Below are 114,853 nucleotides of genomic sequence, written 5' to 3'. Positions count from 1 at the left end.
TTTTATTATTGTTTTTTCATTCTCTACAAAAAACTCACCCATTGAGGCCTACACCCAGGGAAGACCAGCTCCACTGCTCCCCACCCCCAAGTCCGAGCCCTACATCACTGAATGGCTCAAAAACAGTAAAAGTTTATTCCTTGCTCACTTAACAATATTGAGAAAGTTAACTGGCCAGTGAGGCAACTTCCTCAACGAAATCACTCAGTAACCCAGGCTCTGACAAATGTTGCAAGTCTCCGCCTTACTTTGCATAGATAGAGAGAGGCTTTGGGCTGTTGTGGTGGCAACATCAAGTCGATCCTGTGCCATCCTCACAACTGTTGCTATGTTTGAGCTCATTGTTGCAGCCACTGGGTAAATCCATCTCATTGAAGGTCTTCCTCTTTTTCAAAGACCCTCTACTTTACCCAGTATGATGTCCTTCTCCGGGGATTGGTCCCTCCTGATAACATGTCCAAAATATGTGAGATGAAGTCTCACCATCCTCACTTCTAAGGAAGATCCTGGCTGTACTTCTTCCAAGATAGATCTGTTGGTTCTTCTGACAGTCCATAGTATATCCAGTATTCTTTGCCAACACCATAATTCAAATGCATCAATTCTTCTTTGGTCTTCCTTAATCATTATCCAGCTTTTGCATGCATATGAGGCCACTGAAAACACTATGGCTTGGGTCAGGCACACGTTAGTCCTCAAAGTGACATCTTTGCTTTTTAACACTTTAAAGAGGTCTTTTACAGCAGATTTGCCCAATGTAATACATTATTTGATTTCTTGACTGCTGCTTCCATGGGTGTTGGTTGTGGATCAAAGTAAAATAAAATCCTTGACAACTTCAATATTTTCTCCCTTTATCATGTTGCTTATTGGTATAGTTATGAGGATTTTTGTTTTATGTTTACACTGAAGGCTGCAGTCTTTGATCTTCATCAGTAAGTGCTTCGAGTCATCTTAGCCTTCAGCAACCAAGTTGTGTCATCTGCATATCACAGGTTGTTAATGAGTCTTCCTCCAATCCTGATGCTGCATTCTTCTTCATACAGTCCGGCTTCTCCGATTATTTGCTCTCTATATAGACGGAATAAGTATGGTGAACGGGTACAACCCGGACACACACTTTTCCTGGTTTTAAACCACTCAGTATCCACTTGTTTTGTTCAAACGACTGCCTCTTGGTCTATGTACAGGTTCTGCATGAGCACAATTAAGTGTTCTAAAATTCCCGTTCTTTAAAATGTTATCCATAATTTGTTATGATCCACATAGTCGCATGCTTTTGCATAGTCCATAAAACACAGGTAAACACCTTTCTGATATTCTCTGCTTTCAGCCAAGATCCATCTGACATCAGCAATGATATCCTTCATTCCACTTCATTCCTCTTCTGAATCTGGCTTGAATTTCTAGCAGTTCCCTGTCAAAATACTACTGCAATCATTTTTGAATGATCTTCAGCAAAATTTTACTTGCCTGTAATATTAATGATATTGTTCAATAATTTCCACATTCTGTTGGATCCCTTTTCTTTGGAATGGGCACAAATACGCATCTCCTCCAGTTGGTTGGTCAGTTAGCTGTCTTCCAAATTTCTTGGCATAAACAAGTGAGTGCTTCCAGCATTGCACCCATTTGTTGAAACATCTCAATTGGTATTCTAGCAATTCCTGGAGCCTTGTTTTTTGCCAATGACTTCAGTGTAGCTTGGGCTGTAGGATGTTGGATTAATCCCCAAAAGAAAGCCTGGAATCTTCTATTGAGAGACTTGGAGAGTGAGTCAGTAGATAGGAGAATGCGATATATGACATCTCTGCTTTGCCTCTGGCTTAAGGACAGCTGGATTTCTCATTGACTTAGCAACAGTACGAGGGCATCCAGGGAGAAAAAAATCCAGAAGGGAAGATCTCAGCTTGACTCTTCTGACGCTCAGCTTTAGAAGGAAGGTCAGCAATTCCTGGCCAGATTCTTCAGGAAACCACCAGGGCTGGAATATGGATGGTCCCTGTCAACAGACAGCCCAGCTGTGGAGTGAGACCTGTTCACAGCCCAGACAGGCTGCCTACCTGGCATTCATCTTTGGCAGGAGGCCCTCACCTGCCACTTCAGTGTGTCTGGCAAGGGTATGATGGCCACACAAACTGATGCTCTGTGATGTAGGGGTGGCATAGGGGCCACTGAATGCCCATCTTCCCCCGTCATGCATGAGTCTTTAGCTTGACCTCACCCAGTCATCTATTCCTTCAACAATTACTCATCAAGTGCCTGCATGTCAGGCACTAACTAGACATTGGTGATACAAAGATGGGCAAGAGCCAGTCCCTGCCCTCAAGTGGCTCACAGTCTAGCAGGCAAGATGGAAAATCAAACATCTACAGAACAGTGTGGTAGAAATATGCGAAGATACCTGGCTGTGTTGAGAGGCAATGGTCCCTTTCTCAAACTCAGGAAACAGTGTGCACAAAGGTATGGAGGCATGAGAGAGAATGGCACACTCAGGGAAGTACAGCTGGGGAGCATGACTGGGGCACAGAGTGCTCCCTAAGGAGTGGCGAGCAGTGAGGTTGGAAACATAGGCAGGGCCAGGACATAAAGACCCAGTGCCACATCTAGGCATTCTGACTTTCTCTTGTCAGTAGTCAAGAATTTTCATCCAATAGTGATATACTGGGGGGAATGGATTGGGGTGGATGGTGATGGATGAATTGACAGATAGGTGGGGGAAGCGGCTGAATGTATGATCATAACAACTAAGTACTGGGGTGGAGAACAGACTGTGGGAACATAATAAAAGGTAAAAAAAAAAAAAAAAAATCCAGTTAGGAAGCTATCACAGGGAATGAAATGGGAAATAACATACATCCGAGCTAAGACCTGATGCAAACAGTTTGCACTTGGCTACTAATAGGAAGGTTGGCAGTTCGAGGTCATTCAGCAGTGCTGCAGAAGAAAGTCCTCGTGATCTGCTTCCGAAAAGATTTAAAAAGCCAAAAAAAACCAAACCCATTGCCATCAAGTCACAGCCAAGAGAATTCTACGGAGTTGTTCCCAGAGTGAGATGCATGTCATGTGGGTGAGAGGCAACGTGGTGGTCTCCTGGAAGGGGGTGCCCAAACCCATTGTGGCTGAGTCCAACTCACTGCCACCCTGTAGGACAGAGGAGAACCATAGGGTTTCCAAGACTGTAAATCTTTAAGGAAGCAGAACACTGGTGGGTTTGAACTGCTCACCTTTCAATTGGCAGCTGAGCACTTTAACCACTGCATCACCAAGGCTCCTTGGAAGAAGATAAGAAAGAGGCAATTATAAGAGTTTCAGGGCCAAGTGTTTATTCCTGTTTGTCTCCTGTGTTCTGTGACTCAGATAATCCCTGTGGGCTGGGTGAGTCACTGCTGTGCTGCAGAGGTGCCTTAGAAAAGGTGCTCCTGGGCCAGTCAACTGCAGTGCTCTTTCCACTAGAGGGCACCTGAGCCTGGCATCACAAGGCACCCACTGCCACTATCTGGGAAAGCCCATTGCCTACAAGAAGCCTTCCTAGGCTGATCAACATGGTGTGTGGCTTCCCTAGCTCTGCCCTGCCTGATTTTTTCACTCCTCAATGGTCTCCCCCTCCAAGTGCTCAGAACCCTGTGTTGTACCTCTCCTTGAGCAGCCCGCAGCAGCCACCCCATTTGCTAACATCTTAACAGATGTATTGCACCACCTTCCCTCCTCCCATCCATTCATTATGCCCCTGACAGCTTTATCTCCCTAAAAGTCTGATGCCAAGACACATCTATTCAGGCACCAAAGGCTCAGCCAAGGACATCGGAAGGCTCCTGAGCCCAATCCTCAAATTGGTCCCAATGAAGTTCTCTAACTCATCTTCTAGGTTCTTCCCACCTTCTTTATTTTATTTTCAGTTTTTCCTGTGGACCTCAGAGACAGAGAATTGAGTCCATGATACTCTCCAGTTCTTTGCACAGTGTCGTCATCAGTCCACAGAAGACCCTTCCTGTGTTATTTTCCCTTCATTCCTTATTCCTACTGACACCCTCCTCATCTCAGATGTACCCACCATAATGCATATGATCATTGTTGTTGTCAGTTGCTGTCAAGCCAATCCTGACTCATGGTGACACCATGTGTGTAGAGTAGAACTGCTCCACAGGATTTTCAAGGCTGTGAACTTTTGGAAGCAGATCACTAGGGCTGTCTTTCAAGGCACCTCTGGGTGGGTTTGAACCACCAATCTTTCATCTAGTAGTCAAGCACTTAACTGTTTGGTTCACCCAGGGACTCCCTAATGCATATGATATAAGCTCTCAAATAAGGATTCATCCCAAGTAAGTAGCAATGCTTTTGCAGTGTGTATGGTGGACTAGGAAGAAAGGCCTGGCAATCTACTTCTGAAAATCAGCCAATGAAACAGATCATGGGTATGGCACAGGACCAAGCAGCATTTCATCCCTTTTTGCACAGGGTCGCTGTGAGTGGGGGCCTGACTCAATGGCAGCTAACACCACCAACCAACATTCTGTCACAATGGTCCATTTACCTGATCCTGCACGACTACAGTATTTTTTTTTATTATATAGCTTTCTAGGCCTTGGTTACCCACTTTGCTTTCTTTTTTCAAAACTGACTATACTGTAAATGAACTTGAGTCTCTCCTATAAATTTTAGATTGATTTTATCAAGTTCCTCAAAATAAATCCAGCTGGAATTTTTATTGGGTTTGCACTGAACTTGTAAATTTAGAGGGAATTTACATCTTTAGACTCCAGGTGAAATTATTCCTGGATGTGGTGTAATTCCATTTAATCAGATTTTCTTGTGTATTCTTAAATAGGACTTTACATTTTTCTCCATAAAAATTTTGTGAATACTTTGCTAAATTGTATCCCAATACTTCATCACTTTTACTACAATTAGAAATAAACCAAAAAAAAAAGAGAAAAAACCCAAACCTGTTGCCGTCGAGTCAATTCCGACTCATAGTGACCCTATAGGACAGAGTAGAACTGCTGTGTATGGTTTCCATGGAGTGTCTGGTGAATTCGAACTGCCAGCCTTTTGGTTAGCAACCAAACGCATAACCACTGCGCTACCAGGTTCCCAACTAGGAACGGTATCTTATTTTCTTTTTTTTTTCTAGTTGGTTATCACTGATGGAGAAAAATGCTTTTGATTTTTGCAGGTTGACCTAGTAGCCAGCAGCACTGCTTGACTCTTCCTGCTATTTCTCATAGTTTTTTATTTTGCTGGGTTTTCTATGTAGCTGATCCCCTGAGCTGAAGGCAATGTCAGTTCTATCTCTTCTCTTCCAGTCCTTAAAACCAGTTGCCTTTGAGTCGATTCTGACTCACAGCAACCCCATGTGTGCAGAGTAGGACTGCTCCATAGGGTTTTCAAAGCTGTTACATTTAGAAGCAGATCACCAGACCTGTCTTCCAAGGTGCCTCTGGGTGGGTTTGAACCACCAACCTTTCAGCTAGTGGTCAAGCACTCAACCCTTTGTGCCACCCCGGCACTCCTCTGCAGTACACAGTACTTGTCTAATAAACGACCACTCAGCATGTGACTACAGGATCATCTGCTGCCTGGTTCCACATTCCATTAGGTCTAGTCCGTAGGCCTCAGTACATTGTGAGTTAAAGACAAAACTGTCGGCATCAAGGTTGGGAGAACAAAGGTGAGGGAAGGCGCAGGAATCCCACCACTCCCCGCCCCAGGTAAGAAGGTGGATGTACAATCAGCCCTTTGATTGACACGTCTACGTGTTTTCACATCTGCCTGCTCACGCCAACTTCATGGAGACCCCAGGGGCAACTATTATAATCCTCATTCTATACATGAGAAAGCAAAGCTCACCGAGATAAACTAACTTGTCACATAACTAGTGTCAGAAACAGAATTTGCATCTACATCTCCTGACTCCCCGTTCTGTGTTTATCCCACTAGTTGGCTGCAGCAGCCTCTCCATAGAAACATCACTTCCACAGCCAGGGGGACAACAGACAGGCCTCCATGGGAACAGGACAGTCTCTTTTGAGCAAGCATTTCCACCTCTAGGGATTTATTTCAGGGAAATGAGTGGAGATGGGCACAAAGATATATCTACAAATGTTCATCACAGAATAGGAATAGCCAGACACACCAGCAGGCAGCTGCCAGAAAAACACACAGCAAGGAAGGAATAAGGCCAGGTGGTGGTTGCAACACCAGGGGGTAGGCAGGAGTCAGAGGAACAGACGCTAGGCAAGAAGTCACTCCAGGCATCAGGGATTCAGGCATCAGGGACCAGGCAACAGCACCCTCAGGCAGCCCAGACCCAGGGCACAGGCCTTGGGAACTAAAGCAACCTGGGCCTCAGCCAAAGCCTTTATAGTCCCTGGTTAGGGCAGGAACCAATCACAGCCTGGAGCACTGGTGGGGCTGCTGCTATCCTTTGTCAGCTTCCTGTCTGTGTCACAGGTGTCTGCTTTCACAGGCTCATCCAGGTCTTCAATTCTCTTTGTTCTGGGCCATTTACAAATAGGTGCTTTAATTAAGGCTTTGTGGAGCAGCGATGAAGGCGTTGTAAAGCTGTTGGGGCTATTTGCTGCTCACCCAGGATGGCACTCCATATCTCCCTGCCGGCCCCATGCACACTATCCTTTTGCAAGGCCCTGCCAGCTGCATGTAACCCAGACCCAGTCAACTTGTTAGTGCAGGGTGGGGGTAGCTAAGAAAAGTAGGCACTTCTGCTACCAGGAACTCTGTATTCACTTAACCCTCCTAACAACCCAGTAAGACCTGGATTGTCATTTAAACTTTACAAATACAGAAATTGAGGAAATAATTTGTCCAGGCCACCAAGCTAGTAAGTGGCAGAGCTGCACCTCAAACCACATCTTTTCATCTTTAGAGCCCACGTTACCACCACCTCCAATCAGGACAGGGATCTGAGCACAGTCATGGTTCCCCCAACCCAAAGAGGTGGGTGTGCCTACCAGAGACTCCCAGTGAAAGAATCCAACTCCATACTGAGCCTGCTGGTTTGAGACAGACAAGCAGGGTCAGAGGATGGAGGAGCAGTTAGCAGAATGGACAGAGAGAAATGCTTCATGGAGGATTCACTGCCTTGCACCCCTCAGCATCTGACCAAGAAATAAATCTCACATAATCATTGGACGTGTATGGAAGGAAGAACTTCCAGGTCCTAGCCAGTTCTGGTGTGGGTGAAGAAGAGAGGAAAGATCTGACTCTTCCTTGGATGTCTGGCTGATGTTTGACCCAGCAGAGGCTCAGCCAAGCCTCTCACAGAAGTGCTTCAAAAATCTTACCAGCCATTCAGCTGGGATCAACTACCCCCAATTCCTTGGTGTGTCCCTCGCCCTAGAAGTCCCTATCCCACAGCCCACCCCCTCAGAGTTCCCAGAGGGCCTGAGAAGAGGGGTTCGAGGAGTTCTTTCCTTTTAGGGTCCATAGTTGATGTCTCTAGCTCCCTGAAAGATGTCCACAGCAGCATCAGCTACCTCCCTTTAGGCCTCACCAAAAACGGGCCCCTTCTTTGTCATTCCCAAACCCCACTGTAATTGGCTCACTCACCCAGAGAAGAAATGGGGAGGGCAAAAGGTGATGGCCCCAATAGGATGAGTGCAGGGCTATTTTTAGCCCAGGTGAGTCAGCATTGGTTGTGGTTGGGTCAGAAGGCAGGTGCAGCAGAAGAGTCATCCTCAATACAGGGGTCATCATAGAAACGTGCGCTTGGAGAGGTTTACGTGGAAGGGTTTATGAGCTCAGATCCTTGGGTCAGGGGAAACTTCCTGGCTCAGTGCCTCCATCCATCCATCAAGGTCATCATCTGTCCTAGTCCAAAGGGATGAGAGGACAAATTAAGAGATCTTGGCTTTAGAAACAGCCCTGTGAGTTCCCACCCCCTTCCCTTACTCTATGTGTCCTCTGAGGGGAGGAAGTGATGGCATTTCAGGACCCTGGGTCACCTTGCCCTCAATCTACAACATCTTTCATCCTTCCTGGTAGGTGTATACACACTGAGAACCAACTCTCAGCAAGAGACTCCATTGCTAAGCTTCCTTGCAGAAGCCAAAGGATTCCCACACCCCCATGTCAGACACTAACTCCTCAGCCTGGGCATCATGGGGTTGTTTCCCTTCCCACTGGCCTGATGTTGGCATCACATCTGCATGTCCTCTTCCCTATATCCAAACACCCCAGTTCTCTGCTGGATCCCCAGAACCACAGTGTCTTGTATATAGGTGGCATCGGTAAGTATTTATAGAACGAATGAATGACTGATAACATATAGTCTAGTCTCCAAATCAGAGATGAACTCTGTTCTCCTCTCTTCCCAACCAAGTCCCCGCCCACCCTAGTCCTTCTCAAACCCAGAAGCCTTCTGTGAAGCTCCTACAGGAGCTCTGGGGGTGTGCCGTGCTTCTGTCCCTGCTCCCTATCCCACCAGCAACAACACCCAGAGCTCTGAAGAACTGCCTTGGCTTTGTCCTGAACTCTCTGACTCAGTTTCTCCCACACCCTAGCTGGTCCCATGGCTTCTGTCATCCTAGGAACATCCAAAGTGCAGGGACCATGCCTTCCCCCCTAAACCTCTGCCCCCACTCCCATCCCCAACTGAGCAGGAACAAGATGGGAGAGGCTAACCTTGACAATAAAGGAAAGAACATGCTTTAGCAACAGAGGGGAGGACAAGAAGGCCTAGAACAAGAGGTCTTAGGGGCACAGCTCCTTCCATGGGGCAGGCCAGGTCTCAGGGCCTGTAGCCCAGCTATGCCCCTCCCGAAGAGGGTCCAGAGAGAGGCTCCACCCCAGGTAGTTGCATCCATGCCCTACGCTCAGAGCGTGGAATCCAACTGATGTTTCAGGACCCCTCTCCCTTCTCCACTTTCAGCAGCAATGGGAGAGGGAGAGGCCATAAGGAAGCTTGTAAAGACCTTTGAAGATGAAACAGGGTCTGTGGCCAGATATTGTTGACACAGCCACACTGAACAGGCAAGCTACGTTGGCTCTTAAGAGACGAAGGTGATGCCAAGCCAATAAAATGCAGCTATTGCCTCTTTGCTGCTCCTTTTAATGCCAGCTGCCCCTGGTGCATAAAAGCGCCTGCCGCAGCCCAGGGAGCGCAGGTCTTTGGCTCTGTCTCTTGTCAGCTTTCCTCCACTGCTCAGAAACCTCCCAGCCTCCGTCATGACCTGTGGATTCAGCGGCCGCGCCTTCAGCTGCGCCTCTGCCTGCGCGCCCGGGGCCGGCCGCTGCTGCATCACCGCCGCCCCCTACCGCGGCGTCTCCTGCTACCGCGGCCTCACTGGGGGCTTCGGCAGCCGCAGCGTCAGCGGGGGCTTCCGCGCCGGCTCCTACGGCCGCAGCTTCGGCTACCGCTCTGGCGGCGTGGCCGGGCTCAGTGCCCCCTGCATCACTACCGTGTCCGTCAATGAGAGCCTGCTCACGCCCCTCAACCTGGAGATCGACCCCAACGCCCAGTGCGTGAAGCAGGAGGAGAAGGAGCAGATCAAGAACCTCAACAGCAGGTTTGCTGCCTTCATCGACAAGGTGGGTGCCTTTGATCACACTCTTCCTGAACCCTCACCCATGTGCAGGGCTCAAACTGTGCGTTGAGGGGGAAGACAGAGGCAGGCACTTGTCTATCAAAGCTCCCAAAGGGGGGCAGTCATAGACACAGACAGACATTAAGACAAGAATGGTATCAGAAGCTCCTAGCCTGATGGTGGAGACAAACTGGAAAAATATATATATATGTATATATTTTTATATTTATATATGAAAACCCTGGTGGCATAGCGCTTAAGAGCTACTGCTGTTAACCAAAAGGTTGGCAGTTCAAATCCACCAGGTGCTTCTTGGAAACTCCATGGGGCAGTTCTACTCTGTCCTATAGGGTCTAAAAGGTCGCTGTGAGTTGGAATTGACTCCATAGCAACTGGAAGATATATATATATATATATATATATAATTAGGAGCAAACTGTAGCCTTTAGTCCTGGAAGGTAACATCCTTGACTTGAATAAGGTAAGAGAAGCGTCTTGAGCAGTGGGCCAACATTTAGGTGTTAAACGCATTTGGAGCTAACTAACTGCTCACATGGCAAGAAAGTACTCCCTATGTCAAGGTCAGGGCTAGTGAATGTGATCCTGGAAGACTATGGAATCTCATGGATCTGGATAGCAAGAGCTGTTTCTAACCACGTGGTTACTTGGCTGCTGACTGTGGAGCAGGGGCCAGCGTGATTGGTCCAAGCCACTGTACTGGGGGCTCAGGGTCCAGAAGTGAGCAAGAGACAGAATCTCCATTCTCGTGGACCTTATAGGGGGGCTGGCAGTACATGGGCTGGGTGCAGTTGAAACCACCCATAGATGTTCGTATTCAGAGGAAGTTTGCAGTTGCCTTCTCCACCAAATCCAGACAACCCCATGTGGCAGTGGGTTGAGGGGCTAGGAGAAAAGGCTCAGACTCAGAAGAAGTTCTGAGCTGGGGGAGATCTTTCAGAGCCAAACTTGGGAAAAGTCATGCTAGAGAGATGCTCACCAGGAAGGACAAAAAATAAAAACAAAAAAATAGCCGGGAACTCTGAACAGCATGAGAGACCAAGGCTAGTACAAGAAAAGACTTACCAGGCATATGACAAAGCATCTGAACGGAGGCAGTGAGCCAACCTCGAGGCAGGGTAATGGATATGAAACTTTCCTTGTGGCCCAGTAGTTTAAGATTATTAGTCATAGTGAGAGAAGAACCCCCTGTGGGGCAGACAATCAGAGTTCAAGTTCTTTGTGAGGTTGGGGCAGTCAGGTAACCTCCCCGGGCCTCCATTTCCTCATCTTTAGAAGGCTGGAGCACAGGGCATTCCTGCATTAGCATCCCAGGTGACTATTATTCTAATTGCATTGTTGTTGTAGGAGTTAAATACTTGATGCATACTTCACTTTTCAATTTTTACACTCTGCCTTTCTCAAAAGGTCAGCCTGTTCATTCTCCTGCTCTGAATAGCACCTGACTTCAGGCAGTAGCTGTTCACCATGCTGGTGCTTTCCCATACAGGTGCTTTCCCATACAAGCACTCAAGTGATCCTCATAGTAACCCTGTGAGGTGAGCATTATTCTCCCCACTTTGCAGAGGGGCAAAGTGATTTGCCCAAGGGCACATTATTAACAAGCAGCAGCTGAGTCAGGACTCAAAGGTGATTTCATGTGCTTTCCATGACACAATGTAAGTTGCTTTCTAAGAGGTTGAAGTCAGCCAATTAAGACCCAGTGTGCTTTTTTAGAGAGATGGCATAACCACTTCCAAAGAAGATTCTGGGTAGCGAGTTGGGGGCACAAGTGCTGGTGCTGGGGCCCCCTTTGCCTCTGATCCTAAAAGAAGAGATTCTCAGACTCTGCCCCTGGACGCAGGTGCGCTTCCTGGAGCAGCAGAACAAGCTGCTGGAGACCAAGTGGCAGTTCTACCAGAACCAGCGCTGTTGCCAGAGCAACCTGGAGCCACTGTTCAATGGGTACATCGAGACGCTGAGGCGGGAGGCCGAGTGTGTGGAGGCCGACAGTGGAAGACTGGCCTCTGAGCTCAACCATGTGCAGGAAGTGCTGGAGGGCTACAAGAAGAGGTGAGCGCAGGCAGGGTGGGCTCAGGAACGGGCTCAGAGTGCTCAGGTTCCCAAGCACAGGGGGGTGTAGGGTCTGTAGCTGAGGTCTCTGCCTGAGGATAGGAAGAGCCTGCATGCACTCTTTGCTGTTCCTCAAGGCACAAGGGTCGTTTGGGTGGGTGCCAGCCTTCTGGGGGGCAGGAGTTCATCTCCTTTCCCTATCAACATGTCAGGGAAATGACACTCTCTTTCCTTCTCCATCCACCAGACCCTTTTCTTTAGACCTCAAAAGAATTATTATTCCTTGGTCCCTTTGAAAGGACCCCTGGTGGCACAGTAGTTAAGCACTCGACTGCTAACTGAAAGGTTGGCAGTTGGAACCCATCAGCCCCTCCATGGGAGAAAGATGTGGCAGTCAGCTCCCGTAAAAATTATAGCCTTGAACCCTGTGGGGCAGTACTACCCTGTCCTGTAGGGTCAACACGAGTCAGGATCGACTCTCCAGAAACCGATTTGGTTTTATCTGTTTGTCTGCTTGGTCCCTTCGAGGTCAGCTCAGAGTCCTGGTCATTCTTCAGTTTACTCCTTCCCTTAGCCAACATTTGCTAAGCACCTGCCACGTGCCGCTCAGACACTGAGCTGGGCGCTGGGGATTCAGCCATCAGCATAATTCCTGTCCTTGTGAAATTTACAGTCTGCCGGAGAGGCAGACAGGCCATAGGCACAGAGAGCTTTAATTACAAAGTGTGACATAAGGTATGCAGGATGCACACTGGGTGCTCGAAAGGAATCTGGTTTCTAGTGGGTGCCAGCTTCCTTCAGCAATGCTCTCAGTCACAGACTCCCAGGCCCTCCGTGACCTTCCCCCTTTCTCTGAGCTGGCCTCCCCACAGGGCAGGAGGAAGTGGCAGGGATGATTTCTCTTGGCTGAGCCTAGAAGGGGCATGACAGAGAGGGGATTCCACTACCTACTACAAAGTGGGGATAAGAGGACGGTCAGAAGGAAGAAACATGGAAACATGGGTGAGAAAAACAGCCATCTCCTGCTCCCTAACCACACACACATACAACTTCCAGACACTGACCCTACCCTACTCCCACCCCCTACTGAAAACCTCAGAGGTGCTGAAGGGGATGGGTACTTGCAGCCTGATTTCTCCTTGATCCCGCCCCATATCTTTTGGAGGCAGGCAGATAGAGCAAGGGTAGGTCTAGGAATTGGACTTTTTTGCATGACTGTTTCATGGCCAAGGTGGAGAGCTGCTCGGACAAGGTCCTTTTCTCCCCCACCCACCTCAGGTATGAAGAAGAAGTTGTGCTTCGGGCCACTGCTGAGAATGAGTTTGTGGCTCTAAAGAAGGTGAGTGCTTAGAAGTCCAGCCCCCACCCTGGGTCCCTGAGCACCCCATCCTCTCTGCCCTGCACACTGCAGCCACATCCTCAGAGCACGATGAGGAGACCCATCTTCATGGCCCCTTGCTCACCCATACAGGAGGTGGACTGTGCCTACCTCCGCAAGTCGGACCTAGAAGCCAACGTCGAGGCCCTGACCCAGGAGATCTACTTCCTGCGGCAACTGTATGAGGAGGTGAGGGGGCCCTCAACCTCAGCGAGCACAAAGATGGCTCTAATGGGATCCTGACCCCTGCCTAGACCCCCACAGACATGAAGGAAGCCTGCTGACATGTGAACCCAGGCTCAAGGCTGGAGGGTTAGAGAGGGTAAGGAGAGGGAAGGATAAGGGAGACAGAAGGATGACTAAAAAGGTCAAAATTAGTCAGAGGCAAGAGTGTGAGCTCTCCAGGATGGCTGTGTTGTGAAACCTGCCCAACCAAGTCTTTTCCCTGAGCCAATGAGGCCAGAGAAGCGTAGGTCATCCCTAGCATCAGACAAACCTCAAATTCGCTTGTTCTGGCCCAGGATCTTCTCTGGCAGCCAACTGCCTTCCTTTATGCATAGCTCTCAAGAGTGTAGGTCCTTCAAGAGTATCCTGCAGCATGCTGGCTAGAGGGTAGCAGCCTGAATAATCCCAGAAGCAAGAATTTGGGAAGTGGTTATGTTTTCCTCTAAGAGGGATTTCTCATTTGTGCATAAAGTTACGCGATTTCATCAGGGGATTTTCTGTTCCAACCATTAGAAGTTGGCTCCAGATAAGTAAAAAGCGTTATAGCCATAGGCCAAGAGAGGCTGTGAATTAGGAAAAGTCCAGAAAAAGTTGTTGTCCTTCCTCATCCCCTACCTCCACCCCCACAGGAACTTCGCATCTTCTACTCCCAAATCTCGGACATCTCAGTTGTGGTGAAGATAGACAACAGCCGGGACCTGGACATGGGCTGCATCATTGCTGAGATCAAGGCTCAGTACGATGACATCGCCAGCCGCAGCCGGGCTGAGGCTGAGTCCTGGTACCGCAGCAAAGTGAGTGACACAGGACACCAGCCTCCTAGGCATAGCAGTGGGAGGGTACACAGTATATATCACAAAATGCTTCTTTTGACTGGGGATTCTGATACCTGAGGCAAAATTGAGGAGATCCTTCCCTAGGGCAATCACTCATCTGTCAGTTTGTCATACTGTGGTGGCATGTGTGTTGCAATGATGCAGGAGGCTATGCCGCTGGTATTTCAAATACCAGCAGAGTCACTCATGGGGGAAAAGTTTCAGTGGTGCTTCCAAAATAAGACACATTAGGAGAAAAGATCTGGCTGTCTACTTCTAAAAAAAACGGCCAGTGAAAACCTTATGAATAACAGTAGCACATTGTCTGATATAGTGCCAGAAGATGAGCCCCCCAGGTTGGAAGGCACTCAAAAAATGACTCCGGAAGAGCTGCCTCCTCAAAGTAAAGTCAGCCTTAATGACATGGACAGAGTAAAGCTTCCAGGACCTATACTTGCTGATGTGGCACAACTCACAAGGAGAAGAAACAGCTGAAAACATCCATTAATATCAGAATGTGGAATGTACGAAGTATAAATCTAGGAAAATTGGAAGTTGACAAAAATGAAATGGAATGCTCAAAGATTGATATCCTAGACATCAATAAGCTGCTATTGGTCATTTTAAATCAGATGAACATTTTGCTGGGAATGGCAAATTAAAGGGGAACAGCATCACATGCATCGTCAAAAAGAACATTTCAAGATCGATCCTGAAGTACAACGTTGTCAGTGATAGGATAATATTCATACGCCTACAAGTAAGACCAGTTAATGTGACTATTATTCAAATTTACACACCAACTACTAATGCCAAAGATGAAGAAATTGAAGATTTTCATTTCTGCAGTCTGAAATGGATCAAACATAGAGTCAAGATGCATTGATAATTACTGGTGATTAGAATGGGGAAGTTGGAAACAAAGAAGGATCAGTAGTTGGAAAATATGGCCTCTGTGACAGAAACGACATCAGAGATCACATGATAGAATTTTGCAAGACCAATGACCTTTTCTTTGGAAATACCTTTTTCAACAACATAAACAGTGACTATACACATGGAACTCACCAGATGGAATACACAGGAATCAAATCAACTACATCTGTGGAAAGAGAAGATGGAGAAACTCAGTCAGAACAAGGCCAGGGGCCAACTGTAAAACAGACCATCAATTGCTCATCTGCACGTTCAAGTTGAAGCTGAAGAAAATTAAAACAAATCCACAAGAGCCAAAGTACAACTTTGAGCGTATCCCACCTGAATTTAGAAACCATCTCAAGAATAGATTTGATGCATTGAGCATTAATGACCAAAGATCAGACTTGTTGTGGGATGACATCAAAAACATCATAGATGAAGAAAGCAAAAGGTCATTAAAAAGACAGGAAAGAAACAAAAGACCAAAATGGATGTCAGAAAAGACTCTGAAGCTTGCCATTGAACACAGAGTAGATAAAGCAAGTAGAAAAAATGATGAAGTAAAAGCTAAATCGAAGATTCCAAAGGGTTGCTTGAGAAGACAAAGTAAAGTATTATAATTAAATGTGCAAAGACCTGGAGTTAGAAAACCAGAAGGAAAGAACACTGTCAGCATTTCTCAAGCTAAAAGAACTAAAGAAAAAAAGCCAATCCTCAGGTTGCAATGCTGAAGCATTATATGGACAAAATATTGAACAACGCAGGAAGCATAAAAAAAAAAAAATGAAAGAAATACACAGAGTCACTGTACCAAAAAGAATTGGTCAATGTTCAACCATTTCAGGAGGTAGTATATGATCAAGAATGAACGGTATTGAAGGAAGAAGTCCAAGCTGTACTAACGGCATTGACAAAAAAACAAGGCTCCAGGAATTGACGGTATATCAATTGAGGTGTTTCGACAAACAGATGCAATGCTGAAAGTGCTCACTTGTCTGTGCGAAGAAATTTAGAAGACAGCTACCTGGCCAACTAACTGGAAGGGAATCATATTTGTGCCCAAAGGTGATCCAACAGAATTGGAAATTGTCAAACAATATCATTAATAATACACGCAAGTACAATTTTGCTGAAGATAATTCAAAAACAGTTACAGCAATACATTGACAGTGAACTGCCAGAAATTCAAGCCGGATTGAGAAAAGGACATGAAACTAGGAATATCATTCCTGAGGTCAGGTGGATCTTGGCTGAAAGCAGAGAACGTCAGAAAGATGTTTATCCGTGTTTTACTGACTATGCAAAAGCATTCAACTGTGCATGGACCATAACAAATTATGGGTAACATTTCAAAGAATGGAAATTCCAGAACACTTAATCGTGCTCATGAGGATCCTGTACAAAGACCAAAGAGGCAGTCGTTTGAGCAGAACAACGGGATACTGAGTGGTTTAAAATCAAAAAAGATGTGTGTCAGGGTTGTATACTTTCGCCATACTTATTCAATCTGTATGCTGAGAAAATAATCCTAGAAGACAGACTATATGAAGAAGAACGGGGCATCAGGATTGACGGAAGACTCATTAACAGCCTTCAATATGCAGATGACACAACCTTGCTTGCTGAAAGCAAAGAGGACTTGAAACACTTACTGATGAAGATCAAAGACTGCATAGCCTTCATAACGAAAACAAAAATCCTCACAACTGGACCAATAAGCAATATCATGATAAACCGGGAAAAGACTGAAGTTGTCAAGGATTTCATTTTACTTGGATCCATAATCAACACCCATGGAAACAGCAGTCAAGAGATCAAAAGACGCATTGCATTGGGCAAATCTGCTGCAAAAGACCTCTTTAAAGTGTTAAAAGACAAAGACGTCACTTGGAGAACCAAGGTGTCCCTCACCCAAGCCATGGTATTTTCAATCGCCTCATATGCCTGCAAAAGCTGAACAAGGAAGAAGGAAGGAGAATTGATGCCTTTGAATTATGGTGTTTGTGAAGAATATTGAATACTCCGTGGACTGCCAGAAGAAAGAACAAACTGTCTTGGAAGAAGTACAAACAGAATGCTTATTAGAAGTGAGGATGTTGAGAATTCATCTCACATGCTTTGGACATGTTATCAGAATGGATCAGTCCTTGGAGAAGGACATCATGCTTGGTAAAGTAGAGGGTTAGCAAAAAAGAGAAAGACTCTCAAGGAGATGGATTGACACGGTGGCTGCAACATGGGCTCAAACACAGCAGTGATTGTAGGGATGGCACAGGACTGGGCAGTGTTTCATTCTGTCATACATAGGGTGGATTTGAGTCAGAACTGACTCAATGGCACCTAACAAAACTTCCCTAGGAATGTATAAGAGTAGGGCAAGTAGCTCTTATTGGGGTGGCACAGGCAGGACTGCGGTGTGTGGTTAAGCAGACTGAGCACTGTACAACCTGCACAATCATTCCTGGTATCCTGATGAGCATCCCTGCTTTCCCACAGTGCGAGGAGATAAAGGCCACAGTGACCAGGCACGGGGAGAGCCTGCGCCGCACCAGGGAGGAGATCAATGAGCTGAACCGTGTGATCCAGAGGCTGACGGCCGAGATTGAGAATGCCAAGTGTCAGGTACGGGTCAGCCCATGCCCAAGACCAGAGAGGCTGGGGCCTCCCCACAGTCACACAGCCAGTGCGTGCACAATCCGCATCTCCCCATTCATTCTCCAGCCCATTTACATGAATAGAGTCCCTGGTTGTGGTCACTCAGGGAGACCCAAGGGATGAAGGAGAGAAGGCCCTGTTCCTGGGTTGTTTGTTCCTGGCTGGGTGGGGAAAACTGAGCAAATCCAGGAAATGGCCAGAGAGACCCAGGGACCATAACCCATCTTGTTCTCTTCTGGGCCCCCAGAATTCCAAGCTGGAGGCTGCAGTGACTCAGGCTGAGCAGCAGGGTGAGGCAGCCCTCAACGATGCCCGCTGCAAGCTGGCTGGACTGGAGGAGGCCCTGCAGAAGGCCAAGCAGGACATGGCCTGCCTGCTGAAGGAGTACCAGGAGGTGATGAACTCCAAGCTGGGCCTGGACATTGAGATCGCCACCTACAGGCGCCTGCTGGAGGGCGAGGAGCAGAGGTGGGGCCCAACCCAACTGCCCTAAGAACTCTGCTTGCATAGATCTGCCCACCTTTGATTCTTCCACATCCCAGAGAACTAGTCCCAAACTAGGCTGTTAGCCTTGTGGATCTAGGTCTCAGAAGACTGGATCTTGAGCATATTCCCCTCGTCACACAGAGGAAAAAAACAAAGTCAGCGTCACTGTGATGTCCAGAGTCCCAGAGAACCCAGGGCCCCACCGGCATTAGAACTTAGGCACCTTACCTCTCAGTTCAGAACATCCTTACTCTTCCAAGCCCTGCTTACACAAAGGCATAAATATACTCCAGAAATAACCCTGAGATGATCCTTTTCAGCACCTAGAGGAAATCTGAGGATCTCATTCTGACCTGTTTTCTCTTCCCCTTCCTCCCGTTTTCCCTACTCAGGCTGTGTGAAGGCGTTGGAGCTGTGAATGTCTGTAAGTACCTTGAGCCCTGAAAAGGAAAATTTTAGGGCGTGCGACAACAAAGATTTCCTGGTTATGAGTGTATAGAAACACTGGGAGGAGTGTTTCCAATAATCCCCCCAGTTAGGTTGGTCAGCAGCAGGAGAGACTGAGTTTAGCTTGCAGGAAGAATGGGTTGAGGGGGGAGAGGAAAGAATAACAAAATGTCACTGCAGGAAGGAACCTCAGATGTCACTCAGTACAACTCCCACCTCACACAGTTGAGGAAACCGAGGCCCAGAGAGAAGTGACTTGCACAATGTTACAAAGCAGAACCAGGTCTCCTGACTCCCAGGAGAGGGTTCCCTCTGTGCCTTCAGAACTAGACCTGAAAGTCCCTGAGTCCTTCCCTTGGGGACTAAAGGAAGGTGGATGAATGAGGTCACCAGCCAAGTCTCCTGACTCTGCTCTTATCCCTGCAGGTGTCAGCAGCTCCCGGGGCGGAGTTGTCTGCGGGGACCTCTGTGTGTCCGGCTCCCGGCCTGTGACAGGCAGTGTCTGCAGCGCCCCCTGCAGCGGGAACCTGGTAGTGAGCACTGGAATGTGCGCCCCCTGCGGCCCACTCAACACCACATGTGGAGTGGGCCCCTGCAGCCCAGGGAGGTGTTAGGTGCCCCAAGAGAGAGCCAGAGAAGCCCTTTCTGTCTGCCAGACGTGCCACTACCCCATCCCAACTGAGAACAGTGGTGCATCAGTAGCTGTTCCCCTTGTGTTCCGAGAATACACCACCCTGCTCACTCCCATCAGCCATTCCTGTCATCTTGTCCTACTAGAAAGGGGCCAGCTGCCTGGGAATGGACCCATCCCTTTCCTCATCTTGGCCTCTAGACTGTCCAGGGAGAAGGGCTTTTCTTCCATGGAAAGACCACTGCCTGACTTCTCCTGTGCCTCTCTGGCCTCTTGTCCCCTGTTTTTTCCAATAAACTGGGGAACCTGCTTTCTGTGCTGCAATGTCTTACTTTCCTGGAGTGTGTCATGTCCACCAACTGATGAACACCCCAGCCCAGTGAGATGGCCTGAAGACTAGGGTCATTCTGGCCTGTCCTTAACCTGGATACCTACAAGGCCTGTCCCCAAATAGTGCCATCCTCCCCTGGCCAGGCAATGCTAGCTGTGCTCACAGCGCTTTCCACCTGAGTAACATATGTCAGTTTGAGGTAGGTTGGGACATTTGTCTTCCAGCTGGTTCTGAAAGGAACTAGAAGGAGGCCATAGAATCTACTGGAAGGCAGTGTGTTTATCTGGTTGTCACCCCTCCCACACACATACCATTATCTTTCCTTGGCACACCTTCACTCTGCCCCTACCATCCCTACCACCACCATACATATGCACCACAGCAGCAACCACTCTCAAGGCCAACAGCCACCCTGGGATGTCAATCTGGACCCCACGCCACCCCATTCCCTCTGTTCTCCCCATGCTGCCTATCAACAAGAAGTGATGAGACCCTTGAGGCCCATGCTGGCACCCATTCTTCTCCCTTTCCCCATACACACACAGTTCTTCAGTACCTGCGACTGCCCTTCCCTGCAGCTGGGAAGAAGATCCAATCTACCCTCTTCTTGACTTCCCCACTCACTCTCCTCAGCCCCAGATAATCCAGAGCTTCAATCTCAACACAAGATGGCTCCTATGCCCCTTTCCTTGGCTCAACCACTCCTGTCATCTGCTCAGGAAGAGTCTGGAGAATCCTTGGGAGGAAGACTTTGTGAAACCCCTAACCATATTCTTGAAGAACAAGGCTTGAAACAGTCCTCCTGAGGTTTCAGTCCACTCCTCATACAGTCCATTTCCTTCTTTCTGGCCCTCTTCATGCCTTGTCTTTGCCCTGCCCCAGCCCCATTGCTGACCTCTCTTCCTCCAGGCCCTGGCCTTTCCCATCCATCTCATCAAGCTCTCCTTGGAGAACGCCACCTCCTTCACTCCCTCCCATAATCTCTAGGCCCCCTAGAGCCCTCTAGACTCCACATCCAAGTTCCTTCTGCTCCTCTTCAACTGAACTCCCTCCCACTTCCCAGCCCCTGAGTCTGGGGCCTCTTACCTCCCTGTCTCCCTAGTCAGGCTCTCAGCTCCTCACAGGCAGCCCTGCTCCCTGGCTCACGCCCTTCTGACATACACCCTGCCCTCAAACATTAAAGTATCTCAGAGCCCATTTCTCATATTTCTGCACATTCTCCTTGGGCAACCACATCACTCTCTTGAACGTCACTCACCTCTCTGGATAATATCCTCCCTGGATAATGTTCTTGCACTGTGCTTCAGAGTCCTGATGACTCTCCTCTAGCCCTAATCACACTCCTCAGCTTCAGAGCCACATGCCCCAGTTCCTACAAAGCATCTCCCCATGGGAGCACTAGAGACTCTTCAAACTCAACAGACCTCCAAGCTTAACTCATTGTTTCCCAACCTCTCAACCCAATTCTCCACTCGTCTCTCCTATCAAGATCATCAACACAATTGCCCTAACCAGCATTATAGCAACACACAACAGTGTGAAATATCACAGTTAGACTGAGAATTCCAGAGACAAGAAGAACTTTTGAATTCCAGTCTCCAAATCTACAGATGGAGCCCTGGTGGCACAGTGGTTAAGTGTCCCACTGTTAACCAAAAGGTTTACAGCTCAAATCCACCAGCTGCTCCTTGGAAGCTCTGTGGGACAGTTCTACTCTGTCCTATAGGGTCACTGTGAGTTGGAATCGACCTGACGGCAATGGCTTAGGTGAGTTTAATCTACAGGTAAGGAGCCCCAGTGGTGCAACAGTTAAGTGCCCAGCTGCTAACCAAAGGTCAGCTGTTTGAACCCACCTGTGGCTCCACAGAAGAAAAGACCTGGAGATCAGGTCCTGTAAAGATTACAGCCTAGGAAATCCTATGCGGCAGTTCTACTATGTCCTATAGGGCCACTATGAGTCGGAATCGACTCGACGGCACACGACGAAGAGAAGTATCTCTCTAAGCCATCTCCTATCTCTCTCCCCACTGCTTCCACCCATGGCCCAACCACCACCATCTTGACTGGAGTCCTGCTCCTCTCTCCCTGCAATTGTCTTTCCTTAGAGCAGCCTAAGAGACCTTTATAAAACACAGACCTGACCTTTCAGTGGTTCTTAACTGCTCTCTGAGTAAAGTCCAGACTTTTAAACATAACTTCCTGATCCTACATATCTATGCCTTCTCTCACCACTCTCTGTTCCCCACAGTCCCCACCGTCCAAGATGTGATGAACACCTGTCCAATGAGGGGTTAGACCAGAGGCTCTCAAAGGGCCTTTTCAGTTCTGACCCTCTCAGGAAGTGACTCTGGGCTCTGCTTGGGGGTTTTAACACTCCTTTCTCAGGGACTTAAGTGTACTGTAAAAAGACTGCCATCCTTGGGAGGTCATTGAGTTGCCACCTGGGAGAGGCCAGGGGGGATCCATGCCTCTGGAGGAGACTTAATTTCCACCTACCAGCTCAAGGGTCCAGGCAAGACCGAAGGTGAACACTGCCCATCTGTTGGAGCTTCTGATTCTAAGTCCCTGAGCCCCACCTCCTCCATCACCATTGCCACCTCTCCATCAAGGAGAAGTGTGGCCTCAAAAAATTTTGGCCCCTGGTGCACTATCAGAGGAGTGTTAACCTGAAAACTAATATTAAAACTAGACCTAAAGGAAGAGTAGGAGTTCATTTATCCAATCAACAAATAATTATTGAGCACCTACTATGTACCAGGTACTTTTATAGGAGCTTGAGTTCTTTTTTTTTTTTTAGTTCATAAAAGTGAAGAAAATAGTCAAAGATGACTGTTGCCCATGAAGCTTATATTTTACAGCAAAAACTGAACCTAAATAAGGAGTTAACTGGAAGGGAGAGATGTGTTCCAGACAAAGAGAATAGCGTATGAAGCGGTAGAGTTTGAACCCAAACCATTCCACAAGAAAACTAATAGAACTAATAGAACAATTCAGCAGAGTAGCAGGATACCAGATCAACGTACAAAAATCAGTTGGACCCCTATATACCAAGAAAGAGAACTTCAAAAAGGAAATCAGGAAAACAAAATGTTTATAATAGCACCTAAAAAGATAAAATACTCTAGACATAAAAGACCTATACAAGGAAAACTACAAAACACTATTGCAAGAAACCAAAAGAGACTTACAGAAATGGAAAAACATACCATGTTCATGGACAGGAAGACTCAACACTGTGAAAATGCTCTACTCAAAGCAATCTAGAGGTATAATGCAATCCTGATCCAAATATCAACAGCATTCTTTAAAGAGATGGAAAAATTAATCACCAACTTTATATGGAAAGGAAAGAGGCCCCAGATGAGCAAAGCATTATTGAAGAAAAAGAACAAAATAGGAAACCTCACACTAACTCATCTCAGAGCCTACTATACATTATGGTAGTCAAAACAGCCTGGTACTAGTACAACAACAGACACATAGACCAATGGAACAGAATCAAGAACCCAGACATAAATTCATCCGCCTATGGCCAACTGATCTTTGACAAAGGACCAAAGTCCATTAAAAAAGAAAAAGACAGTCTCTTTAACAAATGATGCTGGCAAAACCAGATGTCCATCTTAAGAAAAAAATGAAACAGGACCCGCACCTCACACTATACACAAAAACTAGTTCAAAATGGATCAAAGACCTAAATATAAAACCTAAAACAATGAAGATTATGGGAGAAAAAATAAGGACAACACTAGGGACCCTAATACGTGGCATAAATAGAATAAAAACGGTAACTAACAATACACAAACACCAGAAGATAAACTAGATAACTGGGAGTTCCTAAAAATTAAACATTTATGATCATCAAAAGACTTCACCAAAAGAGTAAAAAGAGAACCTAAAACTGGGGAAAATTTTTTGGCTACTACATATCTGACAAGGATCTAATCTCTAAAATCTATAGAATGCTTCAAAACCTCCACAACAAAAAGACAAGTAAATGAAAAAAAGGGCAAAGGAAATGAACAGACACTTCACCAAAGAGGACATTCAGGACATTCAGGCAGCTAAGAGACACATGAGGAAATGCTCTCGATCATTAGCCATTAGAGAAATACAAATCAAAATTACAATGAGATACCATCTCACGCCGAGATTACTGACAGGAATCGAAAAAACAGAAAATAGCAAATGTTGGAGAGGTTACGTGGGGATTGGAACTCTCATGTACTGCTAGTGGGAGAGTAAAATGGTACAACCACTATGGAAAATGATACAGCACCTCCTTAAAAAGCTAGAAATACCATATGATCCAGCAATTCCACTAGGGATCTATCATAGAGAAATAAGAGCCATCACACAAATAGGCATATGCACACCCATGTTTACTGCAGCATTATTAACAATAGCAAAAAGATAAAAACAAACTAAGTGCCTGTCAACAGACAAATGGATAAACAAATTATGGTACTTATACACAACGGAATACTCATAGCAACCCTATAGGACACAGTAGAACTGCCTCATAGGGTTGCCAAGGAGCACCTGGTGGATTCAAACTGCCAACCTTTTGTTTAGCAGCTATAGCTCTCAACCACTAGGCCACCAGGGTTTCTAATGAAATACTATATAATGATAAAGAACAACGATAAACCTGAGAAACATCTCTCAACATGGATAAATCTGGAGGGCATTATGCTGAGTGAAATAAGTCAACCACAAAAGGACAAATACTGTATGAGGCCACTATTATAAAAACCTAGGAAAAGGTTTAAACACAGGAAAAAAAAAAAACTCTTTGATGGCTACAAGAGAGTGGAGATGAGAAGTCACTAACTAGATAGTAGACAAGGGATAACTTTGGTGAAGGGAATGACAACACACAATGTAGGGAAAATCTGCACAACTTGACCAAGGCAAAGTCATAGAAGCTTCCTAAGCACATCCAAACATCTTGAGGGACCACATTACAGGGACTGAGGACTCGGGACCATTGTCTCAGAGAACAACTAGGTCAATTGGCATAGCATAGTTCATAAAGAAAATTTTCTGCATCCTACTTTGGTGAGTATCATCTGGGATCCTAAAAGCTTGCGAGCAGCCATCTAAGATACACGTATTGGTCCCATCCAGTCCAGAGAATGAAGAAAACCAAAGACACAAGGAAAATATTAATGCAAAAGACTAATGGACCACATGAACCACAACTTCCATCAGCCTGAGTCCAGAAGAACTAGATAGGGCCTGGCTACCACCACTAACAGCTCTGACAGGGATCACAGTAGAGGGTCCTGAACAAAGAGAAAAATGTAGAACAAAATTCAAATTCACAAAAAATAGACCAGACTTACTGGTCTGACAGAGACTAGAGGAACCCTCAAGACTATGACCCCCGGACATCCTGGTAACTCAGAACTAAAGCCACTCCTGAAGTCCACCTTTCAGCCAAAGATTAGACAGACCTATATAAAACAAACGATAACACACATGAGGAATGTGCTTCTTAGTTCAGACAAGTATACAACACCAAATGGGCAATACCTGCTCAAAAGCAAAGACTAAAAGGTAGGAAGGGACAAGAAAACTGGATGAATGGACACAGGGAACCCAGGGCGGAAAGAGAAAGGGGGACAGTGCTGACACAATGTGGGGATTGCAGCCAATGTCACAAAACAATTTGTGTATAAATTTTTAAATGAGAAATTAATTTGCACTATAAACTTTCACTTAAAGCACAATAAAATTGAGAAAAAAAGAATTAACAGCAATAGCAACAACACAAAAAAGAGGTAGGGTTTGAGAAGGATCATGGAAACATCCAGGAGCTCTAAGGAGTTCAGTAAGGCTGAGGGGAGACTGAGGGCCTGCTCTTCAGAGCCTTCTAAAAGCTTGAAATGAACTCTTTTCTATACTCTCCTCTATTGTCCCTTCCTACCCTAACCCCAACTCCACCTCATAAAACTTTCTTCATCCAAGGCCATTCTCATTCACATTCCCTTCAAGGAGGTTTTCCCATCATCTTACAGAGGTAGATGGTATGGGCCAATTAACGAGGCCTTCCACCCTTCACAGATACCCAACTGCCTCCTCCCTCGAAGACCATTCCCAAAGGTGGCCCTGTCCCTGGGAGTTTCCTACCGGCTTTTGACAAATATGAGCTATCTGGACATCAGGTCCCTTTGGGCTGGCAAGCCAGAGATAAAGCCAGGTGTGGTAGTGGCAATACTCAGATAATGGTCCCTCAGTATCTGCCTTGCTCTTCACACTGGCCAAAGTCCTTGCTCATTCAGTGACCTGGTGGTATCAGCCCAATACATGGGTAAACTAACTGAGGTTCAGAAAGGTGAAGTGGCTTGACCACACACTCTTCGTAACAAAGCCAGGATAAGAACCTAAGACTCCAGACTTCCAGACCCTAGTCTTCCATCCAACACTGCCTCCTGCTATGCAGAGACTGGGAATACTGTGCTGTTATGGTGTGGTTATTATAAGAATAGATACCAATTTTTGGTATCTACTGTGTGCCATACTATAAACATTTATTCATGTTGTCTCATTTAACCCTTCTGTAGTAGTCCAGAGGATGGCCTCCAACAATTTCTCCACTCTCTTTGTATGTCACTCCTTACATCAATAGGTAGAATCTATCTTCCCACCCTTTGAATCTGGTCTGGCCTTGTGACTGCTTTGACCAATAGAGGTAGAAGTGACCTTCTGGGGCTGCTGCACCCAGGCCTCAAGAGGATTGACAGCATATGGAGAAGAACAGAGGCCCCAGGCCATCAGCCCCCGCTGAGCCCCCAACAGGTAGCCAATACCAAATACTAATACGAATAAAGTCATTTTGGACCTTCCAGTTATCCCAGAGCCCTAGACAATAATATGAAGCAAAAGAATCTCTCAGTCAATCCACCCAGTCATGAAAAGTAATATTGTTGTTTCAAACCACTAAGTTTTGGGATACACTTTATGTAGCAATAGATCATTGGAAGAGAAATTGGTACCTAGAAGTGAGATGCTGCTGTAACAAAACCTAAACCAAAACATTGGCTTTGGGACCAGGCATCAAGCACAGGTCTGAATGTCCTCAGAGAATCAATTAGTGAAAACGGGACAACAAGGACATCATATTAGATGCTGGAGAAAAGACAACCCACATTACGTCATGGTGGAAAGTTTGGCAATACTGTTGTCTCTAGCAACATCAAAAATCGAAAGGGCATCTAATGAACATGTGTATCTGGCTAAGGAGATTTCCAGGCAGAATACTGCATATGCCAACTGGTTTTTTCTAGCCACCTGTGATAAAATACAAGAGAGAAATGGACTACAATTTAGAGGAACTATAGAGGCCCAAGGTCTCCAGACAATGCCAACAGTTTATGTTCAACTACTAAACCAAAGGCTGGTGCTTCAAACCCACCCAGTGGTACCACGAAAGAAAGACCTGGCTATGTGCTGTTGTTACGTCACAGCCAAGCAAACACTGTGGAACAGTTCTACTCTGTAACACATGGGGTCTCCGTGAGTCGAAATCAACACAATGGCAATGGGTTTGGTTTTGATTACAGAGGGCCAAAGACCGAGCTTTTCAGTCAACGAAATCAAAGTGAGAAATGGCTTCAGGGCAAAGGTTAAATTCAGAATGCTGCTGCTAAGTCATGCCAGATCAAGAGTGTATATAAGACCCTTTGTTAAGATCTTAGAAAGATTTAATTTAGAGTCTCATAGACTCACTCAGCTGACAAAGAGTCTTCTAGGGAAAAGACAGGCTTCTTAGACCCTGTCAGCCAAACTATAGGGTCTCTAAGAATATTAAGGATGTTATCCCACAGCATCATAACTCTAAGCCCAAGATTGAGAGAGGCCTGTCTCAATGAGATTTGTGGGTAGGACTTCTGACTAATAAAGTCTACTATAATTTGATGTCAGAAACTCACAGAAATTTTGAAGGAATTATAGCAGCTCTAACTAAAAGGGACAGAGATAGTTCAAACAGAAAACAGACTTCTGAGCCTCAACCTCCTACAGACAGAAAGCGTGCTAAGAAAGCTACTCCACTCAGCTGCAAGCATGGGCCATTCCTCATGAAAGAAGAAGGATGACCCAGAAGGTAGAGCCAAGATTTCAAAAGGTGGAGCCACAGGCCAAGGAGAACTACTTCCAGAAAATGAAATTGTTCCCTAATCAAATGTAATCCCTGCCCGTAGAACAGGAGGAGTTGGCAATGTATGTCTGGCTTTATTTAGAATAGTTATAAATCAGCGATTGCTAAGTGTCTTCAATTTTCCCTCCTTCTAAATAGAACTGCCTATTGTAGTTATTCTATCCCTTCCTCACCATTGCATGATCGGTGCTGGGGGGACAGAAAATTGGCTTTCTAATTCAAAGGTTTTCATATTGAGATAAATCATAATGGAGGAGTTGCACCAAAAAAGCTTCACCTGCACCTGGATCTGATCTAAATGGCAAGATCCCGAACTTCAAGCTGACACCACCACAATAGGATAAAACTTTGGGAGATCTTGGGAGGGGGTAGGCACATGTGGGAGGGATATGAATTATTGTTGTCTGAGAGAGAACAATGGAAGCTAGTCTCCGAAAGTGGCCGCCAGCAGTTCCTTCCCTTTCTGTACATGTAAGCCACTCCTCCCATCAAGGGGTGGAGCCTATTTCCCCTACCCTTGAATCTGCGCTAGCCTTGTGCCTGCTTAAAAAAAATGCTTAGACCAACAGAATTCAGTGGAAGTGACCTTCTGGGACTTATGAGATCAGACCTAAAAAAGTACTGGCAGCTTCTGCTTCTTTTTTCCTTCCTCTTGGACCCCAGTCACCAGGCTGTGAGAAAACTCAAGTAGCCACATGATAAAGGCCTGTATGGAAAAAAACCAAGGTCTCTGTATACCAGTTATCAAAGTATTGCTTCTCAGCTCCAAAATTATCCTTCATTGCCTGCTCAGTGAAAGTGGAGGTGGGCCCATTAAATATTTTTCATTTGTCTACTGGCACGATGTTAAGCCTTGTCAGTAGAGAGCACTGTTTCTTCCTGGTTACAGTGTGCTCCTCTTGGCAGGCTGCTACAGCACCAACAGATTCTCCAGCACTCAGCTCCTGCAAGGCAGACAGCTCCTACAATGCCCAGCTCCTACAGATCAAGCAGAGCCCAGTGGTCAGCACCATTCTGTGGCCAGCCACCTAACCCAGTACTTTTCTCAGGTGGCTTTGGGATGGAGGCATCTCTCCTTGAACAGCTTTCCCTATCAGCCTAGAAAGTAGATTCCTGATAAGTTCTAGAGGATGAGTTTCTAGTAAGTTCTGCCAGTACAGCACCATAGTGACTTGTCTACCATGAGCCATGAGTTTTCTGGATCTCAGCCAAAGGGGGGGTCCTCTTCCTTGGGTCGTCTATCTCAGGGCTAGGGGTAGGAGCTGCTCCTTATAGCTGCAGCACCTATATTATTCAGAGCTTATGTTTTTTATCAACCAATTCCTCATTACTCCAATTCCCTGTCACAGTTAATAATTCTTTATATTAAACTTCTGCTCAAATTGCTGTCATCTGATTGGACCCTGACTGATACACCCTGGCCAACCATCCCAGCTGAGTCCCAAATCCAGTACTATATCCAGCCATGTGAGTAAAGCCATTTCCGAACTTCCAGCCATCCTAGCACCTAAACAACATCATTTAAAGAAGAACTTCCCTGTCAACTGACAAAATCATGAGAAAAAATAACTTATTGGTTTAAGCTTCTACCTTTCAAAATGGTTTGTTATGCAACAATGCATATCTGAATACCTCCCTACCATCCAGCAGTGTAGCACTCTTCCATTTTACAAATGAGGAAGCCAAAGTTCAGCAAGAATTAGTAACTTGCCCACAATTACAGAACTAGGAAATGGCTAAACCAGCATTCATCCATGGGGCTGCATTAACAAAACCCTTTCAAACACATTGTCTCACTTAGAGATCTGGGAGGGACCTTACGAATACTGTCCAACTTCCCTCATTCTACAGCCAAGGACACTGAAGCTCAGAGGGTGGAAGTTACTTGCCCATGGTCACACATTTGTTAAATGGCAGATACAAGACAGGACTCTGAACTAGAAACCCAATCCTCCTGACACTCATCCCAATGCTCTTCCTCTCCCCACTCTGCCTTTCTCACATGCCTGTCTTTCATTCTTACCTCCACACCTTTCCTCATGCAGTTTCCCCCTCCGGGAATGCCTATCAGAGGCAAAATCGCCCCGCTGAGAACCCCTAGAAGACATTTGGCAACATCTAAAGACGTCCTTGGTTGTCACAACTGGGGGGTGGTGCTACTGGTATCTAGTGGGTAGAGGCCAAGAATGTCTCTAAACATCCTGCAAGGCACAGGACAGTCCTGCAACAAACAAACTATTCTTCCCAAAATGTCAATAGTGCTGAAGTTAGGAAACCTTGGTCTAGGTTAGTCCTTGACCCCCACAAGATTCCCTGCCTCCGGGAGCCTTCCGTTGTTTACGCCAAGGCTTGTGTTGCTCAAGGCCACATGGGCAGCATCTACTGCAGTCATTTTCACCTACTGAAAAATAACTAGGGAGATGGAGAGGTCCTGAGGAAATCGCTGGCAGGGACTACCTATCACAGGGAAGCACTGGCATTTCCAAGACTCTGAGGCACCAGGTTTGATTAGCTACAATTAGTTTATTGGAAACACAGAGTGAAACAAAGGCAAACATGCAGTTGAGTCATTGGCTTTCTAGAAGCTTCTGCAGACAGCCCTGGAAGGGTGGGGGCACTCTCCTTTCTCACAGATCATGTCCCCCACAGAGTTACAGAAAAACCACCATCGATGTTCCCCATCTCCATTCCACAGGCAGAAGCATGCTGGCAGATTTCAGGAGGAGCAGACAGGGAGATTTGGGGGGGGGCCCGCCCTCTTCCCCCAAGCTTGAGCGAAGGTATCAGGCAGGAGCAAATAACAGAAGATGGAAGAAAAACAGAGTCATCAACACAACAAATTGACTACTGGGAAAGGCTACAGAAAGAGGCCCAGCCTCCCCAGGACAGAGGGGAGCAGATAGACAGGGTATGAGAAAGTACACATCTGGCGACTGGTTCTTGGGAGGCTGGCAGGGCTTGTGGCAGCGGGAGGTGCATTCCAGTTGCATGAGGTCCTGGCTGGGTGGAGGGTGACAGTGACGCCCGCTCGCTGAGGCTGCAGCCTCCTAGCATCTCTTACAGCTAACACGGCAGGCACTGGCCCCAGAGGAGGGGGCACAGGCATTGGTGGTGCTCACCACCACGTTGCTGTTGCTGGGGGCACTGGAGACGCCTTGGATGACAACAGGGGCAGTACTGGAGGTGTAGAGATCGCCACAGACGATGCCACCACCGCGGGAACTGCTGACGCCTGAATGGGGGAGAACAGGCAGCGGCATGCATCAGGCACATCCCAGCCAGGCGGCACTGCGACAAGTGAAAATGCCCTCCCAGACCACCCCCACTGGAGATGGGGGAGGGCTCGGACTACTTACAGACATTCACAGCGCCAACACCCTCACACAGCCTGTTGGGAAAAGAAAAAGGAGGGGTCAGTACTGGGGAAAAGTCCCTGGACCACGAGGTTGAGGTGGAAGGTGAGAACCAAAGCTGTCCTTCCCGGCACTAGCTGAGGGGAAGGGGCAATCACCTGACTAATTCAGAAGCCAAGGTAGCTCCTGGTCACCACGTGGGTTCTGTGCACTCCAACCCCTTATTAGCTATGCTATCTCCAGCCAGGATGTTAACCTGTCCCAGCTTAGGTTTCCTCATCATGCAATTCTACTTAGGAGAATTAAATCAAAGAATGCATGTAAAGTGCTTAGTGCCTGGCACACAGAGAGCACTTGGGAAATGTGAGCTGCTACTGCTTCTATATTGGTGCTCACTGAACTGTACATGCATATGAGGGGCACCAGGCTGAACTCCCCAAATCTGGTCTGATTGGTATCAGTAGAACGTAGGCTTCAGAGGGCCAGAGGTTTGGTCTGTTCTTTGCCACACTGCAGAACCAGCGGTGCCTAAAACAGTGCGGGCTCAGTAAATGACTGATGCGTGATGAATGGGATTTCAAAACTGAAACAGGCTCAAAGGCTGTCTACACCAATTCCTCCATTTGACAGATGGGGAAACGGAGTCCCACAAAGAGGAGAAAACCAATGAGAGAGGCAGGGCTATAACAAAGTTCACTTAACTCCAGCCCAGCCCACGTGTCCTTCCCACACAACACTGTCTCCCTAAGGGAAACGATCTTGGGTCCCCCTGAGATCACAGTGCAAAGGGATATCAGCAGCAGATAAGAGAAAAATCCGGAGCCCACCATCTAACCACCCCATGCCCAGGTTTCCTGCTGGCTTCACTCCAAGGACTCTGTGTGATGGAGAGCTGAGCCCATCAGCTTCCAGTGTTACCTCCAAGTGTTTCTCCAACTTTCAAATTCAGCTTGAAAGACTCCTCCCAGAATTCTTTGCTAATAATACCCAGTGTCTCTGAGTTCTCTGATGCATTTACTTGAGTGTGTTGGGTGTCCCCATCTCTCCAGCACACAGGATGCCCCCTGGATACTCCCATATATACCCATGTCAAGGGACAAGATCCCTGCTGTTTAATCTCAGTCCCACTTGCTGCAGTAGGAGACCACTTAAGGGGAATCATTAGAATAGATAAGGGTGAGCTGATGAAATCCCCTAACTGAAGCCATCATTATGGGATAAATCTGAACTCCTAGAGGGCTGAGGCCTAGAAGAGTTGTGAGAGGAGAACTGAGGAAGCCAGAGGTAAGGAAGTTCTGCCCAGAGAAGGTGGCTCCAAGCCTAGAGTGGAGCTTCTCAGGGACAGGGATGACTTCAGCCTGACTCCTGACTCCAAGAGATAGATTTGTGGTTTGCAAAAGACTCCAAGCCAAAATCCAGTCTGTGAGACTCAGATGGGAATAGAAACAGTACTCAAAGACTTACTGAAATTATCTGTCCAGTTGCAGGAGAGGGAGGATTGGAAACAAAAGTTGAGTGGTGCCAGAATGTGAGGGCCAGGGCACACTGAGAACCCAGGCAAGGTTGGGAAAGAAAACTGGCTAGGTACCCACCTCTGCTCCTCGCCCTCCAGCAGGCGCCTGTAGGTGGCGATCTCAATGTCCAGGCCCAGCTTGGAGTTCATCACCTCCTGGTACTCCTTCAGCAGGCAGGCCATGTCCTGCTTGGCCTTCTGCAGGGCCTCCTCCAGCCCAACCAGCTTACAGCGGGCATCGTTGAGGGCCGCCTCGCCCTGCTGCTCAGCTTGGGTCACTGCAGCCTCCAGCTTGGAATTCTGGGGGCCCAGAAGAGAACAAGATGGGTTATGGTCCCTGGGTCTTTGGCCATTTCCTGGATTTGTCGGTTTTTCCCACGCAGCCAGGGACAAACAACCCAGGAACAGGGCCTTCTCTCCTTTATCCCTTGGGTCTCCCTGAGTGACCACTACTAGGGACTCTAGTCATGTAAACAGCATGGAGAATGAATGGGGAGATGCAGATTGTGCACACACTGGCGGGGTGACCGTGGGGAGGCCCCAGCCTCTCTGGTCTTGGGCATGGGCTGACCCATACCTGGGACTTGGCATTCTCAATCTCAGCCGTCAGTCTCTGGATCACACGGTTCAGCTCATTGATCTCCTCCCTGGTGCGGCGCAGGCTCTCCCCGTGCCTGGCCACCGTGGCCTTTATCTCCTCACACTGTGGGAAAGCAGGGATGCTCATCAGGATACCAGGAATGATTGCGCGGGTTATACAGTGCTCAGTCTGCTTAACCACACACCGCAGTCCTGCCTGTGCCACCCCAATGAAGGCTGTCTGCCCCACCCTTACACATCTCTGGAGAGGGACCCTCTACAAGTGTCTCAGGCTTCAGGATCCCCAAACTAAAGAAGACTTTTCCAGCACATACTTGGATCTCTCCCACTGCCATGTGAGGAGGCAGGTGTCCCTGTGTCACTCACCTTGCTGCGGTACCAGGACTCAGCCTCAGCCCGGCTGCGGCTGGCAATGTCATCGTACTGAGCCTTGATCTCGGCGATGATGCTGTTCAAGTTCAGATCCCTGCTGTTGTCCATCTTGACAATGACTGAAGTATCAGAGATTTGGGCAGAGAGGACCTGGAATTCCTATGAGAGGTAGAGGATGGTAGAAGCTTGTTTAAACCACAGCCGTATCCACTACGGCCTGTACCTAATCTTTGCAGCCCCTCCTGGTCCCCAGGCCATGCCCCTTCAGACAGCACCCCCCTGCCCAAATCCCTGTCGTCCCCATCAAGCCCTGTCTTCTAAGGCCTCCTGCTGGGTTTCTGTCTGGGCCACATTCCCTCACCTCCTCATACAGTCGCCGCTGGAAGTCAATCTCCTGGGTCAAAGACTCTGCATTGGCTTCCAGGTCTGACTTGCGAATGTAGGCACTGTCCACGTCCTGAAAGAGTGAGGAGTGTTTGAGTTCAAAGGACCCCTGGTGATCATGCCCCCAAACTCCTTTCTCCTCTAACCCACTATATGGAGGCCAGGGGAAAAGAATTCCCTGATTCCTGTTTCCATCCCACCTCTTTACCTTCTGATCAACTTCTTCCCCTTCCCAGAACAAACCTCTTTTGCCTTAAAGATGGCTCATAAGCCTTTCATCCCTCCTACCTGAGACATCTTGACCTCCCATCACTCCTTTTCACCCTTTCCTGTTCCAAGAAGGAGGAGCCTTGTGGTGCAGTGGTTAAAGCACTCCACTACTAACCAAAAATTTGGCAGTTCAAGCCCACCAACCACTCCTCGGGAGAAAGATGTGGCAGTCTGCTTCCGTAAAGATTTACAGCCTTGGGAACCCTACCGGGGCAGTTCTACTCTATCCTATAGGGTCACTAGGGGTCAGAATCAACTTGACGGCAGTGGGTTTTGTTTTGTTTGGGTTCCAGGAAGCCTGACCAAAGTAAATACCCCAGATCTGCCACTTTGACCCCTTCCCTCTCCCCCCAGCAGTCCTCCAAGACTCCACTTGGCCACTCCTGGTTCTGCTCCATTCTCCCTCATGCCCTGGGACTGTGCCCCTTCCTCTTGGTCAGACTTCCCAGAACACTAGACAGGATATTGTTCCTCAACAGAGATACGGGACCAGCCATACTTCCATGGGACTCCAGCCAGAGATCACAACCTCTGAAGCAGAGCAGGGCATTGGAGGTCAACCCGGCCACCCCCTGTGCCCCAGGATAGGGTGCTAGGGTATATTTCAAGGATATTGCCCTTTGTCGAAGCCCTGGATGCACCATTCAATGAGCCGACTCTCTGAGAATTTCCCATCCTAATTTACAAATGTCATTGTACCCCATTTTGAGGTCTCCCCCAAAATAGGTTGTCATTATGAGATCCCTCGTGTCTGTGCTTCCCACTCCCATGTTACTCACCTGCTTCAGAGCCACAAACTCATTCTCAGCTGTAGCTCTCAGGGAAACTTCCTCCTCATACCTGCGACAGATAAGAAAGCAGAGAGGCGAGGTCATGGAGGGCAGGTCTCCACGGAATCCCCTGTACTTCGTACCAGTGATGGAGGCAACACTAGGATCCACCCAATGCAGCTGGGCCCCTGGCGGCCCTGGTAAGTCCTTTCTGGTTGGATTTGATATGTTCTGTGATTTTCTCTCCAGTTTGAATGAGGGAATGCAGGTAGCTAATCTTTTGAGAACTCCATCCTATTCCCAAGGCTGCCCGAGTCCCCTCAGGAGGCACATAAAGACTCAGCTCCCAGCCGCATGTCTCTCAGACAGTGCAGCCCAGCCTTCCCTGACCAGGGTGTCAGTCCTAGCTCAGGCACAGGGGCCTCTAGGGCAAAGGGACCCTCAAAACTCAGCACCCAAGGTGGTGGGGCACACAAAGTTCTGGCACCTGTCATTCTCGAGTGACCCTGGGGCTCATAGCTGATCCAGGTGCTACAGGTGTAGAGAGCCTGAAGAGGCAGGACAAGAAGGCCCCTGAGGCTATGGAAGCCTCCTCCCCCAAGTTTCAGAGGGGAAAGCTGCTGAAGTGTTTTAGCTTATAGAAGAGAAGGCTGAAGTAATACAGAGAAATCTCTAGGGCAATCACAGCCCTACTGTTAGGCAGGCATCTGGGCAAGAATTCCACAAAAGAAAAGGCCCTGTACCACAGTCAACCTGGCTGGTGTGACAACTCACCCCCCTTGGAAATTCTTATTATTGTTTAATCCAAATATGTCCTGCTTTAACCTCAGCTCATTTCCTATGCCCAAGCCCTACTCCCTGCTGCACTCACCTCTTCTTGTAGCCCTCCAGCACCTCCTGCACGTGGTTGAGCTCAGAGGCCAGTCTCCCACTGTCGGCCTCCACGCACTCGGCCTCCCGCCTCAGTGTCTCGATGTAGCCATTGAACAGAGGCTCCAGGTTGCTCTCACAGCATCTGCGGTTCTGGTAGAGCTGCCACTTGGTCTCCAGCAGCTTGTTCTGCTGCTCCAGGAAGCGCACCTGCCATGGGTTGGAAGGAGGAGTCAGATGACTTCTGGTGCCCTAAAGCCAACTTTGGGATTGGTCGTGCTAAGGTAAATTCTTCCCAAACCTGGAGCTCAGAAGTGATTAGGCAGAGATAGACAGTGGGAGAAAAGGCAGCTTCTGGATTTCCTGATCATGATCTATGTCTGGATTTTCCAACTTAGCAAAGGGCTGGGGAACATCAGTTCCTGTTCTCAGGTGAGCTAAACTATCCCCGCCTGATGAGTCCAAGTGACAGGAAGCAGGCCAGGAACCAGAAGAAGAGCTCTGCTCCTTCACCCTGCAACAAGGCACTCTCACAGACAAAGCACCCAGGCTCAGATCACAGAATGGGTTTCTAGGGGGTGAGTACCAGGGAGAAGATGTTACAGGCCATCTAGAGGAGAGCTAAGCTACCCTGGCCTCTCCCCGTTCCATCTGACAGCCAGTCCACCCCACCCCCCAGAGAGAGCACAGTACTCAGCCTCGGGCTGCTGAAACTTCTCTGGTTTCCAAAGCAGTAGTCTCATTCCTCCTCCAACTGAACTCTGGCTTGTGCCCCAGAGCACCCTGGTCACGCTTTTACTACACAAGCTCTGCATATCTGAGCTCTCAGCTGTGTCTTTCTGGGTCTTGTGGAAGTGCCCTTTGGGGACTGTCTGACTGTCTATCTTTCCCATCAGAGTGGGAGTGCCCACAATCAGAGATCTTTCTGACTCTGTCTCACCCATCAGTGCACAGCTTGAGCCCTGCACATGGGTGAGGGTTCAGGAAGAGTGTGAGCAAGGGCACCCACCTTGTCAATGAAGGCAGCAAACCTGCTGTTGAGGTTCTTGATCTGCTCCTTCTCCTCCTGCTTCACGGACTGGGCGTTGGGGTCGATCTCCAGGTTGAGGGGCGTGAGCAGGCTCTCATTGACGGACACGGTAGTGATGCAGGGGGCACTGAGCCCGGCCACACCGCCAGAGCGGTAGCCGAAGCTGCGGCCGTAGGAGCCGGCGCGGAAGCCCCCGCTGACGCTGCGGCTGCCGAAGCCCCCAGTGAGGCCGCGGTAGCAGGAGACGCCGCGGTAGGGGGCGGCGGTGATGCAGCAGCGGCCGGCCCGGGGCGCGCAGGCAGAGGCGCAGCTGAAGGCGCGGCCACAATAAGATCCACAAGTCATGGTTCTTCTTTCGGGGACGGGAGGCTCTGAGGAGGGAGAAGTGCTAATGGAGGGTGCAGTGGAGGCGTCAGGTGTTTCCTCCTTGGACCTCTGTGGGCCTTTTATATATGTGGGGAGCCGGACTGCGCAGCGACCACGGGGTCAGGAGCAATTAGTCGTCTTTATGGGCTTGGGTTGCTTAACTGCTGTCGCTCATCCCTTAATGTACTTAATTGAGGCCAGATGTAGCCAGGTGTTTATGGCCCTTCTCCCTAAACTGCACAATTTTCTTCTTCAAAGGACCACCTCATCACCCTCCTCCCCCACCTCAATCTCCCCAGTAATGATGGAGAAACTGAGGGCTTGGGGACTGAATGGGGAGTGACTCAGGTTGGACCGGGGGTAGGAGAAGGCGCGGGGCCCCTGTTCCTCCAGCTGCGCCCAGTTTGATGAGATCACCGCCGCTGTCCATGGTGCTGATTGGACTGGGCCAGGAACGCTGGCGAGCGTAGAGATCTACAGAAGACGATGCCAAACTTGGGGTGTGCTTGGTGGTTTCCCTGACCCTAAGGTACTCTTTATGCACCCAAAATCGCCACACTTACGCTACCTCTAACTTAATCATTCATACACAGACCCAACACACCCACTCCGGCTCCCAAATCACTTACACTCAGTCTATTCCCTCTCTCTCTCTCTCCCTCTCTCTCTCTTTCTCTCTGTCCCTCCTCTCTCCCTCTTTCTTTCTCCCCCCTCCCCTTCTCTTCCCCTTTCTCGCTCCCCTCCTTTCTCCCCTCTCTCCCCCACTTCCCCTCTCTCTCCGCCTCTCTCTCACCATGCTTTTACATGCAGGTCTTCCTACACACAATTTCTCAAAACTCTCACACATGTACACACTCATCCACCTCATTTGCGCACACACCAGTCCATAGGCCAGTTCGTTAGGACCAATGTGGTCAGCTTGTGCTAACAGGAGGCATTTCCTCCTTCAGAGTGTCCATGAGGCCTAGGAGGGCATATTCTGGCTCTCTGGCCACAAGAAAGCTAAACCATGCCCAACAAGGCCCCAAACAAGGATTTCATGTCTGGATTTCACCTCAGTACACTGTCTCCTCTAGGGTCCATAAGGCCCAGGGTGGGCACCACTATTATGGGACTGTACAGCATTGCGCTCAGAATATGAAAGCCAGATAGAGCAGTATTAGGAGAGCGTCCAGTCCCTTGCAATCACCTCCTGAGTCCCTGCTGCTTTCCATGCTATGCACACCTTGCAACTCTGCTCCCTGCACAACAGTTTGTTAGTGACCTTGAAACATGACAGAACAGATCAGTATTGGTGTAAGTCATCCATCCGGTGGGTGTAGTGTGGGCATTGAACTCAAAAGCCCTGGATAGGAACCAAGACTGTTCCCCTGACAAGCTCTACATGACTGGGGCAAGGCACCTCACTTCTGGGTTAAGACTTTCCCTCCAAATGCTACTGTGGGAATTTACAGAGATGTGCTGATGCTCAGTAAACTCCTAAATATATTGCACATGTGCCTTAGTATTGCCATTGAAAGGCAGTAGGCTGTGGGGCAGCATTTTTCAGACTTCAGGTTGTGACCCACTAACGGAATCAAGCATATAACAAAATCAAATAAAGTAGAACAGAATAGAAAATATCAGGGTGAATGATATTTAGCAAGAATAACTATCGTTTCATGACATTTTTTGCTCTAATTGTATGTGGTGCATATTTATGTGTGTACTCAGTCCTTCGTAAAATTACTTCTTATTAGGGTCGCTATGAATCAGAATCGACTCAATGGCAGTGGGTTTGGTTTGGTGGGTTTAATGGCTGTAACTAAAAAGAGTTTAAATATATGAAATAGTGGTTAAGAGCACAGGCCCAGATTCCAAAATGCCTGATTTTGAATTCCAGTTCTACCACTTTCTAGCTGTGTAGCCTCAGGCAAGTTACTTAACCTCTCTGTGCCTCATTTTATGAATTGTAAAATGGGGATAATAATGGCACTCACCTCATAAAGTTGTTGTAAGGATTAAAAGAATTAAACCACGTAAAGCACTTAAAACAGAGCCTGACACATTGTAAATATGTGATAATATTAGTAGGTATTGTTGATGAGGAGGTAGAGCTATGCCTACCCACATTCCTAAACTATCTGTGTTCAGTTTTCACTAATGGCGCCTGTCTTAAAGGACTAGTAGAAAATTTAAATGTAATAATCCATAGACAATGTTTAACACAGCACCTGGCACACAGCAATGCTCAATAAATGTTATCTACTGTTATTCCACTATGGGGCCAGCCCAAGAGCTGTAGTTATTCCCTCTTATCCTGAAAAAGGGCCCAAAACAAATGTCCCTCCCTGACTCACCACTCCAGCCTAATTGTCGCCAGGGAAAACCCAACCTGAATCTCTCCTTTTAGAAAAACGGAAAATGTCATGAATTCTTGGACAGCCACTCTACAGGTGAGAAGAGAGGCTTGGATAATCAAAAAGGTCTGGAAACTGAATAATTCACAATTTTGTAATTCTTACTTGGTCTTATCAGAAATCCTCAATCATAAATCAAACAATGACATGCCTACTCATCCTGCTTTTTGACTGATTATGAAACTTTCTGACTGGCCAATAGCCAGGGTTGAAGGTGGAGACATGTCCTCAATAATCCATCCATGCGTAATGAAGCTCCAAAGGGAGCAAGAGAAGGCAATATTTCACTGCGGCTGGACAGATGGAAGTTGGAACATGTGTAATCATGGTTTCCTAAAGGAACTTGTGGCATCTCTCCTGCTTAGGGAAGCTTCATATAAAAGAGAAATAAGAGATTGGAGATCAGATTCTCTTCTTTGGGCCCAAGCGGATCTCCCTTCAAGGGGTGATTGGAAAGAAAAGGAAAAACATGTGGTTTAACATTAGGAAGTTCTTGTTCAAGGCTCACTTCATCCTGCTGCTATGTAGAATGTTCTAAGGCAGATTCCCCAAGCTGGGTGATCAGTTAGACTAGATAACATCTTCCAGTTGTGGGATTCAGAGATTCAGTGAATGATATGCTGAGCCCTGTCTTAATTTTGGAGGGAGGAGGGCCGTAATGACATATGGGTTCTGGAGCTTCTAGTCTGGCAAGGAAGACAGACCCGCATTCCTGAGAAAGGCCAGAAGTCTAAAGAAGGCTGCCTTGAGAATGTATCATCAGATGCCCAGGGATGCAAAGTCTGCTGAAAGTGTCCATTCTCGGGCAATGTGAAAAACAGCCAGCCTGATGGGAAAGGTAAGGAAGGCTTCCTGGAAAGGATGAGACAGTCTTTAGTAAGGAGGCAGTGTTGGTGAAAAGATGTACGTGGAGGTATTTCAGGCAGAGGGAAAGTGTGAGACAGAGCCAGGGGTGGATAGCAGGGGCCTCTGAGGGACTTGCAGGAGTGGAAGGATCATGAGACGCTGTGAAGGTGGAGAGGAGAGGGAAAGCCAGCCAGGATGGAGGCCTTGGAAGCAGGGCCAGTGTCCTCCCTGGGACTCTGCTCTGTGCAGCTGGCTGGGAGACAGCTTGTGAGCTCTACATCTGGAGAACACCAACACATCTCCATGCTGGGCTTGCAGGTATCCAAGGAGCCGTGCCATTTATAACATCGCAGTGCATGCTTCCTGTTTACAGAAATCAGGTGCAGGCCAGGTTCCAGTGGAGGAAATTGATGGAGTGGGAGGGTGGCTGTCTACACAGCACTCACATTGCTGATGCGGGAGCTGACCTCAGGTCCAGCCCCCCAGGACATTTGGGTTGGTGAGTTGAAAGACATTAGTCAGAGCTCTGCCTCCTCAGAAACCACCAGAAGGAAGTCCCATTGGACAAAAGGACCAAAGCCTCTTGTGGGGAGCCTGGGAGGGGCTGGGGCCTGACTCAAGAACCCGGCCCCTGGTGAGGCCCATCCCACTAACCCAGCTGACCTGCTGATTAACAGCTTGGGGCCCTGCCTGTCCACCCACGTTCCTGTCTTGGGAAGGCTAATTTCCATAAAGCTGGAGCTAAGGCTGCCCTCCTCTTTGAGCAGGTCTATGACTGGCCTTCAGTGTTGCGTCCCTCCCCCCATCAACCTCCTCCGCCTTTGCTCTTCTACCCAGAGGGCCCCCTCACCATGTTCCCCTGGGTCTTCTCCCCACTTTTCCCCCAGTCTTCCGCTTCCCTCCTCTTCACTGTCTTCCCAATCTCCTCTCCCTCCCTTTCTCCTTGCCTCCCAGCCAAGTCTCCTTTCCTTTTTTTTCTAAGTTGCTCTGAAAGTAATAGAATCTGAGACCACAGCATCTCCCCTAGCTCCCTTCTCCCTATAAATCTTCCTCCCCATCCTCTTTTCTCTTTCCTTCCCCAACCCTACCCCCGGTCTCCACTCTGCCCAAGGCTTTCAGGGTTCTTCCCCAAATTGTCTGGCTTTCCCCACAATCCCATCACAGCTCAGGTCAAGGACTTCTCTTCAGTCAAGGACACATCTCCTTCCCTCCTTCAGGCCTCAGCCAAGAATGCCTCCCCATCCCATCCCCAGGAATGGCCACCCTCTGGCATGCTTCATCTGGTCTTCACCCCCTTCCCACCCCACCCTACCAGAAAGCTTTGCACAATTAACCACCAAGCTTTGATGGCTCCATTACTCAGCACTTAATATGCAACTGGTACTCATTTCATTCATTCAACAAATGTTTATTAAGCATCTACTATGTGCCAAGCCCTTCGTATATATTCATGAACAAAGCATTTGTACTCATTGGTATGTTGCCGGGGTTGCATTTTTGTTCATGATCTTGGTACACGTCCAGCTTTTCTCTTAAAAATAGGAGCTTCCCAAAAAGGACAAGGGTGAATTCTCCATCCTCTGCCCTTAAACCCTGAGAGCACCTTGAAGTACCCCAAAGAGGGATCTAGAGGGAGGGGATGAACAAGCGAGTGTTTTTATGTTATATATAAATACCACCTACTGTGATTCCTTTACTGATGGCCAACAGTGGATAGGTGGGAGTGCAATGAGACAAACTCATCCTTTTTACTGGGAACATACACACCCAGTTATGAGTGCCAAACTGCACAACATAAGCAAATTTCTTATCCTCCCTAAGCTTCAGTTTCCTCATCCGTAAAACTGGAATAATAAAACCAACCTCAGAGGGTAGTTGTGAAAATTAAATGAGTTAACTAAATTAAAAATTAAATGAGTTAATGAAGTGCTCAAGAAGTGTCATTATCTTTTAAGCTTAGAAGAATAATCATAAAATACTTTTCTATGCTAAACATGTACTACTTGCATAATTTAAAAAAAAAATCATATACCCTAGAAAAACTCTTGCACAAATGCACCAGGAGGCATGGAAAAGAATGTTCATGGCACTTTTGGTCATAGTACAGAATTCTGGAAACAACCATGAAGCCATCAGGGTAGAAAGTTGAATAAACTGTAGTATGTTCGTACAATTAGTCCACAGAGCAAATGAATACAATAAAGCTACGGAAAACAATGATAAACAAAAGAAACCAGACACAAAAGAATACATACAACATGATTCCATTTATATGAAGTTCAAAAACTGGAAAACTAAACAATGTATCATTTAGAGATGCATACATAGATTAGAAGGAACCTTCATGGCACAGTGGTTAAAGCGATCAACTGCTAACCAAATGGTCGGTGGTTCAAAACCACCAGCGGCTCCACAGGAGAAAGACGTGGCAGTCTGCTTCCTTAGAGATTTACCAGTGTTGGAAACCCTATGGGGTCGTTATGAGTCAGAGTCAACTTGATGGCAGTCGGTTTGGTTTTTTGGTTTACATAGGCTATAAAATTGTAAAGAAAAGCAAGGGAATTACTAACACAAATCCAGAAAGGGGTCACTCATGGGCCAGGAAGGAATGGGGTACAATCGGAAGGAGGCACATAGGAATCCCCTAAACTACACATATGTTATTTCTCTCTAAATGTGGTAGGTATACTACCTATACATTCTTTTATGTGTATGACATATTTCACAATAAAAACAATCTTAGCTACCAGAAAGTACACATTGGCAGAGCCAAAGCCATATAGTGGCAATGCTGCCAAGTCTTCCCTTTTCATCTTCCCTCCATCCCTCCCCCCAAGCTTTTTTACTCTAAGGAAACTTACAGGTTGGATTTCCTTTTAAACCTTCAAAAATTAGCAATTAATAAGGGGACTTCTAAGTCAATTGGCAAAATAATTCTATTATGAAAACATTCTGCATCCTACTTTGAAATGTGGCGTCTGGGGTCTTAAATGTTAACAAGTGGCCATCTAAGATGCATCAGTTGGTCTCAACCCACCTGGATCAAAAGAGAATGAAGAACACCAAGGTCACACGACAACTAAGAGCCCAAGCGACAGAAAGAGCCACATGAACCAGAGACCTACATCATCCTGAGACCAGAAGAACTAGTTGGTGCCCGGCCACAACCGATGACTGCCCTGACAGGGAGCACAACAGAGAACCCCTGAGGGAGCAGGAGATCAGTAGGATGCAGACCCCAAATTCTCATAAAAATAACATACTTAATGGTCTGACTGAGACTAGAGGAATCCCGGCGGTCATGGTCCCCAAACCTTCTGTTGGCCCAGGACAGGAACCATTCCCGAAGGCTACTCATCAGACATGGAAGGGACTGGACAATGGGTAGGAGTGAGATGCTGACGAAGAGTGAGCTACTGGTATCAGGTGGACACTGGAGACTGTGTTGGCATCTCCTGTCTGAGGGGAGATGGGAGGGGAGAGAGGGTTAGAAACTGGCAAAATCGTCATGAAAGGAGAGACTGGAAGGAGGGAGCGGGCTGACTCATTAGGGGGAGAGTAAGTGGGAGTATGTAGTAAGGTGTATATAAGCTTATATGTGACAGACTGACTTGATTTGTAAACTTTCACTTAAAGCACAATAAAAATTATTTTAAAAAATTAGCAATTAATAATGCTTGAATTTTAGTGCAAATGGTATCACATTTGAATTTCTTTATATCTTCCCTTAAGTTGCTTCTTGTTTCTTTAAAATTGCTTAGCAAGGGCCAGCCATTAGTAATTTGCTCATGTTTACACATATCGTTCTTATAAGGAGTTACACTGGTAGACAAGCTAAAGTGTGTGTGAGAGGAACCTTGACTCAGCACTGTTCCCCAGACACCCAACCAGATGGCTTGCTGGGGGCACCCCTGCTCAATTGTGGGCAGTGCCCAGAACTGAGGATGAGGGTACAAAGAGCCTCAGGAGTGCTGGTCTGGCTACCTCAAACATGTAAAGTGACAGTCCATGCCATACCCTTTTCTGGATGACCAGATGGCTGACACAGTCCTTGACCCCAACATTTGTCTTGTCACAGGGTGCCACTTCTGAATGTTTTGCACAAACACACAGAGTCCTGCCTCCTGACCCGACTCTCTTTTGCTGTTTTCTCTTTTCCCATCAACCCCACTCTTTTTCTCTTCCCCAAGACTGCTTCACCTGCCTTTGCCCCTAAGGCGCAACCACTACAGGGTCATTTCACTTCTCTATTCTTCTCTTCAAGGAGGCCCTGGGTGGCACAAACAGTTAAGCACTCAACTACTAGCCAAAACATTGGTGATGTGAACCCACTCAGAGGCCTACCAATCTGCTTCTGAAGGGTCGCAGCCTTGAAAACCCTGTGGAGCAGGTCTACTCTGCATACATGGGGTCCCCATGAGTCAGAATTAACTCGACAGCAACTAACAACAATAACATTCTTCTCTTCAATTTAATTCAAACCTCTGTACTTTATGAGATAATTTTTCTAGAACCTGCTCTGTAGAAGTGGAGATAAGAAGAAGATAAAACAATCTATCGCGGTAATTACAATACACCAAACAGATATCAAATGCTGAAAACTTCCTCCAATTCTCAGCCACAAGGCCATGCAGATCAAGCCTACATCCCTCTCCAGCCCCAGACGGGCTCCTATTACCCTTGTGCCACACACACCCCTGACTGGCCCCTCCTGGTTCTCACCATCCAGCCCTCTCTGACTGTGCTCACCTTCCTCAGGCTGACTCTCCCCAACCCTAAATTCACAGATACTCCCTCCTAAACAATCTTCTCTACCTTCTTGAACTTTCCCAGGGATTAGGAAATCCACAGGTTGTCACAGCTTGTAAGTAGGAAGGCATGGCACCAGCTGGGGGACTTGGAGCAAGTCATTTAACCTCTCTGAGCCTCAGTTTTCTCATCTGTAAAATGAGGATAATGGTACATAACTCATATGGTTGATGTGGAAATTAGAGATAGTTTGTGTCATATACTGATGAACATATAGTCGGTGTCCAATAAAAAGGAAATGCCCTCTTATCAAAAAAAAGGACCTATGTTTCCCTAGAGATTCTTTCTAATTGCAAAGGGGAAAATGTATTCAAGTGATCAAATTTAACATCACCAGGAGTAGGACAACTTGACATTTTGTGCTTCCTAATGTGATACACAGAAACCCTGGTGGCATAGTGGTTAAGAGCTACAGCTGCTAACCAAAAGGTCGGCTGTTCAAATTCACCAGGTGCTCCTTGGAAACTGTATAGGGCAGTTCTACTCTGTCCTGTAGGGTCACTATGAGTCGGAATCGACTCGACAGCAGTGGGTTTGGGTTTTTTTGTTTGGTTTGGTTTGGTTTAACTCTAAGAATTACTCGGCATCCCTTATGAAGTATTCTGCCCAAAAATGTTTAACCTAAACCCAATTAACCCTTTAGAACAGCACTGTCCCATAGAAGTTTCTGTGACAGTGGAAACGTTCAATATCTGCTCAGTCCGATAAGGCAGCCACTGGTCAGGTGTAGCTATTAAAGACTTGAAATGTGGCTAGTGGCACCTGAGGAACTATATCGTTAATTTGTTTAGCTTTAAAATTTAAGTTTAAATATCCACATGTGTCTACAGCCCAGCTCTAGACTTAAAGTCCAAACCCAAAACCAAACTCAGTGCCATTGAGTCAGTTCTGACTCATAGCGACCCTATAGGACAGAGTAGAACTGCCCCCATAGAGTTTCCAAGGAGTGCCTGGCGATTCGGACTGCCGACCCTTTGGTTTGCAGCCGTAGCACTTCACCTCTACGCCACCAGCGTTTCCGACTTAATGTCCAGTTTATAGAAAATATATGGAATAGACAACAAGTTAAATCACATAAAGCCTACAAAAATTCTTGGGATGATTGAGAACACTGAATTTGGAATGGCTAGTAAATGATTCTTCAGAATTGTTCATTTTCTTGTAAGTGAAAAATGGTTCTTATTCTTAAGAAACGGTCCTTGTTCTTAAATACATGCTGAAGTATGTAAGAGGGACCTGCTATGCTTTCTGCAGCTTACCTGTCAAATAGTGGGGCAGATGGGAAAGTAAATATACCGTAATGTTCAAAATTGTTGAATCTTAGTGAAGGATCTGTGGGTGTTTGTTGTACTACTCTTTCAAGTTTTCTCTATGTTCGAAAACTCAAAACTTGAAACAGACATAAAAGACAAATGTTTAATCCCTACTGACTGCTGCTATGGTAGGAAAAATCAGATGTTTCTTGGCAGCCCACTGGACCATATGGGGGTGGGGAAATCCAGATTTGTGTCTTTGTAGCACCTTGGCTACTAATGGAATAGAAACATCTGGAAGTTATTTTTTAATACCTCAGACTTCCCTGGGTCCCCCCGCAGGTGCGCGCGCGCGCGCACACACACGCACACAGCCCACAGGTCCTCTCTCTTCCTTTTCCCAGCACCTAGCCTCCCTTCCCCTCCCCTTCTCCTGGTCCCATTCCTCCCTCCCTCCCCCTTCTCTCTCCTCCCCAGTGCCTAAGGCACTTTGAAGATGACTGTGCTGAGTGCTTCTACAGCCCAGGGGCTGGCTCCCTTTACACAGAGGAGGGTGCGGGCCAATCCACCATGAAAGCACGTTCTGGAGAGGCGTTGGACCCGACTGACTGCCCCAAGCCCATAAAGCGGCAAATTGCCCAAACGCATCAGTACAGCCAAGCCCCTTCAGAGTCTGAGCATAAATAGGGCTGGGGCGCCCAGAGGAGCACATTGGAGTTTTCACCCGAGCTCCAGATCTTCACCCTGTCCCCTGCAACCCAGCCCTCCAGAAGCACCATGACCTGCGGATCAGGATTCGCCGGCCGCACCTTCAGCTGCGTCTCGGCCTGCGCGCCCCGGGCCGGCCGCTGCTGCATCACCGCCGCCCCCTACCGCGGCGTCTCCTGCTACCGCGGCCTCACTGGGGGCTTCGGCAGCCGCAGCGTCAGCGGGGGCTTCCGCGCCGGCTCCTACGGCCGCAGCTTGGGCTACCGCTCTGGCGGCGTGACCGGGCTCAGTGCCCCCTGCATCACTACCGTGTCCGTCAATGAGAGCCTGCTCACGCCCCTCAACCTGGAGATCGACCCCAACGCCCAGTCCGTGAAGCAGGAGGAGAAGGAGCAGATCAAGAACCTCAACAGCAGGTTTGCTGCCTTCATTGACAAGGTGGGTGCCCTTGCTCACACTCTTCCTGAGCCCCCACACTTGCGCAAGGCTCAGGCTGCGATCTGAGGGGGAAGACAAAGGCAGGAAACAGCCCATAGAGTTCTCAGTCTGATGGAGGGGACAACAGAGCCAGATACTCCAATTCTGATGATGAAGTTACTATACACACCTGTAGAAATAAACTAACAAACACAGAGAGAATATAACGGAATCACAACACACCTCTCCCACACCCAGCCCCATTCAGATGAATGAGACAGACACAGAGCTGCGACAAGGCAAAAGGTGCCAGTCTAATGAGACGGTCACTTTGTTCACTCAGGACCACTCAGGCCTGGACAGTTCCAGAAGCTCCCAGCCCTGATTTCACCCTAAGTTGTTTGTTTTTTGTTTTTTTTTTTTATGTGATGTGGCCTGAGCTCTTGGTTCTGAGGGGATGTCACATGACAGGATCACCTGAACCCCAAAGGAACAATAGAAGCACCAGTACATTGATTTCTGCCTCTGAAATCCCCAAGGTAGAAGGTAAAGAGAATGGGGTACTGACTTCGCTCTGCACAGTCCCCAGAGGCATCTCCTGGTCTGAGGGAGAGGGTCAACCTTGAACTGAACTCCTGACTCCTCTCGGCCTCAAGGATCTGTAATGGTCTTGATCCAGTATTGTCAGAGCCCTGAGAACCTCAATACCTGGATAAATCAGCTCAAAAGAGCAGAAGCAGAGGTTTCCGCTTCCTTCCTTTAAAAAGAGTACTCTCAAGGTGCTTGGCTCTGTAATTTGGAGCTCACATCTATATGATCCCACATCATCCATCCTGGAGAAATCCAGCTGTTGTTCAACAGCCTATTGGAGACTTCCTCGATCCCAAACCATATGTTGCTCAGGAACTTGTTGAATTCTTTTTGAATGAGAAAACAAAGATTATGTTCAGCCTCCAACTGGCTGCCTTCTACCCACTCTCAGTCTCTACCACTGAGCCCCTAGGCTGTGAGTTGCCAGCACTTCCTCCTCCAGCAACCCCATCTCTAAAAAATCCACCTGACCCCTCCTTCCACCCCATGGCAGGTGCGCTTCCTGGAGCAGCAGAACAAGCTGCTGGAGACCAAGTGGCAGTTCTACCAGAACCGCAGGTGCTGCGAGAGCAACTTGGAGCCTCTGTTCAACGGCTACATCGAGACGCTGAGGCGGGAGGCCGAGTGCGTGGAGGCCGACAGTGGGAGACTGGCCTCTGAGCTCAACCACGTGCAGGAGGTGCTGGAGGGCTACAAGAAGAGGTGAGTGCAGGCAGACAGTGGTTCTGCTTTCGAATCTGTCCTCAGGGCCAGCTTAACCAGCCTTGCAAATATCTCTTGCCCATTTGCTGAAGGCCAGTAGCTATTTAGAGCTGGAGATTTGAAACCTCATAGCTTTATTAATTTCCCTGAGCAACTCCTCATAGACTAGAAATTTGGAGAATTTTGGTTTGAACAGGTAGCTCTCCTGGAGCTAAAGTCCATCATTTGGATTATCCAGACTTCCTCAAAACTCCTCGATTCTTTGGCCTCTCCAGGTGCATGGGTTTCTACTATTTGAAAAATTCAAGGTTTCTGAAACTTAAACCAAAATTATGGTAACTGGATTGGTAAATATGAGTAAGTTTTCAGAATTCTTGCAAGCATACCTTAGAGAGATTTGGCAAAGTCCACACAATTGCACAAATATTTATGGAGCAGGTAATCTGTATGAGGCCTTCAGGAAGCAAAGAATTTAATAGGATGCTGATATCCAGCATGAACTTCAAACTACAGGGCTGTGGAGGATTTCTCTGTGTCTGGGAAGCATGCCCTTGGGCCTCCTTCCAAGAAGAAGGAACATGGGGAGGGCCCCTCCTAGAGCAGGACCCAACGTGCTCAGGAGGCGGAATCTCACTCAGACCCCACCCCTGCCTCCGGAGAGGGCCTTCTCTAGGGACATGAGGGAAACCTAATGCCATCTTCTCCCCTTGCCCCATGTCAGGTACGAGGAGGAGGTAGCCCTGAGGGCTTCAGCCGAGAATGAATTTGTGGCTCTAAAGAAGGTGGGTGTCCATCTGTTGATTCTGTGTACAGAGGCCAAGCTGGGCACTATGGGTATGGAAAGTCCCCAGTGAGACTCTGCCCTCAAAGGCACCCAGGCTGATGGGGACAGTGGCACAGGGACCCAGGACACAGACCTATAGAGGGTGGGGGAAAGAGTCAGAGAGTAGAGCTGAGCACAGTCTGGGCAGGCTTCCTAAGGTGTGAGGAGAAAGCCAGGCAAGAGTGAGGAATCAGTGCAGAGGGAAGAGAGGTGAGGCTATCTCAAGAGGCGATGTCCAATGTGAGGCTTGCATTGGAGTGGGAAAGGATTGACTTGGGCCTTTGAACAAAAAATAAGGGTTAGAGAGCCCCAGAGACCCTGGAAGACAAAGGATAAGCAACTGCAGAAAAACAGGAAGGCTGTTTCATGGCATGTGACTCCTGCGTAGTCAATCAACTTTAATACAAGTGGACTCCTGGTGGCCTTGAAGAAGACAGAAAAACCTTGGAGACAGAGAAGACTTAGGGAGGATTAATTTATTCCTTTTCAGACTCCCAAACCTCAACGAAGGGGGTTTGATCATGCCAAAATGGAGGACTCATTTATCAGGAGGTGCTATCTTGAAAGTTAAGATGAAATGGATGGGTGCATGGGGCTAGGATTGGTCAGAACAGGGGGACTCATGGTTGTCTGGGCTAGTCAGGGCAGGTCCTGCCCAGAGACAGGGGGATGGGCAAAACGACCTTCTGAAGTTGCTGTGGACCCACAAAGGATCTCATGTCTTGTTCTTTCACAGGAAGTGGACTGTGCCTACCTCCGAAAGTCGGACCTGGAGGCCAACGTAGAGGCTCTGACCCAGGAGATTGACTTCCTGCAGCGACTGTATGAGGAGGTGAGGGGGCATGACCGAGAGAGAAACCCTGGAAGCCAGTCTAGAAGAGAGGGACTCAAGCCTAGAGCTGAGGTGTTGGACAGGGGTTTGGACAGGGAGTGGCAGTCCATGAGTCTGTCTGACAGGGTAGGGGCTGGAGATCAGCAATGGCTGTGAAGATTGGGTTCAGGCTGTGGTGTATGGGGCTGTAGTCTAAAGTTCCTGCCATCTCTCACCTTCTGCCTTAATCCCTGAAGGAGCTCCGGGTCCTCTACTCCAACATCTCAGACACCTCGGTCGTGGTGAAGATGGACAACAGCCGGGACCTGAACTTGAACAGCATCATTGCCGAGATCAAGGCTCACTACGATGACATTGCCAGCCGCAGCCGGGCTGAGGCTGAGTCCTGGTACCGCAGCAAGGTGAGTGACACAGGACAGTTGCCTCCTAGATATGGCAGTGGGAGGGTAGAAGATATACATTAGAAAAGGCTTCTTTTGGCTAAGGATTCTGATGCCTAAGACAATTGTAGAGAGTCCCTCTCCAGAGATGTGTAAGGGTAGGGCAGACAGCCCTCACTGGGGTGGCACAGGCAGGACTGCGGTGTGTGGTTAAGCAGACTGAGCACTGTGCAACCCGCGCAATCATTCCTGGTATCCTGATGAGCATCCCTGCTTTCCCACAGTGCGAGGAGATAAAGGCCACGGTGGCCAGGCACGGGGAGAGCCTGCGCCGCACCAGGGAGGAGATCAATGAGCTGAACCGTGTGATCCAGAGACTGACGGCTGAGATTGAGAATGCCAAGTCCCAGGTATGGGTCAGCCCATGCCCAAGACCAGAGAGGCTGGGGCCTCCCCACGGTCACACAGCTAGTGTGTGCACAATCTGCATCTCCCCATTCCTTCCCCAGCCCATTTACATGACTAGAGTCCCTGGCAGTGGTCACTCAGGGAGACCCAAGGGATAAAGGAGAGAAGGCCCTGTTCCTGGGTTGTTTGTTCCTGGCTGGGTGGGGAAAACTGAGCAAATCCAGGAAATGGCCAGAGAGACCCAGGGACCATAACCCATCTTGTTCTCTTCTGGGCCCCCAGAATTCCAAGCTGGAGGCTGCAGTGACTCAGGCTGAGCAGCAGGGTGAGGCAGCCCTCAACGATGCCCGCTGTAAGCTGGCTGGGCCGGAGGAGGCCCTGCAGAAGGCCAAGCAGGACATGGCCTGCCTGCTGAAGGAGTACCAGGAGGTGATGAACTCCAAGCTGGGCCTGGACATTGAGATCGCCACCTACAGGCGCCTGCTGGAGGGCGAGGAGCAGAGGTGGGGCCCATCCCTGTCTGTCCCAGAGTTTCCCATCCCCATCCTTTGCACAAAGGAGCCCTGGTGGTACAATGGTTAAGCTCTCAGCTGCTAATTGAAAGGTCAGCCATTCAAACTCACCAGCAGCTCTGCCAGAGAAAAGACCTGGTGATCCAGCCCTACAGAGACTAAACTACAGCCTAGAAAACCCTATTGGGTGGGTCTACTATGTCCTATAAGGTTTTTTTTTTTTTTTTTTTTTTTTTACTATGTCCTATAAGGTCGCATAGAGTCAGAATAGACTGGACGGCACACAACAACATCCCCTTGAGCAAGCCCTACCCTTGCCCTTGGCTGAGCAATCCTGGGGAAAACCCAATTATTTATTCCTTTGGGGAGGGGACAGCTGGAGAGGGAGTGTTCCCTCAGACCCTCTGCTCCTACCTCCTCCACCACTTGTGCACCCACCTTCCGCCAAGACTTCCAGGCACTCCATCAGGAATACTGGCCAAGTCACTAATGTCACCTTTTTCTTCTTCCCCCTCCAGACTATGTGAAGGCGTTGGGGCCGTGAATGTCTGTGAGTAGTTTAGGCCCTGTGTGGAAAGGTTTGCTGTGAGGGAGGGAGGGGAGAACCTGGAAGGAGGGCTTTCACTGAGACCTAAATATGAAAGTGGGCTGGCATTAAGGCCAGAGGTATTTGGGGTCAGACACCAGGAAACGCTTGGCAACTTTGAGACTAGATGGACCGGGAGTTGTCAACTAAAGGAGCTCCTGACTTTAAATCCAGAGCTCAGGGCTTGTGGAGAGGTAGTTGTCTAGGAGGTGGGATGACTTGCTCCCCAGAATTTTGACTCAGGCTTTGGGGTTCGCAGGTGTCAGCAGATCCCAGGGCGGAGTTGTCTGTGGGGACCTCTGCGTGTCTGGCTCCCGGCCTGTGACAGGAAGCACCTGCAGCGCCCCCTGCAGCGGGAACCTGGTAGTGAGCACCGGAACGTGCGCCCCCTGTGCGCCCTGTGGCCCCTGCAATTCCATCACTTCCTGTAGCCTGGGCACTGGCGGTGTGGGCTCATGCGGCGTCAGCTCCTACGGCGTGGGCTCCTTCAGCGGCAGCTGCCGGAAGTGCTAGGCACCCCAACCCAAGCCCTCGGCCGAAGCATCTCTCCCATCCAGCCTCCCTCTGGCGCACTCGGCTCAGCCCACCCAGCCCCGCCCTGCCGAGGGGACCGGAGCAAGCACTCAGCTGCTTACGTCGCACTGTTGCACTTTAAAGCGTTCATTCCACTCCCTGCTTCTCATTCCTCTGCGTGATGCCCTCCTCCTCTGCTCTGCAGCCCTGTGTAGAGAAAGGCTACCCCAAAGAAAAGCCTCAGGGGCAGGCAGGACGAAGCCCAGGACTCAATCCTGAGCCCATGGCCAGAGCCCCCAGTCCCTTCCGCTCTCCTCTGCCCTGTTCATCTCTGCCTTGATCTGTGTTTCCAATAAATCAATATAGTCAACCCTGGGCTTTGTTGCTGTCTCTGTTAACCTCTTCCGGAGTCAGGGTTTGGGAGGGCCCCCAAAGTCCCATGGAGCAGAGAAAGGCCTAGGCCTGGGTACAGTCTTCTATCCCTGGGCTCACAGCAGTCTCAGATTTAGCAAGGGCCCCAACATGATGCAATTTTATCCCCACACCCTTAATGATTTTATCCATGCCATTTTCAGGCATCTTGCAGATTAAGAAACTGAAGCTCAGAGATGCTCAGTAACTTGGGCAGAGTCCCACACTTGGTGGTACAGTGGGGCTTCAGCCCTTTGGGTAGCTCTAGTTCTCGTTTCCCTAAACCACAGCTGCCTCCCAGAAATCATCCCTATGCACATCTGCAAACTGATGGATAATGAAGATTAGATTCACCCATCACTCAAGACTTAGGGAAACACCACTCATTTCATTTTTAGTGGGGAAGACTCATGCCTGAGCGGTTTATTGGAATTCTTTAAGGGTAAATACAGAAACATGATTTAAACTTTCAAAGACCTTTGACATGGCTGTTTTTTTAAAGGAGTCCCTTCCAAGCTTGGAGACCTGTCATAGCAGATAAATTGCCTCAAAGACAGAAAGCAGCACGCACCAAGATGATGATGTGGCATAAAGATGAGGGCAGACTCTGGGGCCAGGCTGCCTGGGTGCAAAACCAGGCCCTGTTCCTCCCTACCATATTACCTTGGGCAATTTACTTACCCTCTCTGTGCCTCAGTTTCCACATCTCTAAAGTGAGGATAATAAAAAGAGAACCTCGTAAGTTTGTTAGGAGAACTGAATAATTTAATAGACGCAAAATGTTTAGACACAACTCTGTTTGCTGAAAGCGAAGAGGGCTTGAAGCACTTGATGAAGATCAAAGACCACAGCCTTCAGTAAGGATTACACCTCAACACCAAGAAAACACAAATCCACACACCTGGACCAATAAGTAGTGTCATGATAAACAGTGAAAATATTGAAGTTTCAAGAATTTCATTTTACTCGGATCCACAATCAATGCCGATGGAAGCAGCAGTCAAAAAATCAAAAGATGCCTTGCATTGGGCAAATACGCTGCAAAATAACTCTTTAAAGTGTTAAAAAGCAAAGATGTTACTTTGAGGACTAAGGTGTGCCTGACCCAAGCCATGGAATTTTCAATTGCCTCATACGCAAGGGAAAGGTGAACAATGAATAAGGAAGACGGCAGAAGAATTGATGCTTTCAAATTATGGTGTTGACGAAGAATACTGAATATACCATGGACTGCCAAAAGAACAAACAAATCTGTCTTGGAAGAAATACAGCCAGGATACTCCTTAGAACCAAGGATAGTGAGACTTTGTCTCTTACTTTGGACATGTTATCAGAGAGATCGTCCCTGGAGAAGGACATCATGCTTGGTAAAGTAGAGGGTCAGCAAAAAAGAGGAAGACCCTCAACGAGATGGATTGACCCAGTGGCTGCAAGAATGGGCTCAGGGTGGCGCAGGACCAGGCAATGTTTCGTTCAGTTGTTCATGGAGTCGCTCTGAGTCAGAACCGGCTCGATGGCACCTAACAACAAAAAAAATGCTTAGACAATGCCCGCCATAAAATAAACACTATAGGCATTTATCACTAGTATTATTCTTTTATAGAATAAAGAGTAGAAGTCCCTGCAGGATCAGGGCCAGGGCTGGCCTCTTATAAAACTTATGTCTGTTATCGGACATTGCAAATAAGAGAGAGAAGTAGCCATATCTACAAGGGCCACTGAGCTCCTTCCTGCAGGAAAGTGTCCCCGACACTTAGGAAGATCTTACAAGGGGCTGTGGGAGTAGAAATGTGGCAGCTCAGCTTCACTACGGACCAAGGTGAGTCCCCAGCATGCAACTTTACAGCAGCGTGAATCTCTAAACATCTAGTCCCAGGCCCAGAAAACTGGCAGAAATGGAAGTTCCCTACCCTCACCCCACACCTCATGGCAATAGAAATAATTGAGAAAATTCAGGCGGGTACAGGGAGGTGTTCTAAGTCTGAAAAGACAAAGGAATAAGATCAAGCCAAGGTCTCCCAACCACTAAGGTAGCCCCGCCACCTCCCTGATGGAATTCTGAGCAGGACAGAACCCTTGGAAGAGTTCCAGAGTGCATGATTGTTGTAACCAGCGCCTACGCTGTGACACCACACAGCTCAGAAGCAGTCCCTGTTGGGAATCTAGAGCTGAAGAAAGAGCACCGTCTCCATCTTTCCATCCCTCCTCTTCCTGAAACCAACCGCAACTCTAGTCCAGATGGACTTATCTCTGGCAACTGGCCTCTCACTGGTCTCATCAACCCAGCTGGGCTTTGATGACCTGCCATACTTGACTCTCTCACCCTCCCTCCACCTCTGCCACTCTCCTACTTCCCATAGGTTCCCCCTGGACAGGATCAGGCAGAGGCACAAGGATGAATGAATCAAACACATGTTGAGTAAGGCCCGCAATGTAGAACAGTGAAGAAAACAGTACAACTCCCTGTTGTACTGTTGAATGAACCACCTCCCTTCTTTGGGCCTCTGTATGTTCATTTGTGCTAAGATCCATTACTAATCTGAAGCTCTATTAATATTACTATTATTACTAGGAGAGGTGGGACAGGACTAGGTGAGGTGTCTCTGAAGAAAGGGGAGCCTGTGAGATACAAAGGCCCAGAGGTGACTGGAGAGAGACATCAGATGCTGGGGAAAATGACAGGTCTGAGCGGCTAGAGGAAGCGGAGAGCCCAGGCTCCATGCAGCTGTGCTCTGTGTGTGCATGCTGCCAGTATATTTATTCTGCAGGACTTGGTGTCTGTATGGAGCTGTCTGTGAGTGTAACTGTGTGATTGCAGACAGGTACAGGCACATCTCCAGGCAGCTGTGTGGAAACATGTATATGTATTTGTGGGTGGGTCTGTGAGGCTTTATGTATGCGAGTGTGATTATATGGTGAATGTCTGCCTATGTATGAAGAGGGGGATTGTGTGGGTATGTGTGGATGTCAGTGCAGTGGGGATGCACCAGTGGACTCATGTGTGCAGGTGAAGTGGGGTCACAGATGGAGAACTGAGATAAGGTGGGAATGGTGATGGGCAGGTGCTGCTGGGTATCCTACCAAGGGTGCCCTCTGGCCAGGGAACCCTTGCTCTAGCCCTCAAGCTTGCCTCCCTCTCCTTCCTGCTCCAGCTGGGGCAGAAGGAGATCAGCTGGCCTTAGCCTTTGGGATACCGTACCTGTTGCCATCAAGTCGATTCCAACTCATTGCAACCCTATGAGACAGAGTAAAACTGCCCCATAGGGTTTCCAAGGAGTGGCTGGTGGATTCAAACTGCCAGCCTTTTGGTTAGCAGCAGAGTTTTAACCACTGAGCCACCAGGACCTTTCTTTAGCTACAGATGTTCAAAACCCTTCCCAAGAACCCCAATAAGTAAAATATTAATTACGCTTACATAACTCTTACTATGTTCTAAACACTTTACATACAGCGATTTATTTGATTCTCAAACAACCCTATGATAGGCGTGTGTTGTTGTTTTGTGCCATTGAGCCAATTCCGACTCATAGCGACCCTATAGAACAGAGTAGAACTGCCCCATAGGGTTTCCTAGGCTTAAGTTTTTATCGGAGCAGATTGCCAGGTCTTTTCTTCTGCGGGGTGGCTGGTGGGTTCAAACTTCTAATTTTTCAGTTAGCATCAGAGCATTGTACCCATTATGGCACCAGTATGATAGGTACTATTCTTATTTTACAGATAAACTGTAGCACAGAAGATTGAGGAGGAAAAATAAAAGGGACAAATGAATCTTCACCACTTAGATGTTCACCATTTAGGAGTAGGAGGGATGAAGCCTGGAAACAGGTGAAGAGTTTGACCGAGGTTAACGGCAAGATTGGGAATAGAACCCAGACCCTTCCTTCCTTACACCAGGCTGGTCTGGTTGGTATATTGCAGCTGGAATCACAGCAGAAAGAATTGTATTTAGACTCAACGAGAGATTTCCAAGGGGCTATGTAGGGTGAGATATGTTAATGGTAGAAGAACAGAGACCAGTACATACAAAAGCAAATCAACCAGGACTCCAGAGCTTCAACCCATGCACGCCTACTGCGTGGCAGGCCCTGGAGATAGATGACTGAGACAGTCACTGCCCTCTAGGGGCTCACACAGAGACACAAACACAGCTAAATTAGCATCAGACATGTTTAGGTGCTATTAAGCATGAGGCAGGCGTAGGAAGCCAACAGCAGGCTGACTTCTTGTGGTCCCCTTGCACTGAGAAGCGATGACTGAACTAGTGGCAATCCTTCTCCCTTCAGAAGTCACACCGACTCACAAAGCTTGTAAACAGGCTATGAATGACTCTCCATAAACGCCGTGACCCATGGCCAGGGGAGCCTGGCGGAGAATTGTCCCCAAACCACAAATATTCCTGGTGGTCCATATGGCCCTGGCCCAAGGAGAGACTCAAGCCTGACCCCAAAGCACTTGAAATCTCCTGGCCTGACATCAAAGTCAGGCTTCGGATTTAGAAAGGGGAAATGGGGGACAGTCAGTCTCCCCTGACATAAGTTGCAGAATGTACATCATAAATCCTGCTCAAACTCCTGGGTGATATTTGTCTGCACTTCCCACATAGATCCCTCCTGACATGATTCACACCACGGGAACTGGAAAAATCCGACCTTGAAAATCATAGTTTCATTACCGCCTAGCAAAATGCCAGGAATATGGGGCCCAACTAAATAATCTTAGAGAGGGGCAGCTCTACTTCGAGGCAGCTGTTTTGCATTGGGGGTATTGGTAAGAATTTTATACCATTGATGTAGTTCAGTATTGATCAAATGGAGCTAATGTGGGAACCCAGTGGGCCATGTATGTCTCCTACCCCTCAGGTGAGTGGCAGCCTGCCAGCCAAGTTTCAATTCCATTCCTTCAGCATGAGACTGTTCTGTTTATCCAGGAAGGGGGCCTTTGGATGTCTGTTCTCTGGGCAGGGAGCCAGGGACCCAGGAGAGCACAGCAGACACACTGGCACTAGAGCACCTTAAAAGGTAAAGCCAGGGCCTCTGGCCAATGACACACCTTAGCCCCACCCAGGGACCTAGAAAGCAGGGATCATTGTTCCCAAGATGCATGGATGATGTAATCCTCGGTGTAATAGAAAAGAATGTGAGCTCACTGAACGTAAGGCTGCTTTTGGGCCTGTGTGACAAGGAAAGAGGCAAGAAACCCAGCCCCTCTCTGGCCACTCCACCCCCAAACTGCTCTATCTTCTGTCCCCCAAAGCCTGGTTGCCTTGTGAAAACATAGACCAAACCACACCATAGATCTGGAAGTAAAGGCAGAGCTGGAGCCTCGGCCTGTGATTCCCATGCTTCCCTCCCCCGTAGTAGGTTGTGCCCCAGCCCACCATCAGATCTCCTGTTAAACTACAACCCAGGCTGGGTCACCCAGTTGTGTTCATATCCTCCAACCCCAATCTGCAAGGGTCATCATCCCCGGAGCCACATCTCCTCTAGTGCCCCTGCCAGGATAGTAGAAGACAGCTCGCCTCTCATCCCCACCCTATTCCCTTTCTAGTCAGTTTCCTTGTTTGTGGTTTGCCTCCCCACCTAAAACATCATCTCCAGAGATCCAAGACTTGAGAGTCTTGCTCACTACTGTGTCCAAGCACTATGCCTGACCCTCAGAGGCCATTCAATAAGTATTTGTGGAGTGAGTGAATGGATGAACATAGTTCTCAGGCTCCTCAGCCAAGAAGAACTATTGTGAGACCCCAGCCTAGGCCACAATCAGACCCTCCTACATAAATTAACCCCTTCGCTAACTTTCCCCAGTGACCCTCTGACCCCACCCCCACCCCAATCCTAAAGATTTGGTTCAATCACTATTAACTTAAGTCACATGGACCCACACACCCAGAGGGGAGGCTTGTTTCCTGGCAGGGCTTCAAATCGGTTTGTTCCAGCTCAAACCCCTGCTGAGAATTTGCATTTCCACCCCAGATATACTGAATCAGAATCTATATTTTAACTAGATCCCTTGCAGATTCTTATGTATAATAAATTTTGAGAAACAGTACTAGTGGTTCTCAGGATTGGTCCCTAACCAGCAGTATTAGCATCACCTGGGAACCCTGGTGGGGTAGCAGTTAAGTGCTACAGCTGTTAACCAAAAGGTCAGCAGTTCAAATCCACCAGATGCTCCTTGGAAACTCTATGGGGCAGTTGTTCTCTGCCCTATAGGGTCACTATGAGTTGGAATCTGCTCCACAGCAAAGGGTTTGGTTTGGTTTGGGGCAGGGGAGCTTGTTAGAAATGCAAATTCTCAGCAGGGGTTCGACCCAGAACAAACCAGTCCAAAGCCCTGCTTCCTGGTACAGTTTTCTCTCAGCCCCTCCCCCAAATCCAGCCAGCTTTGTATTCCGGGAGTTCCCTGGGTGGCTCATATGGTTTGAGCTTGGCTACTAACCAAGACTGGCAGTGTGAAGCCACTCAGCAGCGCCACGGAAGGAAGGCCTAGCAATCTACTTATGTAAGATTAAAAAAAATTGCCATTGAGTCCATTCCAACTCACAGAGACCCTAGGAGGTACAGAGTAGAACTACTCCATGTGGGTTTTCTTGGCTGAAATCTCAACAGAAGCGGATCACCAGGCCTTTCTTCCGAAGTACTGCTGGGTGGATTCAAACTACCAACCATTGAAAATCCTTTGGAAGGCACTTCTACTCTGACACACATGGGGTCGCCATGAGTTGGAGTTGACTCAATAGCAAAGAGTTGGGTTTTGGTTTTGGTTTTCTGGGAATGGCCTGCGGACTCCAGGCACAAAGAGCATGGCAGTTCAGTCACCTGCACAACTTTTTATTGAAAAGGAGGAGTCCCAGGAAAAGAGGGGGAGAAGTTCAGAAGGACAGGGTGTTGGGTCCAGATAAACTACAAGCCATGTCCCCCTAGGGGCACCAGCGTCCAGGCTAACTCGGCACTGGGGGCAGCTCTGTCACAACTCGGTAAACTGCCCTCCAAGACCTTATGCTCTGGGGTGGGGGACAAGAGGGAGAGGAGAGGTGAGTTCCATGGAAGGGAGGTCTGAGACAGAGGGGTAAGTCTCTGGGGCAGAAGCTGGGGTTCCTTGACTACTCTGGAGCGGGGCGGGAATGGTTCAGCATCCGCGGGGACCACTGCCGCTGAAGTCCCCAACACAGCCGGAGGATTCGCAGAGCGCGCAGCCGCCGCCAGGGGCGCTCGTCTCCAGGGCGTCGGAGCCGGCTCCAGGTGGGAGCAGGCGAGAGGGGCCTGAGGCTGAGCCCGGCCTGCCAGCGGGAGCGCTGCTTGGAGCTGATCGGAGATCGCTGTTGGAGGAAGGAAAGCACACGCCCCCCACCCCAGCCCCCAAGACAAACATACAAACCCCTCCTCCCGGAGACAGACACACAGACCCTGCCCTCCAACAGGAGACAAAGTGCTAACTCTCCCAAAGAAATAGATACACAGACTCCTTCTCCCAAGAAACAGACCCAAGAATCTTCCCTGGACACAGACACACAAATTCCCTCCACTCCAGAAAAAAAGTATCTTCCCTAGGGGAAAAAAAAAACCACCGTTGCCATGGAGTCATTCCGACTTATGGTGACCTCATGTGTTACAGAATAAACTGTTCCAGAGACCCACAAAAGGCCCTCCCCAGGACAAACCCACAGAACATACCCCCAAAGAATAGACGACAGGGCCCCCCTTTTCCCCAACACACACAGACACAAAGAATCACCCCCAAGAGAAGAAACAACCCCCACAAAGGGGAGACAGGGAGGCAGCACTCACAGACACCCCTCACTCACAAGGACAAAAACAGACCCTGGCCCCCAGCCCAAGAGGAGTAAGATATGACCCCTATAACCCACCTTATGCCTCTGGTTTACTTACTGACACTACCTTCCCCAAATACCAGACCAAGCCTGCAGAGGAGGAAAGGAAGCAGGTAAGTGAATCTACTTACTAGGTTTAGTAGTTTCCGTTCTTCACGATGAAACTCTCCTGAGCCTCCCCAGACTGGCAGAAATCTTGCTATTCTTCAAGTTCCTTGATTCTCTTGAACCCACCCAGCCTTTGAGTCAAAAACTCCTTCCAGACCTTTAAACTCCATCCCCCCGACTTAAATTCAAATATTTATTTGGTTTGTTCCAAATTGTTGATGACTTCTTGGAGGAAGGAGAAAGCAAAAGATCTACACTTTCCTTGGCCTAGTCTTAGCTTGAAAGGAGGGTCCTGATAGAGCATTTTAAACTTTTAAAGGAGACTACTGAGGACATGGTCCAATTATTGAAAGAATATTGTTCAAGTCTCACCCCATCACTTTCTACCTGTGTGCCCTTGATGTTCTCATTTACCCTCTCTGAGACTCAGTTTCCTCAGCTGCAAAGTGGGGGTTTGTGAGGTTTAAAGGAGTCCCTGCGTGTTGCAAACAGCAACGTGCTCAGCTGCTAACCAAAAGGTTGAGGGCTCAGATTCACCTAGAAGCACCTCGGGAGAAAAAAAAAAAAAGGCCTGGCAATCTACTTCCAAAAAATCAGCCACTGAAAACACAGTTCTACTCTGACACACACGAGGTCTCCACGAGCCGGAATCAACAGCAACTGGTTAACTGGTTTTGGTAATAAATGTAGCCTATCTGTCACATCCCCCACGTGTCTGTCAGTTTGTCGTACTGTGGAGGCTTGTGTGTTGCTGTGATACTGGAAGCTATGTAACCAGTATTCAATACCAGTAGGGTCACCCATGGAGGACAGGTTTCAGCTGAGCTTCCAGACTAAGACAGACTAGGAAGAAGGACCCGGCAGTCTACTTCTGAAAAGCATTAGCCAGCGAAAACCTTATGAATAGCAGCGGAACATTGTCTGATATAGTGCTGGAAGATGAGCCCCCCAGGTTGGAAGGCACTCAAAACATGACTGGGGAAGAGCTGCCTCCTCAAGGTAGAGTCAACCTTAATGATGTGGATGGAGTAAAGCTTTCGGGACCTTCATTTGCTGATGTGGCACAACTCAAAATGAGAAGAAACAGCTGCAAACATCCATTAATAATCGGAACCTGGAATGTATGAAGTATGAATCTAGGAAAATTGGAAATGGTTAAAAATGAAATGGAACACATAAACATCGATATCCTAGGCATTAGTGAGCTGAAATGGACTGGTATTGGCCATTTTGAATCAGACAATCATATAGTCTACTATGCTGGGAATGACAGCTTGAAGAGGAACAGTGTTGCATTCATCGTCAAAAAGAACATTTCATGATCTATCCTGAAGTACAACGCTGTCAGTGATAGGATAATATCCAGACGCCTACAAGGAAGAACAGTTAATACGACTATTATTCAAATTTACACACCAACCACTATGGCCAAAGATGAAGAAATAGAAGATTTTTATCAGCTGTTGCAGTCTGAAATTGATCGAACATGCAATCAAGATGCATTGATAATTACTGGTGATTGGAATGCGAAAGTTGGAAACAAAGAAGAAGGATCAGTAGTTGGAAAATATGGCCTTGGTGATAGAAACAATGTCAGATCGGATGATAGAATTTTGCAAGACCAACGACTTCTCCATTGCAAATACCAACATAAACAGCGACTATACACATGGACCTCGCCAGATGGAACACACAGAAATCAAATTGACTACATCTGTGGAAAGAGACGATGGAAAAGCTCAATATCATCAGTCAGAAGAACTCCAGGGGCTGACTGTGGAACAGACCATCAATTGCTCATATGCAAGTTCAAGCTGAAACTGAAGAAAATCAGAGCAAGCCCACAAGAGCCAAAATATGACCTTGAGTATATCCCACCTGAATTTAGAGACCATCTCAAGAATAGATTTGACATATTGAACACTAGTGACCAAAGACCAGATGAGTTGTGGAATGACATCAAGGACATCATCCATGAAGAAAGTAAGAGGTCATTGAAAAGACAGGAAAGAAAGAAAAGACCAAGATGTATGTCAGAGGAGACCCTGAAACTTGCTCTTGAGCGTCGAGCAGCTAAAGCTAAAGCAAAAGGAAGAACTGATGAAGTAAAAGAACTGAACAGAAGATTTCAAAGGGCCCCTCGAAACGACAAAGTATTATAATGACATGTGCAAAGAGCTGGAGATGGAAAACCAAAAGGGAAGAACACGCTCGGCGTTTCTCAAGCTGAAAGAACTGAAGAAAAAATTCAAGTCTCGAGCTGCAATAGTGAAGGATTCTATGGGAAAAATATTAAACGACGCAGGAAGCATCAAAAGAAGATGGAAGGAATACACAGAGTCATTATACCAAGAAGAATTAGTCGATATTCAACCATTTCAAGAGGTGGCATATGATCAGGAGCCGATGGTACTGAAGGAAGAAGTCCAAGCTGCTCTGACGGCATTGGCGAAAAACAAGGCTCCAGGAATTGATGGAATATCAATTGAGATGTTTCAACAAACAGATGCAGTGCTGGAGATGCTCACTCGTCTGTGCCAAGAAATATGGAAGACGGCTTCCTGGCCAACTGACTGGAAGAGATCCATATTATGCCTATTCCAAGAAAGGTGATCCAAATGAATGTGGAAAATATAGAACAATATCATTAATATCACACACAAGCAAAATTTTGCTGAAGATCATTCAAAAACGGCTGCAACAGTATATCGACAGGAATCTGCCAGAAATTCAGGCCAGTTTCAGAAGAGGACGTGGAACCAGGGATATCATTGCTGATATCAGATGGATCCTAGCTGAAAGCAGAGAATACCAGAAGGATGTTTACCTGTGTTTTATTGACTATGCAAAGGCATTCGACTGTGTGGATCATAACAAACTATGGATAACACTGCGAAGAATGGGAATTCCAGAACACTTAATTGTGCTCATGAGGAACCTTTACATAGATCAAGAGGCAGTTGTTCGGACAGAACAGGGGATACTGATTGGTTTAAAGTCAGGAAAGGTGTGCGTCAGGTGTATTCTTTCACCATACCTATTAAATCTGTATGCTGAACAAATAATATAAGAAGCTGGACTATATGAAGAACAGGGCATCAGGATTGGAGGAAGACTCATTAACAACCTGCGTTATGCAGATGACACAACCTTGCTTGCTGAAAGTGAAGAGGACTTGAAGCACTTACTAAAGAAGATCAAAGACCACAGCCTTCAGTATGGATTACACCTCAACATAAAGAAAATGAAAATCCTCACAACTGGACCAATGAGCAACATCATGATAAACGGAGAAAAGATTGAAGTTGTCAAGGATTTCATTTTACTTGGATCCACAATCAACAGCCATGGAACCAGCAGTCAAGAAATCAAAAGACGCGTTGCATTGGGCAAATCTGCTGCAAAGGACCTCTTCAAAGCGTTGAAGAGCACAGATGTCACCCTGAAGACTAAGGTGCGCCTGACCCAAGCCATGGTATTTTCAATCGCATCATATGCATGTGAAAGCTGGACAATGAATAAGGAAGACCGAAGAAGAGTTGATGCCTTTGAATTGTGGTGTTGGCGAAGATTATTGAATATACCATGGACTGCCAAAAGAATGAACAGATCTGTCTTGGAAGAAGTGCAGCCAGAATGCTCCTTAGAGGCAAGGGTGGCGAGACTGCGTCTTACATACTTTGGACATGTTGTCAGGAGGGATCAGTCCCTGGAGAAGGACATCATGCTTGGCAGAGTACAGGGTCAGCGGAAAAGAGGAAGACCCTCAACAAGGTGGATTGACACAGTGGCTGCAACAACGAGCTCAAGCATAACAACGAATGTAAGGATGGCGCAGGACTGGGCAGTGTTTTGTTCTGTTGTCCATAGGGTCGCTATGAGTCAGAACAGACTCGATGGCACCTAACAACAACAACATCTGGCACATGCTGGGTGCTCAGCTCCCTCTCCTCCTTCTCAGGCTGGTGCACCCTACTCATGCTGGCAGCCCTTGGTTCTCTACTGCTAAGTAAGGGTTAGAAGCCACACCCTCCATGTTCCTGTAACCCTGCCATTCCCAGGCCTGGGGGAAAGGGACAGAGTTGAGAAGAAGGCACTCCACACAGTGTACCTTGTTCCTACTGACTGGGCCTTGGTCCCTGCAGCTGTCTTGATGGACAAACTGCCCTGTTCCTTGATACTGGGGGCAAATGACTTCATGAATCTCCCCATCCTAGGTGCCAAAGGTGGTCATTAGCTAGGACATTTTGGACATTTAGGAAAACTGACTCAGGAGAACAAGTTCCTGAATACCCAGGTCATCTCTCCCCACCCTTCCCTGGCTGATGGTGATCTAGGGGGTGACCTCCATGTGCCCCTGCACTCCTCACCCCGTGATCACACATGAAGCATTGCCTAGCCCTCACCTGCTTTCCTCGCCCTCCAGCAACTTGCGGTAGGTGGCGATCTCAAAGTCCAGGCCCAGCTTGACAATCATCAGCTCCTGGTACTCGCGCAGCTGCTGCACCATGTCCTGCTTGGCCTGATGCAGGGCAGCCTCCAACCAGGCCAGCTTGCCCTTGGCACCTTCACCCTGCAGAGCTGGTGGATCCTTGGCTCGCTCTGGTTTGCAGGACTGGGGTAAAAGGAATACCAAGGACCTTCTCGGCCCCTACCCCTCCACCCTCAAGGTCCCAAATCTTCCTCAGAGGCTGAAGGGCTCCAGAGGCTGGAGATTGTCCATGGTTGTGAGAAGTGAGCATGCCTGCTCAGGAACATGTGTTTGTGTGTCTACACCGCAGGATGAACTACAACTCTCCACCCTTCTGCTATCAGGGTGGAAATTTGGGGCCAGCCATCTGGGAAGACTGAGAGAGAACCTTTATGTCTAGTATGGTGACACTTCTAATATGAGCCAGAATCCAGGAAGCATCAAATACCCTTAGCACATAATGCTGGGTTATTGTTTCACAGGGCACAGGGTCAAGGTCATGCTAACAGGAAGAATATCCTTTCCTCATAGGAGACTAGAGTTTGTAGTGTCTGGAAACAAATATTTGGCTGGCAAGGAATGCTTTGCTGCTTAGGAACTCTGGGGAAATTGGAGCAGCTGTGGCTGGTGGGAGACTAAGCCACCACCCCGGGAACCTTATCAGCTGGTCTCTTCTGAGAGTCGTCCATTCCTGGGCAAGGGATAGCCCCGTGAATGCCCCTCAGAGCCTGAGACACTTGCATCTGCAGAAAGCAAGAAAAGACAAGGAGCAGAACCCCTGCCTCCTGTGGGGTAGGGTGTGAGCCAGGGGGTTTGGAAGACAGGGCTTCTGGGAAAAAAGAGGAAGTTGAGGGGGGATAGATTGGGACACAGATAGCATCCACTTTGGAATGTCTCCTTTCCAAGGCCTCAAGCCTGAGAGTCGCAAACCCAAATGCCTACAGAGCCCTGGCGAGAAGCATAGACAGGTGAGGGCCAAATGGTGATCATATATCAATAGTGTTCAGTTCCACAGAGAAATATGCTCTCTTCCATTTTCCTGAAATCGTAACGACCTCTTTCATTTTTCAGTCTTTCACTTTTCTACTTTAGGTAGAGACATAAAGCTCAGAGCCTCGTCTCTTCTACAAGAAGAGTGACAGTGCTAACCAGGGCGATGATAAATGGCAAGGGACCCAGACTGAAGGATGGAATTGGGAGTGATGGGGACTGTGGCACACAAGGGGGCATACACCCAGTGAAGACAGAGGCCTCTCTTCTCTAGCCAAGTGTTACCATGTGGGAATCACGGCATATAGCCAGATCTTCAGTGTTTTTTTGTTTTTTTTTTAAAGAAAACTGAATTTGTAGGTAAAATCTTGCCATTTCTGAAGATGGACTCAAATTTAATGCTATGTAAGGCAAATGAAACACACATTCATAAAAATGTGCATACCCACATAAAAAGAAAGCAATATACAAGCATACATACCCATATACATCTTTACCTGCATGTTGATTTCTTATACATATGATATACAGAGTTCTAGGCAAATACCTCAACATAAAAACCCGAAACCAAACCCATTGCCTTCGAGTCAATTCTGACTCATAGCAACTCTATAGGACAGACTACAACTGCCCCATAAGGTTTCCAGGGAGCACCTGGTGGATTCAAACTGCCAACCTTTTAGTTAGCAGCTGAACTCTTAACCACCACACCACCAGGGTTTCAAATCCTTACGACTGGATCAATAAACAACATCACAATAAATGGAGAAAAGATTGAAGTTGTCAAGGATTTTGTTTTACTTCGATCCACGATCAACACCCCTGGAAGGAGCAGTCAAGAAATCAAACTCCGCATTGCATTGAGCAAATCTGCTGTAAAAGACCTCTCTAAAGTATTAAAAAGCAAAGATGTCACCTTGAAGACTAAGGGGCGCCTGACCCAAGCCATGGTGTTTTCAATTGCCTCATACGATTGTGAAAGCTGGACAATGAATAAAGAAGACCAAAGAAGAATTGACGCCTTTGAGTTACAGTGTTGGCGAAGAATATTGAATGTACCGTGGACTGCCAGAAGACCAAACAAATCTGTCTTGGAAGAAATATAGCCAGAATGCTCCTTAGAAGCAAGAGTGGTGAGACTACATCTCACATACTCTGGACATGTCAGGAGCGACCAGTCCCTGGAGAAGGACATCATGCTTGGTAAAGTAGAGGGTCAGTGAAAAAGAGGAAGACTCTCAATGAGATGGATTGACACAGTGGCTGCAACAATGGGCTCATCATAACAATGAATTGTGAGGATGGCACAGGACTGGGCAGTGTTTCATTCTGTTGTACATAGGGTAGCTATGAGTCGGAACTGACTCGACGGCACCTAACCACAACAGGCAAATACAAGCATGATGTACACATACAACCGTACTCCTGTATGCTCAAACACTCAAAACAGGACACTCTACTCAAATATGCCAAAGGATTGGGGGGGTGGTTGTTTAGTGGTCATAAATAACGGACACCTCCCCCAGCATCACTCTGCCACATGCCTCCCCCCCTACCACCTGACTCTCAGTGCTGTCCACCTCCACAGTCAACCTCTGGATGGCCTGGTTAAGCCTGTTCAGCTCCTCCTTGCTGTGCCTCAGGTTCTGCCTGTGTTTCTGCACGTTGGCCTTTATCTCTTCACACTGCGGGGTGGAGACAGCAGAGTAAAAAATAAATAGCAGCAGAGTAGAGTCGGGGAATTAGGGAGGTGAGGAGAGCAGACACGGGCATCTAATTGAAGCTAGCAAAACAGTTCCAACATCCACCCTTCTACTTGCTATCATGGGCAAGTCATTTAACTTCTCTAGCATCAGTTTCTCCATCTGTAAAACAGGGGTGATAATCTTTCCTGTTTCCAAGGGTTGCTTGGCTGGCACAGTGGTGGGTAATCCACTAGGCCTGGAGATGGTAAAATTAGCATGAACTCCGGCACAAAGGGCGAAAACGTAGGGCAACAGCCTGTTGAGCTGAACTTTTGGACTGAAACCACGTAGGGTTTATTACAGGAATAATCATTGCCATTGACTCGATTCTGACTCATGGCAACCCCTTGTGTTACAGAATAGAACCGAGCTCCATGGGGTTTTCTTGGCTGTAATCTTTATGGAAGCAGATCGCCAGGCCTTACTTCCGTGGTGCCTCTGAGTGAATTCAAACCACCAACCTTTCAGTTAGTAGTTGAATTCCAGGAATAGATGTAGTTAAACTCTAGGAAATGAATTACTGTAATATACCACATGTGATCATCTAAATAAATGTAAAATACATTTAATAAAATTCGACAATAATTCCTAATTTTAAAAATAATTTTTTAAATATAGGAATATGAAAGAACTTCCTTAACTTGATAAATACTGTTAATCAGAAACTAGTTGCAAGGATCTAGATTCCAGGTCCCCAATTCCCAAGCCCAAGGCCACAATGGGAAGAGGTACCTACAAAGGACAAATTCAGGAGACTTGCCTCCAAATGCCTATACACAAATAGCATTACACTTGAACAGTGCCTTACACTTTGCAAAGTCTTTTACCTCCACCATCTTACTAGGGGCCCATGACCACATGAAGGAGACCAGGCAGACGTTGTTATTGCTGTGAGTCGATTTGGACTCGTGGCAACCCCATGAGTGCAAAGGAGAACTACTTCATAGAGTTTTCAAGGCTGTGTCCTTTTGGGAGCAGATCACTAGGACTCACTTCCAAGGTGCCTCTGGGTGGGTTCGAACCACCAGCCTTTCGGTTAGTAGTCCAACGCTTAGCCACTGGTGCCACCCAGGGACATCTACCTGGGTGTCTACCCAGGTAGACGTTACTGTCTCCGTTATCATTCCTTGGGCTAGTGTCCATCACCATTAAGAGATAGACCTGGCCACCAGTAGATTCATCACATAACAGGGGCCTTAATAATGTGAGTTATCCTGTCAGTCAACCACTGAGCCAGATAGCATCTCAAGCCCATTCTCTTTGCTCTGCACCCTAAGGGCCAGATAGAGCCAGAGAACAGGAATTGTTCACACCAGCCCAATGCAAACTTCTTTCCATGGCAGATGGAATATGGAGGAACAGGAATGAGCAGACTGCAAAGCATCCTCTTCCACAAATCCCCACCCTATTTGCACTGCCCTATCCTTTCCTGATCCCATTCCCAAAAGATAGTGACATAGCAGACAGGCTTGTGCCCGGCTAGGTCCAATGGAGCTAGGTAGAGTCCAAGGCCCCTCAATCCATATAATCTAATGAGCCTTGTAGACCAGTCTTACCATGATGAAGGGAGCTGCAGTCTCCCCCAAGTATCACTTGAGCACCAAGCCCAGCTCCTGCCCAAGAAGCTTCCAGAATCCTTGCCTCTGAGGACTAGGCCCTCTCTTTCCTGGGGGCTTTGTGACCTCACCTTGTGACAATCACAGAGTTCTGACCAGGAGGCTACAGAAGCAGGGGATGGGAGGGGGTCGCATTTGACCCCAGATGGGTAAATGAAAGTCCCTGGGCAGGAGTGGGCCTTGAAGGAAAGTGGAGAAGAAGGAAGGATATTACAGGTCTAGGGGAAATGTGAGGCACTGAGGAGATATGGCTTATGGAGTAGGTAGTGGGAAGCCACAAAAGGTACTTGAGCAGGCTAGTGGCCTGATGTGAGGTGTGCTTTAGGAAAACCTGTCAGATAGCTGTACAAGGTAGGCAGGAGGGTAAAACGCTGGGGCTGGGGATGCCAGTTCCAAGACTTTGCAAAAAATCTGGGGCAAGCTGCTAGATGTCTCTAAACCAGAGGAGTGACCGCAGAACAAGCTGCTATTGGCATTTTCTGTTTTATGAATTTTTTATACTTGCTAAAAAAGTATACATAAACGTATATTAAATAACAATAATAAAGCAACCCCCTGTGTACCCACCCATGTCTTAGAAGGCCCCCGTTGGGACCTGTCTTAATTTCCTAGTGCCGCTGTAACAGAAACACCACACGTGGGGGCTTTAAAGAATGGAATTTATTTTCTCAACACTCAGGAGGCTAGAAGTCAGGATTCAGGGCACCAGCTCTTGGAGAAGGCTCTCTCTGTCCACTCTGGGGGAAGATCCTTGTCTCTTTCAGCAGCTGTTCCTTGATTCCTTAGCAATTTTCATGTGGCATCTGTCTTCCTCCATTTGTGTTTGCTTGTCTGTCTGTGCCGCACCTTATAACTCAGAAGTGATTAGATTTAGGAAGCACCCTACACTGATATGACTTTATTAACACAACAAAGAAAACTGCGTCCAAATAGGATTACGTCCACAGGAATAGAGGTAAGGATTCCAACACATGTTTCGGAGGGACAGAATTCAATCCATAACAGGACCATTCCTCATCACAGCACTCTCCATCCCTGACCCATCCAGTCCCCGAATCACTATCCTGAGTTTCTGTGTGAATCATCCCCTTGCTTTTCCTTATAATTTTAACATGGATGTATGTAGCCCCAAACAGTTGTTTTGTTTTGCCTGCCTTTAAGCTTTATGTAAATAGAATAGCATCATTCGTATGCTTCTATGACTTGCTTTTTCCTCTTCAACATTCTATTTGTGAGATTCATCCATCCATTTTGATGCATTTTTTAACTCTGTATAGTCTTCCAATATGTGATTATCCATTCCCCTGTGAGTAAAGCATATCTGTATTTTGGGGTTTTTTATAATAAATAACACTGCTGCAAACTTTTTTGTGCACTTCTGCTGGTATACTTTGGCAACCAACACCCATGGAAGCAGCAGGCAAGAAATCAAATGATGCATTGCATTGGGCAAATCTGCTGCAAAAGACCTCTTTAAAGTGTGAGAAAGCAAAGATGTCCTCCTTTCCCTACTGATCTACCATACCACTGATGTTGTATGTCAAAATTTTATATATGTGTGTGTGTGTGCACGTGCACACACAACACACTTGGCATTTCTCAAGCTGAAAAAACCAGAAAAAAAAAATGCAAGCCTCAAGTTGCAATAGTGAAGGATTCTACAGGGAAAATACTAAACAACACAGGAAGCATCAAAAAAAGATGGAAGGAATACACAGAATCACTGTACCAAAAAGAACTGGTCGATGTTCAGTCATTTCAGGAGGTAGCATATGATCAAGAACTGATGGTACTGAAGGAAGAGATCCAAGCTGTGCTGAAGGAATTGGAGAAAAACGAGGCCCTAGGAAATGACAGAATACCAATTGAGATATTTCAACAAATGGATGCAGCACTGGAAGCACTCAGTCATCTATGCAAAAAAAAATTTGGAAGACAGCTACCTGGACAACTGACGGGAAGAGATCCATATTTATGCCTATTCTAAAGAAAGGAGATCTAACTGGATGTGGAAATTATCGAACAATATCATTAATATCACACACAAGTAAAATTTTACTGAAGATCATTCAAAAGAGGTTGCAGCTCTTCATCAACAGGGAACTGCCAGAAATTCAAGCTGAACTCAGAAAAGAACATGGAACCAGGGATATCATTGCTGATGTCAAAAATGGATCATGGCTGAAAGCAGATGTCTCAATCATCTAGTGCTGCTATAGGAGAAATACCACAAGTGGATGGCTTTATCAAAGAGAAATCCATTCTACCACAGTTTAGTAGGCAAGAAGTCAAAATTCAGGGCATCGGCTCCAGGGGAAGGCTTTCTCTCTGTGTCGGCTCTGGAGGAAGGGCTGTGTCATCAATCTTCCCCTGGACTAGGAGCTTCTTAGTGCAGGAATTCTGGGCCCAAAGGACACGCTGTGCTCCTGGTGCTGCTTTCTTGGTGTTATGAGGTTCCTATGTCTCTCTTTCATATCTCGAAAGAGCTCGGCTTAAAACACAACCTAATCTTGTAGATTAAGTCCTAGCTCATTAACATAACTGTCAATAATCCCACCTCATTAACATCATAGAGGTAGGATTACAACACATACGAAAATCACATCACATGACAATGGTGAACAATCACACAATACTGGGAATCATGGCCTAGCCAAGTTGAAACACATTTTGGGGGGACACGATTCAATCCATAACAGCAGAGAATACCAGAAAGGTGTTTACCTGTGTTCTGTTGACTATGCAAAGGCATTTGACTGTGCGGATCGTAACAAATTATGGATAACATTGCAAAGAATGGGAATTCAGAACGCTTAATTGTGCTCATGAGGAACCTATACTTAGACCAAGAGGCAGTCGTTCAAAGAGAACAAGGGAATACTGCGTGGTTTAAAGTCAAGAAGGTGTGTGTCAGGGTTATATTCAATCTGTATGCTGAGCAAATAATCCAAGAAGCTGGACTATATGAAAAAGAGCTAGGCATCAGGATTGGAGGAAGACTCATTAACAACCGGCATTGTGCAGATAATACAACCTTGCTTGCAGAAAAAAGAGGACTTGAAGCACTTACTGGTGAAGATCAAAGACTTCAGTCTTCAGGATTGATTACACCTCAACGTAAAACGAAACTCACAGCTGGACCAACAAGCAGCATCACGATTAACGGAGAAACGTTTGAAGTTGTCAAGGATTTCATTTTACTTGGATCCACAATCAATGTCCATGAAAACAGCCGTCAAGAAATCAAACAATGCATTGCATTGGGTAAATCTGCTGCAAAAGATATCTTTAAAGTGTTAAAAAGCACTGAGCTAAGAGCTGTGGGGACCATGGTCCTGGGGAACATCTAGCTCAATTGGAATGACAGTTTATAAAGAAAATGTTCCTACATTCTACTTTGGTGAGTAGTGTCTGGGATCTTAAAAGCATGTGAGTGGCCATCTGGGTTACTCTACTGATCTCACCCTGTCTGGAGCAAGGGAGAATGAGGAAAACCAAAAACACAAGGGAAAGATTAGTCCAAAGGGCTAATGGACCACAACTACCACACCCTCCACCAGACTGAGTCCGGCACAACTAGATGGTGCCCAGCTACCACTACTGCCTGCTCTGACTGGGATCACAATAGAGGATCCCCAACAGAGCTGGAGAAAAATGTAGAACAAAATTCTAACTCACAAAAAAAGACCAGACTTACTGGCCTGACAGAGACTGGAGAAACCCCAAGAGTATGGCCCCTGGACACACTTTTATCTCAGTAATGAAGTCACTCCCGAAGTTCACCTTCAGCCAAAGATTTGACAGGCCCATAAAACAAAACAAGACTAAAGGGGCACACCAGCCCAGGGGCAAGGACTAGGAGGCAGGAGAGGACAGGAAAGTTGGTAATAGGGAACCCTAGGTCAAGAAGGGAAGAGTGTTGACATGTCGTGTGGCTGGTAATCAATGTCACAAAACAATATGTGTACAAATTGTTTAATGAGAAGCTAGTTTGTTCTGTAAACGTTCTTCTAAAGTACAATAAAAAAAAGAAAAGAAAATTCCCTCCTGGCCTTTTGCAGTCAGTCTCCCCACCCTACTCTAGGCAACCACTGACCTGTTATCTATCTCTGTAGATTAGTATTGCCAATTCTAGAATTTCATATAAAAGAAGAATGCAGAATATATTGTTTTGTTTGACTTTTGTTCACTTACCAAAACCAAAAACCAAACCCAGTGCCGTCGAGTCGATTCCGACTCATAGCGACCCTATAGTAGAGAGCAGAACTGCCCCACAGAATTTCCAAGGAGCATCTGGCGGATGCGAACTGACGACCCTTTGGTTAGCAGCCGTAGCGCTTAACCACTACGCCACCAGGGTTTCTTTTGTTCACTTAGCATAATGTTTTTCAATTCATCCATGTTGTTTCATAAATCAGAATTCATTCTTTTTTATTGTTGAGTAGTATTCCATTGTATAGACCTGTCTTCATATTTCTTAAGGAGTGAAATTTCTGTCTCATATGTTAAGTATATGTTTAGCTTTATAAGAAATTGTCAGACTGTTTCCTTAAGTGGTTATACACTCCAAGAAAGTTCCAACTGCTCCACACTTGGTATTGTCTTTTAAATTTTCGAGTGGATGTTAGGAGCCCTGGTGGTGCAGTGGTTAAGAGCTACTGTTTGCTAACCAAAAAGTTGCCAGTTCAAATCCACCAGCTGCCCCTTGGGAGCCCTATGGGGCAGTCCTACTCTGTCCTATAGGGTTGCTATGAGTCGGGATCAACTTGACAGCAACAGGTTTGGTTTTTGGTTTAGTGGGTGTTAAGAGTTTTCTCATGGTGGTTTTAATTTGGATCTCCCTGATGACTGCTAACAATGAGCAACTTTTCACATGCTTATTGGAATATCATATATCCTCTTTTGTAAAGTGCCTGTTGTCTTATTATTGAAGGGTAAGCATTCTTTACATTTACATTTAAAGTAATTATTGATATACTTGGGTTTAAGCCAACAGTATTGCTCTTTGTTTCCCATTTGTCCCTTCTATTTTTGTTGTTATTGCTCTCTATCGTTCTTTTCCTGATTTCTTTAGAGTTAATCAAATAATTATTTAATTTTTCATTTTATTTATTCTATTGGCTTCCTGGTAATACTTTTTTTTTTTGTTATATTTGTAGTGGTTACTCTAGATCTAACAATATGCATCTTTTATTTAACAAGGTCTATTTTATTTAGAGTTAACATTGTACCACCTCCCATTTCTCAACTGATGTTTCACACTTGAAGTTGACAACAGTATAATTCACTTACCCATCTCTCCATCATTTCTGTAATTGTTGCCCTATCTTCTACTTTTGCATACATTATTAACAATGTTATTATTTTGTTTTAAACAATCTTATAAATTATGAAAAAATTATCTTTTATATGTGTCCACTTATTTACAATTTCCAGTACTCTTCTTCCGTTTATGTAGATTTGAGATTCCATCTTGTATCATTTCCCTTCAGCCTGAGGAATTTCCATTGTCATTTCTTTGTAGTGCAAGTCCTGTGCACTGGCTTCTTTCAAGGTTTTTTTTTTTTTTTATCTTCTCTTTTCAGGATTTTCACTATAATATACCTAGGTGTGGTGTTCTTTTTATTTATTGTGTGTGGGGCTGTCTGAGATCTTGAATCTGTAAGTAGATGTTTTTCACCAAATATATGAAGTTATTTCTTTAATATTTTTCTGCCCTACTCTCCTTCTCTTCTCTCTCTAGGACACCTATTAAGAGTATGTGAGATTATCCGATATTGTCCCATAGGCCCATAAGGCATTGTTCATTTTTCTTAATGTATTTTCTCTCTTTTTTTTTTTTTTTTTTTGGATTGGAAATTTTCTATTCATCTGTCTTCAAGATCACTGACCTGTTATCTGACAGCTTCCATCTGTTGTTAAGCTCATCCATTGACTTTTTCATTTCAGCTATTGTGCTTTCCAATTACAAAATTACCATTTTGTTATTTTTATTTATAGTTTCCATTCCTCCATCTGTTTACTCGTTAAGCTTATGTATTCCTTTAGTTCTTTGAACATGTTTATAATAGCTGCTTTATAGTCTTCGTCTGTTAAACTCAACATCTGGGCCACCTTTGGGTCACTTTTTATTGTCTTCTCTTTCATATTTTCCATTTATTTGTTGTGTTCTGCATAATTTCTTTAGACTTATTTGTCAAATTACTGTCTTTTTAATTGGGTGTAATCTGTTGTTTAACCATCCATTTGGGTTTCTAATTTAATTGTTATAGTTTACATTTCTAGAAATTCTATTTGACTCTTTTGCAAATCAGCCTGCTAATTTTTAAAATTGGGTATCCTCTTATTTCATTAAACATATGAAACACATTTACTTTATTTTCTGACTCCAATTATTTTCTGACATACCAAAAGTCTTTCTTGGTATGATTCTGGTGTGGGATGGTTCTGCTGACTTCTGGTTACAATGGCATTTTGCTCATCTTTCATTATGTTTGTTTTCTCGTGAGCCCAGGTTTGTTGGAACTTTCTTCCTTAGAATTCCTTGAGGCCTGGGTTTAAGTGTCCTTCCTCTAGAAAGGATTTACATTTGCTTTTTCCAGACTTTGGGGAAGAATCACCAACCTGGGATCATTTTAAAATATATTCTAAGCTTGGATATTTTGAATTTTTAATACCAAAAAAAAAAAAAGTGAACTGTAGCCCAAACCTATATGAGGGCAAACTGTGGTTTAGAATTATCAGGGAAACTTTTCTCCCCTTTACCCAAAGCCAAAGTCAAGACATACAAGTTTCCTTCCTCTCTCTCTGCAGGCTCTTGTCCTGCTTCACCTTTCCCCGGGTGTCATGTTTGGGGGTCTCGGGCAGAGTGGCAAGTCTCCAGAGGCAACTCAGTCCCCAGAATTTGAGATCACCAGAGATGAGTCTGGAGTTGCAGTAGTTGATGCTGCAGCAGTTAATCAAACAGTGCACTTGCAAGGTCACAAGCTGGTGACCAGGCACTCTCCAGTCAGAGGGTCTTGCAACCAACTGACTGGGAAGCTGTCTGTCCAAGGATGGGTCTCAACTGGGTGGGTGGTCTCTGGAATTGAGTTTTGTACCTCAGTAGAGTCCAGGTGCTAAATTCGTATCTGTGTGTTCTAAGCTATTTTTGTAAGGGTAAGCATTATTCTCAGCTAAACCTGAAAAGTTACATCTGTGCTGAAATGTTCCTACCCTTGAGTTGTCAGGGAAATGGCCACTGGGGTCAAATTTCTCCTCCAAGGACACATACTGAAAAGGCTTGCAAGACACTTATGACCTGTTGGCTGCTTACCGCCACAGCCATTTTATATGTCCTAAGGCGAGACCCTATTCCCCGTGTCCAGGTGGTACTAGTAAGGGACATACAGCAAAAAGGGCCTCACAAGATGCTTGTCTGTCCACTAGCCATCTATCATCTGATGGTCATAATTAAAAGCCCCCTAGCAGACACTACACTGAGGATGGTTCCAGTTTTCTGTTAGAGACATTGATTCAATTCTTCCTTGCAAGAAACAGAAGTTGCTGGTGGCAATTTTCAAAGAAATATTTGACTAAGTTTGGTGACTCTTTGGGTGGGAAAAATAGATATGAAAGAGTTTTAAGCTTGAAATATTAGGAAGAACTGATGTTGTTGTTGCTGCTGTTGTTAGGTGCCGTCAAGTTGGTTCTGACTCATAGCGACCCTATGCACCACGGAATGAAACACTGCCAGGTCCTGCACCATGCTCACAATCGCTGTTATGCTTGTTGCATTGTTGCAGCATTGTTGCCAAGAGCAACAGGAGAATGGTTCCTGCTTATCTCCATCTCCGGGGATGACAACAACATAAGTTTTCCTGTGGTCTGTCCTAGAGACTCTCACCCATGCATGGTCCTAGCAGCCCCAGCCACATTGAATGCCTTTCTGGAGATCCCACCCACTCCTCCAGGCCTGAAGTGATAGGCAGAAAGACTGACAACCAGGACAGGTACTACGTGACTTTATTTTAAACGTAGATAGCAAGGAGGAAATGAAGATTTGTAAAAGAAGAGCAAGACTATGAGGGAAGAGGAAGGTTGAGAGTTGGGGACTGGGGAACTGTCCTCTTCCTGGGTTCAGACAGCCCAGAATCCTCAGATGGAACATATCCATGGGGTCCTTCACACCTCTCAATAGTCTTTCTCAGCCTAGGGGAGGCAAGAGAGGGGAACTCACACAGCGAGAGAATGGGAGAACAGGGAAGATGTGTCAGGGTGAGATCAAGCAGTTACACCCTGCCACCAGGCTACACATGGCACGGTAGGGCAGAAGGGTCAGCTGGGATCCATGGGGAGGATGAGAGGGCTGAAGTCTTCAGTGTAACCTCAAGTCCTGCCAGCTTAACACTTCATGCAGCTATTGCCACAGGCTCCACCCTACAGGAGCTTATCCCACAGGTGTGAGTGATTTCAGGAGGACCTCCCTTGGGGACAGCCAAACTGATGAAATACCTGTTTTCACCCAGAAAAGTGTTTGACATCTTGAACATGGACACATGTGCTTTGGACAGACAGAGAATGGAAACTTCCTGTGATGGGGGAAAAAAAAACACTGATAATGACAGGTCTTGAGTGAGGAATTATTCCACTCGATACCTGTCAGCTCGCTTTTTGTAACAGTGTGGCTGTAAATAAGGGAAGCCATTTCTCCTTGAGTCTCTCCACTCTCAGAGCTAAAAAGTTCTCACTGTCTTATTGTCAGGAACTATGACGGCCTTTTCTCTCCAGCACCACTCATGAGCTGGGTGACAAGTCCCACACAACTGTGTGAAGGCTTCAATGATGTGACTATCTGTGAGTAACTCTGGCCCTGAGGGAGACACTGAAGTTAGTGGGGAATTTCACAGTCATCTCTCCTCTCTCCTGGGGGAACATCATCAAGATGGGGTTTTGGAAAGTCCTACTCAGGCAACTCTGAAGCTCTGGCAGAGTATCTTCCACAGCGGAGAGCCTGAAGGTGCCCTGAGGAATCATCAGCCAAGGCCGGGGCTTGAACAGAAGCTGCCCAAGGCCTCGTGGACTCTGCTTTTTGCAAGATCATTAAGGAGGGGAGGGGAGGCTGGCTTGGGATGTTTCCTTCCAGGTGGTCAGCTGTACTCATGACATCAGAGTCTTTCAGTTTGGGCCATAAGATGAGCTCAGACCAGGGGAAAAGGATGGGCCATCCTCAGCCTGGAAGATGGACCCTGGCAGCTTTGAGAAGAAGAGCTTTCCATGGGCTCCCCAGACAGGGCTCCAGGGGCCAAATTCTCAAGGCAACTTGTGGCACTTAACCCTTGGCATACCCGGAAGGATATTGTATCTATCCCTACCAAGACATATGTGGGGATGTAGAAAAATCAACCATACAACCAAAGAGTTCTTTGTTCAGCTGCTTCATGCTATGGTACCCATGAAGTTGGTAGGTGTGTGTGGACAATGTGGTTTGAAGGTTCCAGATATCTGGACCCGTAAAACCCCAGCCTGCCTGCCCACCTCCATCCCTTCCTATGTGCCTGTAAGATTTCTTACCCCACCCAACACAGATTCTCTCCCTCAATTAGTCAATAAATGCATGGCCACACTCTCCAGACGGTCTCTTTCAAAGGGCTCCCTGTTATATGGGACACCCTTCAGGAGAACTTCTCAGAGAAGCTCTGAGGCTGACCTCCCAAACCTGGACTGAGGGGTGGAACTGGGGGTCCCAGCTGGGACAGTTTCAGTGTGCAAGAAGCCACAGCTCCCAGACCTGGAAGAGAGGCCAGGAGTCCTGTGATGGTTATCAGGGTAGGCACCTGTGGTGACCAGGGTGATGGAGAGGAAATAATAATAGCAGCTACCATTTATTGTCCAGTTACTATGCATCAGCCATTGTGCTAATGCTTTACATATACACCTCATTTTATCCTTACAATGTCCCTGGGTGTCTTAGTTATCTAGTGCTGCTATAACAGAAATACCACACATGTATGGCTTTAACAAACAAAAATGTATTCTCTCACAGTTTAGGAGGCTAACCCAGACCCAGTGCCATCAAGTCAATTCCGACTCGAGGCCAGAAGTCTGAATTCAGGATGTCAGTTCTAGGGGAAGTCTTTCTCTCTCTGTCCGCTGTGGGAGAGGGTCCACATCAACTTTCCCCTGGGTCTGGGAAGTTCTCAGCAGAGGGACCCTGGGTCCAAAGGAGGTGCTCTGCTCCCATCTCATCTTTCTTGGTGGTATTGAGGTCCCTCTCTCTGCTTGCTTCTCTCTTCTTTTGTCTCTTGTAAGATAAAAGGTGATACAGGCCACACCCCAGAGGAACTTCCCTTACATCAAATCAGGGTTGTGACCTGAGTAAGGGTGTTGCATGCCACCCTAAACCTATCTCATTAACATAACAAACATAACTTAATCTCTTAACATAACCTAATCTTGCCTCATTAACCACAGGACAACTACATCATCACAAAATGGAGGACAAGTACACAATACTGGGAATTATGGCCTAGCCAAGTTGACACATACTTTGGGGGGACACAATTCAATCCATGACACTGGGCATGTTTTATTATCTTCATTCTAAGTACAAAGGAAACTGAGGCACAGAGATGCTGTGTAACTTGTCACCCAGCTTGTAACTGACAGAGTCCAGGCTTGAACCCAGATGTGTCTGATTCCAGAGTTCGTGCTTTTGACCATTAACCACAGAGAAGAAAGCGATGTATTTCTGAAATGGGTATCTTAATGTTGAAGTTGTGTTTCATAAGGATGTCTCAGGTTACCATAGGTAGACACACACACACCCTTAGATACTCCATATACTGACCCCCTGTCACATTCCCTCACACCCCTTGGGGCCTGCCTCTCTTCAGGTCAAACACCTCCTGTGCTCAGCTTGACATTCGAAGCCCACCCAACCATCTACTATCTAGCCTCAGTTAGCCTCCTCTCCCCCTTTCCTTACCCCATTGTATTCTTCTGCCAAAACTGACTGCCCACCGTTTCCCTCATATCCTCTGGCCTTCCTTGCTTTGTCTTTGCTCATGTGGTTCCCTCTGCCTGAATTCCCCTCATCTCTCTCATCTCAGCATATCCCATCACTCACCATTCTTCAAGGTCCAACCAAAGTGTCATTTCCTCCAAGACCCTGCCTTGACCTCTGGACCCCAGTCCCCATAGTGAACACTCATTCTCCTGCCAAACCCACATGGCCTGGTGTCCCTCCAGTAGAGCCAGGCCCCATGCAACTTTATGTTAAGGTCTTCTGTGTCATGTGCCTGCTTTGCACGGGGATGCATTCTCCTTGTTCACACTCTGTACCTGATGAGTGCTCAGTAGAGGTTTGCTCTCTACCTTGAACTGGCTCCTAGGACCCACTGGGGGCTAAAAGAGAAACATGGTAACTGAGACACAGCATTCACTTTTCATCACTAGATCAATGTATTGGAGACAAAAGGGGCAGGAGAATGCTTTCTAGAAGATCTGGTGAAGAATGGAGAGCCCTCCTCTTTCCCAGCACCTGTGACTACCAACCCTCTCTATGGAGAAGGCTTTGGTTGTGTCTGAAATCTCTCATTCTTCAGCCCATTTCTCTCCTCTGGGTTTCAAGAATAATAAAGAGGACACCAGGGAGTATGTTTCCCTGGGATAGGTCAGGGATTTAGTACTAACTTTTTGGGGACCACTGTGGTCTAAAGGCCAAACCTTTTGATTCTGTCCCTTTTAGGTTGTGTTCTTAGCAAGCATCTCTCCCCTTTGTCTGGATATTAAATTATCAGTGTGGAGAAAGGCTGACTATTAACCTCCTTGTTGTTTGTGATGGCACAGAAAGTCCTCTCCATCTACCCATGAAACCCAGAAAGAGATCCAAGTATGCACCGTGTAAGTGCCTCCAAAAGTCTAATTTAAAACGTTCATGTTTCAGGGTAGGTCAATTTCCTCTTGTGGGGAAGGTGCTGAAAGAAGACTTCTCCGATCCTATTCCCTGGAGAAATAATCCCACTGCCATCAAGTTGATTTTGACTCATTGCGACCCTACAGGACAGAGTAGAACTGCCCAATAGCGTTTCCAAGGAGTGCCTGGGAGATTCAAACTGCCAACCTCTTGGTTAGCAGCCGTAGCACTTAACCACTACGCCACCAGGGTTTCCGCACAATCCTGAAGCCAAGCATTAGCCACAGTCAGAGATCCCAGCTGAGGGTAAAAAGCAAAAGACACTTTTGAGTTGGGCTACAACTTCTATAGAGGGTGGAACTAAAGTTGCGTTTAAACTCTTACAAAACACACCTGGGCTGGACCAAAGGGATTCAGGACCATGAGTGCCTGGAAAAGATAGCTAAGGGTGCAGCGCAGCACTCTCTGGAAAAAAACGAGGTGCCACAGCCTGGGCTGGCTGTGAAGATCTAGGGAGTTTCAGGACTTAATTGCCATTTGCACAATAATAACACACATTTAAAAGCAAAGGAAGGGTGATTTGCCTGCTTCTCTTTAATGCTCTCTGCTGAGCACACACTCTGGATTTCCTCACTGATAATCAGGCATATAATTAACCCCCTTTATGAAAAATAAATAAATAAATAAATATTTTTTTGCAGCATTCCAGAACTGGTGGCTCTGGCCAAGATCCAGCTGAGGGGAAGGCTTTGGATCAGGCCAATTTCTCCCAAAGTCCAGAGCCCAGAAGTCTGTGCTCCTGCCTCAGAGTTCAGCCCTCACTCAGCTCCCCAAAATTCAGACCCTGGGAGAGTCCAGTGTGGAGGAGGGGGCTCTGATTCAGATTCTCACTCTGCCAGTCCATTGTTGTGTGGCTTTAAACAAGAGCTTACTTTCCAAATCTGGGAAAATGAGCACAGTAATACCCACCCCAGAGGGCTGTCCTGGGGGTGAGATGAAATAATGTATTATACAGCCCTTAACACAGTGCTGGGAGCCCTAGTGGCCCAGTGGTTAAGAGCTACGGCATGCTAAGGGCTGCTAATGAAAAGGTCTGCAGTTTGAATCCACCAGCCGCTCCTTAAAAACCCTATAGGGCAGTTCTGCTCTGTCCTAAAGGGTCACTGTGAGTTGGAATTGATTCCACGGCGACTGGTTTTGTTTTGTTTTGTTAGCACAGTGCTAGATGCATTGTAGGCTCCGCAGTGCACCTCCCATCCTCCCCCCAAGTGGAGTGGAGAGGGGTGTACCAAGCGGCTGGGGGATGGGGAGGAGACTTACTTGCAGAGGCTGTCTGAGCTAAGTCCTGAGAAAGAAAAGGAAAGAGAAAGTTTTTGCCTAAAGGGAGGCAAGATGGATGGCAAATTAATAATAGTAGAATAAATAGAACAAACAAATAAATAAACAAACATTATGAAGCTCTTAAGTGCCAGGTAAGGCCCTAAATGCTTTCCAGTCCATTAACTCATTAGGTACTCCCAACAGTTCTTAAATGTGTACTATTATTATCCCCAGCTGCTAATCAAAGGGTCCACAGTTTGAAACCGCCAGGCGCTCCTTGGAAACTCTGTGGGGCAGTTCTACTCTGTCCTATAGGGTCACCATGAGTGGGAATCGACTCGACGGCACTAGGTTTACTAGGATTATTATCCCCATTCTGCGGGTGAGGAAGCTGAGGCTCAGAAAGGTCATTCACCTGCCCAAGGTCATGGCATGAACCTGCAGGACTAACTTTAGAGGCCGTTCTTCAACACAAACTCAGGCGCACATCCTCTCTCTCTCTCTTTCTCTCTCTCTCTCTGTCTCTGTCTCTCTCTCTCACCCCCCACACCATGTGGAATGCACAGATAATGAATGAAGGCCAAGGCTTCCTACCCAGCTGTCCTGCCCAGGGACCGAGCCAATGACCCAGCCTTCCCTGAGCTACTCGGGCAGAGTCCCGCCGGAGGGGTGTAGGGGTCCCGCCCCCTGGGGCCCACAGCTCCTGGCGCGCGCAAAGCTGACCAGGCGCTTTCCAGCCCCATAAAGCGAGGGCCCGAGGCCAAAGCCGTTTTATGTGGGTGGCGGGGCGGCTGGGTCTGCTTTGATTCCCGGCTCGGTGAGGCGAGAGGGCCGAGCCCTCCAAGCTCGTAAACGCGCGGGCCGCGTGGTCCCTCAAGCGGGGCGATATAAGGCGCAGCTCGGCCTTGGGGTCCAACCACCTGTCTCTTCCGACGCCGCCCCAGCCCTGCGCTCCCGTCGTCGCCGCTATGACCTGCCTTTCCACCCGCCTCGGCTCCCCCTGCGGAGTCCGCGCCTTCAGCTGCGCCTCTGCCTGCGCGCCCCGGGCCGGCCGCTGCTGCATCACCGCCGCCCCCTACCGCGGCGTCTCCTGCTACCGCGGCCTCACTGGGGGCTTCGGCAGCCGCAGCGTCAGCGGGGGCTTCCGCGCCGGCTCCTACGGCCGCAGCTTCGGCTACCGCTCTGGCGGCGTGGCCGGGCTCAGTGCCCCCTGCATCACTACCGTGTCCGTCAATGAGAGCCTGCTCACGCCCCTCAACCTGGAGATCGACCCCAACGCTCAGTGCGTGAAGCAGGAGGAGAAGGAGCAGATCAAGAACCTCAACAGCAGGTTTGCTGCCTTCATCGACAAGGTGGGTGCCTTTGATCACACTCTTCCTGAAACTGAAGGTCCTCGAGGGACCTGGGAATTACCAGACCAGCCTCTCCTGTAATGAGGTATGAGGACTGCTGATATTTTATGTGATAATTTTAATTGGCACGGATATGAAGCATTAAATAACGTGAAACGCAAGGTGAGAAAATTCATCTTTCCTGTCTGTTTGAATACTTAAGATCAGGTTAAGGAGAAACCCTTATGAAGTGCCAATATATCTTTAACATCTCTCTGATACTTACCACTCCCTGGATTTTAACAAAGAGAGTAGGCCTTGGGTTCAGAACTGTCTGGGGCAACAGTTTCAGCTAGAATATAATGTCTTATGATTTCGTTTTATGGAGCCCTGGTGGTGTAGTGGTTAAGAACTTGGCTGCTAACTAAAAAGCCAGCAGTTTGAATCTACCAACCACTCCTTGGAAACCTTATGGGGGCAGTTCTACCCTGTCCTATAGGGTCACTATGGTCTGAATCACAGGTTTGGGGGTTTTTTGTTTCGTTTTTTGTGGTAGTGGTTTTAAATCTATGGTGGTAGTATAAAGTTTCCCCTTTACATAACAGTAAATGTTAAGTGAATCCATTTATGAATATATATTGAGTAAAATAGTACAAGCAGATGGCAGAAATCCTGAAGTCAACCTGTGAAGGGTTGATATTTGGGGATCACTGTGCCAGCGCAGTCCTTTAGTGCAGAGAAGAGAAATGAGGGTGGAAGAGGCCCAACAATGGCCCAGGGACGGGGGGATGACAGAGCAGGGCTGCAAATCCAGACTCCTTCCAGCTCTCCAGACCTCTGGGGCCAGAGAGCCCAAAGTTTGGGGCCCCAGCTACCCTGCATCCCTCCAGAAGACCCTGGTCCACCTCAACAGGCACTGTGCCCAAGGGTGTTGATACTCACACCCAGGAAAGATGGCCAGAGAGTGGAGTATGAAAAGGGTCCTGACTCAGAGGCAGGGGGCCTGGACTCCGCACCCAACTTCTCCTTTGCTGTGTGATGCTGGGCAGGGGCCCCACTACTCTCCTCACCAGGGCTTGTCTGCCACAAGGGTGTGTGTGGCACAGTATGTGAGCTGGCCATGGCTTTGAAAAGTGAGATTGGGCCGAGGCAGCCATGAGACCCCTACCTCAGCTCAAGCCCTGTTGACTAAGACTACCTAAAATTATTACATAAAACATCAGCAGTCCCAGTTCCCCATTTCTGGAAGGACCGGCTGCGCTCATGGAGTTAGATGAAAGGGTTCAGGGCTAAAAGGCAGGCCAACGTCTCAGCTCCAAATAAAATGAATGAGAAGTGGAAAACTGGAGGCCAGTGACCCCAACTTCATTGAGACCCTTTCTGACCAACTCAAGGCACTGTTACTACTGCTGTCTCTCCAGTGTGAATGACGTTCAGTAACAGCTTGCATGCCCCACTTCCCAAATCCTCACCCGCTCTATTTTCCAAGACCTTCACCCATTCACATTACCTGCCTAGCCTTCAGAGACATACAAGCGCCCAACCTCCGAATTGCACACATGAGTTTAGGCCACCTAGAACCACACCCCACCTCATCCCATCCTGCTTGGTGAGAGCTACCCTCTGATCTCACCCTCCTAGGAAACCCTTCCCACCTTGACCATCCATTCAGTCAACTGCTCACCAAGCCCTGGGCTGGCCACTAAAGACATATATCAGTAAGCTACAGCCCTGCCCCAAGGAAGCTCACAATGGAAGGCTTTCATCCTGCTCTACCTTCCTTTCCTCCAGGAAGCCCTCCCTGATTAGCACTACCCCAATCCCTACCTCTTTCCCCAGCCCAACTGTAACCCATCACAGCCCTTTTGCCCTTCAGTTTCTCACTCATTATTCCCACCCAGAGGCACCTGGACAGACCCTCACTTGGGCCTGAACGAGCAGTCATGGGATGAGGGTTCTCCTGGCACATCCTCAGGCCAGGAGAGCCCAGCAGGGGCATTGGCATCCACCCTTGCCTCTGCACATCTCAGTGCTAGTCCAGGCTTACCTGCCAGCTCTCTAAGGAGGGCCGGGGATCCTGGCTCCTCCCACCGACTTTTCCACACTTCCGCACTAGGTGCGCTTCCTGGAGCAGCAGAACAAGCTGCTGGAGACCAAGTGGCAGTTTTACCAGAATCGCAGGTGCTGCGAGAGCAACCTGGAGCCTCTGTTCAATGGCTACATCGAGACGCTGAGGCGGGAGGCCGAGTGCGTGGAGGCCGACAGTGGGAGACTGGCCTCTGAGCTCAACCACGTGCAGGAGGTGCTGGAGGGCTACAAGAAGAGGTGAGTGCAGGCAGACAGTGGTTCTGCTTTCGAATCTGTCCTCGGGAACAAGGAGTAGGGTTTGGAGAATGAAAAAGGGATTATGAAGTCAAAGCAGGGTGGATTTAAATTAGACCACAAGAGGAACTTCCTAACAGGAAGAAGAGGATGACATGAAGCCTATGGGGAAATTTTTCTTTTTTAGGTTGGAGTTTAAACATTGGAGAGGCTCTGAGCTGCTCCAGCTGCCTTTCATCATGATATGTTTATTTCATTATTTCATCAAAAGTTTATTGAGGATTGCCATGTGCCAGCTGCAATCTCAGGCCCTGAGGTGGAGTAGGGAGAAGAAAGGAAGGAGGCGAAGAAGGGGAGGGTACCAGAACCAGGGCAGGCTTCCTGGCCCCCAGGGAGTTACAGTCCAGAAGCAGAGAGGAGGTCTCCACAGATGTTCAGGGCACCACCTGACCCACATCAGGAATAAGAGTCCCTGAAACAGGAAGAACATTGGGTGACATGGGTTGATTTGAGTGTCCAGAGGGAAGGGATGGAGAGGTCCTTTCTGGGCAAACATTTTTGATTCTGTGACCACCTCCAAAAGATTGAAGTCCTGGAATCTGTTTGTCTAGGCCCTCTTTCTCTCTCCCTGTCTCTCTTTTTTTTCTCTCTCCAAATCCCAGCCTCTTGAAGTTCTAGCCACTGAGCCTTGTCCCCTTTGTCCTCAGGTATGAAGAGGAAGTGGCACTAAGGGCCACTGCTGAGAATGAATTTGTAGCCCTGAAGAAGGTGAGTGACCCCAGAACCCTCATCCCACAACTCACAGCCGAGGGCAGAGGCAGAAGGCACTCACCATGATTCAGAGAATCACACCCCACCTCTTCCTATTCCTTTTTCCAAATGCTCCAGTGTTCCCTGGGTAGGTTAGACATCAGCGCACATTGCCTGCTTCACACAGAGCAAATAGTCTCCCCTCTCTGAGCTTACTCCCACCTGGCCACTGGCTTCCCACCTCCTTCTGCCCTGTGCCTGGCATAGAGTGGGCACTCAGTAAATACTGGCACATGAATGACAGAGATGGCCACATTCTCAGGCTAGTGTCAGCTGGGAAATGCTGGCATAAACAGTAGCCATCATTCCTCGCCTCTTAGACTTGACTCTTTACAAAGTACCATCTCATGGCTTCTCACTTCAGTATGAAGAGAGCAGGGATTATTGTGAGGAAACTGAGGCACAGAGGTTAAAGGTCTTGCCCTGAGTCACACAGGTTTGGAAGGGGCAGAGTTGAGCCCTTAACCCACTTCTGACACAGATTCAGAATTCTTTCCATGAGCTTTCAGCTCCAGGACCAGGGATGGGGAGACATCATTTAAATTGACCCATTTTTCACTAGTTTCTAAGTCTTGGTGATGGTCTAAGAAGCGGATTCTGGACGACCCATCCCAGTGGGTATCAGAGGAAGTACCTGGGGACCTCAAGCTCCCCCTCCCTTACCCACACCTTCTCCTGACCCCGCTAACTGCATGAAGGACTTGACCAGCCCCATGATGCCAGGCCCTGGGATGAGCATATAAGGAGGGTTTTGGGGAGTCTGCTCAGCCTGATGGAATGCCCTCCCTGATGGGAAGAAAATGAGAGCTCTGTGTTGTCTCCCCAGCAAGAACCCTGTGCCACCTTCTCCCCAGCAAGAACCCTGTGCCACCTTCTCCCCTTTAGGATGTGGACTGTGCCTACCTCCATAAGTCAGACCTGGAGGCCAACGTGGAGGCTCTGACCCAGGAGACCGACTTCCTGCGGCGACTGTATGAGGAGGTGAGGGGCCACAGGACAGTGGGGCAGCAAGGAACATGTTAGATATTTGAAAGAACTTGCCACTATTAGGCTGCTGAACCCCTGGGAAGGGAGGCAGGCAGTCCAGGGCCACAGCAGAGTTGAGAGACCTTGACCTGAGGCTTTAATGAAAAACTGAGTGATAGGGAGGCAGGTTTACTATGGAGAGGTCAAGATAAGTGAATCTTGATGTCTGATCTACTGTGCCCCAGACAAGCTGATGTTCATGGCTACTATGATAACAGTTATCACAAAGGGGTGAACTCTGGTCCTAGACCCAGAGGATTAAGGCAGAAGGCCTTGACTGAAATCAGGCTGTGGGCCTCAGACATGGGCTCTCTCTGTCTCCTCCTCTCAGCCTTGGGACTACAGGCCTGAGGAGCATTGAGAGGTCCCAGGGTTGAGGGGCAAGGCTGGGACATGGAGGTGGGCCTTTCTGAGGAAGGAGAGGAAGGGGACAGGAAAGGGCTGTGAGAGGGTGGGCTATGAGAGGGAGCTCAGGTCTAAGATGCTCTCACCACTTCCCCACCCCCACAGGAGCTCCGGGTCCTCTACTCCCACATCTCGGACACCTCAGTCGTGGTGAAGATGGACAACAGCCGGGACCTGAACATGGACAGCATCATTGCTGAGATCAAGGCCCAGTACGATGACATTGCCAGCCGCAGCCGGGCTGAGGCTGAGTCCTGGTACCGCAGCAAGGTAAATGACACAGGACACTGGGCTCTTAGACATGGCAGTGGGAGGGTACAAGGTATATGTTAGAAAAGGCTTCTTTTATCTGGGGGTTCTGATGCCCAAGACAATTGTGGAGGGTCCTTCCCCAGGAATGTGTAAGGGTAGGGCAGACAGGCCACATTGGGGTGGCACAGGCAGGACTGCCATGTGTGGTTAAGCAGGCTGAGCACTGTACAACCTGCACAATCATTCCTGGTATCCTGATGAGCATCCCTGCTTTCCCACAGTGCGAGGAGATAAAGGCCACAGTGGCCAGGCACGGGGAGAGCCTGCGCCGCACCAAGGAGGAGATCAACGAGCTGAACCGTGTGATCCAGAGGCTGACAGCTGAGATCGAGAATGCCAAGTGCCAGGTAGTGCATGGTCTGGCCCTCAGTCCAGGGACAGGATGGAATTAGCTGCAGCAGAAGGGTTTACATTGGATTTAGAGTTCCCCTTGCCAACGTGCAGGAAAAAGGACCAAACATCAAACATCAGGCACATTTCCTCCATGGAAAATGGGCTCCATTCATTCCCACCAAGCGGAGTGGGGCAGTGTGGAGAGAGATGGGGAGATACTGATTTTCCTGGTCCCAGGGGCAGAATGGGACAGAGAAAGCAGCACTGACCTGAGGGGCAGGAAACCTGGGTCCTGGCACCAGCTCGCTGTGTGACTTGGAACAAGACATTTAACCTCTCTGGCTTGTGGATCAGAGCCCTGGTGGCACAAGTGATTCCACTCCTTGGAAACACAATAGGGCAGTTCTAGTCTGTCCTATACTGTCACTGTGTCTTGGAATCAACTGTATATGGCAATGAGTTTTTTTCTTTGTTTGGCTTATGGTTCTAGGTCAGTGATCACACACTCAGATGTCAGCTGAGGTTAATTAATGAGTGAAGCAGGCTGTACCCAAGGCATTGGGGTAGGCAGGGACAGCAGCAAACTGGAAAGCACATAGCCATCTAAAGGGTGGAGCTAATCAGACCAACTGGGCCAGGCCCTGCAGAAATGCAGGCCCAGTGTGGCCAGATCCGCTGATTTTTCAAGAGAAACCAGGAATCTATATTTTTATGTTAAATTTCCCAAAATTGAAGACACTGTGCCCACATTCCCTGGGGACACTAATTTGCAACCCCTGATCTAACAAATGGGTGAGGGCCCTCCTTCCTCTGACAGCCAATGGTCAGGCCTCTGACCCTGAACCCAGAACAGGGAGTCTTAATAACCACCTTCCCACCTCCCAGAATTCCAAGCTGGAGGCTGCAGTGACTCAGGCTGAGCAGCAGGGCGAGGTGGCCCTCAACGATGCCCGCTGCAAGCTGGCTGGGCTGGAGGAGGCCCTGCAGAAGGCCAAGCAGGATATGGCCTGCCTGCTGAAGGAGTACCAGGAGGTGATGAACTCCAAGCTGGGCCTGGACATTGAGATCGCCACCTACAGGCGCCTGCTGGAGGGCGAAGAGCAGAGGTGGGGCCCACACCTGTGGGGAGGGTATCTCTCCAATCACCCCCAAACTTTGTTTCAGAGTTTGAAATGTATATTATTTGCATCAAAATTCCTTGGGGGAATTTTCCAGATTCCATCAGCTTTCCTCCCCCCACTAATTATGGTCTCTTTGCTCTCCCCACAGGTTGTGTGAGGGCAGTGGTGCTGTAAATGTCTGTAAGTATTCTCTGCTGATGTTTTCTGAAATGAGGGCTTGGGCCTGAGGGGAGAAGGATCAACAAACCTTTTCCTAAAGAACCAGATAGTAAATATTTTAGGTTTGCAGGCCATGCAATCTCTGTCTCAAGTACTCAACTCTGCCTTTTCCTAGTGTGAAAACAGCCACTGCTATACGATATTTAAAAGAATGGGTTTGGCTGTGTTCCAATAAAACTTTATTTACAAAAACAGGAGGCTGGCCCTCTGCTGTGATTTGCCATCCTAAAAGGAGGGGGGTGTGGGCAATGAGTAGTCACTTGGTCACTTAGTTGTTTCTGCCTATAATAACGGCCTGGGCTAACAGTTTATAAGACTTGCTCAGGTGTGAGGGTGTTCCCAGAGAAACAGAAATGGAAGGGACGGGTTCTGGGCAAGAGGAGGGGACTCTGGATAATAGGTAGGGGCTGCTGGGACTGGGACGAAACTGAGCCAGGACTAACACTGTCCTCCTCCCTCAGGTGTCAGCAGCTCCAGGGGCGGGGTCGTCTGCGGAGACCTTTGCGTGTCCGGCTCCCGGCCTGTGACGGGCAGCATCTGCAGCGCCCCCTGCAGCGGGAACCTGGTAGTGAGCACTGGAACGTGTGCCCCCTGCGGACAGACCTGTGGCTCCGTGCGGTTCGCGTAGTGCTCCCGGCTTTGTAAATGCACGGCTCCGCGAGTGACACCGTCCCCACTTCCAGCGATGCGTCCCGGAGCCCCAGAGGCCGAAGAGCTTCGGGAAGCAGCAGGCCTGACCTTCCCAAACTGCTGAGCGCACCTTCTTGCATCTCTCTACCCACGGCTTCCTCTCTTTTCTTCCAGGGAAGGGGGGGCTTCTAGCCTGCATGCCTGGCAGCTCCCCCTGTCCCCACGTGTCTAAATGGCAGGTTTCCTCACAGCCTTGAGCTAAGGGCCGATCGGCTGCCCCAGGACCCCTGGGGTTTGGACGTGCTTGCTCCCCCTCCCTCCCCGTTTTTGCTTAGTCTCGTGGCTTCCAATAAATCTCCCTTCATGTAATGCGCTCTGGGAATCTCCAGTTTGTCCTACCTACTCCTTCCAGCCCAGTTTTCATCCCTGGGAAAGCCGGCAGAGGAGCCACTCCACAGGGAGGAAGGGTGTCTCTGTGGCGCCCTGCCCCTTTTGTGCACATATGCACCCTTAAGTGGGGGGGGGGGTTGCTGCTAGGACTCTGGTAGGCTGCAGCCCCCAAACCCAGATACACAGGGCCAGGAAGGAGGGCATGAGCTGGAAGGCAACTGAGAAGAGCAGCGCTGAGGAGCCTGTAGCCAGCAGGGGAAGGGTTTCTATCTCCTGACACCCTGGTGGGGACCTCATCACTTGCCATTGCTAGGATACTGGACACTTCCGCCACCTCACCCCCAACCTCAACACATGAAAATTCCCTGACGGTGCTCTCAAACATACAGAACACGTTCACCCTCAAACCAACTCCCCTAGACAACGCATACATGCCACCACCACCCTGGGGGGGGCGGGTCCCAGACCCAGAGACCTCCTATACCTCGTCCTCTGGTACCGCTCATATGTGTTACTTCCCATCAGGGGTGGAGATCTCCAGGCACAGACCCTGACACAAAAACACCCTGCACACTCCCACACAGACCCCACATCAGGGGCCCTGACAGATGGTTACCCCCATCATGCAGACTTAACCCACAGGTGCCCCCTCCCAGGGATCCAGACCCACAGCTCATCCTTCTGCCCAAGAATCCAGGCACACAGCCCCTACCAGGTATCTAGGCTGGGACCCCTCACCCTTCCCTCCTCTCATACACACAGATATCCTCCCCCCGCCCTCACCCCCACAGAATCTCAGACACAGGCCCCTCCAGGGACTCAAACACTCACACTGCTTAGGGGCCCAGGGCCTGGCCTGCCCTTGAGCTCTGGCCAAGTCAGCACCAGGAAAGGCTGCAGGTAGCTGGACTGAGAGTTGGCTTATCTACCTGAAACCCAGGCCTCAGACAGCTGAATATTTGTGGCCTTCTCACCACCTAAGGAATGTATTCTGTCAACACAGGGCAGGGAGGGGGGCTGGTGTCCAAACTACCCTCCCACCCCTAGCAGGAGAGGACTCTGGTGCCCACTTCCTGCCAGAGCCAGAATTTCCCTGTGGCATTTCTGAATTTGTCCTGAGAGGAATTGGAATTGGTCACAGTCCTGGGAAGCGGCCGAGTGCTCACACTGGATAAGAGCCCAGTCCCTTAGTGCAACACCCCCTGCCCCCATATTATCAGTGTGCTTTCCCAGCCTCCTGCACAAGAGGCTTCCTACTCATCATGGCAGAGGCCTGGCACCTCTAGTCCCCCTGCCCTCCCCTAATGAACCAGGACACCAGGCACCAGGCATGGCATTCACCCAAGCCTCAGAAAGAGGCTGCTTTATTGGAAGCAATTCTGACATCATTTTTGCAGACAGTCTCAAAGTCTTGAGATCAGGGATGGGAGACAGGAATGGAAGTCCCGCTGTAACTGTGGAGGGAGGTTGGAACAGGGGCCTTTCCACCTCCAGTGCTTAGTTGTGGGCACTCCTGTGGGTGGTCTTGTGGGAAACAACTCTCAGGGTCCTAGGCCTCCCACCACTTGAGAAGCTCAGGGCATTGCTGCCCATGGTTCCCCCGAAGGTCAGCCCACCACCACCACCACTGCCAACAGTATTCACCACCGCTGGAAGAGAAGGGAGGAGGGTTGTCAGCGAGGCCTACCACCAAGGACCCCATCCCTCACCCACTTCCACCCTTCTGCTGCAGCTGCTGTTACCTGTCACCCCAGCCTCTTCTCCCACCTCCCTCCATCAGCCAACCCAAAATGGGCCTCTGACAGTGGTAGGGGCTGCTCCACAGGTGCGCCCTACCCCCCCACCCCCCGGCCCTCTTGCACCTGGTTCCCTAAGTGATTGAGCCAGGCTGGATGTGAGCTCCAGGGGACCCACCGGAAGCTTTTGGTGAGGGGGAAGAGGTTGGGGAGGTTGCCTATGAGCCAGCCTAGCCTAGCCTGCACAGGGCATGCTTCCCCTGTGCCACAGCCAAGTACTTACAGATGTTCACAGCTCCCACTCCATCACCGGCCAACCTGGGGGCAGAGGAGAGACCCATGAAAGCAGCTTTTTCCTCAGTGCCGGAGGGTAGCATTCCCAGTCACCCTCCTTCCAGGCCCCAGGGGGGACCTGCATTCTTTTCTCTCTGTCCCACACTTCCTGCCTTCCTTTGGCTTTGTTGCAAAACAAGCCTGGAGGAGTGGAAGGGACCGGCTACATGACCTTGGGCAGCATCTCCATCACCTTGCGTAAACTGAGCCTGACTATAGTACCAACCTCAGAGTGCTGTTCGTGAGGGTTAAATAACATAATTTACCTAAAGTCCTGGGCACACCAAAACTAAACCAAACCCACTGCCGTCGTTAAGTGGATTCTGACTCATGGTGACCCTATAGGACAGAGTAGAATTGCACCACAAGGTTTCTAAGGAGCTGTTGGTGGATTTGAACCGCCAGCCTTTTGGATAGCAGTTGAGCTCTTAACCACTGCATCACCAGGGCACACAATATTCTGTAAATGGTAGCTGCCATTATGATTATTTATGTAGAAGGCTGCCTTCCCTAACCAGATCATAAAAGTCCTCTGTGACTTATTGATTTCTGTATCTCCCCCAGCTCCTAGCATGAGGCCTGGCACGTAACAATTACTTGTTGTTGTTGAAATAATTAGTGAATTGTTGACTGATTGAATTTGGCTCTAGCTAGGCCTGAGGAGGGAGGGGGTAGGTAGGTGGGGTAGCAGGGAAATTAAAAATCCATTTAAGACAGCTGGGTGTGTGTTTTGTGACTCACTCCCTCACTGTTACCAAGCCCTTGGCCTTGGGGATCAGTTTGGCAGCTGGGTGCAGGGCTGACTTAGGTGGAGGGAATGACCTCAGCATCACAGAGACCAGGAAAGAGGCCAGGCAAAGGCCAAGGGAAAGAGATGGGTACGCTGGGAAGCTTCCAGGTGCCTTGTCCGAATAGCCCCAGCAAGTGCTGGCTGTTGTGGGTGGGGAGAGGGAGCCAGGTTGCTATCAGGAATCGCATGCAAGAGTTTCTGGTGCAAAAGCTACAGAGATCTCAGAAGGAAGGGACCTGAATGTCCAAGGCTCTGGTGGTTTGGGTCATTTTTCTTTTCTAATTCTAAATAAATATTTATTTTCATGCCTAATTTGATATTTGGGATTGTATATTCTTAAAGAAGGCTACCCAAGTTGTATGAACTTCAGGTCCACAAACCTTGGATCTGACCCTGGGGAAGACTGAGTGGGTTATCCATCTCCATGGCCCCAAAGGAGTGGGAAGGGGAGGGCCTCCCCTCGGAGAGCCAGAAAACAAGCCCTGATGACAGCAATCTGGACTGAAAATAGGCTCTCAGAAATGGATGTCTCCACTTGCTGTGTGTCGCTTGCTCTCTCTGAGCTTCAGTCCCCTCAGCTGCCCTTGGTGCAGGAGATGGTGGACCAGGCTCCACCCACTCTAAAGTCCCCCCCCCCCCCCCGCTCTGACTCCTATGAGGAAAAGAGGCCCAGAGAAAGTAGGGGCCCTGCACCCATGGTGGGACTGCTGGGTGGGCTCTGAGGCTGCCTTGCACCCCAGCTCAGCTGCACTAGCAGAGACCCCTTCTCTTCCTGCCTCTAATTCCCCCACTCTCATCCCACTGCCATGGGCTCCACAAGCTGCCAGGTTTCTTCTCTCCCTCCTCCCAGCATCCAGGCACTCTGCCCCCAGGCTCCCTCCTTCTCCAATTCCTTCCCCTCCACTATATCCATCCCCTACCCCTCAGGAAGGATGTTCGGAACAGAAAATGTTCTTTGTACACTCGGCATTTTACAAATGAGAGTTACTGGTCTCTGGGTGCTTCCTATGCAGAGGTTTGATCTCCTCAACTGCCCTGCAAGCTCCCTGAGGGCAGAAGCGTATCTTCCATGTTATCTATCTCCACAGTGGGTTTCAACAAGCCATGCCTTGACAGTCCTACTTCCAAGTCTTTGCCCACACTGTTCCCTCCCACCCTCTCCAAATCCTAACCTTCCCCCAATGCCAACCTTCCCCGAAACAGCAACTTGAAAGCTTCGTCTGTTGACTGAATGAATCACCCAGTCCATCAATATGAGAATAAAGACCCAAAGTATGTGCCATGTCTTTTGTGAAGAACTCTCTATAAGACTAACCTGCCCTAGCCTCCTGTCTGGCTTCAGGTGAGTATGCAAACATCCTTGGGTCAGAGGGAAATTAACCTCCTCCACCACCTTCGGGCACTACTACATGATCTAGCACTTACATGTAGCGAGAAGCAGCCTGGTATCACTGAGAATGCCTGGACCAGAAATCAGCAGACCTTGACTGCACTCTTAATTAACAAACTGAACCTCAGTTTTCTCCTCTGTCCACTAGAGAATCAATAATACCTGATCTGCTTATTTGAATGTGTTCTGAGGATCAAATAAGATGACCCTGCTAATGGCCACACACAAGAAGGGACTGTTGATACTTCAACTTCTGCACTAAGCTTTACCTACGCGGTCTTTCCTTCTAGAAGGTCATCTCATTGAGGGCAAAGAAGCAAGCATCAGCTCCCCCCTCCCGCACCTCCCACTCCCAATGTCCTTCAGAAGGAGAAGCACACAGAAAATGCCTACTGATGGATGAATGTCAAGCCCCAGGCTCCACTGAGCCCCAGAAGGAGACCTGTTCCAGCTTTCTTTTCCTCACCGGCTCTCCTCGCCCTCCAGCAGCTTGCGGTAGGTTGCAATCTCGATGTCCAGGGCCAGCTTGACGTTCATCAGCTCCTGGTACTCACGTAGCTGCCGCGCCATGTCCTGCTTGGCTCGCTGCAGGGCAGCCTCCAGCTCCTCCTGTTTGGCGCGTGCGTCCTTGAGCGCCAGTTCCCCATTCTCCTCGGCCTCGGCGATGGCCGCCTCCAACTTGGCGCGCTGTGGACAGTGGTGGAGCTGTGAGCCAGGGAGCAGGGTTCACCCCCCAGTGTTTTCCTGCCTCCCATCCTGCAGCAAACACCTGGACAACCTGTTTAAGGTGGTTCCCCTGGCACGAGCCTACTTCCCCAAGCACCAGGGAACCTCAAGGGTCAAAAACATGGGTTTTGATGCCTGATGGATTCCAATTCTGGCCTAGCCACATAATAGTTATGTACCTCAGATGAGTCACTTAGCCATCCTGAGCCAAAATCTCCTCTCTTCTAAGATAGTAAATGAGAGCATCTACCTCATAGGGATATTGCAAGGATTAAATGAGGTAATAATACACGAAGTCCCTGGCACACAGTAAGTGCTTAATAAATGCTATTTATTATGAGTTACAAATGTCCCCTTCCAACGCCCAGCCCTCAGCTGCAGGAGCTCCAAGGCCATTCACTATTTAGTTCTCCCCACCCCTCCCGCCCTGGAGGCTGGCACGTTCCACAGGATGACTCATGGCCCTGCATCTGCACCAGGAGGAAGCCTCAGCCCTCCTGTAAACAGGCCTCCAGGGCTCTCAGGGGAGGATGGCTCTGAAAATCACCCTACATCCATCCCACCAGCTTTGCAAGGCTGCTGCACGTGCCACCTGCTCAGGCTTAGCTGCCCCATCCACACTCATGCCTCCGCCAGGACTTGAGGACCCTTCCCTATCAACACCCCCAGCCCAACTTCCAGCAAAGCACATCCTTCTTGTTGGTCTCTCATCCAGGACCTGTGCCCCAACCGTGTGGCAGGTGCTAGAAGAGAGGAACAGTGAGCTTGACAGACAGGGTTCCTGCTCTCAGGGCATCAATGACTTCATTCATAAGACTCAGGACTCAGGACTTCATTCATGTTCACCCAGTGACAGGTGCTTCAAAGGACTTCAGACAGGCTACTGAGATAGTGGCTGAGTGGTTGAGGAAGCCATCTCTGAGACAGGGTCTTTTGTCCTACAGCCCAGAGAAAAGGAAGAGGCAACCACGTCAAGAGCTGGGAGAAACACAGCCCAGGGAGAATGAAAGGAATACGAAGTCCAAAGTTCTCGAAGCATGAACACACTTGGCGAACGCAAGATACAGGAAGCGGACCTGTGTGGCTGGAGCATCATGAGGGAGAGGAATGGTGGGAAGTCAGGCTGGTAGGTGGGAAGGGACCTGTGAGCCATGGTAAGGATTTTTGCTGGCTTCTGTCTCCCTCTCTGCCCCACACTGTGAGCTCCCGGATATGGCATCTTGCACCCAGAGCTACATACAAGAAGAGTGCTCAGCACCAACTTGGTGACTAACGGTAGTTCTTCTCTGGCCAGCCAGCCAGAGGCTCCCTGACAGCCTTTCTGCCCAGCCAGGACTGCTCTCCTCCCAAGGTGGGCCAAAGGGCTGGTTGGGAAACATTCTGCTCATACCACAGGACACATTCCTCCCCTCTTGTCAATATCCCACAAGCAGGCCTGAGACTTTCAAGCTGTACCAGCCGGGGCCCAGCGGGGGCCATGCCTAACCCCCCTCAGACCCAGCCTCCTGCTCCTCAGTCCTGAGTTGGCCTCAGCTGGCTGCCCTACTCAGGTCCCTAGAAGCAGGGAGGAGCAAGGAGGAGAGTATGTCCCCACCTGGTTCTTGATGTTGTCAGTCTCAGCCTGCAGCCTCTGGATGGCCCGGTTCATGTCTGCAATCTCATTTCTGGTGTTTCGGAGGTCATCCCCATGTTTCCCAGCCTGGGCCTGGAGGGTCTCCAACTGTAGGGGCCGTGTAGAGAGGTACAGCAGGGATGGGCAATGGTTACAAGTGACTCCTCTCTCTGCCCATCCAAGGAAGCCCTTGTTCTGAGTGACAGGCCTTTCTGGCTTCTACTTTCAGGGAGAGACCCTCAGACTCCAAGCAATCTTTACCCAACTCCAGGATGCCAGACTTTTGGGCAATGGAGTGGGAAAGGGGCTCAGTCTCCTCCCAGGCAGGGCAGAGAGGGCAGAGAAGGCTCTTCCCACTCCCGTCATGCCCTAGCGCTGAAGAATCACTGAAAGTCTGAGATCCTCACTTGTTAAACAATGCCCTCATCAGTACAACCCATTTCACAGATGAGGAGAGTGAGGCCCAGAAAAGAGAAGGCATTGTCCCAGAGTCATACAGTTAATCAATATCAGAATTAGGGCCTGAGCCCAGGTCTCCTTGTTGGCATACCTGTGTTCTCACCTGTGCACATGGATGACTCCTGACCTCTCCGCAGAGACTTCCCTCTACACCAGTTTTAACCCTGCCTCAGGATCCCCTCCTCCAGGAACACTTCCTGGGTCTACCCCCACGCCACCTGCACATTCCCTCAGCACCTGCACGATCAGCGGTCTGCCTCCACGCTGTATGTGTAATGATTAAACCTCCCAATTGTAGAGGCCAAGGACCTAGCATCTAGTCTCTGCTCTTCTATCTACTAGTTGTGTGGAGTTAGGCAAATTACTAAGCCTCTCTGTGCCTCAGTTTCTACATCTGTAAAATAGAGATAATAACAGTACCTACCAAAAAGGGCTGTTTTATGGATTAAATGTGTTAATGCAATAAAACAAATTGAAAACATTGCCTAGCACTATGCAAGTACTTGACAAATGTTAGCTATAACAATCATTAATCCACATCTATTTCCTCTGCCCTGTTCTTCCATGAGGGCAAGGACCTGGCCTTCTCATCCTCTTCTTCCCAGAGCACCAGAGAGCACCACGGACTTAGCCACTGGTGCCTGACAGAACACGGGGACCCCAGGCCCTAAAGGGCTTGAGACAAGGTAAGGATAAGGCAAGAACACTGCCACTGAAGGTCCTGCCTGGAGGAGAAAGATACACCCCAATGGTCACACACCTTAGTCTGGTAGGAAGCCTCGGCCTCAGCCTGGCTACGGTTGGCCATCTCCTCGTACTGGGCCTTGACCTCGGCGATGATGCCATCCAGGTCCAGGGAGCGGCTGTTGTCCATGGACAGCACCACGGATGTGTCTGAGATCTGGGCCCGCAGCTCTGTCAATTCCTGTAGGGACCAGACAGAACATTGGGACCTCGGGTGTGATCCATCCTGGTTCCCACCCCTGCTCTGGGATTCCCCACATAAAACAGAAGAAGAAAGAAAAAGAAAGGAGATACTGGAGTGGGCATGAGTCTGATAGGACTCAAGGGGATAAAGCAAGTGACAGAGCATAGTGAGCTGCAAGGGCTACAGCTGTGAGATGCTGTGGGGTCCACCCTTTGTTGTGAAGGGGCCAGTGGGGATAGGTGAAATAAATTATATTTCATCCTACAATAGGACACTCTACAGCCTCTAAAAATGATGATATACTTGTATTTACTGTCAGAGAAATATGGCCATGTTATACCTTTAAACAAAGAAATTATGACTCTATTTTTATTTAAAAATATATATATATTTCCACAACTATATGTATATATATGCACAGAAAATGTCTGGAAAGGTAGGTATCAAAATATTAACATTGGGTACGGCGGCACTGGGTTTATAGGTGATGTTTTCAATTTTATGCTTCATTTAATTTTCTGGATTTTTTGCAATGATTATGTATTACTTTCATAAAGAGAAAAAAATAATTACATACATAATATTCCTGTGTGTGTTTGTGTGTGTATATATATATATATATATAAAAAACATGCTTATATAATAAGCTTATATATGTAGTATGTCATAAACATACAAAAACCCTCCACTGAGATTAGAAGCGCTGGAAATGAGCCTCAAGGATTCAGCCCCTGAAATGAACACACGTGTGGAAATTCACTGAGGGCTGATGAAAACTATAGGTTCAGAAAAAAGACTAGACTGAGGAGAACTGAGAACTGGTCTGCAATTAGTATCATATGCTAATTATGTCCCACCAGCTCCTGCCACCCTATCTTCAGCTTAAAGCCAGAGACTCACACTGAGGAGAAAGGAGAGGCTTTAAATCTCTGAGGCAGAAAAGGAGTTGGAAGCCCAGGGCAGGGTAAAGGTAGGAGGAAGATAACAGGATAGGAGGGGAGGACAGAGACAGTGTTTTGGCTGGTAGGTGGCCACTTACCCAGTTCCTCTGGTGCAAACTGTCAGTCACTCCAGACTGCCCTGACTTGGTGCCCCTTCCCGCCCCACCCAGCCCACCTTTGAACCCTGTCACAGCCTAAGATCCCCTGACCTCCTCTGGTTCCTTTCGGTCCCTCCCAATCCCCTTTCCTGACAAATGCTGCTTTGGTCATCCCATGTCTCTGGAAGGCCATTCCTGGCTGACCTCACCCTGCTCTACTACCCCAAGCTCCTCCTGGCACTCTAGCCCACCATGGATCCCTGAGTCCAGGATAACTGAATAACCAGTCAGTTGCCAAGGAGTCAACCACGTGTGTCAGAGTAGAACTATGCTCCATAGGGTTTTCAATGGCTGATTTTTCAGAAGTAGATTAACAGGGCTTTCTTCCAAGGAGCCTCTGGGTAGACATGAATCTCCAACCTTTCAGTTAGCAGCTGAGTGTATTAACTGTAACACCCAGGGAAGAGCAGGATAAATACCACACCCCCAAAACACACACACTTAGATTAGCCCAGAGGCAGAGGGCTGGACCAGACAGCTGCCTGATTGGGACACCACATGTCTCACACCCTGGAGGTCCTCACCGTCTCGTAGATGGTCTTAAGGAAGTTGATCTCATCATTAAGGGCATCAACCTTGGCCTCCAACTCCACTTTGTTCATGTAGGCAGCATCCACGTCCTGGGAGGTGTGGGTGAAGGAGTGGGAGAAGGGGACAGAGGGTCACTACGTCCTCACACGCAGAACATTCAGTAGGGTAGGAGGAAGCCAGTACTGTCCAACCCATAAGGCCAAAAACCATGGCCCATCACACCCAGTTTTCACAGGCTGCCTGACATGGCCTCAGTTAGAAGTTTCCTGCACTGGGCTCTCCAGGCTGTGTGATTGGCCTCATCTCTGTGCACTCCCAGGACTGAGGTGCTTTCTCAACATGGGTAGTCCAGGGCAGCCTGAAGCTCCAGATGTAGCACTGGCTAGTTGCTAAAACTTTTCATGGTTTGGACACACTCCTGGCTCCACCACCTACTAGCTGTGTGACCTTGAACAAATCACTTTAACTCCGTGAACCTCAACTTCTCATCAGGAAAATGAGTGAGCACAAAATTATTGAGACTCCAGAACACCACTTCTAGAGATGACAGATTCCAGGCCTGAGGTTTAATTAGCAGTGTGGGTGATTCTGATGCAGGTGGGCCCCAGATCACACTTTAAACACCACAGGTCAAGATGATGTCTGGGGCCTCTTCTGGCTATACTTTCCAATAGCTAAACTCCTTGAGGGCAGGACCCACAGTTACCTATTGCCGAGTCTCCAAGGGCCCCGAGCCCCAGGACAGACTATATTTCTGTAGATGGGTCTGGAGCACCAAGCTGCTCAGTGAGTGTGTGTTAAATCAGAATCTCAAAGGACGTCTAGTTCAAGCTCGTCTAAAACACTCCTAAGGCCTTCCAAGGTGGGCTTGTGTATCTCCAGTGACAGCAGCTCACTGTGCCTTGAGGCAGCCCATTCCATTCATTCAGCAAATAGTTCAGGCGGTCCATGGGCCACCTAGTCTGTAATGGAATGTTCTGACTAAGAGAGAGTACTTCCTTATTTGGGGTTGAAATCTTCCTTAAAACTTTCATCCTTTGGTCTTAGTTCTACCCCCTGAGGGCTCAAAATCCAGTGCAGTCACTCACCAGACACACACACACACACACACACACACACACGCACGCACGCGCGCGCGTGCACACACACGGAGGACAGAGTGTGCTGTAAGGGCGTGACTTCTAGACTCCACCCTCTTGACGCCCATCCCTCCCCTCTGGCAGAGCCCAGGCCAGACCTTGACCACAGGTCCCCATTGCTGTTCAGATGAGAGTGCAGTGTGGCCCATATCCCACGTGTTTTCAGCCCCAGCCTGTCTGCGACCTCACCTTCTTCAGCACCACAAACTCATTCTCAGCAGCCGTGCGACAGTTGATTTCATCTTCGTACCTGAAGTAGAGGAGGGGACATGGTGTTGGGATGGATTTACCTGCATCCCCTTTGACACCCAGAGTGAAAACCTGCCCTGCACCTCCTTCACAGGTGTCAGGCTAAGAACCCAATTTCCCTGACTTTCCCATTGGCTGTTCCTAGGCTTTGAGTCTTGGCATAGGGCAGGGTGGGGAGGATGGCAGGGAACATATGTGAATCAAAGGACAAAGGCTGCATATACTAAGGGAGGGACAACAAGTAATACTAGCCACACTTAGGGCCTGCAGTAGTACATGCTTCCCACACACCACCTCATTTTATCCTTACAGCCATCCTCTAAGGACAGCCTGTGATTACCCAAGAAGGGACCAAGGCACACGTCGCTAAGCTAAGTGCCAAATCCCTGACTTGAGCCCTAGCAGTCTGACCCCAGAGCCTATGCCTTAACCACTGCCTATCACTTCCTACTGAGGGGTGAGCGAGAGGTCTGAAGGGCAAGAACCCTGGAGCATCAGGAAGTCCAGGAAGAACCAGGTCGCAGCTAGATGGCCTATTCCCCACCCTTACTCCCACAGCCCCCCATCCCTCTTCCTCTACAGAGCCAGCCACTGACCCACAGGAGGACCTCAGCAAAACAGGGCACAGAGGAAGAGAGGGCATTGGACTAACCCAGAGTTTATCTGAAGACTTCGAAAAAGGTGTCAGAAGTGAGAAGTCAGCCATGCCCAAGAGGTGCTAGGAAGCAGCAGGAGCAGCCTGGGCCAGACATGGTGGGGACCAGGGTACCCAGACAGACAGGGCCCCTCCAGAACCCAGATTTGGGGTGAGAGATGCCCACACCCCCAAAGCCACACTCCCTCAGGTTCTATAGAATAAAATGGAAACATCTGCCTGGCTGTCTGTCCACCCCTGCCTCTACGATGCCCTGCCAGACCCAGAGGGTGCAGGGTTGGATTCGCTGAGCAGGTGTACACCAGGGCCCCTCCCTGCACCCCCTTCATGCTTCTTTTAGGGTTTTGGGGGTGAGGGGAGTGTGTGTGTGTGTGTGTGTGTGTGTGTGTGTGTGTGTGTACCTATCCATGCACACATGTATGGTACCTGGCAACAGGGGCGTACTGGTTGTCCCAGGCCTTTTCTGCCCTGCACCTGTCTGGTTCCACCTGCTGTGGGATTAATCATATTGACTTTTGCCTTAGGGGAGCAGGGGGAGGGGGGACACCCTGGCAGAGGTCTTGTTTGCTCTCCTCCAGTCTGAGCTGGTAGACCTCTCACACTCAGTCACGCACCCCCAGGCAGAGCATGACGTGCCAGGGTTGGGTGGAGCCCAAGCCTCAGGCTTTGGTTTCTATTCAATAAGAAAGGCACTCAGCAGGTACCTCAAAGGCCTCTTTTGGAAAACCCCAGCCTTCCAGCTCCTCTACTCTCTGCCCCTCCTCACAGCCTCCTTTCTGGTCCCTGCCCTGACGAGACTCAGGCTCAGACTCTGCAATCCCTCCCATCACTCACAGGACCATTCTCCCTCCTTGCTTCCTTCCTTTCAAGTCTGCTCCATGTAGCCTTCTGGGAGTCAGGAACCCAAAATTCAAGCCCAGCTCTCCCTCTGACTTGCTATGTACTCTCCATCAAGTCCCTGAACCTCTTTGCTCTCTAATTCTTCATCCGAACAATATGGAGTTGTTCTAGAATTATCTGTGAGGGTTGTGCCAGTTCTGAAGCACATCTATCATAGGGCACTTTCTGCCCTATCCTCTCTTGGGGTCTTGGTCATGTGCCCAATGGGAACAGTGAAGTTCAGGGCTGGGCTGAGACAATTCACTGGGATTAAGTCAGGAGAAAAGACCAGAATTAACTGGAAATAACCCCGAAGGACAAAGAAGTGGGAGAGGAGGAGTCAGGGAATGTGTTAGGAAAGACCTGTCCTTCAGGGAGTTATTGTACTGAGCAGTTGGCCTCTGACCCCTGGCCCAGAGGCGACTTGCAGAAGCGGTGCAATGGCCCAGGGGCAGGGGCCCCTGCCCCGCAGGTTACACTGGGGGACATTACTTATTCTTGAAGTCTTCCACGACGTCCTGCGTGTTCCTCAGCTCCAGCTCCAAGCGCCCCCCATCTACCTGCAGCACCTCAAGCTGCCGCCGAAGGGCAGCAATCTGGGCCTCAAAGATGCCCGGGAGGTGGCTGCTCTTGGCTGACTTCTGCTTCTGCAGCAGTGCCCACTTGGTCTCCAGCAGCTTGTTCTGCTGCTCCAGGAACCGCACCTACAAGGGACATAGAATGGGAACTCATGAGGGGCCCAATGGCACCCCCCACCGCGGAGCTGGGAAGGGCCTCCAGCCACCCAGCTGAGCCTATGTTCCCACTGGCTATTCGCCTGACACCAGTTCCCAGCCCTTGCCCCTCTCCTCCAGGAAGCCCACCCTAAATAAGTCTCTCTTCCACAACTCTTTCTCAAGTGTCCCAGAGCGTAACCCAGGGACTAGTCCTGCCTAGTTCACAATGTACTTCTGGTGCCTGGCTCTCAAAAAAATGTGCTTGGGAGTCTCCTCCCTCCTTCGCTCCCATCGTGTTACGGTACCCTTCTCTACCTCCCTCTCTGAGGGCTGCCCTCTTCATATCTGTGTCCTCAGCTGACAAGGCCTGTCTCTCCCCTCAGGCTGGGAACTCATCTCTTCCCTCGTCTGTATCCTTTCGTTCCTTCCCCTTTCCTCCGTGGAGGCCTCAGGACAGGGCTCTGTGTAAAATGTAAAACGAGCACCCACTATGTGGCCAGCCCTCTGCCAGCCCTGGGGCCCAGAAAGGCCCTTAGAACCACCCACTGTGGCTGGGAGTAGGAGGCAAGAGTAGCCATCTCAAAGCCCAGGACCTGGGGACTGAAGAAGTAAGATAGTGCGGCTCAGTGACAGGTGGAGTCTAGGCCTGGATGGCCTGGCTTCAGGGGACACTGGAGGATGTGTACAGTCTGAATGATAAAGGAGAGGAGGACTCTCAGGGTGGGATGATGGAAGGGAAAGAGTCAGGGAGGTGCACAAAATCAGAAGACGCAAAGCCTGGTCTAAGCTAGTGGGAGGGAGCTCTGGCCAGAGGGGCCCAACTGGGCCAGGCCTTAGTTCCTGAGTCCAGCTATGCCCACCTTGCCCCCACCCCTTCCAGGCCCACCAGTCATCTGCCCCATGGGTGGGGCCGATGTGAGGCAGGAGCAAATAGCCAGGAGAAACGCCTCCCCAGGGTCCCTCAGTGCCACCTCCCCGTTCCCAACTGAGCTATCTCCAAGAACAGGTGTGTAACCTCACTTCCTGCCACCAAACAGAGGCTCAAGGACCAGGTAGGTGGGGCAGGTGAGACCAGGAGCCTCCCTCCCTCCAGCCCTTTATTTCTATCATCTACCTCAGCATGGGCAGCATCTGAGGGAGGCGAGGATCTCAGCAGCTGAGAAGGGCATGTCACTTCCCACCCCTTCCCTGACTCCACCCAGCACCCTCAGGAGAAGGGATCTAGAAAGAGAGCTCCTGGTCCTGTCCTCTGGAGCTCCCAGCCTGAAACTGGTGATGCAGCTGCCCCCAGTAGCCCCAGCGGATCACAGACACAGCCAGCCTGGGCAGCTGGACAGATCTCACCCTCACGCTCTGGGAGAAAAACCAAACCCATTGCTGTCCAGCAACCCTGTAGGGCAGAGTAGAACTTCCCCATAGGGTTTCCAAGGCTGTGACCTTTAGGAAAGCAGACTGCCACATCTTTCTCAAACCGCCAACTTCTCAGTTAGCGCAGCCGAGCGCTTAACCACTGCGCCACCACAGTTTCTCTCTGCCAGGAAAGGGAGGGGCGGTTGGGGCAGCTTGCTGGAGGAGAGGGCTTGGATCCAGAGGTGGGCAAAATAGCGTCAGGGTTAGTGGGCCGGGAGCAGGACTTGAGAAGGCATCCCCCGATATTGGCAGAAAAGAGGAAACGGGCAAGTCTCCCAGCGCCTAGCCAGTGTGCCAGCAGGGTTTGGGTGGCTGGTGTGGCCTGGAGCATGGCTCGGGGCAGGGTCCGTGCAGGGCTCACCTTGTCGATAAAGGAAGCGAACTTGTCGTTCAGGGTCTTAATCTGCTCGCGCTCCTCCTGGCGCACCTGCTGGATGGAGGGGTCGATGTCCACAGTCAGCGGGGCCAGCAGGCTCTGATTGACGGTGACCTCGCGGATGCCGGCGCTCACTGGTCCTCCGTAGGCGGAGTGCAGAGTAACGCGCGGCCGCGAGGCGCTCAGACCGTACAGGCTGCTGTTGCCGAAGGCCCCGGGGCGCGCGGAGCTCAGGCGCACCTGGGCGCCACGGCCGGGCAAGGCGGCGGAGCGCGAGCTGAAGACCTGGGAGCCGAAGTGGACTGACATAGCGGCTACGCCGGCTGGACAGAGCAGCAGGCAAGGCGCAGCAGCAACTCTTTGACCTCCGGTGTACTCGGCCTCTTTTATCCGCTGGGCCGGGCGGATCAGCTTACACAGGTAGGGGCGGGGCTGGCCACGAGCCACCTTTCGCTGCCAGACAGATCCCTCCTGGGGCCGCATTTCCGTCCTCCGCGCCGCCCTCCTCGCCGGGGCCCAGACTTTCAGTCCAAGCAAGAGCGGTCCGAAGCGGGGAGGGAGGGTGCGGCTGACGTAGACCCCTAGGCCCCCAGATGCAGGCAGGCGCCGGAAGCTGAGAAGGGCTCAGTCAGGGAAAGCTTCCCAAAGGAGGCTTGAGCAAGGTATGAAGAACATCCAAATTCCTGAGGCCAGAACAGGGAGACCAGAGGGTAAGAGACAGGGGCGGGGGGGTGGGGGGGACAAAAAAGTTTCAGTCCTGGGAGTCAGCTCCCCCAGCAGCTGAAAGCCAAAATGGCATCCCTCATCCCCACCCCAACCTTCCAAAACCAGCTCCTCCTCCAGAGATCAGCTCAGGTCTTGAATAATCTGACCCCAGGATGTGCCAGACCTCGGTGAGAGGCTGCTTGAGCTTGGCCAAGCTGGTCTCCCTGACCACATCCCCCCACCTCATTCCACGCTGAGTGGGGCATGGCCTGACTTCTGGCCCACTCCAATAGGCAACTGAAGCCAGTGGGAATGGTTACCTTGGGCCTATGCTTCCCCAACCCACCCCGACTCACACCCCTGCCCACCTATTTTATTTGCCCCTGTAGAGAAAGGGGACACCTTTGTGTATTTGTGACACTTCTGTGTACACAGCTGTGAGTCATTGGACTTTGCATAGGCATATATGCGTGCATGTCTGTATACATACTTACAGAAGTGGGAGTCTGTGTACGTGTGCCTGGGAGGAGGGTCTGTGGATATATAATTGCACGTTTGTATGCATATCTGTGTGCTACCTGTTCTGTCAATTCTGACTCATAGTGACCCCATGTGTTACACTGTAGAATTGCTCCATAGGGTTTTCTTGGCTGTAATCTTTATGGAAGCAGATCACCAAGCCTTCTTCCGAAACACCACTGGGTGTGTTCGAACCACTAACCTTTAAGTTGGTAGCTGCTTGTGTGATCCTTTCTGTGTGCTTGTGCTTGTATTTGCGCTCAAACACTCCTCCCCATCCCCCCAGCTCTGCCATTTTCCTCTTTAAGGGCCGCCAGGTCTGCCACCAAGAGTCACTCATCTACCAGACCTCCCCCACTGAAGCCACCACCAAACAATCCCCAGCAGTTTCAAACCGAGTCCAAGAGGGGGGTAAACATTGTGCTGGAACAGAACACAATGGACAGTCTTTGCTAACTGAGTGCTGGCCTCACTCCCTAGTAGCCTGGAGCCACACAGGCCACACCCCCTCCACTGCGGGCGGGGTGGGGGAGGGGGTCAGGTTCCAAAATTCCCAGACCTTGCTCAGGGACAGCCAGAGGAGCCTTTGGAAAAGACTGCTGAAAGGCCTGTCACCTTTAGCCCACCGTTAGCCCCACCTGGATGAGCTGGACAGATTGTCACCTTAGACAAGCCCTTAGGGGAAGTCCTGGGTGGAGAAGGGTGGGGATGGAATGCCCTTCCTGGTCTGACATTTCAGTTAGACAAGAGATTACTCCCGGTGAGGCTAAACCTGTGGCAGTCGCTTCTCAGCACTCTTGGGGGAGGCCTTCCCCTCACCATTGTTTTGAGGGCAGCTCAGTCCAGAGGCAGAGGGATGCCCACGGAGACAGTGGAGTCTGCTGTGTGTGTGTATGCATGCGTGTGCATCTGTGTGTGTGAGAGAGAGAGAGAGGAAGGGAGAAAGAGAGATTTAATCTCAAATTCTCAGTTATAGATTTCCTGGTCCTGTGATATTTGCAGTCATGGAGATTCTGCTCCAGCCACCCACACCTCCGCCCCCAGCCTCCAAGTGGGCAAAGGAGACTAATTGTTTAATTCACACACACACACACACACACAAATGCACCCACTCTGTGCTTACCTCTCAGGACTCCTCCTCAATCTGCTTTTCCATTCTTCCCCACATCCTCTCCCACCTTCAGCCCTCCCCCAGAATCTGTACTCTGGAGGAAGCTGTGCCCTACCCATGCCAGGAATTCCTCCTCTAGAGCCTGGCCTGAGAATCTTTGGCAAGGCACTGCCAGTGACCTGCCTTGTCACCCTGGATGCATCATTCCCCCTCCCCAGGCCACTTGTGTGGCCCTTCCACTTACCTAACACCTGGAAGGGCACAGGGGTTGTAGAGGGAGTTGAGGGAGGGATTGCAGAGAAAGGGCCTATGAGCCATGGCTTCAGCCTCCCGTTGAGCAACATTTCCCATTGCAGCCCCTGCCCACTGTCAGCCCTCAGCCTCTCCATCACCCGCCCCCCTTCAAGCATTCCTGGCAGCTCCAGCCCCCTCACTGTCCACCTGTCTACATTCACAGGCCAACACTGGGACCCCACTTGGTGCCAGGCAGTGTGCATAAACACCCACTGGAGGGGTCCTCAAGAAACTGTCAGCACTGAGAGCCAAGGATCCCTGCCCCACAAGAGCGTGCAGTCTAGTGGTTCATCCAAACTCAGCTCCCCCTCCCCCCCAGCCCATGCCTCTGTCCATCTCCCAGAGACCACCTTATGGGATTCTGGGCAGAATCTTGAGATAAATTAATCCTACAAAGCCCTTCCCCCAGTAGTCCTTTGCCCACCCCCAAAGACTCATTCTCATCTTGTAGTATTCTGTGGCACCCCCCCCAAGCCCACACTCAACTTGTCCTCCCACTTCCTACCTCCTTTCCCACCGCGTCTTCTGGAGTCCAGATCTGAGCAGACAAGCAAGCCAGTCCCTCAGCCCTTCTAGGCTTCACTGAACTGTCCCAGACACCACAGCTGCTCCAGCCCTGGTGGAGGAGCTTACTTCTCCTCTTCCAGACAGGTGGGGGAGACATTCTTTTTTGCTCCCTTCTGCAGTTGTAGAAGGAGTCCTCGGGTGGTGCAATAGGTTAAGCACTCAACTACTAGCCAAAAGGTTAGCAGTTCAAACCCACCCAGAGGCACCTTGGAAGACAGGCCTGGTGATCTGCTTCTAAAAGGTCACAGCCTTGAAAACCCTATGGAGCAGTTCTACTTTGCACACACGGGGTCTCCATGAGTTGGAATTGACTTAATGGCAACTGGTTTGGTTTCTGGTTTTGCATTTGCAGAACCATTACTCATTGTCTATCCCATAAAAAACGTCCCCTGATTGGCCAGGGAAAAAAAGAATTTTTTTTTTAATTATCTTGGAATGCAAAGACTGGTAGTCATAATAAAAACTATTTAGTATTTCTGTATGAAATATAATACAAAAAAAGGTCAAATGGTAAAGGACAAGGAAGCTATACATAAGCCAGCCAACAGGCTAATTTCCTGATTGTACGAATTAGTAAGAAAAAGACAAACAACCCAGCAGAAAAGTGAGCAACAGGCATGAATACTATGAGCTATTGTTTGTTGTTGTTGTTAGTTGCCATGGACTCGGCTCACACTCATGGCAGCCTTATGTAAAACAGAAAGAAATGGTGCCCAGTCCTGCTCCATCTTCACTGTACTTACCACGATTTTGCCTGGCACTCTTCTAAGTACTTTGCATCCAATTAACCCATTTAGTTCTCACAATAACTTGCGATGCAGGTGTATGTTATTGTCCTTATTTTAAGAGGGGAAACTGAGACACAACAAATTTAAATAAATTGCCCAAGGTCACACAGCTAGTATGTAGAAAAGCCAGGATTTGAACCTTGGAAGATGGACCTACTAAATTACTTCCGTGAACAGGTAAGGTAGTTCATATAAAAAAAGAAAACCAAATAGTATACATGAAAAAAGAGCTCCACCTCATCAAATTAAAGAAATGTAGTAAGAATAGCAATGAAAAGCAATTTTCATCTATCAAACCCCCAAAGACTAAATTGTGTTATTAATAACAGCACTGGCGGGTGTGTGGGTAATAGAATGCTTTGTCCTTTCTTGGTGAGGTTACCAATTTGTGCGTTCTCTTTGGAGGGCCAGTTGGCAATAGCTATCAAAATTAAAGACATCTGCCCTTACCTCAATAAATAAATAACTTGTCCTTTGACCAAGTAATTCCATTGCCAAGGACTCATCCTACAGATGTTCTCACCAAATGTGTGCATATGAATGTGGTCTCTGTTGCCATGGTTTGATAGTAGCAAAAAACTCAAAACATGATAAATGCATAAAGGGAAGTGATTTAATGAACTGTACTATGTACATTCAAAGGAATACTGTTTATTAAAAAGAGTGAAACCCTTTATATACTGGTGGAGTTTTTACCTGTGTGTATTGGTTGAGTGCACCAGTTGCTGCTGAGACGATTCTGACTCCTGGCGACCCCCTGTGTTTCTGAATAGAACTGTGCCCCATAGGGTTTTCAATGGCTGTGATCTTTTGAAAGCAGATCACCAGGCTTTTCTTTCTTCTAAGTAGCCTCTAGGTGGACTCGAACCACCAACCTTCCTCTTGGCAGTCTAGCGCTCAACTGTTTGCACCACCCAAGGAAAATAGTTTTTACCTTTATATATTGATTGAGAGCACAAATCACTGTAATATAAAAAGTAGTTTTAAAAAACCTTTGAGGCTCATGCCATCCAATACCATGTCTACTCCCCTCCCCAGTGGCCAATCCCTACCAGCTCCATAGTCATCTCCTGACCTCCTGGCTGCACCCGCACATTCACCAGAGACTCTGACACCTGGTTCCTGTTGCACCTCTCCACCTTGGACACCCTCGTTCTCCATGCAGTGACCCCCCCCCCCAGCGTCTTAACCTAATCATTCCTTCAGCTCCTCATTCCAGTACCTTTCACTTCCACCCTTGTCTAGCTCTGCCCCCAGTCACACACTAGACCCCAAAGTGCTCCGTGTCTGAAGTCTCAAACTCTGACATCACACTGCAGGACCACTCTAACTCTCTCACTCTCGGCAGATGAATTCTTAAGCCACACCAGCATCCTCAGGCCTGGGCTCCCACACCATACCCCCTCTTGGACATTCTTTCTAGCTTGGACCCCAAGAGCAATCTTTCCATTACCCTCTCTCTCTGGCTCCTTATCCTTCAATCTCCTTCACCTAGATAAACTCCCAGTCTTGAACAGTGTGTAAACACTGAACTCTGCTTGAGCTCTACACTGCAGAGCATCAGTGAAGAAAACTATGTTTTCAAGATCTGGTGTCATGGTCAGTTCACAGTCTCCAGGCTCAGCTGCATCCTCTTTGCTACTGGATACTTCTCTCTGCCTTTGGTTCCAACCTCTCCCAGTCCTCCTGGTTGTCATTTCAAAGCTTCTCTATTCTCCTACTCCCCCTTACTCTCAACATAGGATCATGGCATCCTTCTTCACTGAGAAAATCAAGGCTATCTGGGAAACTCCTTTACCTTACTTCCCCTACCCAAACTTGCCTCCCCTCTCCTCCATCCTTTCTCCTTCCCTTGACCTGTACCCTGGCCTCCATCCTCTCTGACCTCCTAGATACCATATTCCATCAATCACCCCCGACTCTGCCCTTCCCAGTATTTCCATCCTCTCCCCTCATCTCCCTCTGTCTATCTTCCTGCTTCTCTTTCCACACAAGCCTTTTGGCAGAGTTGTCTGCATGCACTGTGGGGGTAGAAGCCAGATGTCAGTAGGCTGATGTTAGAATGGAGTGAGGAAGTGGAAACAGGGAGTACCAACTACGATTTCTAACAAAGTTCGACAGTAAGGGAAAGCAAGCTGGGAAGTTACCGTGAATGGAAAGCGAGCTAAAAACAGGATTATTGTAGGATAGGGGAGACTTGAACATGCAGGTTTGCAGAGGAAAAGAAGACAGACCACAAGGAAAGATCTGAAATATGAGAGAGAGAGAGAGGAGCTAATTAATGGAGTAAGGCCTAAAGAAGTAAGGCCTAAAGAGGTGGGTTTAATTGTCCAGATGGGGCCAGCCTTGGTGCAGAGGAGAAATGCCTCCGTGCCTGGGGCAGAAGGAAGAGCTAAGGAAGGACAAGGATATCCCTATTCAGAGGTGGGCACAGGAGGCTAGTCCAGAGGTGGTTCTACAGACTCCGAGAGAATGACTATTCCTGCTTCCAGAGGTGATAGAAACAACACTTTATGGCCATGCTTATAATTTTGTTTATAATCATCTTCCCAGTGGGTAGAGCGAAGGTAGGATAGAACTGAGATTCAGACCCCTGATGTCACATCACTTCCAGAAATTATGACTTTCCCAAAAGTAGATACATTTTAGTGTGTTTCCAGCACACAAGACATATTTATTAGGTGAAAAACATGTATGAATTTGTCAAATGAAAATCACACACCATAAAGAACTACCCTCTTAATGGAGGTTGAGAGTGGAATGGGAAGGAATCAAGAAACCAGCAACATTCCACTGACTGAGCTTCCGGGACTAAAGCTGAGGGCCCTGGACTGTAAGTTCCATGAGAACAGGGACCAGCATATCCTGGGGCCTAGCACCTGGCACATGGGCTCTACCACATGTTGCTGAATAAATGAATGAGGTAGGAATCCTGAGTTCTAGTCCTGGCTGGGTCTGACCCACTCAGTGACTTCTGGATGAGTGGAAGAAAGCCACCAAGCCCCGCTTTGGGTCATGAGCATAGCTATCAGTGTCCAAAAGAAGACTAGAAAGCTGACCCCAAAATTTCCCTCCTTATTTCTACCTGTTCAAATCAGCCAAAATGGAAAGGTTCACCCCATCTCAAACATCTGCCGGATCCATTTGCCTTAACTGAACTGCTCATTCCTTCTGGCCAAGAAGTAGCTCTGAAGTCTGCAGTCACCTCAGTTGTCTGGTACTGTGTAGACCGAATGTTCAGCTCTTCAGTGTACTTCACATAAACACAACATAAGTTTATGGAGGGAACACTGGGCGTGTTGGCTGCAGACCCTGGCTGGATATGCGTTCCGTATCTTCGTTCATTCATTCAACAAGCATTTTTAAAAATATTTACCATTGGTTTCCCCACGTGTCTGTCAGTTTGTTGTACTGTGGGGGCTTGCATGTTGCTGTGATGCTGGAAGCTATGCCACTGGTATTCAGATACCAGCAGGGTCACCCATAGAGAATAGGTTTCAGCTGAGCTTCCAGAATAAGACAGAGTAGGAAGAAGTACCCGGCAGTCCACTTCTGAAAAGAATTAGCCAGTGAAAACCTTA

At 48.5% G+C, this 114,853-nt stretch overlaps 6 protein-coding genes across 6 annotated transcripts; 3 read left to right on the top strand and 3 right to left on the bottom strand.

Moving 5' to 3' along the window:
• The first annotated feature begins 9,186 nt into the window (after positions 1-9,186).
• LOC126075455 (keratin, type II microfibrillar, component 7C) lies at positions 9,187-19,153 on the top strand. Its single transcript, XM_049883210.1, has 9 exons — positions 9,187-9,549; positions 11,407-11,615; positions 12,894-12,954; positions 13,087-13,182; positions 13,848-14,012; positions 17,448-17,573; positions 17,854-18,074; positions 18,485-18,516; positions 18,966-19,153. The coding sequence occupies exons 1-9, from the start codon at positions 9,187-9,189 to the stop codon at positions 19,151-19,153; spliced, it is 1,461 nt and encodes a 486-aa protein (XP_049739167.1).
• An 11,560-nt stretch (positions 19,154-30,713) lies between these two features.
• Positions 30,714-37,173, bottom strand: LOC126075456 (keratin, type II cuticular Hb6). Its single transcript, XM_049883211.1, has 9 exons — positions 36,808-37,173; positions 35,800-36,008; positions 34,938-34,998; positions 33,866-33,961; positions 33,499-33,663; positions 33,110-33,235; positions 32,612-32,832; positions 31,023-31,054; positions 30,714-30,898 (listed from the first exon to the last, which is right to left on the bottom strand). Exons 1-9 carry the CDS (start codon positions 37,171-37,173, stop codon positions 30,714-30,716), a joined length of 1,461 nt encoding a protein of 486 aa, XP_049739168.1.
• Positions 37,174-47,278: 10,105 nt separating this feature from the next.
• LOC126075453 (keratin, type II cuticular Hb1-like) lies at positions 47,279-52,973 on the top strand. The gene is made up of 9 exons (XM_049883206.1): positions 47,279-47,647; positions 48,711-48,919; positions 49,641-49,701; positions 50,479-50,574; positions 50,811-50,975; positions 51,239-51,364; positions 51,645-51,865; positions 52,393-52,424; positions 52,720-52,973. The coding sequence occupies exons 1-9, from the start codon at positions 47,279-47,281 to the stop codon at positions 52,971-52,973; spliced, it is 1,533 nt and encodes a 510-aa protein (XP_049739163.1).
• A 7,539-nt stretch (positions 52,974-60,512) lies between these two features.
• Positions 60,513-69,365, bottom strand: LOC126076331 (keratin, type II microfibrillar, component 5-like). The gene is made up of 4 exons (XM_049884882.1): positions 69,357-69,365; positions 68,365-68,469; positions 65,730-65,938; positions 60,513-60,663 (listed from the first exon to the last, which is right to left on the bottom strand). The coding sequence occupies exons 1-4, from the start codon at positions 69,363-69,365 to the stop codon at positions 60,513-60,515; spliced, it is 474 nt and encodes a 157-aa protein (XP_049740839.1).
• Positions 69,366-84,150: 14,785 nt separating this feature from the next.
• Positions 84,151-92,230, top strand: LOC126075451 (keratin, type II cuticular Hb3). The gene is made up of 9 exons (XM_049883204.1): positions 84,151-84,713; positions 86,809-87,017; positions 87,722-87,782; positions 88,710-88,805; positions 89,361-89,525; positions 89,789-89,914; positions 90,786-91,006; positions 91,170-91,201; positions 91,702-92,230. The coding sequence occupies exons 1-9, from the start codon at positions 84,330-84,332 to the stop codon at positions 91,866-91,868; spliced, it is 1,461 nt and encodes a 486-aa protein (XP_049739161.1). The 5' UTR covers positions 84,151-84,329; the 3' UTR covers positions 91,869-92,230.
• A 1,366-nt stretch (positions 92,231-93,596) lies between these two features.
• Positions 93,597-107,855, bottom strand: KRT7 (keratin 7). The gene is made up of 9 exons (XM_049883201.1): positions 107,274-107,855; positions 105,279-105,490; positions 103,193-103,253; positions 101,858-101,953; positions 100,067-100,231; positions 98,830-98,955; positions 96,976-97,196; positions 94,280-94,314; positions 93,597-93,909 (listed from the first exon to the last, which is right to left on the bottom strand). Exons 1-9 carry the CDS (start codon positions 107,769-107,771, stop codon positions 93,758-93,760), a joined length of 1,566 nt encoding a protein of 521 aa, XP_049739158.1. The 5' UTR covers positions 107,772-107,855; the 3' UTR covers positions 93,597-93,757.
• Between the last annotated feature and the right edge of the window lie 6,998 nt (positions 107,856-114,853).

The sequence above is a fragment of the Elephas maximus genome, chromosome 4 (genome assembly GCF_024166365.1).
Source record: "Elephas maximus indicus isolate mEleMax1 chromosome 4, mEleMax1 primary haplotype, whole genome shotgun sequence".
Lineage (NCBI taxonomy): Eukaryota > Metazoa > Chordata > Mammalia > Proboscidea > Elephantidae > Elephas > Elephas maximus.
Note: the sequence above shows the minus strand (reverse complement) of the source record. Positions and strands in the feature narration are given on the sequence as shown.

Excerpts from the sequence above, each read along its gene's own strand:
- LOC126075455 (XM_049883210.1), top strand. The coding sequence starts at position 9,187 with ATGACCTGTGGATTCAGCGGCCGCGCCTTCAGCTGCGCCTCTGCCTGC. Across the intron at positions 11,616-12,893 it reads CTGGAGGGCTACAAGAAGAG|GTATGAAGAAGAAGTTGTGC; the intron begins GTGAGCGCAGGC and ends CACCCACCTCAG. Across the intron at positions 14,013-17,447 it reads AGTCCTGGTACCGCAGCAAA|TGCGAGGAGATAAAGGCCAC; the intron begins GTGAGTGACACA and ends GCTTTCCCACAG.
- LOC126075456 (XM_049883211.1), bottom strand. The coding sequence starts at position 37,173 with ATGACTTGTGGATCTTATTGTGGCCGCGCCTTCAGCTGCGCCTCTGCC. Across the intron at positions 33,664-33,865 it reads AGCGGCGACTGTATGAGGAG|GAATTCCAGGTCCTCTCTGC; the intron begins GTGAGGGAATGT and ends TACCTCTCATAG. Across the intron at positions 33,236-33,498 it reads AGTCCTGGTACCGCAGCAAG|TGTGAGGAGATAAAGGCCAC; the intron begins GTGAGTGACACA and ends GCTTTCCCACAG.
- LOC126075453 (XM_049883206.1), top strand. The coding sequence starts at position 47,279 with ATGACCTGCGGATCAGGATTCGCCGGCCGCACCTTCAGCTGCGTCTCG. Across the intron at positions 48,920-49,640 it reads CTGGAGGGCTACAAGAAGAG|GTACGAGGAGGAGGTAGCCC; the intron begins GTGAGTGCAGGC and ends GCCCCATGTCAG. Across the intron at positions 50,575-50,810 it reads TGCAGCGACTGTATGAGGAG|GAGCTCCGGGTCCTCTACTC; the intron begins GTGAGGGGGCAT and ends TAATCCCTGAAG.
- LOC126076331 (XM_049884882.1), bottom strand. Across the intron at positions 65,939-68,364 it reads TCCAGAGGTTGACTGTGGAG|TCCTGCAAACCAGAGCGAGC; the intron begins GTGGACAGCACT and ends CTTTTACCCCAG. Across the intron at positions 60,664-65,729 it reads CTGGAGGGCGAGGAAAGCAG|GCCGGGCTCAGCCTCAGGCC; the intron begins GTGAGGGCTAGG and ends TCCCGCTGGCAG.
- LOC126075451 (XM_049883204.1), top strand. The coding sequence starts at position 84,330 with ATGACCTGCCTTTCCACCCGCCTCGGCTCCCCCTGCGGAGTCCGCGCC. Across the intron at positions 84,714-86,808 it reads TTGCTGCCTTCATCGACAAG|GTGCGCTTCCTGGAGCAGCA; the intron begins GTGGGTGCCTTT and ends CTTCCGCACTAG. Across the intron at positions 88,806-89,360 it reads TGCGGCGACTGTATGAGGAG|GAGCTCCGGGTCCTCTACTC; the intron begins GTGAGGGGCCAC and ends CCACCCCCACAG.
- KRT7 (XM_049883201.1), bottom strand. The coding sequence starts at position 107,771 with ATGCGGCCCCAGGAGGGATCTGTCTGGCAGCGAAAGGTGGCTCGTGGC. Across the intron at positions 105,491-107,273 it reads TCGCTTCCTTTATCGACAAG|GTGCGGTTCCTGGAGCAGCA; the intron begins GTGAGCCCTGCA and ends TGTCCCTTGTAG. Across the intron at positions 100,232-101,857 it reads TTAAGACCATCTACGAGACG|GAATTGACAGAGCTGCGGGC; the intron begins GTGAGGACCTCC and ends TGGTCCCTACAG.